The 121,896-nt window shown below is 48.7% G+C and overlaps 3 protein-coding genes across 3 annotated transcripts; 1 reads left to right on the top strand and 2 right to left on the bottom strand.

Moving 5' to 3' along the window:
- Positions 1-32,835: 32,835 nt before the first annotated feature.
- On the top strand, positions 32,836-81,183 carry ECEL1 (endothelin converting enzyme like 1). The gene is made up of 17 exons (XM_035133227.3): positions 32,836-34,015; positions 52,690-52,758; positions 53,443-53,553; positions 55,631-55,723; positions 56,979-57,103; positions 57,908-58,130; positions 60,492-60,590; positions 63,145-63,219; positions 66,995-67,098; positions 68,384-68,442; positions 69,274-69,325; positions 69,984-70,051; positions 72,492-72,616; positions 75,268-75,333; positions 76,412-76,507; positions 78,090-78,166; positions 79,847-81,183. Exons 1-17 carry the CDS (start codon positions 33,251-33,253, stop codon positions 79,944-79,946), a joined length of 2,307 nt encoding a protein of 768 aa, XP_034989118.3. The 5' UTR covers positions 32,836-33,250; the 3' UTR covers positions 79,947-81,183.
- A 498-nt stretch (positions 81,184-81,681) lies between these two features.
- On the bottom strand, positions 81,682-100,259 carry LOC118093568 (intestinal-type alkaline phosphatase-like). The gene is made up of 11 exons (XM_035132949.3): positions 100,122-100,259; positions 95,976-96,092; positions 93,140-93,255; positions 91,486-91,660; positions 90,529-90,701; positions 89,357-89,488; positions 87,998-88,070; positions 86,344-86,478; positions 85,963-86,154; positions 84,269-84,385; positions 81,682-83,755 (listed from the first exon to the last, which is right to left on the bottom strand). The coding sequence occupies exons 1-11, from the start codon at positions 100,180-100,182 to the stop codon at positions 83,493-83,495; spliced, it is 1,554 nt and encodes a 517-aa protein (XP_034988840.2). The 5' UTR covers positions 100,183-100,259; the 3' UTR covers positions 81,682-83,492.
- A 460-nt stretch (positions 100,260-100,719) lies between these two features.
- On the bottom strand, positions 100,720-121,445 carry LOC118093567 (alkaline phosphatase). The gene is made up of 11 exons (XM_035132948.3): positions 120,900-121,445; positions 116,555-116,671; positions 112,420-112,535; positions 110,666-110,840; positions 109,402-109,574; positions 109,079-109,204; positions 108,531-108,600; positions 105,870-106,004; positions 104,209-104,400; positions 102,918-103,034; positions 100,720-101,295 (listed from the first exon to the last, which is right to left on the bottom strand). Exons 1-11 carry the CDS (start codon positions 120,970-120,972, stop codon positions 100,994-100,996), a joined length of 1,596 nt encoding a protein of 531 aa, XP_034988839.2. The 5' UTR covers positions 120,973-121,445; the 3' UTR covers positions 100,720-100,993.
- Between the last annotated feature and the right edge of the window lie 451 nt (positions 121,446-121,896).

A 121,896-nucleotide genomic window follows, 5' to 3' on the forward strand; every position in this document is an offset into this window, starting at 1 on the left:
TCCATGGAGAGGCATCTCCTTCACAGGAGCTGGGGAATTGACCATCCTGCGAGAGCTAGGAAGATAACAATCTCTGGCCATTCTGCTTGTTCCGTCAATCCTCTACTGTCCAAACCTCAGGCTTGCAATCCAGAATCACATGGGGACAGCCAGACTACCCAACCAAAATGCACAGCATTGTTTAGATTTAATATGATTAACAGCTGGGATGGGGGGGGCAGGAATCAATGACTGGTGGTACCCAAAGTCACTGGTCTCTCAGCTGCATGGATGGAGAAGCCCTGCATCCCTCCTCTTCCCTCCTCTATTGCAACCTGGTGTTCTTACGTGCATAAACACACACACACACACACACACACACACTGCACGCAGGGAGCTAGTCGAACAGGGAGATTAGGCTAGAACTCTTCTCCTTGACATTTTGAATTTCTGTGTTAAGGGATTGGGGGATGGGGCAGAGCAGCACTGGATCATGTGAATCCTAGCCCTTTCCCTGACTTGCTAGATTTCTACATGAAGGGATTTGGGAAGTGAGGGTACAAAAGCAGCATACAGTCATGTGAGTTCCACCCTGCAATCTCAGGTGCTGCAGCAAGGACTACCTCAGTGAAAGGTTGGCTGTAATTTCTAGGGACTGTTCCTTCCATTTTTTTGTTTACCGGGAGGGACTGGGTTTGGATCTTGTAGTAAAACAAGCACTGGCTTCCGCAGCTATTGCTCAGTCTCTCTTGTTAGGGCTCCTCCCTCCCGATTTCTTTACCACAAAGCAGATATAGTGTACATATGGTGCTCAGCCTTTGTTGAGCATTTGTCCTGATATGTTTGCAGGGAGGTTATATGACAGCGAGCATTCACCCTGTGTTCGTCCTGATTACCTTGCATTACTTGTTTTTTAATTTTAATTATAAGCTTTTACAGTATACAAAATAAAAAATAAATTTAAATCACAACCATTCTCTTATTTCGAGGGTAGTGCATTCCTTGTTTTAGACAACTTCCTGTTCGTCATTTGGTCAGCCCACGCTTTTCACGATACATTTCCCCGTTGCTCCCTTAACTGCAAAAACTCTGCTGTTGTCATTTTTAGGTAGCCAAGTGTTTTAAGCCACTTTATTTGCTCAAACCTAAATCTTTGGTGTGTGGTTGCATCCCTCCTACAAAATACTGGTGGTCTGTGGGCAGCCTTAGCGTCGCCAAAAGGCCTACATTCTCATAGAATTTTAGAATCTTAGAATTGGAAGGGTATCCCAGGGGTCATCTAGCCCAACCCCCTGCAATGCAGGAATCTCTATTACTTCATCCGACCTCTGTTTAAAAACCTCCAATAAAGGAAAGTCCATCACCTCCCAAAGGAGTCTGTTCCACTACCAAACAGCTCTTACTGCCAGAAAGTTATTCCTGATATTTAGTTGGAATCTCCTTCCTTGTCACTTGAATCTATTGGTTTGGGTCTGGAGTAGACAGCAAGCTTGCTCCATCTTCCACACCCAAGCCCTTGAGATATTTGAAGATGGCTCTCATATCTCCTCTCAGTCTCCTCTTTCCCATGCTAAACATGCCCAACTCCTTCAACCGTTCCTCGTAAGGCTTGGTTTCCGGATCCTGGATCATCTTCGTCGCCCTCCTCTGCACATGATCCACTTTGTCAATCTCCTCCTTAAATGTTGGCACCCAGAATTGTGGACACAGTATTCCAGTTGTGGTCTGACCAAGGCAGAATAGGGCGATACTATGACCTGCTTCCCTTGATCTGGACACTAGACTTCTATTGAGGCAGCCTAGAATTGCATGAAATGTTGAAAAATATGGGCTGAGGTGGGGGGGGGGAGAGCCAGGAGCTGTGCCTTGCCTTTCTCTGGACACTTGCCCCACAGAGTTAACAGGGACATTTTTGGGATTAGCCCCCCCCCCCTGCGGTCCCTTCATCTCCCCATCTGTTCCCTTCTTCACTGCTGCCAACGACCTCCCTGGTGACAGCTGGGAGGCAGCCCTGTTTGGTGCCACCCTGCCTGACCTTGGTGCTCATAACAGGTGGGCTGCTAGCTCTCTCAGCAGCTGTCAGTGTGAGGTGGTCCTTCTGCTGTTATTTCTGGGCATCAGGACCCCCCACCCCTGGCACCGGCAACAATCTCTACAGGGAGCGAGGGGCGGAAACGTCAGCCGCTGAGCAGTCGGGCTACTATTTTGGGGGTCAAAAGCCAGGACAGGCTCGTAGGAACCACCTCTGGGCACATCCTGGAGCAGTGAGACCTTCTGTGCTACCCTAAATCCAGTATCATGCTTGCTACCTGACCTTCAGGGAGTCTGCCTCGCGAGGTGTTTCCTAGTGAGAAGCAGGTTTATCCATTTTACCTGTGTGTTTAAAATATTTCTGCACCGCCTCCTTTCAGGACAGAAGCTGCCCCAAGGAAACACAGGTCAAAATAAAACATAAAAAACCCTAAATTCAGATTCTGGGAGGGGGAGGTCCCCCGACTACAGTCATTCGGAAACAGGAGCTTAAAACATTTCACAACCTTGCCACACACTTGTACGAAACTTGTTTGCACTGTTTAAGAGAAGATCGTTTTAAAAACAGCAGCGAGACGAACTGTTCAACCCTCGGAAACATAGCTCAGTGGCAGTTTGAGATAAACAGCTTTTTTGAGGCCATTGAAATGATGGGACTGATGAAGCCCAACACGCCCCTTTAGAAGGGAATTCTACAGAGCTGGGGCCACCAACCAAAAGAAGGGGGGAGTGGAGATCTACATTGGGGTCTGCCCTCCCTGTGGTCCTTGCTGCCTGAGGCAGTTGCGTCTCTGCCTCGTGGGAGGGCCGGCACTGCCTGGATCCCCTTTTGGATGTGCCAGTATCCAGCATGCCTGCCTTCCTTTCCCCTCCCTCCCTCCCTCCCTTCTCCTCCTCTGCCCACCGCCTCCCTATCAACATCCGAATCCTCACTGATCCCATTAAAATAACTGTCCCCATCCAGCATCTGCGGCACTTAAGGACTTGGCTCGCAGAAGGCTCTGGCTTTTTCTTCGCTCATAATTCCCGGGGTCACCTTGCAGAATGGCGCAGCACATGCCTGCTCTCCCACCCGCCAGCCAAAGGACCCGAGCCGTAGCCACTGCCAAAGAGGGCTGGGATTATTCTTAGCTGGCTGCCAAGAACATCGGGACACGGCGATCTCGGGCCGTGTGTGCTGGTGGGAATGATCAGTTCCATACCTAGAACGCATGCAGCCGCTGCCTCCGTAGGGTCTGCAGACTTGGAAGAAGGCAGAGTTGCTCAGGAGCTGAGCTCCTGCACTTTTAAACAGCCTCGCACCAGGCAGAAACTCCTGATTTGCTAGACTCAGGCAAGGGGTCTAAGTACTTATCAGGTGCTGAAAGGATGTATGATACTTTTGGGGGAAATTCAACAGCTACAGCTAAAGGCTTCTTTCTGGCCTGGAGATGCAGCCACAGGGATAGATAGAGCTGCCCATTTCAGTTCTCCCAGTTGCTAATCTTTCCAGATTTTCAGTTTGTTTCTCGGTATTTCTGCATCAATTTGCATTGATAATAATATTTTTTAAAAAATCATGAAGATCCACCAGCATTTTAGTGCATAAAAAGGTAAAGGGACCCCTGACCGTTAAGTCCAGTCATGGATGACTCTGGGGTTGCAGCGCTCATCTCACTTTACTGGCCAATGGAGCCGACATTTGTCTGCAGACAGCTTCCGGGTCATGTGGCCAGCATGACTAAGCCACTTCTGGCGAACCAGAGCAGCGCACTGAAACGCCGTTTACCTTCCCGCCGGAGCGGTACCTATTTATCTACTTGCACTTTGATGTGCTTTCGAACTGCTAGGTTGGCAGGAGCCGGGACCGAGCAACGGGAGCTCATTCCCGTTAGGATTTGAACGCGAGGATTTGAACCGGCGACCTTCTGATCGGCAAGCCCTACGCCAGGCATCCCCAAACTGCGGCCCTCCAGATGTTTTGGCCTACAACTCCCATGATCCCTAGCTAACAGGACCAGTGGTTGGGGAAGATGGAAATTGTAGTAAAAAACATCTGGAGGGCTGAAGTTTGGGGATGCCTGCCCTACGCTCTGTGGTTTAGATCACAGCGCCCCCCCACGGCCCGTTATTTTAGTGCATAGTTTGCCTAATAAACACATGTTTGTGTGTAATTTTGGGGAAGCAGGATGCTAGACTAGATGGGCCTGATCCAGTCTTAAGAAGCATTGCCTATGCTAGGTTCTGCCTGTAAAAGTGACATAGAGAAGACATGAAGTCTGCAGAAGCACCAGGACTGGATGGCTAAACAGTTTCAAGGGCGTAGAGAAAGGTTTTTCTCCCTCATGCAACACTAGAACTCGTAGACATGCAGTGAAGCTGAACATGGGAAGGTTGAGCTAAGAAGCCTGCTCTATCTTCCTATATACATAGAAATGTAAGGCTGTCATCACGCAGGGTCCATTGGAAGATTTGTAGTGCCATGTTAGAATTCTGGAATTTGGGGTTGAGAAGGGGGAAAGCGAGCCTGGTAATTGCATGGGGTGGGGAGGGGATGTTTTAGGGGGTCAATGGCTGTGTGACTGGTAAGCAGATGGAGAAAGTGGAGAGGGAAATGTTTCTCCCCAGCTCTCATAACACCACAACTTATGGACATCGATGAAGCTGAATGCTGGAGGATTCAGGCAGATAAAAGAAAGTACATCTTCGTGCAGCACATAAACTATGGAACTCCCTCCCACTGGAGGCAGTGATGACCACCAGCTTGGGGAAAAGACAAATTCATGGGGGAGGTGAGGGCTTTCAATGGCTACTAGCCAGGATGGCTCGGCTCTGCCTCTACAGACAGAGGCAGTAATGCATCTCAAAACCAGCTGCTAGAAACCACAAGAGGTGAGAGGGCTCTTGTGCTCAGATCCTGCTTGCTGGTTTCCCGCAGGCATCTGGTCGGACACTGTGAGAACAGGATGCTGGACCAGAAGTTCCTGCACCTCTGCCTTCTTTCCAAAAGCCTGTGGAAAGGAAATCATGCAAGCAACATTGCAGGACTGTGGCGTTGCGAAAATGAACCGGGCATTGCATCATAGAACTGTAGAGTCTTCTAGCCCAACCCCCTGCAATGCAGGAATCTTTTGCCCAACGTGGAGCTTGAACCAACAACCCTGAGATAGAGAGTCTCATGCTCTACCAAATGAGCTAGGGACTCCAAAACATGGTGCACATCAGAATCGCTGCAGATATGATCAAATAATAATGGCAATTTGTGATGATGGGGAAGTGATGGGAACGAAATGGGAGGGCTGGCCAGCTGGCCGCCAGAGTGATGGCTCGGGGCATTTTCTTGTGGCGGCAAAGAAGACCCAACCCCCCTAGTTCCAGGGAGCCAGGAGACAATAGCCGGCGCTTGGCTATTTCTTGGAAATTTCACAGCATTCATTTTGGAGCAAATAAAAGCTGTCATTGCTGGAGAAATGATACCAATCGGGCCCTGAAAAGGCAGCAAATTACACAACCGAAAATGCACTGCTAGGGAGAGGGAGAGGGAGAAGGGAAAAATGCATATTAAAAATACAAAGAGGCACTTTGCCATCAGCCGTGCTTCCCCCGATGATCTGCAATAACCACACTTTACATAATGCTGCCTCTCCACCTCAGATTAATTTTGCAGAGAGAGAGGGAGAGAGTTTAGAATATGAGATGGCTCTCAGGAGAAAGGAGGGGCCAGGGAAAGACCCCTTCCTTGCACAACCCCCCCCCCAGCATTGTCCCCCGAGACCCTTCTGGAACAAGCGCTACCTCCCTCCTGAGAGACTTTGCATCTCATCAACCTGTAATGTTGATGGCTCAATTTGCAGCATCCTGTTGCTTAGCAAGGATAATGCCAAGGAGGGGCCTTTGTAGCCAGGCCTGCCTCTCAATGGGAGGGCAGGGTGGTCAGGAGCCAGCCAGCAGTAAATCACACTGTGCAAGTTGGAGTTAACCTTTTATTAGCAAGAACAGGATCTGCACGGGAGTGTCAGACCCAATGAGCACAGCAACTCTGGCAGGTTTTGAATTAGCTGGGCAGAGTGAAGTTCCTTGCCTAAGTCTCCTCACAAGGACTTTCCCCAAGCAACAGGAGACTGCACCTACCTGCAACCAATCTATCCTCTGCTCTTTTTATGCCTCTTCTAGTCCTGGCAGACAAGTGGGGAAGGGAGCTTGTCGCAGCAGGAGGGGGAGACACCTGTGCCTCTTCACAAGCCTGACCCATCTCTGCCTATTGGTCTTCCTCCTCTCCTGCTTCAGCTTCTGCCTGTGATTCTGAACTTCTCTCTGCCACAGCCTCTTCCTGCTCACTAAACCCTGTTACCTCTTCAGCTTCTGACACCTCCTCCCAAACTTCTCCCTCTGTCCACTCATCGTCATCCAGTCCCCAGGCTCTGAGCCTTCTTCCCTTCAGGGTTCCCCAACTGGATCCTCCCAACATTTGTCTAGTTTCAGATCAGCCGAACACAGGAAGTCATAGTACTGCTCTATTCTGCCTTGGTCAGGCCACACCTGGAATGTGTTCCTACCTGGAAATATTGAGGATTGAATCTGGGACCTTCTGCATGCCAAGCAAGATGAGCTTTGGTCCTTCCGAAGAGTCCTGGGCTCCTAAGCAGTGACACCTGAAAAGAGATGATACCTGTATGCCACTTTAGACATTCCCTTGCATCCCACCTGCTCTACTTTGTGGTTGCCGGGCCAAAGGATGCTCAGATATTGTTGAAGGATGGTTGCCGCCTTGCTCGCATCCCAGTTGCAGCTGCCATGGCAACCCACAGCGGCTTGGCATTTAGGCTGGCTGAAGTGTGAAGTCCTCTGGTTGGAAGGGAGGCCTGGAGCCTGCCAGAAACAGTTTGGCTCTTCTGAAACAGCTTCCGCGAGGAGGGCAAAGCCCCAGCCAGGTCGGCCCTAGAGCTGTTGGTGTCCTGCCCCCCCTCCAGTTCATGTGTGCTGTTCCTATCCACTAGGAGATGTGTATTTATGCCATGGACCCTCCAAACTGAGACACCTCTTGAACATCAGGTGCTTGACAAACGGGGTTGGACTAGATGATGCTCAGGGTCCCTTCCAACTCTGCAAAACTATGATTCTATTTCAGCAGGCATTTTAAGCATGTTGTTTTATGCCTGCCTGTGTATTGAACCCATGTTTTTTTTATGTGTAGCTGTTGCTGCTTGTCTGTTTTTGATTCCGTATTATTCTGACGGACAAGAGTCTTATTGATTGTTCTGTGATCTGCTCTGTGCCCATCTATGATGTAAAGCAGGGTGATGGATGTTGGAAATTAATAAACAAAGTGATGTCAGAGGCTTCAGGAACCTCACGCCTGCCAGTCCAAGCCCTTTGGAGTAAACTTTAGCTCATCTGGCTTACATGCCAAAAGCTCTGGGTTCAATCTCAATTTGCAAAGATTGAGCTAAGAGGTATTTCTGGGGAGAACTTTTGATGGGGCTGTGTGACTGACATTGGGTGAGTTGTGTTTCCCCCAGAAGGGATAAGACAGGCATCCCCAAACTTCGGCTCTCCAGATGTTTAGGACTACAATCCCCATCATCCCTGACCACTGGTCCTGTTAGCTAGGGATTGTGGGAGTTGTAGGCCAAAACATCTGGAGGGTCGCAGTTTGGGGGTGCCTGGGATAAGATCACAGCTTGGGGGTTCTCCTGGGGCAGGTGCCTCTGGGGTGGGGTGTTATTTACTTGCTGTGCCCCAACTCAGAGAAAACGTGCCTCTGAACAGTTATTCATAATCAATAATAACAATTGGGAGGTATTAGTTTTGTTTGTTATTATGGTATGTATTTTTGTGCTTTTCTGTTATGAACCTCCCTATGGACATCGGATGAAGGGCGGCATAGGAATTTAACAAATAATAAAGTAATAATAATAAAGTAATAATAAATAAAGTAATAATAAATACCCAGGTTGCACCTGGGCTGGACAAATGAAACATTCTCTTCGTGGGCCTGCCTTTGAAGACCGTTTGGATGCTTCAGAACACCAATTTTGTCCTATTTGTATATTAACTATATTATCTGTTTCATACAATTTAATACACTGCTTGATCATGCAAAAAGCCTTAAAGTGGATAACACAAAAACGTAAAGAAATAACGTGATCAATGAGAAAAATCAACAATAATAATTTAAGACGGTCAAGAAGTAATAATAATAGTAGATTAAAAACAGATTGAAACTTGCACCAGCTTTCGAACCATTTGGGTAAGCTTGGCTAAACCAAAGACTGCTTTTAGCAGGCACTGAAAAGAGTACTGTGAAGACCACAATTCAAGAAGGATACTGACAAGCTGGAACGTGTCCAGAAGAGGGCAACCAAAATGGTCAAGGCCTGGAAACGATGCCTTATGAGGAACGGCTTAGGGAGCTGGATATGTTTAGCCTGGAGAAGAGAAGGTTAAGGGGTGATATGATAGCCATGTTCAAATATATAAAAGGATGTCATATAGAAGAGGGAGAAAGGTTGTTTTCTGCTGCTCCAGAGAAGCGGACACGGAGCAATGGATTCAAGCTAGAAGAAAGAAGATTCCACCTAAACATTAGGAAGAACTTCCTGACAGTAAGAGCTGTTCGGCCGTGGAATTTGCTGCCAAGGAGTGTGGTGGAGTCTCCTTCTTTGGAGGTCTTTAAGCGGAGGCTTGACAGCCATATGTCAAGAATGCTTTGATGGTGTTTCCTGCTTGGAAGGCGGTTGGACTGGATGGCCCTTGTGCTCTCTTCCAACTCTATGATTCTAAGACCCCTGTCTGATGTCAATAGGCGGGGAGTTCCAAGGTGTAGGTGCTGCTACACTAAAATATCAAGTTCTTACAAACATGGAGCAGGTATTACGTGGCAGCTGTAATGGCCTCAGTTCCCACAATCAAAGTGGTCAAGTGTGTGTACCTGGGTTAAGGTGATCACATAGGTCCTGCCTCCACCAATTGCCAATGTGCTTCTGGGTCCAGTTTGAAGTGCTGGTGATTATCTTTATTTTCTATACATGTAATTTTAATTACATTTTCTAATTTACATATCAAAATATTCGTTTAAACAACCTTAAATCAATGGCTTCCCTTCTTCTCGTTCCGTGATTCGTTTTGCTTTCCAAGCATCCCTGCATATTTTACATGAACTACTAAACCATTCAGTAAACCCTTGTTACATACATCAAAACTTATTTACACTGTTGAAGTTATCTTAATGCTACCACCGTTTTTAAATAAACACAAATTTCACCCATATATTCAGTAAACATTTTCCAGTCTTCTTTAAACGTACATTCTTCTTGTTCTCTTATTCTATATGTTAAATCTGCAAGCTGCGCCTATTCCATCAGTTTAAGTTGCCATTCTTCTTTGGTTGGGACCTTGCTCATTTTCCATTTTGGGGCTTACGAAACACGGGCTGCAGTAGTAGCATATATAAATAGTCTTCTTCTTCTTCTTCTTCTTCTTCTTCTTCTTCTTCTTCTTCTTCTTCTTCTTCTTCTTCTTCTTCTGATACCTGGGAAATTCCCTCTGAATTATCCCCAACAAAAAGGACTCCCCAACAAAAAGTACTTTTAAACATTTTCCCAATTCATTATATATCGTTTCCCAATATTCTTTTACCCGTTTACAAGTCCACCACATAGGATAAAATGTACCCTCAACCTCGTTACATCTCCAGCACTTTTATGATTCAGACTTACACGTTTTAGCAAGTCTACTCAGAGTTAAATACCACCTATAAATCATTTTCAGGCAATTCTCCTTCAAAGAATAACATGCAGTGAATTTCAATGAAGTGCTGGCAATTATCTTTAAAGCCCTAAACAGTTTGGGGGCAGGTTACGTGCAGGAGGACCACTTGCCCCATATGAACCTCGTCTGGGTCCTAAGATTACCTGCCTCACCTGGTTCCCTGCCTGGCTCCTTTTAAATGGGTCTTCCAAACATGGATATTTCAGCCCTGCAATAATTGATGTTGGCCTACATACTGTAGTTTTGTTGCTGCTGATATTTTTATCTCGATTTGTATTGAAAAGTGATTTTAGTTTGCGGCAAATGCGTGCGTACCGGAGAGAGATGCTTTTAAGAGCATCAAACAGAGATTCAGACAAGTTTGCTCCGGATCCTGGAAGGATGCATTTGAACACGGAAACCGTATGTTTATTTTAGTGACTAACAAAACAAGAACTTTTCTCAGGGCAGCGCTGTCATACCTGGGCATCTTTTAAGGTGCTGTACTAAAAGAAAATACAACCCCTCCTGCATGTTTTCTGTACCGTTCTCAATTAATGAGAAAAGAAGATGAATGTTGGGAGGTCTGGGATGCATTAAAGGAAGTACTTCTTTACACAGTGCATAGTTAATCTTTGGAACTCCATCCCACAGGAGGAGGCAATGACGACCAACAACTTGGATGGCTTTGAATTCATGGAGGAGAGGGCTCATGGGCATTCCCAGCATGGGGCAGGGGGGGCAGCTGCCCCCCCTAGAAGTAGGGCAGCTGGAGAGGACAGGCAGGGGTGCTGCCTGCTGTGCTCCGCCTCAGCCTGCTTGGCTGAAGAGAAACAGCAGCAGTGGCAGCGAAGCTGCCTCCGTTGAAAAAAACCTGGACCTGGACCTGGGCTAACTTCAGCCCACACTCCTTCAAGTCACAGCGAGCACAGCACAGAAAGTGCTGCCCCACAATGCTCCACGGCACCTCATTGCAAATGAAGTGTCGTGGAGCATTGTGGGGCAGCACTTTCTGTGCTGTGCTCGCTGTGACTTGAAGGAGTGTGGCCTGAAGTTAGCCCAGGTCCAGGTCCAGGTCTCCTTCAACGGACGCAGCTTCGCTGTTGCTGCCTCATTTTAGTCACCACTGCCATTCAAGGAGCGGGCAAGGCGGGAGTGCAAGCGTGGGTGGCTCCGTGTGCTGCCTTGCAAACGGTCCCCTTTCTTCTGGGGGGCGTGGACGTTGACCATGCCTCCTGGGGGGATCTTGGTCACATCATTGCCAGCTAACCAATTGGGTGGCTGGGGGCATGGCTGGGGGCGTGGCTGGGGGCCTGGGTACGCCCATGAGAGGGCTATTGATGGCTCTGCTCTGCTTCCACAGCTGGAAGTAGCCATGCTTCTGAATGCCAGTGGCTGAAAGCCACAGAAGCGGAGAGTTGCTCTTGTGCTCAGATCCTGCTTGCGGGTTGTCTGCTGTCAAAACTGGATAGTGACCTAGGTGGACCATTGGCCTGATCCAGCAGGCTCTTCTTAGGTACTTAAGAGGAGGGAGAACTTTTTCCGAAATTGTTGCAGGTGGGTCGCAGGGCTCTCAAAGTGGCCAAGGGCTGCTTGAGGCTAAGTGTCCTTTCTTTCATTCCACCAGTAGCCTGACATCTTCTGCCTCCCCAGGTGCCCCTGCTTCAGCTGAAGCCTGTGGCCCCCAGAAGGTTATTTGGAAAATAATGTGGCCCTCCACCCAGCACTCATGGGAAAATGTGGTGTGATCTCTTAGAGCAGGCATGGCCAAACGTGGCCCTCCAGCTGTTTTGGGACTACAACTCCCATCATCCCTAGCTAACAGGACCAAGTTTGGCCATGCCTGTCTTGTCGTAATCAAACAAAAATTTAACACATGGCCTGATAAACCTCTGTAATTGAATCAGAACAAGTTATTTGTTGTTTACTGTTGTAAGAATTGTTTTCTCAAAATTTATATTCTGTACCATGAAAATAAAGAAAAACAGTATTTACTTACTTACTTACTTATTTCTAGAAAAGATTCCCTATCCCTAGTTTAATGGAAACCAAAAAAACACACACCTTGCAAGGATAAGGTGATCTCAGAAACCCACTGAAATTTTAAAGGAATTCCAAAGTGCCAGAAAGTGACACAGAAAAATGAAAGTCTCTTCTGTTAGGGCAGCGGATAGATTTCAGCACAGTACTGATCTTCTATGATAAAATATCTAACCTCTCGGTCACACAGAGTAGTGAGTTCAACATCACGCCAAGTCATGGTTTAGGAAGCTTAACAATGGTTTGGGGCAATAAGCGAATTGACAAAGCATGGTGGCGGCGGCTGTTCCACACTGAATACAGATGGAGAAATAAAACAGGCAAGCGTCTCTAAACCGTGGCTTGCTTGTCTGCCTACACATCTGGAAACATGTGGTTTGGGCTGGGTAATCTATGGCTAAGTCAGACGATGATTTGATTGCATGGTGTCCGAATTCAGCATGTAGTTTGCCGTTTGCAGGCTTTCTGCAGAGACTGGCACGAGTGGAGAGAGGAAGAACAGCAACTGCTGGGTGTTCCACTCACAGTCTAAGTGGTTATTGCAATAATAATAATAATAATAATGCCAAATGATCTCACCACGGCATACAAAAATTAGGAAAGCAAATCAAATCTGCAAAGGTCTGCTTGGCAGAAATGAGCGTGTTTGTCTAAGAGAGCCATCTTTCCATGTGCAAGGCAGGGGTGCATAAATTGTTCCATGTGCACAAGCTGTGTGACTGTTACATGCATACATTGGGACTGGTAGGGAAGAAGCCAGAGGCAAGGGCAGGTCAGGCTGAGCCACCCCATTGCAAGTAAGAAGACAGAGGTGGGGCTGAGGGAAAACCAAGATTGGTGGCATGGGCGTAGGCAGGGGGGCAGGGGGGCCCTCTCCTGCCCGGTGCCGTCTCCCTTCTCCCTGGCTGGCTGTGGGGCGGGTGGAGGGAAAGCCCCAGAGCCGCGCAAAGCGTTTGGCTGGCTTTCCCTCCGCCTGCCCCACAGCCAGCCGGCTAGAAGGGACGTCTCCCTTCTCCCTTGCTGGCTGTGGAGCGGGTGGAGGGAAAGCCAGCTTTCCCTCCACCCGCCCCTGCGATCGCGGAGGGGGAGGAGGGGATCGGAACAGCCCGATTTCGGGCTGATCCTGGCGCCCCCTCGCCCCTGGACGACCATGGCTTTCCTTGCCCCACTGTGGCCCCTCCCCCGTGCCTTGGCCCTGCCCCTTGCCCCCCCCCCTAATTTTGATCCTGGCTATGTCCCTGATTGGTGGGGCAGCAGCCTTCTTGCACACTCCCCAATCTCTGAGCAGCGAGTGACTCCAGGGGGTTCCTGCATTCACCCAGGGTTCAATTTCCTTGGAATGGAAGTCAGTGGAGATGCTGGTGTCTTTGGGAATTGCGGTTTGATTTATGGATATGCGCAACCTGAACTTAGGATGGGGGGGGGGCTCACAGCACTGACACACCAACAGATCTTGCCTGCCCGGGAGGTTCCCAGAGAGATCCCCAAGACGCAGTTTGGGGTTGTCGTGGACTGGTTGGGCGCAGAAGAATGGTGGGAGGAACCAGCTGAGGAACCCCTGAAGGAAGAAGGCTCAGAAGCCAGGGAATGGTGGTGGGACAATGAAGAGGGACTGGGAAGAGCTGAAGAGGTAACAGGGCTCAGTGAGTTGGAAGGGTCAGTGGCAGAGAGAAGTCCAGAATTAGAGGCAGAAGCTGAAGCAGGAGAGGCCAAGAGGCAGAGATGAGTCAGGCTGCTGAAGAATCACTGTTGTCTCCTTTTCCTCCTGTGATAAGCTCCCCCTCCCCCCCTGGTCTCCCAGAACCAGAAGAGGCATGAAGAGGGCGGAGGAGAGGTTGGCTTCACACAGGTTCAGTCTTCGATTGCTTGGGGAAAGCCCTGGGGAGGAGGGGACTTTCAGTCTCAGTAACTGCATCACGGGGGCAAGACCAACCAGAACTAAGTTGCTGTGCTGATTGGGTCTAACACTCTGCCAGGTCCTTAGAGATTGTGTGTGTTAATTCCAACTTGCACAGTGTGATTCACTGGACTCCCTTCTGACAGGGGTCCAACACAGAGCAAGGCAAGCTTCTGCGTCTCCAGCTCCCAGCACCAGCCCAAACTCACTCACCTGCCCCCCCCCCCAGCCTAATGATGATATAGCATTCAGCCAGATGAGATGGGGAAAGGCCCATCCATTTGTCTCTGGCAACAGGGAAAGGTCTTTAGACATATAAATGGCAGTACTTAGCTGGCCAGCTAAGGCCGTCATCCTACAGCGGCCTCTTATACAGTGGTGCCTCGCTTAACGAATGCCCTGCTTAACGAAATTTCCGCTTAACGAAAGGATTTTTCGAGTGGAGCTTGCCTCGCTAGACGAATGCGTTTTATGAAAAATTCCTCTAGCAGATCGCGGTTTCCCATAGGAATACATTGAAATTCAATTAATGCGTTCCTATGGGCAAAAAAAAGTCGAAAAAAATTCAGTGCATTCCTATGGGATTCGCTAGACAAATTTTTCACTATAAGAAAAGACCCGTGGAACGAATTAATTTCGTCTAGTGAGGCACCACTGTATTCTAAACCTCACTGGATACAGAATCGTGGGACTGGAAGGGACCCACTGATGTCATCCAGACTGACCCTCTGAAGCCCTAGTGAATTAGTGGGGGGACTAAAGCTCTACATCAGGATCTGCTGCTCCTGTGGGTCCTGCCACCTGAGGCAGTTGCCTTACCTTGCCTCATGGGTGTGCTGGCCCTGCTGGTGCTGCTCAGCACATTGGTCTGTGGGGGACGGGGAATTAAAGGGAGCCCCAGGTAGGCATCCGCGGTGGGCATCCCAAGACGCCACGGCCCTCGGCACTGCCCAGATATGCCAGCTGCTAATGCCAACTCTCCAGTTATCACAGGGATGCCTTTGCTCCTCCCTGCTCCTAGTGTGGGCAGGGTTGCTTCGTTTGCCCTAAGTGATGATAATAATAGGTAAAGGTAGAGGTAAAGGGACCCCTGACCATTAGGTCCAGTCGTGACCGACTCTGGGGTTGCGCGCTCATCTCGCATTATTGGCCAAGGGAGCCGGCATATAGCTTCCAGGTCATGTGGCCAGCATGACAAAGCCGCTTCTGGCAAACCAGAGCAGCACATGGAAACGCCGTTTACCGTCCCGCTGTAGCAGTTCCTATTTATCTACTTTCACTATGACATGCTTTCGAACTGCTAGGTTGGAAGGAGCTGGGACTGAGCAACAGGAGCTCATTCCGTCACAGGGATTCGAACCGCCGACCTTCTGATCAGCAAGCCCTAGGCTCAGTGGTTTAACCACAGCGCCACCTGGTAATAATAATAATAATAATAATAATAATAATAATAATAATAATAATTTATACCCCGCCCAACTGGCTGGGCTTTCCCTGCCACTCTGGGCGGCTTCCAACAAACATTAAAATACATCAAATATCACAGATTAAAAACTTCCCTAAACAAGGCTGCCTTTAGGTATTTTCTAAATGTCAGGTAGTTGTTTATCTCTCTGATCTCCGATGGGAGGGTGTTCCACAGGGCGGGTGCCACTACCGAGAAGGCCCTCTGCCTGGTTCCCTGTAGCTTTGCTTCTCGCAGTGAGGGAACCACCAGAAGTGATGGCGCTATATAGCTGAATCTAATTGGCCATGTAGTGACATGAGATCATTCCACTCATAGAATTATCTGTGGTTGTCTTAGGGCAGATCCCTGCAAGATGATGATGATGATGCAGCATTATTTATATGCCACTCGTCTGACTGTGTTGCTCCAGCCACTCTGGGCAGCTTCCAACAAATTATAAAACTACAGTAAAACATCAAACATGTAATACTCCCCTTCCAATGTTCAGGATTACAACTCCCTGGCAGGGGCTGATGGGAATTGTAGTCCCAAACTTCTGGAGGTTTCAGGATGGGCAAAGGCTGGACTAGGATTGCAGAGACAGCGAAGAAAAGGTGGTCTGGTGGTTCTGAAATGATCCACAGGAAAAAACAAGTGCTTAAGGGGGTGGTTGTTGCCCCCATCATGTTTTCTGAGCTTCCCCCTCCCCCCAAAAAGCAAACATTTCCCCACCAGTGATAGTTTAACTGAGACTAACGGCTGAGGAAGATTCACTCTTCCAGCGGCCCAGAATAATTACCAGCGGTGGAAAACAGTGTTTGGTTTGATTTGATGTTGTTAATTTGCTTAGCTTGCGCAACATTTGACTTCAATTAGTCCACTTTTGAACAAACTAATCAGCCTACTTAAGCTAATTGAAGTCGAAGATAAATGAAGCAGAAGCGGGTGGAGAACAAGGTGAATCTCTGACTGAGGGCTTGAAAAAACCAAGTAAAACAAAAATAAAGGGCTAGACTCCAAATGCAGGCTGTAGCAGACGGAAGACATCATTTGAAGCGGCCGGAAATCCGATCCATTAAGGTTGCAGTGCTCTACCTGGGAGTAGGACCATTCAGCTGGGCTGGACTTGAGGGGAGGGGACCATTATGGGATGCGGAGGCCGATAAACTCTCATGCTCAGCACCGCATCCAAGTTTGCGCGTGGTGTGCATAATACACACCCTCCAACTTTCCTCAGATGAAATTAGGAACACTTCTCCCCACCCAACTGAATGGCAGCCCAATTTGGCGGTTTTCATAAGAAAGAGCTTAAAAGCTCTCCTTTTTTTTGGAGTTGAGATTTTGCAGAAAAAGCTTCGGACAAAACTACTTTTTGAAATACGGCAACCCTAATCAAATCAGAAGCTGGAATGGCTTTTGTAATTCCAGAACTGTCCCTGGGGAATCAGGACTTTTTTTTTGGTGGGGGTGGGTATGCTGTCCGAGAGACCTGGAGAGGCAATGGGCCCAGGGGGAGGTCATGCTTATTCATTTACCTGCCGGTTCATTTTGCCGACCTGCTGAGAAGATAAACACTTGGGATGTGATGCTTTTTGTTCCCAAGAACCTCCCAGGGGACCGAAGCCTTTAAACACAGTTTAATTGCAGGTCAGGTCTTTACAGGAAAATCTCTATTAGATCTCAGATTATTAATAGCCTATAAAACGTGTTTATGGAACAGCTGCTGTATGGGAAATATATCAAATACGAGGGGTGTGTGTGTGTTTCAGTTCCCCCTGACGTGGCCTGGCATTTCGGAGGATGTGTCTGAGTTAATTGGGTGAAAAACAAACAGACACAACTTTATGGTTATGATCCGCCAGCCTTATTTCTGGGCTCTGGGGACAGCTGAATGAAGTAGGGCTCTCTCTTTTCTGGGTGGGTGGAAATCAGTTGTGATCTGTGTAACAGGCTTTGCCAAGCTGGTGCCCTCCAGAAGGCTGGGGCGCGTGGGAGTTTTAGTCCAAAACATCTGAAGGTTGGCAAAGGTGGGCTTTGAGGCTGGTTTGCCTGTGGATCCCCAGAGACAGTCAGTGCTGGGTTCATGGACTGGTAGCTGGCAGGGACCACGAGGGTCATCTAGCTCAACCCTCTTGCAATGTAGGAATCTTTTGACCAATCTGCGGCTCAAACCCACGACTCTGAAACTGAGTCTCATGCTCTACTGACTGAGCCAACTCCCCAAGTGGCAGACTCAATACTTCTTCTTTTTTTCCTTTTTCCTTTTATTAGTATTTATTCCAGATTCATACACATTTCAATAAAAAGAGAAAAACAAAATCTCTCTATCAAATCTAAATCGAAATTTCTAATGCATTTTCCAACCTTAATTTCTCTCTCTTTAATCTGATATCAGCACAATTGAAAATTAATATCAGTAAGTTTATACATTCCCACTTTATACATTCCCCCTTTCCCACCCACCCCAACTCCCCCTCACCCATGTGTGATCTCAGTCTTTTAATTTCTCTCCTTTAGTTGTGTTGATTTAGACTCGGCTACTTCTTAGAGCACCAGCAGAGCAGGGGCACACACACAAAAAATGATTTTTTAAAAAAGAATCTGACATTTGATATTTCCAGAAGAAGAGGAGGAGAAGGAACATTGATGTAGCTGTCAGAGGGGAAATCAGCACTTACGGTAGTTAAACTTCTTTACACTCTGTACTCGCCCCCCATTTTCCTGCTCACATTTTATTACTTATCCCTGTTATAAGAATTTTAAGTATATATATATATATATATATATATATATATATATATATATATATATGATGGTCATAAATGTACCAAACAAACACATACAAATATGTAAACCACATGTCTGAAACCCACAGAAAAGTCCTGAAACCATTTTCTCTCTTCCAAATTAACCTCAAATATTTCTCTGCAAGGTCTAAGGAAACGGGGAGCCTCCCCCTTGTCTCTTTGCTCACAAATCCTGTCTCAAGGGCACATTTAAGATATGAATAGGGTGTGAGCCTGTGACCTGTGACCTGGATTCAGGAATTGAGTAACAAGAGTAGCCAGGTTGCCCAGGTAATCCAATCAAGTCACTTAGCAGACAGGAGAAAAAAACAAAGCACTCAGATTTCTGTTGTAGTCCGCCCCTTCTCTGATGTATCTGGGGGGGGGGGTCTTGGGCTACACCCCTTTTGTGATGTATGTATGATGTATCGGGGGGGGGGGTAGTCTTGAGCTAGTAAGGTAAAGGGACCCCTGACCATTAGGTCCAGTCGTGACCGACTCTGGGGTTGCGCGCTCATCTCGCATTATTGGCCGAGAGAGCCGGCGTATAGCTTCCAGGTCATGTGGCCAGCATGACAAAGCCGCTTCTGGCAAACCAGAGCAGCACATGGAAACGCCGTTTACCTTCCCGCTGTAGCGGTTCCTATTTATCTACTTGCATTTTGACGTGCTTTCGAACTGCTAGGTTGGCAGGAGCTGGGACCAAGCAACGGGAGCTCACCCCATCACAGGGATTCGAACCGCCGACCTTCTGATCAGCAAGCTCTAGGCTCTGTGGTTTAACCACAGCGTCTTGAGCTACAGGGTGCGCAATTTCAAAGTCTATATAAGGGCTTGCACACCTTTGTTCGGGGTCCTACTCTTCTCTCCTGCGTGTCGCAACAGCTTTAATAAAGATCAGGCTTATAGCCGCTTTGCTTTCGTATATCCTGGTCTGGTCTCTGTTCATTTCCCGACCGGTTTGAGCCTTAAAAGGTACACTCTCTCCGAAGGTCCAGTCTTCCTTAAGAAGCTGAACCCCTTGAAGGGACCCCTCAATATTCTTATTTCATCCCCACCTAAAGCAGGGTAGATAAAAAAATAATAATGCAAGGAAGTCAGATGTTGCCTTGTGTTGCACATAGTTACAGGTGGGTAGCCGTGTTGGTCTGATGTAGTCGGAACAAAACAAAACAAAACCCTTCCCGTAGCACCTTAGAGACCAACTAAGTTTGTCATTGGTATGAGCTTTCGTGTGCATGCACACTTCTTCAGATAAACTGAAACAGAAGTCTGGGTCTGGTGACTTCTGTTTCAGTGTATCTGAAGAAGTTTGCATGCACACGAAAGCTCATACCAATGACAAACTTAGTTGGTCTCTAAGGTGCTACGGGAAGGATTTTTTAAAATGTGTTGCACATTACATACACGCGTATGCATTTAGTTTAGGAAAACTAAAATTATATTTTACGGTCCAGTATTGTTTCTTATTTCAAGTTACATAGGGTGGGTGGGGGGCGCAAGAGTCTTTGCAGAGCTTTGGGTCTTGATCTGGCCTCGGCTGCAGTGCAAAGACCCTCCCCAGCCTCTCCCCTCCATCCCAAGGCAAGATCTGGGTTTGTGCCATTACAGAAACCGCTGGGGCAGTCAAGAGGGCTCCTCCAGCTGCAAATTGAGAAAGCGCAGTGGGGAGGGGAGAGACTTTTGTTGCCGGACAATTAATTCGCCCATTGCTTGGATAAATAGCTGGCGAGCGGCGTCGCCGGCAGCCCCGGTGCGCGAGGATGAGCTGCGATGGCTTTGCATTTTCAATTGCAAAATCACGCCGTGTTGATCATACAAGTGGAAAAATCCTATTTGTCACCTGCTGTTGAGGCATGAATACATCGGCAGGTTGGAGAAATAAAAAAGAGCAGCTATGCTCAGGGGTGGGGGTGGGGGTGGGGGGGTGGGCCACAAAGGTAAATCTGGGATCAGAAAGTCTGATGGAGGATTTGTTCCAGGCCAAGGAAGCCTGGTTAAATTTGAGCTATGATAGAGATGGCTCAGGAAAAAGAGAGGAGTCTGGGTTTTGTAGCTGGCTAAGAGGAGCAGTCCAATGGGGCTTGGTTTGGTGGAGGCAGAAGCCATAGGACGAAGCAGGCATTGCTTATCATGGAAGATTGAGAAGAGGAGGTGTCAGAAGCTGAAGAGGCAACAGGGTTTAGTGAGCAGAAGAGGCTGTGGCAGAGAGAAGCTCAGAAGCAGAGACAGAAGCAGAAGCAAGAGAGGAAGAAGACCAAAAGGCAGAGATGGGTCAGGCTTGTGAAGAGGCACAGGTGTCTCCCCCTCCTGCTGCGACAAGCTCCCCTCCCCACTTGTCTCCCAGAACCAGAAGAGGCATGAAGAGGGAGGAGCAAAGACACAAATTGCTTGGAAAACCTTGGAGAGGAGGAGACATAGTTGACCGTGGGGAAGCGAGGACCTTTAGTCTCGGCAATTGCTTCATGGAAGCAACACCTAGAGTTGGAAGGGACCCCCAAGTGCAATCTAGTCCAACCCCCCTGCAATGTAGGAATCTCAGGTAGAGCATCCATGAGAGTAGGCCATCCGACCTCTGCTTAAAAACCTCCAAGGAAGGAAAGGACCTGAGTTGCTGTGCTCATTGGGCCTGGTGTTCCTGCACAGATCCTGTTTGGCTAATAAAGAGTTAACTGCAGCTTGCTCGGTGTGATTTACTGCTGGCTCGCTCCAGTCATGCCTCACCTACTTTCTTTCACAGAGGATAAAGCTATGGATGGCTACTAGGCATTTTGGCTATGCTCTTGCCTCCATCAAAGCTTCTGAATACCAGTTCTGGAAACCACAGGAGCATATCCTCCAACATTTCTCCAATGAAAATAGGGACCTCTCATTTCATAATGGTAATTTTACTATTTATACCCCACACATCTGACTGGGTTGTGGGACATTCAGAAACAGGGACGGCTTCTTTAAGTCAAGGACGTCCCTGGAAAACAGGGGCATTTAGAGGGTCTGCAGGATGGAAGAGTGTTGCTTGGATCCTGCTCCCATAGACATCTGGTTGACCTCTGTGAGAACAGGGTGTCTGACTAGGGAGGCCAGTGTCATCCATTGCAACTGAAGCTGGGAAGCCGACTTCACTTAGTCAAGGACACAGGCAGGTTGTATGGCACAGAGAGGTCTCTTCTCCAACACCTCTCTGCCACCCGCCTCCTAGTATCTGCCACCTGAGGCAGCCTCTCCACTTTACCAAATAGTAGAGCCGTTCCTAATGATGACAGCTGAAAGTAGCCGGTCCCAACACTGAATGAGCTCAATACTTTTGTTGCAGTGCCCGAAATGCTAGCATGAAGAAGGAACAGAGACGAGCAGGAGATCCAGTGATCTAATTCGGAATTTGTGTATTTGTTGTTCTCTTTGGTGGCGCGGCACCATTTGTTTCCTTGCCGACGCTTGCGGATCTTCCCTAACTTAATATGTAACGACAAACTGCCGAGCCACAAATGTGCACACTCCAAGTTCTCGCAATGAAGTCGGCTGCAAAATGCTTCCAGTCGGAGGCTGTCATTTTGCTGCACACAAAGTCTTGCTCTCCTTCTTCTCCTCTCAGGACCAGCTACCATTTGGGCCAGGAGCTTCCTGTCATAGAATCATAGAATGGGAAGGGACCCCACGGGTCATCTAGTCCAACCCCCTGCTGAGCAGGAAACACCATCAAAGCATTCTTGACATATGCCTGCCAAGCCTCTGCTTAAAGACCTCCAAAGAAGGAGACTCCACCACACTCCTTGGTAGCAAATCCCACTGCCGAACAGCTCTTACTGTCAGGAAGTTCTTCCTAATGTTTAGGTGGAATCTTCTTTCTTGTAGTTTGAATCCATTGCTCCGTGTCCGCTTCTCTGGAGCAGCAGAAAACAACCTTTCTCCCTCCTCTATATGACATCCATTTATATATTTGAACATGGCTACCATCATATCACCCCTTAACCTTCTCTTCTCCAGGCTAAACATACCCAGCTCCCTAAGGAAAGTCCATCACCTCCCAAGGGAGTCCTTTCCACTGTCGAACAACTTTCTTACTGTCAGAAAGCTCTGACAGTTGGAATCTCCTTTCCTGGAATTTGAATCCATTTCAGGGGTAGATTCAGGGCTGTGTGAGCGGTGGGTGCTGATCCGAGGGGGCGCTGGGCTGTCGGAAGGAGGCATGAGGCTCCAACAAGGTCCTAGAGTTTTCTCAACTCCCTCCCAAAGCTTTCCCAGCTCCGGGAAGGAGACAGAGAGCTCTTGGACCCTGCCAGAGCCTCACGCCTCTTTCTCAAAGTTGGGCACCTCCTTACCCACCTTTGGGAAGGCAGCACAAGGGCTGGGGGGGGCCTAGGGTTGCCAAATTTTGGCCTTGCACAACGCAGCATAGTACCCACATCTACCAATGTCCATTGGTTCGAGTCAGTGCTTTTTTCTGGGGGGGGGGGGCAGCAGGGGTACGCATACCCCTAAACATTTTGTGAATCTAAGTTTGGCCTCATTGAGGGGCAGTATTTGAATATGAGTAGAAAAATGAGGGGAACCCAGGTGGCGCTGTGGGTTAAACCACTGAGCCTAGGGCTTGCTGATCAGAAGGTCGGTGGTTCGAATCCCTGTGACGGGGTGAGCTCCCATTGCTTAGTCCCAGCTCCTGCCAACCTAGCAGTTCGAAAGCACGTCAAAGTGCAAGTAGATAAATAGGAACCGCTACAGCAGGAAGGTAAACGGTGTTTCCATGTGCTGCTCTGGTTTGCCAGAAGCGGCTTTGTCATGCTGGCCACATGACCTGGAAGCTCGGCCAATAATGCGAGATGAGCGCGCAACCCCAGAGTCGGTCACGACTAGACCTAATGGTCAGGGGTCCCCTTTACCTTTTAGAAAAATGAGAGTACCCCTAAACATTTCTTTAGGGAAAAATCACTGGTTCGAGTCCTAGCCTCCATAGCAGCATAAAACAAGCTTACTTCGTCTTCGATGTGACAGCCCTTCGCAGACGGCTGTCTTATTACCTCTCTCAATCTCCTCTTTGTTGCTCCTTTGCCCACAATGTGGCAGCTTTGGCCTCCTCCACCTTCCCCCATCTTTCAAAATGACTCTTTTTGTTAAGTTGGGCTTTCCAGATTCTCTCCTCGGCATCCTGATGCATCCCAGGCAGCGCCTGGCGAGGGGATTGCCAGGGTGAGGCCTGCAAGCGTGGCTCCGTCCCACTGCCGGAATTCAGAGCAGCTCAGAACAAGGCACGTCAAGAACCTGGGGACCCTTTCGAGGGCTGCTCCCTTCACTCCATCGCGGCGGCTGCCAGAGACAAATGTTCCGTTGTCTCGCTAGTGACAGATGACGTGTCCCACAGGAGAGGAGCGACGCTCTTTCGCAGTAGGCCCCCGTGGAAAGGAAAATGAGAAGACTTGCAGCCTAATCTGTGGGCCTACAGGCTGGTGGGCGGGGGGGGGGGGCGGGAGAAGTCCTGGGAAAAGCAGAAGATCCTTCTGATGAGGAGGGACTGGGTTAGATTGGCAGGTAGTGGGCAGCGTTGGGGGAGATTTTACAGACCAGGGGCCGCATTGCAACCTTTCGGGGGCCTGATCCAAAGAGGATTGCTGGTCTTCATCAAGGTCACCTCAGATCAGACCCCCGCAGAATAAAACAGCGAACACATTTGCAAAGCTAAGCAGGGTCTGGTATGGTTTCAGATTGTGTGAGGGACCTTGTGTTGAGATTCCTGCATTGCAGAGGGCTGGACTAGATGACCCTCGGGTCCCTTCCAGCTCTATAGTTCAATGACTCTAAGAGGATTCCGTTCCTTTGCATTGGAGCGGCCTGACTGGGGGCAGGCAGATACCCTGCAAGGAGGTGAGCAGGCACTTCCCCCAAGTCTTGTCCTCAAGACTGATTAGGAAAAATAACTTAAGAACTTCCAACCTTATGGAAAACATCTAGGGTAATATCCAGGTTTGTTTGATTCTCCCGTTTGAAGGGCCATCCCATTTCTTGTTTAAAGCAGTTCACATGCATTAACTCCTCCCAACACCACTGCAAGGTAGGTGAGTCTTACTATGCCCATTTTGCAGGTGGGAGACTGAGGCTGAGAGAAAGCGACAGAGGCTTTATTAAGGCTGCCTTCCATTCTGCTGGCAATTTTATTTTCCCTTGCCTCTCTTCCTCCAAAACCTTTCCTCAATCCCCCTCTCTTCTTTCTCTCCATCCTCGTCATGTGTCTGTTTCTTTAGATTCTTACCCTGCAGGTAAGTTTTCCATCATAGTTCATTCTGTGTTCATACTGTACTGGGTTGCAGGGTGCTTTTTTCTAAAGGTGTTTATAAATATTTATTGTTCTTTTATTATTATGCTAGAGGCAAGGGAGACTTGGTGGCTCGTAGACCTCAGTCTCCTAGCCAGGAGCCACGTGCTGGTCTCTCAGTAGCTCTCCGCAGCAGCCCTGTCGGAAACTGCGTCCTTATTTAAAATCCAACCCTCACATAGTCCTGCAGAAAAAATAATAATAAGACTGTGTAGTGCTTCGCAAAACATTGGGCTTTATTATTTCAGCCACTCTATGCAGCCTGTAATTTTTACAACCCTGTGTGAGCAAGCGGCTTTCACCATTAATAACATAGGGGGGATCTGTGTGTTCTGACTCAGGGGTAGATCATTCCTGACGTGGCACTATAAAAAGCCCGACCCACTGTTCTCCCCACCACCACAACATCAAGTTCCTAGAGGGCTTTTTGTTGAGCTCCAAACCCAGGGAGAAGGAGGAGGAGGGTTGCCTTAGCAGGGCTGGCCTGAGAAAGTTTACATTCAAGACAGAAAGCAACTGCTGGAATCTGTGGGATCAGACGGTTACTCTTTTCGGGTGGGATTCCGTCACATAGTGACAAATTCAGGTGGCACAATTAAATCTGATTAGGAGGCAGCACACCCCACACCCCGAAAAATAGGTGCCGGAAAAACTCACCATGAAGTTCTTACAGTAAGTCGATTAGTTCAGTAGTGCCTACACTGGCTGGCAGCCCATGCTCTGCCAATGAGCCCTGTCTCTTCCTGAGTGTGCCACCTTCCACCAACCCCGTTTTTTCACTCGCCCTTGGCCCTCTGTGACAGCTCTCTGGCTCTTCTCCCACACTTTCTCCTCTGTCTTCTGGCTAGCAGAAGCTCCCCTTTCGTCTAATTCAGGGGTTCCCAACAAATTTTTCTTAAGGACCCCTCATCGAGTCGCTATTGTGACAAGGACCCCCATTAATTCCTAATCCTAAAATTTAAAAGTGAGAGCCAAATTAAGAGTCTTTTTATATTTTATATTTATACGTTTTTTACAGTTACAACAGAGTACTCCATCAGTATACAGTTAGTTTTAATTTTCAGTTCTTAATGAGATGAGTTAAATCTGTCCTTTGAGTCCATTATTTCTGAAATATTAGGTTCCAAACTTGAAACTTTCACTCTGAAATCCGACCGCATGTCGAGCCGATTCCTATATTTGTTTTTCATGAAACACATGGAAGAAAATGCTTGCTTTGTTTACAAACACTACTGTTTTGCAAAGAGGCAGCGCGCGCCAGGGAGGAGGGAGGGGAATGGAGAAGACAGGGTATCTGCGCAGTAGCGCACAAATGAAGCTGACGCGCGCAAAGCATCTTGGGGAGGTGAGCGTTAGTAGAATGCGTGCGCTGCCTCTTTGCAAAACAGACTCTGCGCTAGACTCTGCTCATGCAGGAAGCGGCCAAAACAAAAAATCTGTTATCATACGAAATATATTTAATATATTTTTTATTCTAATAGCATCTTGCGGACCCCTCTGGCATAGCTCGCGGACCCCTGGGGGTCCGCGGACCACCTGTTGGGAACCACTGGTCTAATTAATCAGCCGGCTTCCCTCTCCCCCTTCACGTCTCTCTTCAAGGCCCACTTAAAGAGAGTGGCAGGGACAAACTCACTTGGGCAGCCAGTGGTGGTAATTTGAGGAGGAGGAGGAGGAGGAGGAGGAGGAGGAGAAGGAGAAGGAGAAGGAGAAGGAGGAGGAGGAGGAGAGGAAGAAGAAGAAGAAGAAGAAGAAGAAGAAGAAGAAGAAGAAGAAGAAGAAGAAGAAGAAGAAGAAGAAGAAGAAGAAGAAGAAGAAGAAGAAGAAGAAGAAAACTCTGCATGTGCTAAGAGGCACTCTTGATCGCCACTACACAAATTCCATGGATGAGCATTCACACAACAGGTTGAAATACATACTTGGTTGGTATCCGTCTGCCTCAAGAGACAATGGAGTGTGCCACCAGGGGTGACATCAAACTGCTGCATTAGTTTGTGCAGGGGCACAGCAAGCGGGGGCGGGGGGCGGTACGCCCCAGGCACCACCCTGGAGTGGGTGTCACTTGGGGCCATGCCTCTGCCCCGCGACCGGTGCCTCCAAAGCCGTGCGCCTCGCTCCAGCTACAAACTCCAGGTAAAAAGCCTGCTCAGCGCGGCACACCCTGGAGTTTTGTAACTGGAGGCGCACAGCTTTGGAGGCGCGGGGGTGTGTGTGGCAATACCCCGCCACGTAAAGAGGCATGCGTCGTTACGTAGCGACTCCGCACCCACCCGGGTGCATGGCAATTTGCCGCCCCGGGGGTCGCGGCGCCTCGCTATGCCCCTGAGTTTGTGCAAGCCTGAGCTGTATGCCTTGGAGGTCCTGGACTGACCAGACAACAAGACTCCCCTCCCAGTTTCATTGATGTGGTCCAAAGGAAAGCAACTAGCTTCAGGCAACTAGCTTGTCTGCAGGAGTTGCCTGAAGGAGGCGTACAAGGCGCCATCTCACTGTCTTAGGGACTCCACTCTGGATTTGTATAGGGTTTACTCCTTAGCCTTTTCTTCTCCCGAAGATATCCCTCAAGGCAGCTGGGATTTAGGACCAGAGTTCAGAGTCCGTCTCCTAGATGGGCTCCTTTCCCAGGCTGATGAGCCCCATCTGTCCCTCATTTCCCTCCGCAGCATGTGCAGGAACCGCCTTCTTGACCACTGGACCCACTCTTGGTCTCGTCTGCTCAATCCTGCAGAGCCTGTCTTTGCACGCAGGGAAACGTCCCTAACTCCCTGAGGATTTGAGACCCATCAGCTCCCCTCACCTGGCTTAGCCGACCAGTTGAAGCCATTCCCAGGGTGTAGCCACTGTTGCATGTTGACAGCTTCCAGGAGCCACAGGTGAGAGCTGAGTGCAGAGTGGGCACCCAAGGAGGACAAAGCACCCCAGAAGGATGACAACATGTCCCCCACCAGAGGCACCACCCCTCCCCTACTGCAGAGAATCCCATTTTGTCCTTGAAACATCCTTGCCCTGTGGCTTTGGGGAAGAGAAGGTGAGTGGTCCAAGGGACTCCATTTTTCATGGTCATAGGCCAACACTGAGCTAGCCCAGAGGCAGTTGGACCAATGGCCCAACTCTGTAGAAAGTTGTTTCCGATGCTCCTATGCAACAAGCTACCAAGGGACAGGGGACCCGTGGTCCTCTATTTATTGATGGACTACTGTGGGAATGTTCAGGGATGCAGAAGAGGATATATTATTTGATTATACCCTATTCCAACTTGTGTTAACAAGTTTCACAATTTAGCAGGGCAACATTCCCCTTTTAAACTCACGCAGCGGATGCGTTGCTCAGGTTCACTAGAACCTCTATAATAATATTGTCCTGGTATTTCTCCCTTTATTCCCTCCTAAAAGATAAGACACGACACAGTCTTCTATAAAAGTATAAAAATGTTTACTCACACATCATCCTGTTCACAGTAAGATCCCAGAAGGCAGCTTAGAAAAGTAATATACATGTGGAAACGATCCCATAAGGAGATAGCTCTTTTGTCCTCTCTTAAGTGGAAGCCAAGAGAGCATCTTTGGCTAAGCAGATGTTGCTTCTTTGGCAAACAAAGTCAAAGAGAGAGAGATGACGGCCAGTCTTTTGCTTTACCTGCACAGGTGAGGCCACACCCACCTCTAGTCACATGCAGAGGAAGTCTGTCCCAGCCCAGGAGAAACAGGTTCCTACTGGCTTCTCTAGAGCAGTGGTCCTCAACCTTGGGCCTCCAGATGTTTTGAGACTACAATTCCCATCATCCCTGACCACTGGTCCTACTAGCTAGGGATCATGGGAGTTGTAGGCCAAAAACATCTGGAGGCCCAAGGTTGAGGACCACTGCTCTAGACATCACCTTCTATGTCCACTCTATGGATGTTGTACTTGACTGCTCTTGTGTTTCACATCCCACAACTACAACTCCCATCATTGGCCATTGGCCATGCTGGCTGATGGGAGTAGGAGTTCATCAAGTTATGGAAGACCACCAGGTTCCCCATCCTAGATCTGCTCCCTGTTCTCTCTCCTCCCTGCACCTCAAAGGGGATATTGGAAAAGCTGGGGAGAGCTCAGAAATGGGCACCCAAAATGACCAAGGGGCTGGAGATAAGTCTGTATCGAAGAAAGCTTGCAAAACATTCCCAAGTGGGAGAATTAAAGGTTACCTTTGTACAGCTGGCTAGTTTCTACACTGGGATGCTGGTGGCGCTGTGGTCTTAACCATTGAGCCTCTTGGGTTTGTCGAGTGGAAAGTCGGCAGTTCGAATCCCAGTGACGGAGTGAGCTCCCGTTGCTCTGTCCCAGCTCCTGCCAACCTAGCAGTTTGAAATCACACCAGTACAAGTAGATAAATAGGTACTGCTGCGTCGGAAAGGTAAACAGCCTTTCTGTGCGCTCTGGCTTCCATCACGGTTTCCTGTTGCACCAGAAGTGGTTGTCATGCTGGCCACGTGGCCTTGAAAGCTGTCTGTGGACAAACGCTGGTTCCCTCATCCTGAAGCAAGAGGAGTGCTGCAACCCCATAGTCGCCTTTGACTGGACTTAACCGTCTAGGGGTCCTTTATGTTTACCCCCCCCTTTATTATTTTTAGTTTCTACACGCACAGAAACACACCAAGAGTAGAATTTGGTCTTTCAAATTTCAGCAGTGCCCTGTGCAAGGCCAAAATTTGGCACACACAGAGCCCCCCCTCTTGCCTCCCATTCTGCATGTGCACTACATCATAGCTCGGTACCCAGTGTGAGGGAACCATTTGCACTGCCCTAAATCCACCTCTGTCTTCCCTCCAGTCTCTGTCTTCCCTGCAGGCAAGGAGAAGGCACTATCTGAGTTTCAGAAGACATTTCAGATTGGCCAAAGCAGTAAAGGAGAATGCAGAGCAGGAGCATAGAATGGCACAGTTGGAAGGGACCCCGAGGGTCATCCAGTCCAACTGCTTGCGATGCAGGAATCTTTCACTCAACATGGGTCTCCAACCCACGGCCCTGAGATTAAGAGTCTCATGCTCTGCCAACTGAGCTATCCCATGTGATATGGCGAGAGCTCCAATGGCAGAGAGACTTGGAGGACCACATTTGGACCCCCGGCCTGAGATTCCCTATCTACCCCAACCCACGAGTGCAATGACTGGGCGATGAGCCAGGGATTTCCTCCTCCAAACAGTGCCTCCGTCCCAAACTTGCCAGGCCACTTCTCCCTGACTCTGCCCCCACAGCTGTAAAACGTGTGTATAATATCGGCCTACCCTATAAGGCTCTCGTGAGAATCTTTGGAACAATGCACCCTGGGAACAATGCCACACGAGTGCCTTGCAGGTATTTTTTTTTAGGCGGAGTGGCTTGGCCTGCAGGTGAGAGCACCCACAGGTGGTCAATTGTCCCAGCAAGATGCCTCCCAGGCCAAGCCAACAAGCCGCAGGGAGGGGGCTGCCCGCCGTGCCCTCTGCGACATGCCAGCAGGGCCAACGTAGCCGCAGGTGCATCGCGTCATGTGCCCCCTATAAATATTCAAACCCTTTTGATTTACCCAGATCAGAGTGACACCCGCTGTAATTGATGGGCTATAAATCTCCACCGGCGACACCCGCTGTGGAGGGCGGACTTATGGTGGGGATTCATCTGCAATGCAGCGTTATGTTCCCGATTGGATTCAATCTGGATATTGGAAGTGGGGGGGGGGGGGGAGAGGGAGGGAGGGACGATACAACCCCTCCTATCCACGCCCATCTCTACTTTTCCTGGCAGACACACACTCAGCAAAGGAACTAGCCTGCCACACACACACACACGCAGCTGTTCCCCCCAGCAAACACCCCCTGTGGAACCACAGGGAGACACAGAGAGAGAGAGAGCTCTGAAGAGTGCCATTCTGTAGAGGCAAGGGACCCAGAGGACATCGGGTCCACCCCGCAGCCAAGCCTGAGGGGGGGGGACCACCCCACCCACCCCTTGCAACCGGCCAGACACCCAAGCAGAGAGCCCCAGCTGCGGGCCAGGTTCTTCAGGTGCCTGGAGGAAGCCAACTGAACCGCGTGCCCCCGCCCAATCTGGGTCGAAATTGCCCCCGCCACAAAAAATGAACACCTGGCGCTTCCTCCAACCACATCTGTGAAGGGAAACTCTCCAGGCCCTCCAGAGGCAGGGAAGGGGCTTCGCTCCCCTCGCAGCGAGAGGAGTCTATATGTGAGATTGGGGGGGGTTTCCTTTTTTTACTCATTCCCTTGCCCAGATCCAGGGGCGATGACCCCCCCCCCACTCACCAGGGCTTGTCCTCAACCAGCTCTTCTAGAAGGGGTGGTCAAGAGAGAGCCTCCTGCAAGTAATGAGGGGGTTCCCCTCCCCACTCCCAGGGGTCTCTCCCACTGGAGGTAGGGACGAGGAGGTGGTCCCCTTCTCTCTCCCCCAGCTCCCCCTGCCTCCCTCTCCCTGCCCTGGCAGGGGATGAGGTAAGACTCTGGAGCTCAGGCACCGCCGGGCCATTTGCATAATAATAATCGAGCGGGTTTCTCTCTCTCTCTCTCTCTCTCTCTCTCTCTCTCTCTCTCTCTCTCTCTCTCTCTCTCTCTCTCTCTCTCTCTCTCTCTCTCTCTCTCTCTCTCTCTCTCTCTCTCTCTCTCTCTCTCTCTCTCTCTCTCTCTCTCTCTCTCTCTCTCTCTCTCTCTCTCTCTCTCTCTCTCGGGGGAGGGGATGGTCGGGCTGGAGGAACCCGCAAAGAGGGACTGAAGCGAAGACACACACACACACCCCACCGCCGGCTCCTCCGGCAAGCAGGCAGGCGGCAGCGCAGCTCTGAGCCAGGCAACCCGAGGCTCTGCCTACAGGTACTTGGGGAGGGGGGATCGGACCCGGGAGGGGGGAGTGGGGAGAGACGCTCCCCCCGCCCAGCTCTGCCTCCCAGCGTAGCCATTGCGCGATCGTCACTGGGCAGCGAGGTCCGGGGCGCACCGGTTCTGCTCCGCGCAACTTGGGTTTTGTTTTTTTTGAGGGGGTAAGCTTTCTTTTTGGGGGGTGTGGGTCTCAAGAAAGGAAGACGTGCCCCCCACCGACCCCCTGCTATCCCGATCCAGAGCCAGAGATCTGCTCCTGCAACTTTCCGGGCTTGCTTTCTTTGTGCCGTGGAGAGCGCAACAGATCCGACCGGAGAAGCGACCGGACGGGGAGGGGTGGGCAGCGGTGCTCGGGCATGTCCCAAAGTGGGGGGTCGGGGTCGGGTTCGGTTCGAGGGACGGGGAGCTGTTGAGCCCCCCCCCCAAAAAAAACTGTGCCAAGGAAAAGCCGCTGCGCTCTGGGGAAGGTGGCCAAGAACAATAGGACGGGGGGGGGCACACGCCACCTTCTTCCTCTGCCCCCTTCCCACCATTAGTGGGAGCACATGCTCATCCCCAAGAAGGGGGCATGTCGGAGGGGGCCCCGCGAATTAAACGCCCCCCAATCTATTCTGGAGGAAGAGGAGCTGGAAAGTTGGCGAGGCTTGGAGGATCGCTCCCTTCCCCGGGCGGACCCGGCATGCCTTCCACCGGCGTGCCCCCCACCCCACCCCCAATTCGCATGGCTGGCCGGGCGTCGTGGGATCCCGCTAGCTACCACCCCGCCCGGCTCCTCCTTTGGGGTCGGCTGCAAATCGCCACCTGCTCTGCCTAGGAGGAGGAGAAGGCGAGGGAAAGCCCTGGCAAGCTGGAGGTCCCAGACGCGCCCCCCCAAAAAACCCCATTGCTTCTGGCGCTGGTCCCGGGAGACTGGGACTCCCGCTCTTCCTCTCCAGATGAGCAGCCGCGCAAGAAAGACAAGCAGGGCGGGAAAGCGTTCATAGAAGAGGCGAAAAGAGACGACCGGCGGTGCCCAACCCCCAGAAGGGAGATCTATATATCGCCCCACCTTCAAGTTATCGGATGGGGGCGACCCGAGCTGCAGGGAAGTTAGAAGCAGCGGGGCTGGTCGGACCTCTCCGCCCGTTGCCTCCTTTCCCTTGTTCCGGCGAGGTCTTAGTGATGTGGGGAGGGGGCACGCATCGCCTCCTGATCATCCATAGCGAGACTCATTCATCGAAAGACAAAAAACCCCAACGGATCATCTCCTAGTTGGAAAGGAGAAATGATTCAAAGGCAAGGGTGGTCGCGATGGACTGGTCGCAATTTCAAGCGCCCACCCCCCCCCCCGTCTCCAAAGAGGCGCGCATCTCTTGCCGCGGGGAGCTGCGCGCGCGGGGGGGTGCTACTCTGCCCCTTATTGCAGCAGCACCAGGCAATGTCTCTCCTTGGAGTCTGTCCCGCTAAAAATGCTCTTTTTCTCCCGGGGGGGGGTGGGATGTGGAGGAATGGGGGGCAGTTTTGGCGGGCGCGTAATCTCATGGGCCTTAGCAAGGACGGGAGTTTGCAGTTTAGGAAGGGTGGGGAGAGTTTGGCGGGGCTGGATCGCGGAGGTGGGCGTGAGATCAGGCCCCGCTCCCCGCCCCACCAGTTCCCTGTGCGGACGGGGAACGATTCCCGACGAGCCTCTTATTGCGCTTTGCGCGCCCGAGGATATGGAGGCGCCTCTCTTCCCTCCCGCTAATTAAAACATCTCACTGTATGTGTGTTGTTGTTTCTTGATGTTGTTTTTGCAGAGCAGCCCCTGCTTCTCCCCGCGGAAAACAAGCGGCTCCACCTGTTCCCAGCCCCCGTGGATGCCCCCGTCCCGCGAGGGATTCCCTGGACTGAGGAGCTTCCAAATCAGGAACTTCTGTTGCTGCTGCTGCTGCTGCTGCTGTTGTCTGCCTGGCCGCTTGCCTTAAACGCCCCCTGCTGGAATCTGCTGCCGCAGCGCCATCATGGCCACCCCTTGACCTCTGTGCCCCTGTCGCCAGCCAGCCCGCCAAGCTCTCCTCTGGCCCGCTAGCGGAGGCGGTTTCAGGGTAGCGCAACTGTTTTGGCTGCAACGGGCACCGCGACCATGCCGTAGAACGAAGCACGAGAGGCTGGGTTTTACCATCGCACTGGGTGCCCCTTAACTTTGAGAGCCCAACATCCACTGCCGCAAAGATGGAGAAGACGTACTCTCTGACGGCGCACTATGATGAGTTCCAGGAGGTGAGGTACGTCAGCAAGTACAGCAGCAGCGGCACCCTGCCCAACGGGTTCAACCTTCAGCTGGGCGCACCGGTGCCCAAGAAGCCTCGCTGCGGACTTCCCCGCTGGAGCCGGCGCGAGATCTGCCTCCTCTCGGGCCTGGTCTTCGCAGCGGGGCTCTGCGTCATTCTTGGCTGCATCCTGGTTTTGAAATATGTGGCCCTCGAATATGACGCCTACTGCCTCAAGGGCTGCCAGGAGCGCAAGGCCCTGGTCAAGGTGTCCCGCTTCGTCGCCGGCAACATTGACCACACCATTGACCCCTGTAAAGACTTCTACTCCTTTGCCTGTGGCGGCTGGCTGAGGCGGCACGCCATCCCTGAGGACAAGCTCATCTATGGCATCATCGCCGCCATCGGCGAGCAGAACGAGGAGAAGCTGCGGCGTCTGCTGCTGAGGCCCATCCGAAGGCCCTACCAGGCCTCGGCCGAGCGGAAGGTCAAGGAATTCTTCCGCTCCTGCCTGGACATGGCTGAGATCGACCAGCAGGGCGCACGGCCCATGCTGGACGTCCTCGAGGACTGTGGCGGATGGGACATGGCCGCCACCACAGCCAGGCAGGCGCGATGGGACTTCAACGAGCTCCTCTACAAGACGCAGGGGGTCTACAGCACGGCTGTCTTCTTCTCCCTCACGGTCAACTTGGACGACAAGAACTCCTCGCGCTACGTTATCCGGGTAAGTCGGACCCCGCTGTTTGTGGGAAATGAGATTGGATGGGGCCAGACATGGGTCACCTTTGCTATCCTGGCCCCCTCAGCGAGGCCAACATTTGGTGCCCCCAAATGGATCTTCTCAATGATGGATCTTCTCAATGTGGCGCCCCCTTGGCTCAGCGGCCTGTGCAGGGGAATGGCGCTAAATTCAACACTGGGTTGAGCCTTTTGGTGTAAGCCGATCATAGAACTGCAGAGTTGGAAGGGGCCACGAGTGTCATCTAGTCCAACCCCCTGCAATGCTGGAATCTTTTGCCCAACGTGGGGCTCGAACCCATGACTCTGAGATCAAGAGTCTCATGTTCAACCAACTGAACTATCCTCACTGAGTGTCCTCACACAGGAGGGGCCACAGGGTGCCAGAACTGGACCGCTGGTCCTTCTGTCTCAGCATTGTTCTAGGGTGTGCCTGGAGCCATTTACATGTGCAGCTTTGTCGACCCCTAGTGGCTGACTCTTGTTCACTGCCTCTGATCGGATGCATGCGTGGTACATGTTTTCCTGTGGGCTTTTCCCTTTTGCAACCTCACATGTCCCCCCCCCTCCTGCCTTTGTGTGTGTATTACTGGACACTTTTGTTGTCTTTGCTGCGAGAGGTGCACTTTTGCTGTGCAAGTGTACTTTTGGCATTCATTGGTGTTCTTTTATCCGCTTCGTAGCTGCGCATTTTCAGTGGAAACATCAGATCACAGGGTGGAGGGTGGGGAGGGACTCAGGCGCATAATTCAACGATTATTATATGCACTTACAGCCATATTGCACCTCATCTTCCAAGAGTTAACAAAAGGAAGACGTCCCTTTCATAGTGTTCATTATCTGCTCCCTCTGTCATGCATATTCAGTGAGGCTGAAGTCAGACAATCGTTTCTGAGGCAGCCAAAAGTGGCTTGCGAGAGGATGCGCTTCCTTTGGCAAGGCACACCCACACACCAATTTCTTTTGCCCCGCTCTCAGCTCTAGACAAATAGGTTTTAGCAGCAATACAGACACCTGCTACCGTAAGCCTGTTGCCTGTTGAGCATAGGAGAGAGTGGGATAAGTTGCTACAGGAAGATTTCCGTGCTGCCTTTTGGAAGGAGGGATGGTAGGACACCTGCTCGGAGTGCAGAAGGCCCCAGGTTCAATCCCTGACAGCATCTCTAGGTAGGGTTGGGTTGAAAGTCTTCCTGCCCCAAACCCTGAAAACTTGGACAGCTGCTGCCAGTCATTGAAGATGAACGAGTGGACTGACTCAGTATAATAAGGCAGCTTCCGATGTCTGTGCGAAAAGGAACAACAGCAAAAGCCTGTCTTCAGCTTAAGGGTTGCAATATTTCTGCTTTGCAGGGGGTTGGAATAGATGACTCTTGGGGTCCCTTCCAATGCTACAATTCTATGGTTCTGTACCAGCAGTTCCCCAGATTTTGTAGTGTTCAGGTACAGGCAGTTTGTGCCATTTGGCAATTGATGGGTTTTCTAGCCGTTAAGAGATACTAAACTGTCCACACCTCCTCATGAAACCGAGTAAGAGATTAATAGAAGCACATGGATTTGATTTCAGGTGACACTCCCTCCCCCAGACCCTTTATCTTAGAGCACCTGATGTGTGCGGTTGTTATCATTCCAATTTATCTCTTGTCCTTCTTCCCAAAGCAGTTCAGGGTGGCAAATGAACAATGCATGCATTGCAATCATAATGCAAAACTCTTATCTCTCAGCCTTTGTTCCAAAAGCCAGTGGAAAGGGAATCATGCAAGCGACCTCACAGGGCTGTTGTGAAAATGAAGCAGGCATAGAATCATAGAACTGGAAGGGACCACGAGGGTCATCTAGTCCAACCCTCTGAAATGCAGGATTCTTTTGCCTAACATGGGGCTTGAACCCACAACCCCAAGATTAAGCGTCTCATGCTCTACCAACTGAGCAATGCATGCAATGTGTATGGACAAAAGGTCAGCCATAGAAGCATGTAGGACACTACACACACACACAGTGCTCACGCGGCCAAATGCTTGTGAATATAATATGTAATTTATATGCCACCTGCTGCTACACAAGCCACTGGGCAGTTTGCAGCAGACAAATGGGATTTCAAAAATCCATAAAATAATGCAGTCCTGAAAAACATTTAATAAATCAGGCCATCAGGTCTCTCCTCCTCCTCCTCCAAGCGCCTGCCAAAACAGATGCATCAGAACCAGTCGACTAAAACTATAAAGAGGTGGGGTCAGAGGCACCTCAGTTCCACTTATGAGGAGCCACCACTGAAAAGACCCTTTCCTAGGCTCACAGCCCCCGTGTTCTTCATCCAGGCTAGGCACCCCCAAGGCCTCATCTGCTGATCTTGGGGTGCAGGCAGGTCAATATGAGTCACAGGCCACCAGCACAGAGCTCCCCTGCTATTGGTTACCCATCTATCAACATGGTACTTTCATAGAAGAGAGAACATCAAGATGCATGTGCGGCAATCACGTAAAGCTCTTGGGATGCAGTTTGTGTGTTTGTGTGTGTTGTGTGATGCATGTCCTGTCCTTCAGACTCGACAGAATTACCTGCATGGGGGTTATAGGGACAGAGGTGAAATTCAGTTCCTATCCCCTTTTGAACCGAACCCACTTCATCCATGCACCATCGTGTTGTAGCACAGCCATCCTTCAAATTCCGCACTTCTCTCCAAATTTTGTCATTCAGTTCTCCAAGCAAATAATATGCACAAAGCTATACATATTATGGGGTTGTTGTTGTTGTTTTTTAAAAAATGCATTCGTTTGCAGAAGTAACATTCAAAAATGCTTTTATATTCAAGAAGATTGCTTGCAAAAAATTGCATATGTTGGACAAATTGCATATATAGAAAAAGGCAGTAGACTAAAATGCTGGCAGTTTTCTGCAAGGGCTTCAATAAAGTAAAATAACATGTAAAATCCAGAAATGTGGAGAAGTGGACTTTTAAGCTTGGAAAAATGAGAAATGGGTCGAAACCAAAAATGGACCGCCCTGCCCACCCCTTTTGGGTTAAGGGCATACCGTATTTGAACTGGAACCATATGCCTACTGTCTTAGCTCAAAACAGTTACCTCTGTCCATGTTTAAATTAACCTCACAACAATGAACTGTTCACATGAATTCAGGCAACCAGCTCTTTCTCTCCTAAATGTGCAATAACTTTGATGGAGGGAGCCTAGTGGAACGGAGAGGGGTGCATCAGAACAGGGGGGTGGGCACCTCCTGCTCCCAGTTCCATCTCCGAAAGACGAGGCAGATTCTGCATTGCCGCCATCTTGCAGTGGGATGAGGTGGGCAAGGTAGGCAAGGCTCTGGTCAAACGTAGTTTGTGGGGTTCACCCCAGGGGTGCTTGTGCAGGAGAAGCTCTGCGGAGGCGAGCCTTATCTTATTCCTTGACCAGGTGGCAAGAGAAACAAGGGTGAGGCGGATGTGGTCCTCTGCATTGCAACTTCCACCAGCCCTGAGCAATTATCCATGCTGACGGCTAGGAGTTCTCCCTCCACGGCCGGAGGCAGAATGTGCCCCTGAATACCAGCTGCTGGGAAACACAGGTGAGGAGAGGACTGCCGTGCTCAGGTCTTGCTTGCAGGCAACCTGGGACATCTGGTTGGCCACTGCAAGAAGCCTTCAACATTTTGGGTGTGTATCAGTTTAGAAAAGAGGCAAGGAAGCAGGGATGCGACAGAGCTGCGTAATATCGATGCCCGGCATGGAAAAAGTCGAGACGGGGAAGGTTTCTCTCTCATAATACTCTGGAACGTCCAGTGAACCTGAACAGTGGTAGATTCGGGACAGGCAAACGAAGAACTTCTTTACACAGCGCAAAGTTAAACAATGGAATGCACTTCTACAAGACACAGGGGTGGCAGCCACCAGCTTGGGTGGCTTTTAACGGGGATTGGACAAATTAATGGAAGGTTCTAAGGCCACCAGAGGCTATGAAGCATGATGACTATGTTCTCCCTCCACTCTCAGAGGTAGCACGCTGGGGACCGCAAGTGCGAAGAGTGGGCTGTTGCATTCTGGTCCTGCTTGTAGGCTTCCCATGGAGACCTCTGCTTGGCCACTGTGAGAACAGGATGCTGGACTAGATGGGATACTGGTCTGATCTAGCAGCCAATCTCTTTTTTTAGGTTCTTATGAGCTGGACTCCAACAGCAGCTGGAGGGTCCCATCCATGCCTTAAAGGCCGGCAAACTTATTAGAATCAAATCAAATGAAATCCTAGAAGAGTTGGCAGGGACCACGAGGATCATCTCATCCAACCTCCTACAATGCGGGAATCCTTTTGCCCAACGTGGGGCTTGAACCCACTGCCCTGAGAGGAAGAGTCTCATTCTCTACCGACTGGATTATAAAGGTCTGTGTTTTTCCTGGACTCGAGCAGGGGTGAGAAGCTCATGGCTGCCAGATGTTGCTGGATTGCAGCTCCCATACCTGAGCTAGGGGTAGCTAGGAAGCTGCCATATCTAGCCCAGTGTTGTCTGCTCTGACGGGCAGCAGCTCTCTAAGGTCTCAGGCAGAGAAACTCTTTCTTCTCCATCAGTACCCGATTTTTGGATAAGCCAGCAGCTGAAGTACATTCTCCCATCCCTAGACCCGTAGTGGACAGTCAATGACCTGGGGGCCAGTTAGGTCCACCAATATCCTCCCCATTTGGATCACAGGGCTGTTCTGGCTGAGCCACGCACACTTGCCCTACACCTGATGTCCCTTATGAGGTCAGGTATGGGACGGGTAAAGTTGTGGCTGGACCAAAAATGGGGTTTGCAGGCGTTGCAAATGCCAGAGAGTGAAAGGGCAGTCCTGAGGCTTTGAAGGCCTGGTGATCAGCTGATGGTTACAGTTCCAAAGCACCACCCACTGGATGGGGCAGAAACAGGTCACCTGACATCATCGTGATGTCAGGTGACGGGCAAGTGGGCGGCCTCAGCCAACCAGTCAAATGTGGCCAGCAGGAGGAAAGTGCCTGCTGTCCCCCCCCCCCCCACAGCTACTGCCCTGTACAAATGGATGTTGTTGTTGTTTAGTCGTGTCCAACTCTTCGTGACCCCGTGGACCAGAGCACGCCAGGCACTCCTGGCTTGCACTGCCTCTCACAGTTTGGTCAAACTCATGTCCGTAGCTTCGAGAACACTGTCCAACCATCTCATCCTCTGTCGTCCCCTTCTCCTTGTGCCCTCAATCTTTCCCAACATCAGGGTCTTTTCCAGGGAGTCTTCTCTTCTCATGAGGTGCCCAAAGTATTGGAGCCTCAGCTTCAGGATCTGTCCTTCCAGAGCACTCAGTGCTGATTTCCTTAAGAATAGATAGGTTTGATCTTCTAGCAGTCTGTAGGACTCTCAAGAGTCTCCTCCAGCACCATAATTTGAAAACATCCATTCTTCGGCAATCAGCCTTCTTTATGGTTCAGCTCTCACTTCCATACATACTGGGAATACATACACTTCCCATACTGGGAAAACCACAGCTTTAACTATACAGACCTTTGTCAGCAAGGTAATGTCTCTGCTTTTTAAGATGCTGTCTAGGTTTGTCATTGCTTTTCTCCCAAGAAGCAGGCATCTTTTAATTTCGTGACTGCTGTCACCATCTCCAGTGATCATGGAACCCAAGAAAGTAAAATCTCTCACTGCCTCCATTTCTTCCCCTTCTATTTGCCAGGAGGTGATGGGACCAGTGGCCATGATCTTGGTTTTTTTGATGTTGAGCTTCAGACCATATTTTGCGTTCTCCTCTTTCACCCTCATTAAAAGGTTCTTTAACTCCTCCTCACTTTCTGCCATCAAGGTTTTGTCATCTGCATATCTGAGGTTGTTGATATTTCTTCTGGCAATCTTAATTCCGGTTTGGGATTCATCCAGTCCAGCCTTTTGCATGACGAATTCTGCATATAAGTTAAATAAGCAAGGGGACAATATACAGCCATGTCGTACTCCTTTCCCAATTTTGAACCAATCAGTTGTTCCTTTGTAAGGTAAAGGGACCCCTGACCATTAGGTCCAGTCGTGACCGACTCTGGGGTTGCGCGCTCATCTCGCATTATTGGCCGAGGGAGCTGGCGTATAGCTTCCAGGTCATGTGGCCAGCATGACAAATCCACTTCTGGCGAACCAGAGCAATTGGTTTTGATTGCAGAGAAGACAAGCTAGTGGGTCAGTCAATATGGACGGAAAATCAGAGGGTGACATTTATTCCATAGTCTTTCACTCTGGTAAGAAAGAAGGTGCTTTGTGTACATGCCACTCTTTCCCTGGGAAGGAGATGGCCAAAGTTTTCCCACCAATTATCTGGAGGGAATTTGCCATCATGCTATTATGATTGTTCAATCAGTGCAAGTATTTCTGCTTGCTGGACAGAAACATTTCCCTTCTCCCCATTGCACTGTTCCTGGGGCCTAAGGGCCAAGGTCCCTCCCCCCCTAAAATATTTGGAGGGACCAGGGACCCCAAAGTTGATGGGCATTGCCATTTAAAAAGTGTGTGTACGCACCCTGTCTTGTGATCAATTTTGTGGGGCAGAGCTTACTTGCCTCTCCCCATATTTTATTCACATTGGCACCCCTCTTGGGGGGGGGGGTTCTTCCAGCCCTCCAGAGCGGAATGGAGGGAGGGTTCTGTTTTTTTAAAAAAGGGCTGTCAATCGTTTCAAATGATTATTACAGCATCTTGAGCTCCTGGTAATATTGTGAGGCTATATTGTCAGGAAGATGGGCTATGCCTCCCTATCCACCCCCAAAATTCACATTCGCAGCAGTAATCAAGAAATCACCTTACACAGGAGAACACTCCACTTTAAGAAAAGGAGGTTTCAGATTTGTAATTAATGCATCACAATCAGCGGCTGGGTCGATGCTTTCCTGCGGCAATTAGCGACATGTATTTGCAAATGAGGAACCTGACTTTGGGTTACTTTCCAGGCAGAACAGCAAATCTGAGCAAGCCATCAGTTAATTGGGGGGCGAGTTTGCAACACAGAAACTCCTCCTTGTCTTGCTTTGATTGCAGCCCAGACTGGTGTCTTTCTTTGCAGATGTCTTTTGCCATTTTCCATTGATGAAATAATAGTGAATTAGTGCCAGATTTGCTGTCCACAACACAACATTCTGCTTTAGTAGTTGTTCTGCAATACTTCCCCAGTGATGCCGTATTGTTGTGTCTTGGTTGGGGGCACTCTTGCGCTACAGAGCAATAAGAGTGGGCCAACGAAAGCACACTCTGCAATGTTTGCGCTGAGGGGGATCACAGGGTTTCAGCAGGAATTTGCAGGGCATGCAGTGGTTGGAAAGGAAGCAGAGTGAACATCTGCAGGTGTGAACAGTATTGAGAGTTCAAACCAATTGCATATAACGGGCTCTTTCCCATCCTGGGTGAAAATCATCATGGATGCACAATAAGGAGGCCATCTGAAGAGGCCCAACAGCCCCCTCAATGCAGAAAGCGTTTTTGCACATTTACTGCATTTTAACTGTAGGGCTTTAACCTGGGGGCTTTCTGCAGGTGGAGCGCTTTCTCTGCCACCAGCTCTTTGATCCCCTCTCACAGCTTTTGTAGATTTTTAAAAAGTTTTTGGAAGATGGGACGTGCTAGTAGAAGTCGATGGATGTTGGAAGATTCAGGACAGATAAAAGAAAGGAGCCTTTCACACAGTGCGGTGTTACACTGTGGAACTCACTCCCACAGGAAACAGGGTCAGGGCACTTTTGCAAGAGCAGGGCATCCCTTTTCACCACCTGAGCCAAAACAGGAAGGTGCTATCCTGGCCCTGCCAAAGCCTCTCTTAACCTGGGTGATTGGCAAACCAGCCCAGTACTATTTTGCCTATGTCCTCTTATTGCCTCCAATTTTCCCGATGGGGCATATGAGCTTTTAAAAGCTCTGCAATGGGTAAATTATAGGGAGGTGGGTAGGAAATGGGTTGCGGCTAGAAAGCTGCCGACCAGGGCCATGTCATGAGGATGTGGGAACCTGCTCCCCATCGTGCCTTTGAAGCTCCCCAAGGAAAAGGCCTCAGAGCCAGAACCAGGAGGAAAGGAGTGCAGGTTTAGAAAAGTGAAATAAATAAAATGAACAATTTCAAAGCCTGGCTAACGAAGGCTGTGCTAATCGATAGCTCGGAAAGGCCAAGAACGTAGGCATGACGGCCAGGGACCTCTTCTGCCAGCGCCTTTCCTCTACCACCCCCAAGAACTGAGCCGGTTCTGAAGCCCAAAGCTGGTGTGCAATGCAAAGAGCACACATTTAATGCACAGTTTGTTCCATTACCCTTGCAATTTGTTCCCCTGGTGAAGTGGCTTGCATATTCCTTTATTTCTTTATTTGTGTGTGTGTGTTGACATTTGCTACACAGACAAGGAGGCTGCCGTCTGGCCTTCCGGCCCATTGCCCAAGCACGGCTTAGCGAGGAAAATGAGGGAGCCACAGCCGGCTCTCTCACCAGCCGCCAGCACTAACAACTGCCTCCTCGGGCCCGCAAGGTGCTGCCGGGTGTGCGGCGCCAGGGCCTTCATTTGCATGGCGGAGGCGCTTCTTTTATGCCCAAATTAACGGGGCTTCGGCGGGAGGGGGAACTTCGCCAGGCAATTTCCCTCCCCGTAATTGCAGTGTTTAGCAAAAGCAGCACACCAGGCAATTTTCCAGACTAGCGGTGGATTCGCAAAGGCGGGAGGAGGAGGAGGAGGAGGAGGGTGCCTCCATGTATGTGTTCAGGAGGACAGCAACAGAAGGACTCTCCTGATGCAGAGGGTGTGTTGCTCAGTGGGTAGAGCACTTGCCTTGCACGTAGAAGGTCCTGGAGGTTCAATCCTCAGGGGCATCTCTGGGTAGTACATGCAAAAAGACTCCTTGGAGAGTTGCTGCCAGCCAGTGTAAACAGTACTGAGGTATAGAATCATAAAGGTAAAAGGTAAAGGGACCCCTGACCATTAGGTCCAGTCGTGACCGACTCTGGGGTTGTGCGCTCATCTCGCATTATTGGCCGAGGGAGCCGGCGTACAGCTTCCAGGTCATGTGGCCAGCATGACTAAGCCACTTCTGGCAAACCAGAGCAGCAAATGGAAACGCCGTTTACCTTCCCGCTGTATTCCTATTTATCTACTTGCATTTTGACGTGCTTTCGAACTGCTAGGTTGGCAGGAGCTGGGACCAAGCAACGGGAGCTCACCCCGTCACAGGGATTCGAACCACCGACCTTCTGATCAGCAAGCCCTAGGCTCAGTGGTTTAACCCACAGAGCCGCCTGGGTCCCTATAGAATAATTGAACTGTGGATTCTAAAATGTAATCTAACAGCCTGCCCCCCAATTCAGGAATCACAGCTAAAGCATCCCTGACAGATGGTCATCCAACCTCTGCTTAAAAATCTCCCAAGGAAGGAAAGTCCATCACCTCCCAAGGGAGTCCGTCCCACTGTTGAACGGCTCTTGCTGTCTGAAAGTTCTTCCTGATGTTTTCGTCTGAAGGCTGTGACCAGGAGACTTGGGTGTGCCTAATGGTTCTGCTTCCCAGGTGCTCACTGTGAATGGGCAGCTACTTCAAGCTCCACCCCTACCACCATGTCCTCCCTCCTTAGGGTGCTTCACCTGTACGCCAGGCTTGGGCTGGGCAGCAGCCTTCAAACAAAAATTTGTCCCCCGGTAACCTAGGGCCCATAGCTGCCAAGTTTTCCCTTTTCTCACGAGGAAGCCTATTCAGCATAAGGGAAAATCCCTTTAAAAAAGGGATAACTTGGCAGCTATGCTAGGGCCCCTTTGCCTGGGTGCACTTAGAAGTTCCCGGGAGGAAACATCGCGAGAGGGAGAATTATTCCGCACCCTCACCCCGCCTGCCAATCTTCTCATGGAAATGGCTCCCTGCCCAAGGCAGTTAACAACCGCTGCCACTCAATTAAGGAAATCTTAAGCCAATGAGTTTTAATTGATTAGACGGCGACATTTGCATGCGGCTGTAGCTGTAGTTTTGGAGGGGAATGCTTCCTTTGGTTCCAAATGGGGCAGGCGCAGGTCGGAATGGGTGCCGTTATTCTGGAAGAGGCTTCTCCCGCTGTGTGAGACTGGGCAAAGGCAGCTTTTCAGATGGAGCCCACGATGAGCACTCCTTGTAAGGACGTGCATCACCTGATCGATCAGGAGTCTTGCTGTTGGAGGCACTGTGCCTCTGAATATACCTGTTGCTGGGAATCGCCATCAACTTTTGCAGCCATAAAAGAGGATTAGATAAATTCATGATCCATGTTCTGTCTCCACTGTCAAAGGCATTGGGCCTCTTGAGTATCATTTGCTGGGAATCAAAGGTCGCTGTTGATCTCAGGTCCTGCTTTTGGGCTCCACACAGGGCATCTTGTTGGCCACTGAGAGATGCTGTGCTAGATGGGTCACTGGCCTAATCCTGCAGGCTCTTCTTACATTCTTATGAGTGCACATCTTCTCAGCTGGCTGAAGCTGCTGGCGGCTGTTGTCAGGTTGGTGAAGGCTGTCTTGAACTCAGGCAGTAGCTTGAACTGCTTGCTAAACCAAAGACAACAGAAAAGGTCTGTTCTACCTTCACACAAATCCCCTTTCTTGTCATTTCAACCTACTGTTGAGGTCCTTCCCTGATCCTAAACCAATATTTATACCCTACCCATCTGGCTGGGTTTCCCCAGCCACTCTAGGCGGCTTACAGCATATATAAAAATTGTAAAACATCAGACATTAAAAATTCCCCAATTCTGGGCTGCCTTCAGATGTCTTCTAAAACTAAGGTAGATGTTTATCTTCTTGACATCTGATGGGAGGGCATTCTACAGGGCGGGCGCCACCACCGAGAAGGCCCTCTGCCTGGTTCCCTGCAACCTTACTTCTCGCAGGGAGGGAACTGCCAAAAGGTACTCGGAGCTGGACCTCAGTGTCCGTTCTGGACAATGGGAGTGGAGAAACTCCTTCAGGTATACTGGGCCAAGGCCGGTTGGGGCTTTAAAGGTCAGCACCAACACTTTGAATTGTGCTAGGAAATGTACTGGGATCCAATGTCGGTTTTTCAGGACCGGTGTTATATGGCCTCTGCCTTGTGGGACATCTTAGGTAGAAGAAAAGTCTAAGGAGTAACCTTATGCAAATCCAGAGTGGTTGGGTGGCGCCTTCTACGCCTCCTTCCGGCAACTCCTGCTGCCAAGCTGGTGCCAAATGTCTTGCTCTGCCTTCCTTTGCATCACATCAGCAAGGTGTCGTCTAGGCAGCCCAGGACCAGTGGCGGAGCTTCATGCTCCGGCACCAGGGGGCAGAGAGCAGACGGGGCAGGGCTGTGGCGTGTCCCAGGGACGTGGTGCGCCACCCATAGGGGCATGACGTGCATCCTGGGGGCGTGGTGTGCCGCCCGTAGGGGCATGGCACCCAGCGCGGGCAGGGGTGGGCAGCCACGATGGCACCTCACTGGCGTTGTGCTGCCGGGGGCGGTGCACTCCCCCCGCACTCCTTTTCCTCCACCAGTGCCCAGGACCTCCAGACACACTGCCCAGACTTGCACCCCAGTGAAGTCATTCCTGCGCTGCTAATACAGCAAAAAACAACAACACGGGAGGCAGCAATTACGAGTTGCCGGCCTCTGCAGCCACAGCAGGCGTTGTGATTCTTCAGGGGTTTGGCTTCACCTCTGCAGGCACACTCCATTGTCTCTCGAAACAGACAGAGGCCCACAAACTCTCTGGAGGAGTAGCAGCCGGCCAGCCGCCAAGCTGATGTCCTCCGGATGTTGTTGGACTACAACTTCCATCATCCCGGACCGCTGGTCATGCAGGGCGACAGGTTCCCCAGTCACAGAATTGTCCGCAGGTGGGAGGAAGATGGACGTGTTTAAGGGATGCACAACATCCTGCCCAGTTGCTTCGGTGGGGCTGTGGCATGTCTGCCCATGGATGTGCAGACATGCCCCAAGTGATGGGAAATGTGTATGTGCAAATGGGGAGAGGCTGTGTCCTGGGACAGCTCTGCGTCTGCGGGGTTTTTTTGCCTGGACTGTTTGCATTAACGTGCGGGAGGAGAAGCAGAGGGCCTGCCCCAAATAGCCATAAATCCAAAGATTTACGGGGCCGGCAAGTGGGGTTGTTCTTTGCTTCCGCTCCTGTCCCTTGAGCACGTGTCAACATGTTATACTGCTCCGTGCCACCCAACCAAGGGGGACCGAAATTGGGTTTACAGGAGAGCTGGATTTCTCTTGGATTTATTGCCCATCTCAGGATTTTTAAAACGTTCCTTAAATCACGGCGCTTATGATAAAAGCCTCTGGAGTAGAGCGGCTCAGTGTGTGTGTGTGTGTGTGTGTGTGTGTGTGTGTGTGTGTGTGTGTGAATGCAGGCGTGCATTGGGGCATATGTTGGCCAGCCTACAATTTCACCCATTAAGGGATCTTAAGAGAGAGAACTACAGAGCTATCTACAGAGCTCGAGGGTCATCTAGTCCAACCCCTTGCAATGCAAGTGTTGCAGCTAAGGAATCCCTAACAGATATAGCCATCCATCCAACCTCTGCTTAACAACGTCCGATGAGGGAGAGTCACCACTACCTTCCATCCCACTGTCAAACAGCTCTGAATCTCCTTTCTTGGAGCTTGAATCTATTGGTTCGTGTTTTTACCTTCCAGAGCAGGAGAAAGCAAGCTTTTCCATCTTCCATGAGACAGCCCTTAAGAGGTTTGAAGATGGCTACCATATCACAGATTGAGTTGTTGGTCCTGTTCTGCAGGGTGACACTAAATGACCCCACTCTTTTGGCTGGCCCATTCAATCCAGAATCTTGTTCCCTGCAGAAGCCAACCAGATGTCTCTGGTTAGAGCAGCCCACATCAACCAGGTACCAAAGGCTTTGGTCAGAGTGTTAGATAAGGATGGGGATACCCAAGTTCAACTTCAGATCACTGGATGTAACTTTGGGTGCCTCCCTCTCTCCTTACCCTTGTTTTGACTTTTTGTGTTTGCTGACCTGCGCTCCTTGGGGAGGAAGAGTGAAATATAAATTTAGTAAATAAAAAAAATGAAATAATAAGCTTCTTTGCCTTTAACGGCAGCACAACCCACAGGCATTCAGCAAGGAAGCCGTTCCCTCGCCTGGACATGAGTGCTGGGGAATCTTCTGCACCCCAGGCTTCTGCTAAATGCACAGGAGCTGGAGCAGTTTTAAAAAGCTGGCAATCCAGGAAATAGGTCTGGGCTTTGCAAGAGGTTGGAGCAAATAACTCCAGCTTTAAACAGATTAGGCTTTGCTTGTGTCTCTGTTGCGTGGTCCCTGTGAGGTGTCACACGCTGACAGACTGACACAGGCAAACACTGCCTTTTTCCAAATCTCTCCTCCGAAGGCTTTTGAGTGAGCTTCCCGGATGTCTGGATCCGAGCGCCTCTGCAGTCACACAGCCAGCGAGATCCATCATCGTTGCTGTTAGATGATAGTTTCTCAGCTTTGCTTGAAACGGCATAATAGCCGTATGTCAAGATTAATTGACTCCAATTCACAGGACAGGAAAAAGGAGAGTCCTTTGTTAGAGACGATAATGGACAGACACACGGCTGCGCTGTGTTTCATGGGTTTCTTTTACTGGGCAGGGCATTGATTTGCTTAAGCTGGGAGATGTGACCAGCTATTACAGCCTGACTGCTGAGAGTTAAGAGACTGAGCTGTAAATTGGAAGGTGCCTGCTTTGAATTCTGCCTCTGGCATGGACTCCCAAGGCAGCCTTAGAGTAGACTTTCATTCTCCCCTCCCCTAATCTGCAATATGATGCTCACCTACCTTATAGGGGTGGTGTAAGGATTACAGCAAGATGATGTATGCAAAAAAACCCAACTGTTGATACATGCAACACTGTGCTGGTTAGGGCTGTTGGGAGCTCTAGTCCAAAACAGCTGGTGAGCTTCTCCAGGCTGGAGAACCACAGAATTCCCATGAGGATCATCGAGTCCAACCCCCTGCAATGCAGGAAGCTTTCAAACAAAGTGGGGCCCAAATCCCACAACCCTGAGATTAAGAGTCTCATGCTGTACTAATTGAGCTAAGAAGCCTGCTCTATCTTCCTATATACATAGAAATGTAAGGCTGTCATCACGCAGGGTCCATTGGAGGATTTGTAGCGCCATGTTATAATCCTGGAATTTGGGGCTGGCAAGGGGACAAGCGAGCCTGGTGGTTGTATGGGGTGGGGAGGGGACATTTTAGGGGGTCAGTGGTTGGATTATTGGTGAGCAGATGGAAATTCATGCCAGGGAGAAAGTCTATAGTGAAAAGTTCCCCCTCTAGCTCTCATAACACCAGAACCTGTGGACAACAGTGAAGCTGAATGCTGGAAGAGTCAGGACAGAGAAAAGAAAGTACATCTTCGTGAAGCGCATAAACTGTGGGATTCAATCTCACAGGAGACAGTGATGACCACCAATTTGGAGGATTGGGCAAATTCGTGGAGGAGGAAAGGACTATCAAGGGCTGCTAGCCAGGATGTCTATGCTCTGCTTCCACGGTCAGAGGCAGCCATGCTTCTGAATGCCACTTGCTGGAAACCACAGGAGGGGAGAGTTGCATTTTTGCTTGGATAGTGCTTGTGGGTTTCCCACAGGCATCTGGTTGGCCCCCGTGAGAACAGGATGCATTGGCCTGATCAAGCATTAGGAGAAATATTTTAAGTACAAAAAAGTGTTCACTCTTGCTGTGACTTTTCCCTTCCCCTCCTTGCAATTGAGATAGAATTTCTTCAGCACTGTGAACCCAGGTAATTTCAAACAGTGATAATTCAAAGAGCCCTGCATGGGGATCCCACTCTGATTTAATTTCTCATTTGAGATTAAACAATTGGGTGGGGGAGCTCCCCCGTCAGATACCTGTACCCTCTTTCGCTTTGCAGGGATCGTTCATCACTCTCTGCCTTTCTACCTCACCTGTGTCCCCTTTGTCCTCTCCAGGCTGGACGCCTCTTAGTCCTGATTGCTCCGTGTCTCTGTAGCATTTCCTGGCTTCATCACGGCCTCGTAGAATAATATTGGTTCTCTCCCCTCCATAGCTTTTTACATTTTGAGCGGGATCCAAGTCGGAGCTTGCAGGCTCATTTCCTACCCGGCGATGTCAGCCGCCCTCCTGCCTCTGACCTTGCGCGGAGAATTCAGCGTTTCTCAATGGGCCTGAGAATCAAACCATCCATTACATGCAGGCAGCTGTCAGGGTTATGACAGCCATATGCTGAAGCGGGGAGCACTTCCCTGAACCTTCCCACTGGGTAACGCTACCAGCCTGGCAAGAGAAAGGCTGCTGTAGCTGTGTGGGTCACACAGAAGAGGAAAAGGGGAGGTCCTACCAAGAAGCAGTAGAAGGCTGGCCGCCAAAAAATACAAAAACAAAACCCATGCAGGAGTTGTCAACGTGGTGCCCGCAGGGAATGGGCAGTATACCTGCCGGTACCTGCTAGGGTACCTGTGAAAGGTCTCCATATTCTTTCAGAAACCTGCAGGTTTGCTTTTCATGCTCAGTTCCTGCTTGCACAAAAGCCTTTCCTCCCTCCTCGGAAGTGATGGGAGCCTTGCACAGGTTGTTTGGCGGTCCTGTCCCTTGCTCTGTTATTTTAGACGTGGGCTCCGGGTTGCCACCTTTGCCACCTAGCAAAATACAGGACAGGACGGAGGGGGTGGGGTGGTGGCTATTTCCGCCCTACACCTGGTGCCGAAATGACTTCAAAGCATCCATTGCAATCTATTGCAGCCTAACCGGATGACCCCTCTGCAATTTGTCACACACACATATGCACACAAATTTCTAAATCTGTCTGTCCTTTGCTACCCAGAACTTAAGCACATGACCTTACACGCACATGCAGTACTGTGCGACAATACATGCAGGCCAAAAATAAGTAGGGGGGAGGATATTCTGATGAGGGGACAAGCTTTCTGAAAGAAAAAGAAAATATTAGGGAGCGGGAGGAGGGTAAGACTTGTGGAGAGCTATTGGGAATCAGAGAATCGTAGAGTTGGAAGGGACCCCGAGGGTCATCTAGTCCAACCCCCTCAATTTCAGGAATCTCAACGAAAGCATCCAGAACAGATGGTCACCTGACCTCTGCTTTAAAACCTCCAAGGAAGGAGAGTCCACCACCTCCTGTTCCTCTGTCAAACAGCTCTTACTGACAGAAAATTCTTCCTCTTGTTTAGTTGGAATCTCATTTGTTATAACTTGAAGCCATTGGTTCAAGTCCTACCCTCCAGAGCAGGAGACAACAAGTTAAACATACCCAGCTCCTTCAACCACTCCTCATAAGGCTTGGCTTCTCCTCCACCCTCCTCTCTCAAATATATAGATAACCATGTTCAGAATTGGGGCTTCTGAGCTACACTTGCACAAAAGTGCTTGTTTCTAGAGTCTCAGAACCTGTTGCTCTCTGAGGGATGGAGCCTGCAGCTCCCAGGCTGCAGCTCTGCGAACGGGCGCCTTAACCCAGCCGAAGATCTCAGAGAACTGGAAGCGACAACACCAAAGCCTTGCCCTTCCAGCTCTACAATTCTATGGTTCTGTGACGTGGCCCAAATTGCAGTCATGCAAACACAACCACCGCATACCCTACAACATTTCTCTGATGGAAATAGGGACATCCTGTTCTATAATAATAACTTTACTTGGTATCTGAAGAAGTGTGCATGCACACGAAAGCTCACACCTATGACAAACTTAGTTGGTCTCTAAGGTGCTACTGGAAGGATTTTTTTATTTTGTTTCGACTACGTCAGACCAACATGGCTACCTACCTGTAACTAATAACTTTACTAATTATACCGCACCCATTCAACAGGGCTGCGCCACCCTCTCTAAGCGGCTTCCAACACATATAGAAACACAATACACTCGTACCTTGGATCCCAAATGCCTTGGTACTCAGACATTTTGTCTCCTGAACGCTGCAAACCTGGAAGTGAGTGTTCCAGTTTGCGAATGTTCTTTGGAACCCGAACGTTCGACGGGTCTTCCGCGGCTTCCGATTGGCTGCAGGAGCTTCCTGCAACCAATCAGCTTTGGTTTCCGAATGTTTTGGAAGTCAGGCGGACCTCCGGAACGGATTTCGTTCGACTTCCAAGACACAACTGTAAAACAATAAACATTTTTTATAAAAACGTTCCCTAAGCAGGGCTGCCTTCAGAGGGCTCGGGGGTCAGATAACTGCATAGCCCCCAACATTTCTCCAGTGAAAACAGGGACACCCTAAGGAAAACCGGGATCAAATCAGAAACCGGGTCGGCTCCTGTAAATCCAGGTTTTCCCCTGGAAAACAGGGACATTTGGTGGGTCTCTCACCGCCAACCCTCCAGAGGCACCCAGACCCTTCTAAGTCCCCAGAACCTCGTTTCCTAGAGCTCAAAGCAAGTGAGGCCAACAAAGTGATCTGAATAAATCAATTATGTCAGGGCATCTGACTGGTCTTGTGATTGATTCTTCCCTGGCAACAGGCTGCCGCCACCATTAGCTGATTGTTTCTTGACAGGGGAGGCTTTTGTTTGAATAGGATCCCCGGGGTGGGGAAGGAGGAGGAGGGGAGGGAGGGAGGGAGGAGGCTCAGTGGGGTTTGTCAGCTAGCAAGGAATATTGGGCTTGAGATCCCCACCAGTTCCTTTGTTTGCAGGCAAACACATCCGCCTTTCGAGTTCCTTGCTAGAGGGAAAGACTTCCTGTTGCAGATGGTCTTCTGAACAGAATAAGTGTGTTTATTGTCCTGACGGGTGTTTACTGTGGAATTTGTGCAGCATGCAAGTTTTCCCACAGCATCCTCACAACATGATCCTCATCAAAAATGTCTTCCCATTTTAGTTTCCCATTTAAATCCAGATGTACCATTTCAACGGACAAATCTGACATTAAAAATACAAACAAGAATTTGGGGTGGCATTCTCATCAGGATGAAGTCCTGTGGCTACTGCAAAAAAAAAAAAGCAAAAAAGCATTGCATTCACGAGTAGCATCAACCCCACAATAAACTTAACATTTGGAACCATTCTAAATTGTGAAACAACAATATAATTTCAGCCATGAATATTTGAAAAAAAAGACAGAGTAAAAAAAAGATGTATCCTCTGAGCTTGAACAGAGTGTTTTCCCCTATGCATTAAGTAGACTGCTTAGATATAATTTCGCTTAAGTGGTATATGAATTTTTCTAAATATTTTTTTTTTAATAGTTGTAACTTCCTCGTGTGCAAAACTATTTGACCATATACAAGTGGTGGGCAAGTTGCATGACACACAACTCTCTTCTTCAACCAAAAGTTGTGGTCCAGGAACTCAGGATGAAGAGCTGAGAGGCACTGCTGCCTCCCAGTATATGCCGCCTAAGGCAGTTGTCTCACTCTGCCTAAGGGTAGGACCAGCCCTGGGCAGGATGAATTAGGGGCGAAAGAATAAATCCTCTTCTCTTCCTCGCCTGCAGCACCGTTTCCATATTGCTGCAGTTCCCTTTCTGCCAAGAGCAATGTTATTCATCTCGTGGCCATCCTCAGCAAGAACGCTCAATGGCAATGGAAGATGGGAACTGTAGTTCAGCAATATCTGGAGGGCCGAAGGTTCCCCACATGTGCGGCAAGTTTTGCATGGACATGGCCATAGGATGGGAAGAAAGAGGACCCTTCACTCCTCTGTGCCTGATATATTTTCTCTCTACCTTGGCAGATTGATCAAGATGGTCTGACGTTGTCCGAGAGGACCCTCTACTTGGGACAGGATGAGGAGAGTGAAAAGGTGAGTGAAAAGTGTGAACACACAGGTAAATATTATTTAAATATGCTCAGAGTCGAGAGTGAATTTCATGCTCTTTATTTGGCTTGTAGTAGCAACAGAAGAAGAAAAGAATGGCTCTTTCCCCAAAATGTCTGCTTATATACATTATTTACACAATGGGCCTTGCGTGATTGGCTACTTCAGGGCTGCACCTGCAGGCCAATCAGGTCCTGATTCACTTCCACCTGGAGCTGGATTGGGTGACTCCTGCGGACCAATCAGACTGCTGGATTCTGGATCCTTTTGTTCTAGGATTCATCTCAGTACATAACAATTATGCTGGGGGAATTTAAAACATATGAATCCCTGTGGACCCCCATGTGTGGGTAAAGAACAAAATAATCGGCTGGGTGCCTGAGTTCAAAACTGCAGATCTTGCACACTGTAGGATCATCTGCTCCAACCCCTTGTGGGGCAGGAATCTTTTGCCCAACATGAAACTCGAACCCACGACCTTGAGCCAGACATCACCATATACTGGTGGCATGGAATGACAGTGTTCCTCAATATTTGCATAAGAAATAAAATCATGCTGTATCTCAGGAAAATGGCCATTCGAGCTCTGCCCACTTAGTTTGTCAAATGCCTTTTCAAGAAGGACCGTTTGACCAAACCCAGCCTGCTAATTCCTTCATCCCTTCACAGATCTTGGCTGCCTATCGCATCTTCATGGAGAGGCTGTTGAGTCTGCTGGGCGCTGAGAACGTGGAGCAGAAAGCCAGCGAGATTCTGCAGCTGGAGCAAAGGCTGGCCAATGTGAGTCCGCCCCATTCCTCTTCTCATTTCTGAAGGTGGAGGCGGGGCTGGGGAGGAAAAATAAATGAGGGATGAAGTCCAGGGCTGGCCATTCCTGGAAGAGGCGGCCTGTGTCAGATCATACCCCAGCAGTGAACTTCTGGAGCAATTTGTAGTTCCAAGAGGGATTGGGAAGGAATTCATTTTGGTTTGCATTTCAGTGAGAGCTTAGCCGATCATTTGCACATTCTGAAACAATGTGCATACTGGAACATGGCGTTCCTTTGGCACATTTCTGAATTTTGTTGCACACTTCTCCAAACAAATAGTGTGCATACCTAAAATGTGCATTTATCCATTAAAATAGTGCACGGAGATATGCATTATTTCAGAGGGAATTGCTTGCAATGTCAGGCGACATGCTGACAAATCTTCATGAGAATTTTTTTAAAGTAAGGTCGCAAACCGATGCAGAAATGTGGCGAGCTTGAACTTATGATTGGAAAAGTTAGAAATGGGGGGAGTGTGAAGTTGACAGATTCATCCACCCTTAGTTCTGAGTCGCAGGAACAGAGCTTATCTGGGGCGATGCTGATTGCCCCAGGGGAGTTGCTACACCTGTCCACCTGTAGTTCCCACCTGCCAGCACTAAACAATCTCCTGTGAGCACATGCTGGAGGGAAATGAGATGAATGTGGGGGTCACAAGGGGCAAGATGCTGAGTCATTTGCATCTCACATGTTTTCAGATTTGCTGTGAAACTCTGAAGATCTCATTACCTGCATTTAAAATGTGAGATTATAGCTGACAATTCTGAGGGTGCTTTGGGGTGTGCGTTTTGCATTAAAACACAATCCAACCGGCACATGCACACTACCTAGCTGTCATCTCCTTTCCCTAGAGAATCCTGGGAAATGTAGTTCCCTAAAGAGAGGAGTGAGATCTCTAACATCACTCTCACCTAGCTGCCATTCCCAGGATTCTTGGGGGTGGGGCTTTTTCCTGTTTCTGTTTCTTTCCTTTCCTATTATATTTCTATCCCCCCTTCCCTCTAAGCAGCTCAAGACAGTGCATGTGTCTCTTCCTGCTCCTCCTTTTATCCTCATGACAACCCTGTGAGGTAGGTTAGGCGCAGGATCATCCAGTGAGTTTCATGGGTGGGTGGAAATTTGAACCCAAGCTGAGTGAGTGGCAGATTCACAATATGCTCAAAATTTAACACTTGTGGGTTTAAGCAAGCAAGCAAGCAAGCAAGCAAGCAAACAAACAAACACAAACAAACAACCCACCAAGGGGATTCTTTTGCTAAATTTAGCCCAGGGAAGGGCTCAGTGGTAAAGCAATTGCTTGGTATCTAGAAGGATCCGGGTTCAATTTCTGGACTCTTCAGGTAGGGCAAGGGAGTGGCTAACTGTGAAACCCTGGAGTGCTGCTGCCAGTCAGTGTGTTGCTGTTGCTGTTTTTCACATAAAAAGATCACAGTATATAAAATAAAAATAAAAGCAATAACCCAATAATTCCTCCCCCCCCCGAAGAGCCACATTTTAAAAGGGTATGGGATGTTGATCAGGTCAACCAAAGGCCTGGTTAAAAAGGAAGGTGTACAGTATAATGAAGACTCCAGGCGAACTTTCCTGGGGAGAGCATTCCACTGATCTAGCTAAACCAGTGGCCTGATTCTGCACAAGGCAGCCATCCCTATTCCCAATTCTGTTTTTAAAACAAAGACAAAAAACCTTGCATTTTAGCAGCATTATGTCGAAGAATTTTGAAAATAATATCCCCAAAAATCTCTACTCTGGAGCACAAACTATCCACTTTGAGCTCAAGAGGAAGGAGAGGTTCTCTAGTAATTTTCTGTGTGGCTCAAGTACATATTCATAGCAGCATTACAGACGCAAATTCTTACTCATAGGAACAAATTTCCAAAGCTAAATATGCAAAGCAGAAGCCTCTCCAAACCATCGCCTTCCCTCCCTGCCCTTGGGGTAGGGGCCCAGAACGATGGGGCTTCTTGAGCTCTCTGCCTTCATGCCAGCTGCAGCCTTTGCCACGTGGCCAGGATACAGAACCACCTGTTTCCTCTCCTCTTTCTCAGATTACGGTCTCCGAGTACGACGACCTGCGCAGGGACATCAACTCCATGTACAACAAGGTGACCCTGGGAGAACTACAGCGCATCACACCTCATGTAGGTTTGCAGTTGTATTGGGCTGCTTTCCCCCTTCGGGAGAGAGCAATTGGAAGAAATGAGAGGTGTTTTTTGACTCCACTGGTTCATTCCACCCATGGGTCCTGCATTCCACTCATGGGCCGTGCATTCCACTCATGGGCCATGCATTCCACACTCATGGGCCCTGCATTCCACTCATGGGTCCTGCATTCCACATTCATGGGCCCTGCATTCCACTCATGGGCCGTGCATTCCACACTCATGGGCCCTGCATTCCACACTCATGGGCCCTGCATTCCACTCATGGGTCCTGCATTCCACACACATGCGCCGTGCATTCCACTCATGGGCCGTGCATTCCACACTCATGGGCCGTGCATTCCACACTCATGGGCCCTGCATTCCACTCATGGGCCGTGCATTCCACACTCATGGGCCCTGCATTCCACACTCATGGGCCCTGCATTCCACTCATGGGTCCTGCATTCCACACACATGCGCCGTGCATTCCACTCATGGGCCGTGCATTCCACACTCATGGGCCGTGCATTCCACACTCATGGGCCCTGCATTCCACTCATGGGTCATGCATTCCACACTCATGGGCCCTGCATTCCACTCATGGGCCCTGCATTCCACACTCATGGGTCCTGCATTCCACTCATGGGCCGTGCATTCCGCACATGGGCCATGCGTTCCACACACGGGTCATGCATTCCACTCCATAGGCCATGGAGGTCTTGTCCATGGCTGATACAATCAAGCTGCCACTTCTTTAACTGGAGGCTTCAACCCACCTTGACACAGTCTTTATAGACCATGTCATAGCCCCGCCCCTCAGTCAATCAGGAGCCCAGGCTCCCCTGGGTCCTAGCTCTGCTCCTCTCTCTATCAAAATGGCTGGATTTGGTTAAAGCCACTTGTTGCCTGTTTCATATGACAGTGACGGGAAATCTGTGGCCCTCCAGGTGTTGCTGGACTCCAGCTCCCAGCAGGAATGATGGGAATTGTAGTCCATCAATATCTGGACTACATTCACCATCCCTGTCATGCACAGAATGAACAGTCCAAAAAAAAACCCAGTCATACCTGGAAAGAACTGTACACAATAATGGTCAAAAGGACAGAAATTACTTGTTGTTTACTGCTGCAACAATTGTTTTCTCAAAAATTATCTTCTGTACCATGAAAATAAATAAAAACAGAATATATATATATAAAAGGACAGAAACAGGATACATTCTGGGAAGCTCTTATTTTTAATCATCCCCAGTTCAAATGGAAGAGGCTCCTTGACAGAATATTCCATGACAATTTTTCCGAGGACGAGGAGGTGGTGCTGTTGGCCACAGACTACATGCAGAGGGTGTCCGAGCTTATCCACACCACACCTATCAGGTAAGGATGTGGCCGAGAGGAAGCCGGCTTGCTATCTCTCAGCCTGGCCTACCTCACAGGGCTGTTGGTCGCAAGGCCGACCTACAGAGCTGAACCTAATTGGTTGAATGGGAAGCCTTCTTGTTGCAATTTGATGCCCGCAGAAAACTGCATGGATCCAGTTCTCCCTCCAGCCTGGATTTCTGGAGTCCCAGAAAGACAATAGCTGCCTCAGGCTATGCGCAGAAGATCTCGTGCATACGGGGTGCCATGTGCCACAGTGCACCAGTTTGCAAAAGGTGTTTGGTGGTGGTTCTTGCTGGCTACTCCTTTTGCTGGTTTTAATTGGACATTTAGCCTCATTACGATGGCTTTTACTGTGCTGTCCTGATCCCTTTAGCATCAACCTTTCTTCCACAATTTGGTGTGCTTTCCTAAGCCCATATTATACGTTTAGCAAAACAAAACAATAAGTCCTTCCCCCCCCCCCCCACACACACTGCCACTTCAGACTGCCATGGTGTGGCTTTCCATGTCTGAATGCTTCCCACCGTTCTCCAAATGATGTGAACTCATTTCCCTGATATGCTAGCTTTCTACATGCAAGGTGGTCCTGCTGGTGGACAAGTAAGGTGTTGCAGCCGGGGGAACTGGCGCACATGATTTTGCCACATCTGATTTTGCCGCATCTGAAAACGTGGGCCTCTGAGGAAAAGAGAGAGAAATGAGGCATATATGGGTTCTTTATTTCTCCTCACCCAACCGGACCAGGATATGCAACGTCCGAGCCCCCTCCTAAACCGGTTTGCGCTTCTTCTGCTGCAGGATCCTCCACAACTACATGCTGTGGCGCATTGCAGTGGTGCTGAGCGAGCATCTCTCGACGCCCTTCCGAGACGCCATCCACGAGCTCGCCAAGGAGATGGAGGGGGCCGAGAAGCAGATGGAGCTGGGGAAAGTGTGCTTAAGCCAGGCCAACAAGCACTTCGGGATGGCTTTGGGCGCTCTCTTTGTGGAAGAACACTTCTCTTCTGCCAGCAAGGCCAAGGTAGGAGCCAGCGCAAGATGGCAGAGGGTGGGCAGGCAAGGTTCTGATTGGGTGGGGGAAAATGCATTCTGGGAGTTTCCAGAGGTGGGAACCTTTTCCAGCCTGAGGGCCATATTCAGCCTTCTGAGGGCCACTTTCCAGTGGTGGGTGGGGCTGGGGCCCAAAGCGGGTGTAGTAGCAATGACCTGCCCACAGACTGTCTCACCAGAGTGCGGCATGCCCTGGTTATCTCCCACAAGTTGGACTACTACAGTGCACTCTACGTGGGACTACCTACTTTGAAGGTGACTCGGAAACTGCAATTAATCCAGAATGTGGCAGCTAGACTGGTGACAGGGGAGGAGCCACCAGGACAATTTAACAGCAGTCCTAAAGGAACTTCATTGGATCCCAGTACATTTCCGAACCAATTCAAAGTGTTGCTGCTGACCTGTAAAGCCCTCAATGGCCTCGAGCCAGTATACCTGAAGGAGCGTCTCCACCCCCGTTGTTCAGCCCAGACACTGAGGTCCAGCTCCGAGGGCCTTCTGGTGGTTCCCTCCCTGCAAGAAGTGAGGTTACACGGAGCCAGGCAGAGGGCCTTCTCGGTAGTGGCGCCCGCCCTGTGGAACACTCTCCCATCAGATGTCAAGGAGAAGTTTTTAAATGGTTAATGTTTTATTAAGTTTTTTAATGTGTTGGAAGCTGCCTCAATTGGCTGGAACAACCCAATCAAATGGGCAGGGTATAAGTACAATTAGTTGTTGCCGCTATTGTTGTTGTTTAGTCGTGTCCGACTCTTCGTGACTCCATGGACCATAGCACGCCGGGCACTCCTGTCTTGCACTGCCTCCCGCAGTTTGGTCAAACTCATGTTCGTAGCTTCGAGAACACTGTCCAACCATCTCGTCCTCTGTCGTCCCCTTCTCCTAGTGCCCTCAATCTTTCCCAACATCAGGGTCTTTTCCAAGGATTCTTCTCTTCTCATGAGGTGGCCAAAGTATTGGAGCCTCAGCTTCACGATCTGTCCTTCCAGTGAGCACTCAGGGCTGATTTCCTTCAGAATGGAGAGGTTTGATCTTCTTGCAGTCCATGGGACTCTCAAGAGTCTCCTCCAGCACCATAATTCAAAAGCATCAATTCTTCGGCGATCAACCTTCTTTATGGTCCAGCTCTCACTTCCATACATCACTACTGGGAAAACCATAGCTTTAACTATACGGACCTTTGTCGGCAAGGTGATGTCTCTGCTTTTTAAGATGCTGTCTAGGTTTGTCATTGCCTTTCTCCCAAGAAGCAGGCGTCTTTTAATTTTGTGACTGCTGTCACCATCTGCAGTGATCAAGGAGCCCAAGAAAGTAAAATCTCTCACTGCCTCCATTTCTTCCCCTTCTATTTGCCAGGAGGTGATGGGACCAGTGGCCATGATCTTGGTTTTTTTGATGTTGAGCTTCAAAAAATTATTATTATCATTATTATTATTATTATTATTATTATTATTATAGAATGTTGTTGTTGTTTAGTCATTTAGTCGTGTCCAACTCTTTGTGACCCCATGGACCATAGCACACCAGGCACTCCTGTCTTCCACTGCCTCCCGCAGTTTGGTCAAACTCATGTTGGTAGCTTCGAGAACACTGTCCAACCATCTCGTCCTCTCTCGTCCCCTTCTCCTAGTGCCCTCCATCTTTCAAGATGTTTTTCTGGAACTGTCTAGCTTTCTCCATAAACCAGCGCATTTCCCCTTCGAAATCCAGCTTGCACATTATAGAATAGGATATCTCTATTTTCATTGGAGAAATGTTGGAGGGCATGCTGTGCTAACTTTGACATCAGTAATAGTATAAAGAGCTCTGACGAGATGTAAGCATTCAAGATCTAAATTGGAACTTGACAACATGACCTACCATCCATCTTTGCCGGCAGAATCAAAGGCAGCTTTCAAGTCAATAAAGGCCATGATCAAAGCCCTGCTTGTTCTTCTGGGGAAAAAAAACATTGTTTGCCTTGGCCTAAGCCTCTGATCAATAAAGAAGGAACTTAGCATACACTTCAGACACAATGCTATCTATTAAACTGATTGGTCTGTAGTTACTGATCTGTTGTTGTTTTTTATTGCCTTTCTCGTAAATGTGCATTGGCAAAAGGAAAGCAGATTTTGTTGGCCTTTATTGCCCAGCAGTGGGGAGTAATACAGAAGTCTCAGGGGTTTTGAATCACTGTGTGGGGCTCATTGCAACCCCTATGGAGTGCTTCGACGTCCCAGCAAAATATATTGGGCTAGCCTTGGGTTGTTGGGTCTTCTTTGCCCTGAATTGCTTGGATAATGGCATGTGTCTTCCGTGTTCACTCATGCCACCTTGGGCAACTTCCTTCGAGCAGGTGCAGCAGTTAGTGGAAGACATCAAACACATCCTGGACCGTCGACTGGAAGAATTGGACTGGATGGATGAGGAGACACGGCGGGCGGCTAGAGCCAAGGTAGGCAGCCGGCGATGGGCAGGGTTGTGTGGGGAGGAACCAAAGAAGAATCTACCCAGACCCAGAAGCCACACACTGAGCATTGTGCCCTAGAGGTCAAGAAAGGGCTAGGCATATCAGCTCCTTTGTGAGATGATAAAGGGCCCAGAAACTAAGCCTGATGAGGAACGGTTGAAGGAGCTGGGTATGTTTAGCCTGGAAAAGAGGAGACTGGGAGGAGATAGGATAGCCACCTTCAAATGTCTCAAGGACTGTCTCATGGAAGAGGGAGCAAGCTTGTTTTCCTCTACCCTCTAGAGTAGAGGGTAGGACTTGAAATAATGGATTTGTGAAAATACAGGAGATTCTGACTAAACACCAGGAATTACTTTCCGTTGTTTGACAGTGGAACGGTCTCCCTCAGAAGGCAGTGGACTCTCCTTCCCTGGAGTTTTTTAAGCAGAGGTTGGATTTCTTAGAATTTTGAAGTGTCAGGCACAAATTCTGTCTGTGGCTGTAGCCCAAACGTAGCAGAGTTTTCCTGCACAGCACAGAAGCTAGTTGAGGTGGAAATGACTAGTCGGCTAGACGCAGAATAACTATTTACAGGATTTATTAAAAGAAAATAAAAGCAGCAGAGTTTCTGCATACAAAGCAAAGCAAAATAAATCCATTCTCTCTCTCTCTCTCTCTCTCTCTCTCTCTCTCTCTCTCTCTCTCTCCAACCACACGCAGCACTCCTACTCCTAACACCCAACAAGAAACTACTGTGCTAGCATTCCTAGATAACAGAGTTCAGTGCTGGTCATTAACCAATCAGAGAGTAGTTTCCAGGCCAGGCAGGCCTTGGCTTTCTGCCAAGAGTAAATTGACACTGCCTTGAGTTAATTATGTGAAGCAAGAATCTGTAAGTTTCCCATGAGAACCAATTAACAGAAACTGAACAGGATTGCCATCTGTCATGGGTGCTTTATCTGAGATTCCTGCATTGCAGAGGGGTTGGGCTAGATGGGCCTTTGGATTCTAGGATTTGATGGGCTAGATGGGCCTTTGATTCTAGGATTCTATGACTTTGAGAAATCTTTTGTACTCACAACCCAGGAGGCACAAAAGGAAGGCACTATTTATCCATCCATCCATCCATCCATCTATGATTCTAAGAATATTTATGAACTTCCAGTTCCAGCTCATTAAAAAAAATATCATGGCAGTGTACTATAGAATAATCAGAAGGGCATACAAGTATAAAATCACCAAAGGAGAACAAATAACTGACGCTGATTCAAATTAATTCCCTAAAAATGCTTGGTGGAACGGAAACATTTTCATGGCTGTTGACGGAATATCAACATGGGAGGTGCCTGTTTGATTCCATTGGGAATGTGCTCCAAATTACTGGTGCCGCTGCGCACCACGAGGCCTTGGTGTGCCTAGGAATGAAATGAAGGTGATGTGACGTTGGGACAGACAGGAAGGCTTCTCCAGGCGATCACAGTGATCTGGCCGGTGTGTAAGAGACAAGGTGGTCCTTCGAGCAACCTGGCTATGGCCGTGGGGATGTGTTTGGCACTCTGGGAACCCTGGGAGCTGCCTTCTACTGAGTCACACCCATGGGTCTGTCTATCTAGCTTAATGCTGTCTACACTGACTGGCAGTGGCTCTCCAGGTCTTCATGCAGGGTTCCTCTCCCACCCATATCTGGAGATGGTGAAGGTTGAACCTTCTACATGCAAAGTAGATGCTCTTCCACTCAGCTACAGACCTCCTATGGACACTCTTATTTTTATTCATTGCATTTATATCCCACCATTTTCTCCAAGGATCATACATGGTCTTCCTACACATTGATCCCCACAACAGTCCTGTGAGGTAGGTCGGGTTAGAATCATAGAATTGTAGAGTTGGAAGGGAAGAACCAGATGCACAAATATAAGATGGGGGACACCTGGCTCGCTAGCAGTACATATGAAAAGGATCCAGGGGCCTTGGTGGACCACAGGCTTAACAGGAGTCCACAGGGCGGTGCAGCAGTGAAAAAAACGAACACTGTTCTAGGCTGCATCAGGTCTAGTGTCCAGGTCAAGGAAAGTCATAGTACTGCTCTATTCTGCCTTGGTCAGACCACAGCTGGAATATTGTGTCCAGTTCTGGGCACCACAGTTTAAGAAGGATGTTGACAAGCTGGAAGGTGTGCAGAGGAGGGTGAGCAAGATTATAAAGGGTCTGGAAACCAAGCCTTATGAAGAATGGTTCAGAGGCTGGAGGTCATCCAGCGAGCTTCATGGCTGAGTGGAGATTTGAACTCTGGTCTCCCAGGTCCTAGTCCACCACTCTTAACCACTAAACCCATAGTAGGTGTGGGTTATTGTCCTCCACCGCCAGGGTCAAAGAGAGGTGGAATCGCTAGGGACCTCCCTTTAAGCTCTGGTCTGCCTTTTGAAGGTGCAAATGGCTTTTAGGTAACAGTGGGTTCCCCAGCATTGCTGATGTGGCTCACGGGTTCTTGAGGATTGTCTTGTGCAGGTCACTCCAGCTGTCTTGCCTCTCAGGTATCTGAGTCCTGCTTCTCTTGCAGCTGCAACACATGATGGTGATGATCGGCTACCCAGACTTCCTGCTCAACCCAGAAGCGATTGACAAGGAATACGAGGCAAGCATGCCAGGAGCCCACTGCCCACGCTTCCTGGGGTGGGGTGGGGTGGGATCCTCCCTGGGCAGAGAGTGGCAGCCCAACCAATTAATCAACTAAAGGGTTTTCCGTTGATTAATCACCTGTGTTTAAATAATGCCCGGTGGTAAGGTGAGGAAAGAGCCTTCCTGTTTATGGAATTCTTTCCCCAAGGGAGATCACCTAACACTTACATTGATGTGTTTTCAGCACTAGGCAAAGACCTTTTTGATTTTCCTAGGCTTTTAACATCAGAGGAGTTTTAAGTAGCTGCTTCTATTTTATCCTGCTGTTTTGTTGATTACTGGGGTTTCCCCCCCCCCCCCAATTGCATTTTTCTAATGGTTTTTTTATTGTGTTTTGCAATGGATTTGTTGTTCTCATCATATGAAGCCACCTTTGTAATTATAAACTGAAGGGCAGCACGCAAGAAATAAAAACAGAAATACAGAGAGCTGCCCCCCTCTGTGCTACAATAGTAGCTCACCTGGCCTAGGTAATGTGGTCGTGTTATGGTCCATGGGGTCACGAAGAGTCGGACACGACTAAACGACTAAACAGCAACATCCTATTTTACAGGAAACAGCCCTTAGAGGGGGTCCTCTATCTCAGTGACCCACAAGTGGGTCACAAAGCCTGTGCCAATGGGTTGCAAGTTTATAAGTAAACCCAAAGTAAATGTTGTTTTTACTCCTTAACTCGGTGGTTTCCAACCAATGTGCCAATGGCCTCTGTCCCTCTTTCCTTCCTTCCCTCCTCTGATGCCCTCTTGCATCTTTGCCTCCCAAAGGCTTGCACAGCTGTTCATTGCAGCAGCCCTGGCTACAAGCTCCCCAGACGAATGGTGCCTCTGGCACTGGCCAGGGGGTGCTTCCCAGGCCCCTGTGGGGCAGTATGAGGAGGCACTTCTCTTTGGGGCAGGGGGGGGCAGCTCAGAGATCAGGGGCGGCAGCTGCGGCTACCCCAAGGACTTCCAAGGAGAAGGGAGAAGAGAGGAGGCTGAGGGCACACCCCACAAGGGAGGGTGTTCGAAAAAGGGTGAGGGGCTGCCAGCTCTGCAGGCAAGGGGTGAGCTAACTGGGCTCCTGAGCCCCACAGGGGTGCCACAGAAAGAAGGTAGTTGGTCAAGGGAGCCATGGACCCAAAAAGGTTGAAAACCCCTCCCTTAACTGGTATGATGAATGCCTCTTACAGTTTTTTGTTTTGCTGGCATATTATAATGCTGCTGCATTGACAGACACAAAAAGGCTTCAGTCTTGCATTTTAACCCTTGGGAACCTCTCTCTAGTAGCTCATGAAAGATCTCGTAACAGTTCCACAAGTTGTTTTCAGTGACTGTTACAGGTCATTTCTGGTGTGAGGTACAATAGTCACTAAAAACAGCTCCCTGTACGAGCAGCTTGTGGCCAACTGTCAGTGGATCAGTGCCAAGATTAGTGAACAGTTGAGCCAAGGGTAATATGAAGTTTGCTTCAACAAAATAATAATATCTTTATTGTATGTCGGACAACCATCTAAACCTCACTGGCAAAATGCAGGCTCAACCATCCCTCTGATACTTGCCTAATTTTTTCGTGAAACATTCATTGTTCAGTGAAACAATTCATTAGTGATTTTCAAACATTACAAATTACAAACATTCACAAAAACAAAAAACAAAAAAACAAGAATAAAAACATAAAAAAGCAAAACATATAAATTCTAACATTTTAATTAACATTGTAGACTTCCTTGATTCCCCTCACACTGGGTCCATTTTTAACTATAAAATTAAGCTATTTTAAGTTATTATCTTAAATCATTATAACACATTTTTTCATTATCTCACAACTATTTCTATTCTTAAAAGCATCGACTATCTTCCACCCATAATTCATCTTAGTCCAAATCTAAATTTATTTTCCCATCCATCTATCCTCTATTTCTCCCCTTAGCCTCAAATTTATACCCAAAATTTTTCCATACATTCAAATATTATTTCTTTTATCATAATAACATTTAAACACTTAAATCTAATTCAGCCCCCCCCCCTCCCCTGGACTCAGGGTCTCCCAGATGAATCAGCCAGTTCCATAGGTCATTCCAGTTTCGGGTCATCTTGATCAGTAGAAAAAAATAACATCCATTATTACTCCTCGCCCCACTCCCGCTCTTTCACCCCCTATCCACCACTCTCCCTTCTTTGTCCCCTGCTGCCTTCCCAATTTCCTAGCTGTTGCACAATACCATCCAACTACATTTCCACTTTTCAGCCCTGTCTCCATTTTGGTTCCCCTTAAGTTCTGGCCCCAGCATGGATCCTGTCCTCCCTTCAACCTTTATGCTTTTAGTCTTCTTCTTCTTTGGCGATCACTCGTAGCTGAGTAAGATTATCTTCCATAAACACGGTTTTAATAATGAGTCTGCAAGTGACTATGGAGGCCAATTCTGGATCCACACGTCCTTCCACAGTGGGGACATAGGTTTCCGGGTGGGAGTTGATCACGGTGAGGGTTTGCCAAGTGTGCCTGCCTCTTAGCACGTTTCTCCCTTGCCTCCTGAGTTCGAGTGTCTTCAAAGCCCACAACACCTTTGGTAAAGGCTGTTCTCCAACTGGAGCACTTGCAGGCAAGTGTTTCCCAGTTGTTGGTCTTTATACTCAATTTTTTAGATTTGCCTTGAGACAGTCTTTAAACCTCTTTTGTTGACCACCAGCATTATGCTTTCCATTTTAAAGTTTGGAATAGAGTAGTTGCTTTGGAAGACTATAATCAGGCATCCGCACAACATGACCAGTCCAACGAAGTTGATGTTGAAGAATCATTGCTTTTAGTATAACTGTTATAGCTTATGAAGCCATATCCTACAATCAGATTGTTGCTGCTTTTATGTTCCCAAAAGCAAAGCTGTGGCGCTGTGGGTTAAACCACAGAGCCTAGGGCTTGTCGATCAGAAGGTCGGAGGTTCAAATCCCTGCAACGGGGTGAGCTCCCGTTGTTCAGTCCCAGCTCCTGCCAACCTAGCAGTTCGAAAGCACGGCAAAGTGCAAGTAGATAAATAGGTACCTCTACAGCAGGAAGGTAAACGGTGTTTCCGTGCACTGCTCTGGTTCGCCAGAAGCGGCTTTGTCATGCTGGCCACATGACCTGGAAGCTGTACGCCGGCTCCCTCGGCCAATAATGTGAGATGACTGCCGCAACCCCAGAGTCGGTCACAACTGGACCTAATAGTCAGGGGTCCCTTTACCTTTACCACATTAATGCAAGCTGAATTGGAACAAACGGCAGTCTTTTCCTTTTTCTTTTGAGGATTGCCGTTTGTTGTGATTTAGCACTAAAGAGCAGGCTTTCCAGGGGGAAGTGGCAAAACCTCTCGGACCCATGCCTAGTAAACATGAGACAAATGGAAAACCTTTTGGAATCATACTTTCTAGGCATGGATCAAGTGTGGATGAGCCCTTTGCAGGTGAATACAGCTCACCTGGTTACAACCTTTCCTGCTATGGCGAGGTGTACTTCTATTTAAATTATAATAATTAGTCCTAAACTCACATGTGTGCATGGAGGTTAGCATATGCACATTTTATGCACATGAGTGCCCTTTTTTTGGTGGTGGCGCATAAATGCCCCACCATGCTCAGTCCTGCCTGCATGAGCCACTTAGCTTCTCTCCGGGGTTTGCAACAGGGGTCTTGGACCTGGGACCTTTTGGCATGTATCACTGAGCTACAGCCCTTCCCCAAATCCTTCAGCCTAATTTCACTTGTCTCCTTCCACAGTTTGAGGTCCATGAGAAAACCTACTTCAAGAACATCCTCAACAGCATCAAATTCAGCATTAAGCTGTCAGTGAAGAAGATCCGGCAGGAAGTGGACAAGTCGGCGTAGGTATCCCTCCTTTTGACAGGAAGTGTGCAGCTCAGGCCAGCTTGTGGAGAGCCTGAACCCTGAGATATCCCAAGCAGGGAGAGCCTATAAATATTGCACCTAAATTCTCAAGAAAGCTACTGTGGACTGGAGGTCTGAATTTGGTGGTACTTCCAGCATTGGTCCCGATTTGTTTGCAGGGAGGTTAGACATTTGCTACTGATTGAGCTACTGATTGCTTGTGGGGAGGTCAGACACTGTTGCATCAAGCATCATCCCACACTTTCTGTGCATTTTCCTATCTCTGTCTTTCCGGCTTTTCTTTCTTTTTTGAAGTGTGTTTGCTGCACAGGAGTGTCAGATCCATCTTAATTGTGCAATCAGAGTTTCCTGGTATGTGACGGAATCCCTCTTGGAAACAGGGACAGCCTGGGAGTCACACACACCCCAGTCTCCCCCCCCCACCTACTTCCTCAGTCTTTCCTTTCTTTGTCTGTTCATTTCCCCAGGCTTGAGCAGCCTCTAGTGGCTGGCGGCAACAGCGCAGGGACGTTGCCTCCTTTGAACCAAACCCGCTATCGAAAAGTACAGTATGTTTGAACCAGCCAGTGTTTTTCACGCAACACACAAGCAGGTGTTGAGTTCATCCAAGATTGATGGCTCGGACCTGGTTGCTCTGAGAACAGGGTTTCCCAAACTTGGGTCTCCAGCTGTTTTTGAACTACAACTCCCATCATCCCTTGCAAGCAGGACCGGTGGTCAGGGATGATGGGAGTTGTAGTCCAAAAACAGCTGGAGACCCATGTTTGGGAAACACTGCTCTGAGAATGAAGGAAGTGATTTTGTGAGGACTGGTTCATGAATTTCCATGCGGGCAGAAGCCTCCGAATTCCTGTAGCTGTTTCCGACAGCTGCTACAGGAACCCTTGGAGCACCTGCTTCCTGCTCCCTTAGCACAGGGTTGGGGAACCTGTTGTTGGACTACAACCTCCGTCATTCCCAAGCACTGGTCATGCTAGCGGGGACTGATGAGAATCGAAGTCCAACAATATCTGGAAGCTGGCAAGTCTCCCATCCCTTAGCAGCACCAGCACTGATACTTCCTGCCGCTTTCTTGACTTGCCTCTAGTAATAGAAAAGAAATTCAGTGTGTTCTCTGCCTTCTGGAGGACATAAGAGACCCCATCTCATTCCTGTGCGGACAGATGTTGTCTTCTGCATCTAACAGTTATTGGATCAAGCAGGCCTCACTTTGTGCTGCAAGCAGACCTCTCTTGATCAAGGTGTGTTTTCTCGTTGCAGGTGGCTGTTGCCTCCCCAGGCGCTGAACGCTTACTACCTTCCCAACAAGAACCAAATGGGTATGGACCCATTTGCATTTCTGGATATCTCGTGGGACTGGGTAGCTCATGGGAAAGGGAAGTCGCATAGTGGAATTCATTCCCCCTCCTTCCTTCAAAAGCCAAGACTTCCCTTGGGTGAGAGTCAGGAATTGGCATTGCCACGGCCCAGCTATGCACTCCAGAACACCATTTCCTTGAAATGCCACCCAAGCGGGCTCCATATTTAGACTGCTAGAGACTGAATCTCAAAATCTCAGTATAGCAGCCAACAAATCTTGCTCTCCACTGGGGTTAGGAATCCTACCTTTATTTGGAAAGGCCGCTCCATACCTACATGACCTATGCAATCCCCACCAACGCAGAGCTTTTTCCCTCGCAAGATTTAACATTATGCCATGTTACGCATGTTACACATTACACAGGTGGCGCTGTGGGTTAAACCACAGAGCCTAGAGCTTGCCGATCAGAAGGTCGGCGGTTTGAATCCCTGCGGCGGGGTGAACTCCCTTTGCTCTGTCCCAGCTCCTGCCAACCTAGCAGTTCGAAAGCACGTCAAAGTGCAAGTAGATAAATAGGTACCGTTCCAGCGGAGAGGTAAACGGCGTTTCCGTGTGCTGCTCTGGTTCACCAGAAGCGGTTTTGTCATGCTGGCCACATGACCTCAAAGCTGTATGCTGGCTCCCTTGGCCAATAACACGAGATGAGCACCGCAACCCCAGAGTCGGTCACGACTGGTCCGAATGGTCAGGGGTCCCTTTACATGTTCCATTCTGCAGGGAAGGTTCTCGAAGGCTCCACATTTGCTGAGAATTTCTGTTCCCTTACCATCTTTGTCTCATTTCTCCTCAGTGTTCCCAGCTGGAATTCTTCAACCCACGCTGTATGACCCAGAGTTTCCACAGTAAGTGCTTTCCCTGCACACCGGGAGTGCATCATGGGCTTCTGGAAGGGAAATGGGTGCTTTGTGTGTGGTTCTGATGGTGGCGATTCAGGCTGGAGCAGCTCTCTTCAACCTTGTGTCTCTAGATTCCGTTGGACTGCAACTCCCATCATCCCCTGCCAGCTTCGTCAGTGGTCAGGGGTGATGGGACTTGTAGTCCAACGACATCTGGGCAGCCCATGGCTGAAGAATTGTGGGCTGGTGGGTTTCAGTCCAGCCCTTCTGTTCTCTAGGCCAAGTTTTGTGGTGGTGTTGAGCCGTCCCTTGAAAGGAATTCCTTCCTCCATAGGAGCATCCAGGCTCTGCTTTTTTCATCAGACATCTCGTGTGTGTGTGTGTGTGTGTGTGTGTGTGTGTGTGTGTGTGTGAACTGTGAAAATGTGCTTTTCGAAAAGTGTGCTGAAAAGTGGCAATGTTTGTTCTGAAGAGAAAGTATCAGCCTGGGGCAGATTCAGAAGACAGTCCTGACCTGGATCATGCCCCTCTAGCCCCTTGCGGATTTCAAGCCTAAAATTCTCCATCCGTTGGCAGTATCTGGGCTCTCACCTGTTCCCCACCACCCTCTATGCCACTGCCACCCCACAGCTTTATCCCCATATGCTTCATCTCCCACCTACAGGTCCCTGAATTACGGCGGGATCGGAACAATTATTGGACATGAGCTGACACATGGTTACGATGACTGGGGTGAGCTCTCTCTTCCCCCTCCCTTCCCCAAACCTATTTCGGGGCCTGTCAATAATCTTCCCGAACCTTCCCAAAACCTAATAACCAGGCCAGCCTGATTCCTTTTCGCTGCTTGAGGCAGAAACATTCAGCTTCCAATTCAATTCAGTTTATGGAAGCCAACCAGACGGGTGGCTGAATATTACTTCAGTATTGCTGATGGGCCTCTAAGAGATTTTTTAAAGCATTAAATGGTTTCATAAATGCTTTTTAATAAATGGTGGTTCGGCATCAACCTCTCACACCTGAGGGAACCAGGTTAGCTTAGAACAGGGTTTCCCAAACTTGGGTCTACGGCTGTTTTTGGACTACAACTCCCATCATCCCTGACCACTGGTCCTGCTAGCTAGGGGTGATGAGAGTTGTAGTCCAAAAACAGCTGGAGACCTAAGTTTGGGAAACCCTGGCTTAGAAGGATCATGATGGAAAACCCACAGGTTTGTCCTGAAACACCTCGCCCATGCTGCCTGCCCCCAAGAATCCGCCACCTGAAGCGGTTGCTTCACTCTGCCTCATAGTAGAACCGGTCCTGGCCTGGATTGAAGGGAGGCCTTGCAGCTGCTCCCACCGAAACTGCAAATGTCTACCAGAGGCCATCCATTCTCATTCTTTCATCTGCATATTGAGGCACGGAACAGGCATGCTTTCCCAAAACACGAAACCCTTCCCTCACTCATAAATATGGGCTTTTCAACTTAAGTTTGAATATATCCATCATGGACCTCTGGACTCAACAATGTCCTATATTCTTAATATTTAAAAATATGTTTCTGTCCTGTGGCTACTTCTGTTCTAAGCCTTATCTTAGCTTCCCCCTCCCTTGGCAAACATCTGGCCAATCAATGAATTATTTCTGTAAAAACTTGAGCGTTCTTGATGCTTGTTCTCACATTACACTGAACCCAGGTACAGGGGCGTAGGAAGGGAGGGGTGATGGGGCGCTCCGCCCCGGGCAGCACAATCCCGAGGGCACCATGGCGGCTGCCCCACCCACCCGCACTGGGTGCCCCACCCCCAGAACTTGCGCCACGCCCCTACGGGCGGCACACTACGCCCCCAGAACGCGCACCAGCCCCCGCCCCCGGTGCCGGAGAATGAAGCTCCGCCAGTGCCCAGGTACAAGCTCTCTCTACACATGTGCAAGGGGTTTCTTTGAAAGTGTGAACACTTTGCAGATGCACGCAGCTCGGCTCTCGTGTACACAGGTACGCAAAGCGTACACTCATTGAACATTACGTGTGAATAACCTGCAGGAGTGTTTATAACATGTGAACACTCCTTTATTATTCATCTAAATTAGAACAAATATTATTGGTAAACAAAGATAAATTCATAACAAATTTATATCAAATTATATTAAAATGGAACACAGAAAAAGAAATGACCAAAGAGTATATGATCAAATGGAGCCAGGATATAGGACAGCCAATAACAATGAAAGATTGGGAAAATCTTTGGAAAAGAGATCTAAACTTCACACCAAATTACGATTTGAGAGAAAACATATTAAAAATGCAAAGCAGATGGTACATAACACCAATCAAAATGGCTAGATTCTATCCAGGAACAAGTAACATCTGTTGGAAATGCAACCAAGAAGTGGGAACTAATATACACATGTGGTGGAATTGCAATAAAATCAGGGTGTATTGGGAATCGATTTATAGAGAATTAAAGAAAATTTTGAAATATTCATTTAAGAAATGTCCGAAATTATTCCTTTTGGGGATGATACCAAATGACATCAAGCCTAGAGATGTATTAGCTATGTGACATCCGCTGCAAGAATCCTGATCGCAAAAAGTTGGAAAACTACAAGTGCCCCCAGTAAAGAAGAATGGCAAGAAAAATTATTTAACTATTACAATTTGGCGAAAAAATATGATGAAATCAATAGCATAAAGAATAAAGATTCACAAAATAATTGGAAACCATTTTTAAATTATTTACAAAAGAAGCTAGAAAACCCAAATTATATTTCGGACATTTAAAGGGCTCTATAATAAAATATTAACAATAACTGAAGTAATGTAATGGAATTAGTAAAGCAAAGAGGATGAGGAGGATTAAATGCTGTAAGAAATATTAGGGAATAGAAGAACAAGGTATGCAAAATGTATAAAGGAGAAGGGGGACAAGTTTAGATACGGTTGTGAAGTCAATGGGACGGGGAGGGTGGGGAGGGAATTAGGGGGGAAACTACCGGGAGAGAACGGAATAAGAACAATGTACAAATTATAGTTGTAATACTCATTTTATTGTACTGACTGTGAAACATAATAAAGTTTATTTTTTTAAAAAAAAACACATGTGAACACTCCTGCAGTCAAACCACAATAGAATAGCAGCAAAATCTCTGAGGTCACCCTTGTGACTGACCCTTATCTGTCCCGCTTTGCAGGAGGCCAGTACGATCGCCACGGCAACCTGATGCACTGGTGGACCGACTCCTCCTACAGCAAGTTCCTCAAGAAGGCAGAGTGCATCGTCAACCTGTACGACAACTTCACCGTCTACAACCAGAGGGTGAGCCGGGGTGTGCAATGGCACCTTTAGCTGAAAGGGGGAGAGCTCCTTTGCAAAGGGTCCGCCGTAGAACCCGAAGCCAGTGTTAGCAAATATGTGGGAAATGCCCAAATTTCCAGCTCCACTGTCCATGTTTTTAAAAGATGAAATTTTGGGACCTCGCATCTGCATTTGCCCTTTGACTGTGACATTTCCCCACAATATCCAGATATCGGCTTGTTATTTAAGGCAGGCATCAAATCCGAAAACACCCCCCCCCCTTCAGAAGCTGTCAAAATTCTGAATGGCGTTGTGCATCATCACTCAAATCTAGTTCGATATTAAATACTATCACAGCATGGCTATCAAATAATGTTATCAATAGGTAGATATCAAATATTCCGAAAATGAACAACAAATATTCACATAACTGGAGAATATTTAATGAGACCCACTTAATTTTTTTGTCATTGTATTTTTAACAGGGCGTTCTTGATTTGTTCTTAATAGCTGTGTTTTAAATTGTTGTAACCCACCCTGGGAACTTAGGGCCAAGGGCAGGCGATAAATTAAAATAATGAAAACGAAAATTTGCAGAGGAGAATTTGAGGAACAAATTTATTATAGCTCTGATCGCTGTAACCGAGCACGTCCTCTGGGGAGAGTCAAAAGTCTGGAGTCCACTGGAGAGCCAGGTAATGATTACCATACCAGACTAGAACCTGGGAGACCTGAGTTCAAATCCCCACTCAGCCATGGGGCTAAACTGGGTGACCTTGGGCCCGTCACAACCTCTCAGTCTGGCCTACCTCACAGGGTCGCTGTGAGGATAAAATGGAGAGCGGGGAGAGAGGTGTGTATGCCAGCCACCTTGAGCACCTTGGAGAAAAAGCAGGGTGCAAATGTCATAATAAATAAATAGAATAGATGAATAGGGTTTGTGCCCTTAGTACTGTCTATTTGCCAAGCTATAGGAAGCAGCTGTGGCAAATTATAACTCAATGGCCAAGAGGAAGAGTTACGCCACCCCTCGAAGGAGGCGGACCTGTATTTTGGCCCACTGTCATATAGACAGGTAAGAAACAAATGCCCAGCAAATGCATGGTAGGGGAGACTTTGCTCCCTTCAGTGGCAGAACATAGTTCTACAGTTACCATGGCATTCGGAGGCTGGCATCTTGGTGCCAGCTGGCAACTTCCAAAGAGGCTGCATTTGCTGAACTAGACGTCACATCCGGGTCACCTGGCAGTCAGTGCTGGATGCCAGCCCTGGAAAGGGGCAATTGAATGTTTGCCCGATGCCCATCCGTTAAAGGCAGTGGAGCCCCGGCACTAAAAAAGGTGGCAATCCAACTTTTGGGATGTGTGGGAACACACTCAAGCCTTTATATGAACATATAGTGCTGGGTGAAGTGTAAGGAGGGAGGAACAGGGGTTGAGCGAGGCGTTTTCAAAGGGTGAGGCAGGAGTGGTAAAGAGATTCAAGGGCAAAGAAACAGGGATTTTCAACTCTGACAAATAAGAAAGACTAGGAAAGAGAAAGGTTTCTTTGTGTTGATGAGAGTTTGTTTGTCTCAAATTAGACCGGAAATAAACGAGATTACCCGGCAAAAACAAGCTCACGTCTCTCATTGAGTTCATATACATACTTCAGGTGCATATGTAAGATTTGTAATTATATTTTGGGAATAGTTTGTGTTCTTATGTTGCTGCATTGTTTTATACTTTCTTGATGTCTCATGATCCTATTACAAAGCAGTTGCGTTCTGCGCTATAAATTAAGCACTGCTAGGCTTTGTTTCTTTTTGTTTCCGAGTGTTTTCCATATCTTTTTTTTTAAAATTATTTTTTATTAGTTTTATAACAGACTTAAAAAGAAAAATACAAAGCAAAAATACAGATTGACAAAAAAAAGAAAGAAATACACAAAAAATAAAAATATGTAAAAAAAGAAGAAAATAAAAAATATTGTGTTTAACATTTACTAGTATAATTCTTAAACCTGTGACTTCCTCCCTCCTCCCTTCCACGTTTCTATTAATACCTATTGCAGCGCTCTCGCCTTCATCATTCTTAACATTTTCTAAAATCTAAACATTGTAACTGTTTACAACTAATTTCTTTCTATACATTTGTACTTATAAACTTTACTTCTTATAATTTTTTAACTATAAGACTAGCTCCTTTCTTCTTTAAACTCTTGCATCTATAGCCTCATTATACTTCCACTTCCCTTATTGTCCATCTTTAATCTTATAATTCTTTTCCAGATATAACTTAAACTTCCCCCATTCTTCTTCTGCCGACTTCATTCCCTTGTCGCAGATTCTCCCAGTCAGTTCAGACAGTTCCATGTATTCCATCAACTTCAGTTGCCATTCATCAATCGTTGGTAGATTTTCTGATTTCCAAGTCCTTGCTAATACAAGTCTAGCTGCTGTTGTGGCATACAAAAAAAAAGTAATATCTTTCTTTGGCAATTCCTTCCCTATAATTCCAAGTAGAAAAGCCTCTGGTTTTTTAACAAATGTGGCCCAGAGAAAAAATTGGTGTGGCCCAGAGAAAAAAGTTTGAGAACCTCTGTTCTCAATACTGGGCTTTTGTGGGATGGTGGAAAAGGAGCATCTCCAATCCTAACTCTACTCTGTCTGTCTGTCTCTGTCTTTCTTACAGGTGAACGGGAAGCATACCCTTGGGGAGAACATTGCCGATATGGGGGGACTTAAGCTCGCCTACTATGTAAGTCCCCCCCCCCGTCCCCCGAGGGAAGAGGAGTTCCCAGACCCGTGCAAGAGTGCTTTTCACACTGTGCCTAGTTAACTGTGGAACTCCCTCCCACAAGAGGCAGTGATGGCCACCAGCTTGGAGGCCTTTAAAAGAGGATTAGATGATTTCATGGGAGAGCAGTCTAATGGCGGTTCCCTCATTGCGAGAAGTGAGGTTACAGGGAACCAGGCAGAGGGCCTTCTCGGTAGTGGCACCCGTCCTGTGGAACGCCCTCCCAGCAGATGTCAAGGCAATAAGTAACTATTTTACTTTTAGAAGACAACTGAAGGCGGCCCTGCTTAGGGAAGTTTTTAATGTTTAATGCTGTACTGTTTTAATATTCGGTTGGAAGCCGCCCAGAGTGGCTGGGGAAACCCAGCCAGATGGGCGGGGTATAAATAATAAATTATTATTATTATTATTATTATTATTATTATTATTATTATTATTATCCACAGCATTCCACCCCACTGTGGTTTCAGCTCACTTTTGATTTGTATCCCGCCTTTCTGCATTGCTGATGAAACTGCAAAATGCACACAGAGGTAGCATATCTTCTAGCAATCCTAAACCCATAGTAAAAAAAAAAGACTATAAAACAAAACAACTTATACCTAATGAAGGAATGCTCAATTGTCCATTAGAATGTAAACGTATGCAATAAAATTAACTCTCAAAACTTTGGCAGATTATTATTAAACAGAATTTCACTCTCAACCATCATGACAAATCGTTACTGAATTATAATGGATAAGAAATAACAGCAAAGAGTCTTAAACGAGCCAGACATTTCCGGATACCGATGGCACCGAGGGACCATGTTCCTCAGTATTTGTATAAGAAACACAATTTGTTAAGTTTTTCCCCCTGTCAGGGACTCAAGACATCTTACAGACAACAAATAAGAATGCCTAAAAACACAGAGGAAAAACCAGGATTCAAAAGCTCTGCCCTTTGGATACTTTTAGCAATTTCACTTTTACGGAGGGTCCCTGCAGGGAGGGTTGGGGAACAGCCACCTCATTTCACTGAGTGAGACATTCTCTTGCAGGCCTATCAGAAGTGGGTGCGGGAAAACGGTCCCGAGAACCCTCTCCACCCGCTCAAATACACCCACGAACAACTTTTCTTCATCGCTTTTGCCCAGGTAAGGTCTGTGTGCCTGGGGAACAATTCCTTGGGGTTCCTGGATCAGACCCCAAAGGCTTGAGCAAACATTGCTGCCCTGTCTCATCAGACTGAGGCATCTCCAAAGCATTCTCAACTCACTAATGCGCCCTTCAGCATCCTGGCTCCCAAGCAGATGTTCTGGACTACAACTCCCATCAGCCCCTGCCAGGAGTCCAAGCCATCTGCAGAGATCCAGGCTGGTGAAGGAAAGGCTGCACTCAGGAGCTTACAGGAGGGGTGGGCCCAGATCCTTATCAGGATCAACATTGTGAGCCAAATTTGACAGGTGTGGTGTTTAAAGGAGAGAAGGCTGCATCAAAGAGCACTTTTGCAAAGAGCTTAAAGGCAGTTTTACTGTTCTTGTTTTCAGCCTCTGGAGACTGAAATGGGTGTGTGTGTGGGTGTGTGTGTAAGTTTTAATGACCTTTAGCTTGAGGGCACTCTGCTATTGCCACAGACAGCAGCAAGAAGCTAAGAAGAAAGAGAGGAAGGGAAGAGGAATCAAAAGCGGATGCAATTTTTAACAAATGAAGAACAACAAAAATCATTTTGAAAGCAAAACAGGGGAGGGATTCATGCACACTTGTTTCTGCCTTTCCTAACATTTGCCAGAGACCCCTGTTGCGTGTTTAGACCTTTAAACCTCCCCGTATAAATGAATTCAGACAAGACTCAAATTTTGGTTTTTGGCAGAATTTAGGGGCCACAACTTTATTGATTACATCAGGTGAATGGTTCGACTAGCTCCCTGCAGGTAGCACTGACCCAGGGCGCCAGCATAGGTGAACACCCGGAATGGCGGAAAGCCGGGGGCATGCTATGTCCACCACCCAGACGTCCCCCTGGACTCAGGCACGGGCACAACCCCTTGCAGGGTTGACCAAACCATTGAGTCCCTGGATTCCTTTAACGGAATACCCTTCACACAGGGATGGCGAGAGGGTTCCCCCATCCCTAGCACCTGAACCAGAGCCTATCCGCAACCTTACAAGTTGTGGCGATTTGCTACGCGGCAGGCGAAAGCCAAGTGGCACCAGCCAATCAGCCCAGTGGGGAAAATTCCCGTCGTGCCCATGTCCCAAGGACAGATGACGGCATAGCAAGGTCAAGCGCGCAAGCCCTAAAAGTAGGGAGAGGAGGTGGGCGGGGGTTCCGATGCACTGACCCAAAGAGGAAGCTCTGAGTCACGTGCATGGGCATATATAGGTCCCTTGATCGGTTTGGCTAGCATCCCATTGGCCTGATGAACCCAGCATCAAGGGACCTACCAATAGGGTGTTGTGGCTATCCAAACGTACCCACCCACAACACAGGGATCGGTTGCCAGGTCGCACCGCAACACGTGCCCTCTTTGAGGGAGGATACCAGCTGCTACCACCATTGTGCCGCACAGACAAAGGCGTTTCCGGTGGAGGGCTAGAGCGGGCTGCCTGGTCTCTAAGACAAAGATGCTTAAGACACTGGCTAAGGACCTTGGAGCCACAGGCCCGACCTTCCCTCCCTCCCTCCCCACTCTCTGACAGATCCAGCCTCCCACTTCTTGCTTCTTCTCCCTGCAGAATTGGTGCATCAAACGGCGCTCGCAATCCATCTACCTGCAGGTCCTGACCGACAAACACGCCCCTGAACACTACAGGTACCTGGCTTTGTGTGCGTCTGCGTGTTTGTGTGCAAGAGTAGCAGGCAGGAAGGAGAAGGGCTGGCCAAGGGATGCCATTTGGGTTTGGCTTGCACTGGCTGCCCATAAGATATGGGACCAGGTTCAAGGTGCTTGCATTAATTTACAAGGCCCTTGACGACTTGGGTCCAGAATACCCCTGGAGCCATCCCATCCCTTATATTCCTGCTCGACCTCTGAGGTTTTTGCAGGAATCCCTGCTTGGGTGAATGGCTCATATCTAACAGGAGTTCTGTGTTTTGTATTGTGGGCCCAATTTTGTGAAATTCCCTTCTTGTTGAGATCAGGTAGATCCCCTCCCTATTGAACGTCCGGGACATCCTAAAGACTTTTATTTCATTTCACTTCATCCCAGCAGGCTTTTTTTTTTATCAAAATAAATTTATTTATTTGGGTTTTTCAAATGAAAATTTTACAAGAACATAACTTGCAATATAGATACAAGATTCCACAGAATCTCCTGGGCTTCCCTCCTCCCCTTTGTGGGTCCTATTGTTAGTCCTTTCCTCCTGCATCTCTTATAATAATCCAAATCTTTTGCATCTCCGTTATGTCCAAAATTCACTGTTAAACTACAGGTGTTATTCCAATCCCACTAACGATTTTAGCTGCTTACAATGTTCTTTTAAGATAGATTATAAATTTTCCCCATTCCGTATTAAAATTCTGGTCTTCCTGATTTCTGAGTCTTCTGGTCATTTTTTGCTATTTCGACATAGTCCATCAACTTGATCTGCCATTCTTATCGGGTTGGGCCTTTTTCTTCTTTCCATCTCCAGCAGGCTTTTTAAAATTGACTTCTGAATTTATAGTTTTGACTCATTTTTATTCCTACTGTATTATGGCTCTTGTACATTGCTGAGATTAAGCAGAGCATAGATTGTTGAAATAAAACAAATAAAACGTGAGCGCTCTCGTGTTCCGAGAGCCTTGCTTGCCAACCCACAGCTGACGGTCGCCCTACGTGGTCTCCTTGCTTGACTGCTCAGCAAATTTCCCCTGCCAGGCTGGGGGCATCCCTGGTAGACCAGCCTTCCCAGGCCTTTCCTCTAAAAGCAGGCAGGCTGATATCTCAGTTTGGGACATAGTGTGTTTGCATGTTGAGTGAGGCAGGAGAAACCTTCAGGCGAGCAACTGCAGCCAGGGAAATCGTGTGTTTTGGATTCTGATTTGAGAGATGCACTGGTTTGGGGAATGGGGCTATGAGAGATTTCATACCTGAGTCAGATGAAAACTGGGGAATAAATGGAATTAAATTAACAATAAATTTAGATTAGATAGGATAGATTAGATGGCCTTTTGGGTCCCTTCCAAATCTTCTATGATTCTATTATTCTAATTCTTTGGAGCTGCCAGGGGCTTAAATCGGAAGCAGTTCCCTCCCAGCGGTCAGGGTGCAGCTGCCAGATCTTGAGAAGGAGGAGCAAAGAGTGAATCTGAGCATGTGAAAAGTGCTTTCCTCTTTCTACCAAGCCCCTGCGGCCAGCCTCCACATGAGGACTCAAGGGTTGCAAAACAGGAGAGGCATCTTAGGTGCAGTCCCAGGAGGCAATGCTTCTCGTTTTATACAACAATCCTTCTCAGGCTTTTCGTGGCTGCTGTTGTGTTATTCCTCCCTTCTTTCCCTCTCCCCTGTAGGGTCCTGGGCAGCGTCTCGCAGTTCGAGGAGTTCGGCCGGGTCTTCCACTGCCCCAAGAACTCGCCCATGAACCCAGCTCACAAATGCTCCGTCTGGTGAAAGAGCCGCCCGCTCCATCCTGAAACACTCGCCGAGCTCACTTGCCACCACTCTAAACCTCGTTGCCCACCGCCTGGACATAGAAAAATGAGGGAAACACACACACACACACACACACACACACACACACACACACACACACACCTGAGCTGGCCCCGTTCTCAGGGACCAACATGCACACTGACTGACAAGGTCCATTATTTTGGGAGGTGGGGATGGACTGACTCCTGCAGAAATTGGACACTCTTCTCCCCAAGACCTCACACAGACCTCTGGGCACACCTGTGTCACAGAGGAACAGTCAAACTCAGGCAAGGCCACCCAAGAGAGGACACTACAGCTGGGCCAGGCTGAGCCAGATGGAGGTGGCAAACATGAGGCCTGTTTTCTCCAACCAGATCTGGAAAAACAAAACAAAAAAAGATGGCGGACGAGGCCAAATCAAGGTGCCTCCTAATTTCCCCTCAAAGCTCAGCATCTCCAGATCTCCTCTCAAGGCCAGCACATTCCCAAACTCACCTTGGGTGCTGGAAATATTGATCAGGGCTTTCTCTAAAATGGGCAGTCAGTAGGCCTGGCAAGGGGCAGCTGTGGCTCAGGGACACCCTCCTGCCCCAGGCTGCCCTCCCTGGCATGCCAGGCACCACCTGCCCCCTTCTCTCCTGAGCAAAAGCACACCAGGGAATGCAGGGCATGTAGATATTTGGGGGGGGGAGGACCAGGGTGATTTCTAGGCAAGCACTCGTCCTGATCTGCCTACACAAAAATCGCAGGGAGGTTATACGGCATCCCCGTTTTGTCGAGCCTTTATTTTGATCTGTTTGTGGGGAGGTTATACAGGATCGCATCAAGCGATCGCTATCCCATACTTTCCAGCACATTTCCCCTTGCTGCAAAAAGGGTTGATTTTTTGGGTGTGTGTGGAGGTGGAACAGATTCATTGTGGAAGGAGGCCAGCCCAAATGCAACCTGAGTTTGCTGATACGTGATCGACTCCTGTCTTCAAAATAGTGAGAGTCTGGAGGCAGGCTGGCATGGTCAGCTGTGTGGCCAACTGCACCTCTGACCCCCCACCCCACCCCACCCTCCCAAACCCTCCACACACACTCGTAGCCAGCAGGTGGCGCTGTCTGGGCTGTAGGGCTAAATGGCTCTTTGTACAGAAAATGTTGCGCTGTATTTTTCTGCTGCTGATCATGTCGAATTAAAAGGCCAGAGCTGTTTTGTCTGCATGGGCAAAGGGGTGTCATTTATTCATTGGGCTTCTTGCAACCCTCCCTTTCCCAAGGGCTTGGAGGAGACACCAAATTGACACCAACCTGCTATCTATGCTACCTCAGCCTTGTAATTCAATGAATTAACTGAGTTGAATTAAAATGTCTTGCTTAAGAAGAGCACGCAGGACCAGGTGTCTCTAGGCCAGGATTGGAACCGAGCCCAATAGCACCCTCCCCTCTTGTGGTTCCCAGCGACTGGTATTCAAAAAATTGCTCCCTCCAACAGTGGAGACAGGACACAGCCACTGAGGTTAGTGGCCACAGATTTATCACTTATGTCACTTCCAGAAGATGCTTGGGCTCAGAATTTGTTGATTCTCTGGGAGAAAGAATTCCAAGGTGGAGGCTCAGCCAATCGGAAACCAAATCAGCCGATCTCTGTGCTCCTGTCGGGCTCCGGGGAATCAGCTTCTTCCCTCGTGGCCATAAATGAGCAGACCAAACGAAAGAGAATTCTTACCAGTTAGTTTCTTTAATAAACACAGCAAAGGGAAAAAGAAAGCATCTAACCAGAATGGCTGCGCTCCCAATTATGTCCACCCTCCCCTCCGTCCCTATTAATCTACATCACTCCTACAATTTGTAATCTGAGTTTGGAGCCTCTGTGTTTGCTGTTCTGACACTTTATGAGCTCTCTGGGACTTTGGGGGAGGGGGTGGATACTATCCAGGGACTCTGAATCTGTTAACCCTCTCTCTCCCAGTGTTTCTTCTTCTTCTAGCTAAAGGGTTGGCAAACTAAGGCCCATGGGCTGGATCAGGCCCAGTTGCCTTCAGGATCCGGCCCGCAGACTGTCCGTGGATTGGCATGGGGATTCTGTTCATTCGGGCTGCGCCATTTTTTCCCTGTTCCATTCCTCCCCCCCCCCTTCTCCCTCACACACACCATGGTGGCGCCTCCTCCCTCCCTCCTCCTGGCTTCTCCCCACCCTGCCTAGAGGAGGAAGGGGGCTGGGCTGAGCTGGCTGAGCGCCATTTGAAGCAGCCCCTCTCTGGAACCAGCCCTTTCACACCGCTTATCTCCCCTCCACCCTGGTGCTCCTGCGGGCCAGAGAGTGGAGCGGACAAGCTCGCTCTGCCTACCCACAAGAAGAAGCAGTGGCGGCAGCGGCAGTGGAAGTGGCAGCCCCTGGGAAGGTAAGTGCAGCGGCTGGGGGTGAGGAGGAGGACTACTTGCCCCCCCCTGCCTCTTCTTCCAGCTCTGCCGCCCCCATTGCAGCTTCAAGGTCTGCGGTACAGCCCGCACTTTAAATTTTTTGCCAACCCTTGTTCTAGCAGTTCCCCATCCAGTATTTCCCAGCTTCTGCCTTCTGAACTATGCCCCTCTGCAAACCACTGTTCCAAATCTATACTGTCCTCCTGCTCCTGGGAAGATTCAGGATCAGGAGGAGGGGGTGACTCCCACCATTCTTCCTCAGTGCAGCCCTCCTCAGCACAGCCCCTGGCAGCTCCCTTGCGGTCTTGATCTGGAACACAGGTGGTTATTTAAGAGACCATTCCCAGTAAGACATGGCAAATCCAGGTGGAAGTGTGATGGTTGGGTTAGGAAGCATCAGGTCACATGTCAATGATAACTGGCATGGAGCGAAGAATCAGTTGATGGGAAGGAGCCTGTCAGCTGCCCAAGGAACCCACTGCCTCTCACAACACCACACACACACACACACACTGCTCCAGCCTCTTCCTATCAATGTTAGTAACAATAATTATGAGAAGGGGGGAGTTGATTTCTGCTTTTGGCACTGCAGGGTTTGAGCATAGCTTGGCATTCTAGAAGCTGGGCATGGTCTCCCTGTGGCATTCATGGCAGCATGCCTTTGGTGCACTACCACCCACTGTTCAGGTCCAGGTAGGAGAGCAGCTCTCAGGTCTGAAGTTGACCATGTCACCCTCTTTTAAGGCACCACAGTCTCCAGTTCCTCATTCCGAATCCAAAGCACCTGGAATCCTTGGAATCTCACACTGCTCAGAGATTGGGGGATAGTGTGCAACACTGGTGTCAGAAGTGGAATTCATGTTTCCTTGAAATGAGGGATACCCCTGCATGTGCTCCTGCATATTAACACTGACTGGAACTGCCAACCCCACTTTTGGTGGAACAAGATGGAAGACATTCATTGGTTCAGCCTTCAATAGGATGGAGGACACTTGTTTGGCTTAAGAAGCAAAGCTCTTGAGGGTGTATTCTATGTGGCATCAGAGTTGGAAGCACTGTCCAGAGGAGAGGAGGAGGAGAGAGATGTATCCCTGAGTTGTCGTCCAGGGGAGGATTAACAGGCCCAAAGGAGCAAGGAGGCCAAGAGAAGAGCCACCAAAGTGGGCTTTGTCAACCTGGCAGAGTTATTGCCCAGGCCATTCTCCTGGTATGGGTCTATGCTAGCAGCGTATGCCATGACATGGGCAACAAACGTCTGCTCCTGCACCCCATGGAATAGGTGAGCCATGGGGCCCTTCGCCAAGATGGCCACGTCCTCGCCCCCATGGGTTTCCGAGTCAAGGGGCACGGCAGCTTGCTGGTGGTAGTCGTCACGCTCTAGGGAGAGGAACGTAAGAATGGAAGAACATAAGAGGCTGCTGGATCAGGCCAATGGCCCTCACAGAGGCCAAGCAGATGCCTGCTGGAAACCTGTAGTTTCTAGCAAATGGTTTTCAGAAGCATTACTGCCTCCAACTGTGAAGGACACTGGACAAGGTTAGGGTCTAGGTCACGCATAATGTGGAAGATCAGGAATAGGATCCCTCTTAGTTCCGGGGCATGGGTGGGTGTTACTTTAAAGCAAGTATGGAGTGGTGGGTTAGGCATTTAATGCGGATTGGTGCAACAATAAGTGGGTGGAGGCGTTTGAACCTCAGATCTGGAAAATGGCATAGGGGAGGGTTAAACACCACAACCACCACCGTCTCAATTAACACCCTTGGATGACGTGTGCTATGGCCTTGGAATCCCTGGCATAGAGTCAAACTACGGTAGCCTTGAATATTGATCACACGCCCTGTCCAGCCACCTCCTCAGGCCTCCCCAATTCAGCAGCGCCATCCCTCTTACCGCTCTCTTCTTCGGTCAAATTGGGGCGGCCCTGGCTGGTGATCTGGTAGCCCGGCCCATTTCCATACACGATGGATGTGTACGCCTTCATGTCTGCTGCTAATGCAGGGGCCAAGCCTGTGGAAGGAGCGCAGGGGACAGTGAGGAATCTTCTTTCCAGGCCAAGGCCAATTTCCTTTCTGGGCAAGCTTCCAAGGGCCGAATTCCAGTGGGGGAGGGATGAAGGGCAAAAGTGGGGGAACAGGACATGACGGTTCTGCCTTTGTACGGGAGGCTGTTTTCTACACACACTCACACGCACCCCTCCTAACCCCCATTCAGACAAGCAGGAGGCATGGTCTGAGTTTAAGGGCACATTCCAGCCAGGCAAAAACACCCATGGCTTGAAGCACAGCCACTGAAAGGAGAGGGTGGTGGCAAGGGTTAGACGGAACTTGTGGACTCTCCTTCCTTGGAAGTTTTAAAGCAGAGGTTGGGTGGCCGCCTGTCATGGATGCTTTAGCTGCGTTTCCTGCATTGCAGGGGGTGGGACTAGATGACCCTCGGGGGTCCCTTCCAACTCTACGATTCTATGATTTTATCCCTGGAGGACTACTCAGCCTGTTAGTTCATCTAGTTCAATACTTTGAGCAGCAGAGGCTCTCCAAGATCTACAGCAGAAGTATTTCTCAGCTCTACTAGAAAACATCTTTTTTTTTTCCTATCTGGGGATGGCAGGTATTGAACCTGGGACCTTTAGCAGGCAAAACACAGGCTTTGCTCTCTAAGCCAGCGTTTCTCAACCGCTGTTCCGCGGCACACTAGTGTGCCGCGACGTGCGGCGCCGAGAAGGGCGATTTGCATTGTCACGTGCCTGGCGGCCGCCAATAAACAACACTGACCCGCCGGAAAGCAATATTTCTCCTCCTCTTTCCCAAAGCTCAGTGCAAACGAGCCTGGCGGCCGCCAATACAAAACACAGATCCGCCGGAAAGCAATATTTGGCAAGTGTTTCTTACAGTCATAATTATAATATAGGGCGGCACAGAGTTAATTTTTTAAACTTTTTTAATGGTGGTGGACCACAGTTCTGAAGACCTGCATGGAAGGCCTTTTGAAAATAGATAGCTGCCTTATGTTTAGCCTGGAAAAGAGGAGACTGAGAGGAGATCTGAGAGCCATCTTCAAATATCTCAAGGGCTGTGACGTAGGAGAGGGAGCAAGCTTGTTTTCTGCTGCTCCGGAGGGGAGGACCTGTACCAATGTCTTAAAGATGCAAGGAGATTCCGACTAAACATCAGGAAGAACTTCCTGACAGGAGGAGCTGTCCAACAGTGGAACGGTCTCCCTTGGGAGGTTGTGGGCTCTCTTTCCTTGGAGGGTTTAAAGCAGAGATTGGATAATCATCTGCCATGGATGCTTTAGCTGAGATATCCCCACTGCAGGGGGCTGGACTAGATGACTCTAAGGGTCCCTTCCAACTCTACAAGCCTAAGTCAGGTCAATGGTCCATGTAGCTCTGCATTGTCTGCACTGACAGGCAGTAGCTCTCCAGGGCTTCAGAATGGGCTTCCTCAGTCCTATGTGAAGATCCTAACAGAACCTTCTACATTCAAGGCAGGTGCTCTAACCCTGATCTACAGCCCCCCCCCACACACACACATCCAGCTGAGCCCACCAGAACCAGAATCGACGGTTCATCGCCAGCCCCATACCGAAGATGGAGGAGCCTCGCAGTGTGTAGCCGCCAAAGCCAAAGACGTGGGAATGGTCAGCGGTCACCACAGTCAAGGTGTCATTTTCTTGCGTCAGCTCCCCTGCTCGCTGGATAGCTTTGTCGAACTCCACTGCCTCGGTGAGAGCCTGCTTGGCAATGCCGTTGTGGTGTCCAAGGTCAATCTTGCCTCGTGCGGAGAAAAGGGCAACTTAGACGTCGTGCTTGGCAAGCATCGGAAGGAGGGAGATTGGGGGGAGGGGGACACCTACAACCACCCAATGAAAGGATCCCCCTTTCATTGGGCTATTTAACTGTAAGATCCCAGTCTGCCTTCCACCCAAACCCTGGTCAACGCAGGACAGGAGATACCCCAACTTATCTTCAACAAAGAGGTAGAATCCCTTGGGGTTGCGGCTGAGGATCTTCAAGGCGACCTCAGTCATCTCTGCCAGAGATGGGTCGGTCTGATTGTTGCGGACCAGCTCATATTTCATGTCGACAGGTTCAAAGAGGCCTGGGGATAGCAGAGAGAACAACAGCCTGTCCTAAGTGCATCATGGGAGAAAGGCCTGTTTTGAGGCATGTTGGGTGAGAGGATGTCCAAGAGTCAGCTGGCAGTAAATCACACCATTCAAAGTTGGAGTGAAGTCTTTATTAACAATAGCATGATCTCTGCAGACTTGGCTGAGGGTCAGGCCTAATGAGCACAGCAGCTCACCCCCGTAGGTCTGGTCCCCAGGAAGCAGTTGCCGAGACTGAAGGCTCCTGCCTTCCTACGGTTGTCTAAGTCCTCTCCAGGGTTTCCCCCCAAGCAATCTGAGACTTCACCTGTGTGACGCTATTTTCTCCTCTGCCCATTTCATGCCTCTCCTAGTTCTGGGAGACCAGGCAAGAGGGAGCTTGTCACAGGAGTAGGAGATACCTGGGACTCGTCACCAGTCTGACTCATCTCTGCCTCTTGGTCTTCTTCCTCTGGTTCTGGACTTCTCTGTTATCTCTTCAGCTTTTGACACCTCCTCTTCCCAGTCCTCTCCCTCTTCTCTCTCTGTCCACTCATTGTCATCCCACCAACACTCCCCGGGTTCTGAGTCTTCTTCCCCTGGGGATTCCCTAGCTGGTTCCTCCCACCATTCCTCTGCATCCAACCAGCCCAAGACAGAGGATTTGTCAGAAGAAGGAATGAGTTCCTAGCCCTCTCCAAGCCACAGTTCACACAAACTGGCAGAACGAAGTGCCACAGCAGAGGTGGGCAACCTCCGGCCTCTTGGCATAAATCAGAACCATCCAGGGTCCTGTTTTGGCATGTGAGGCTGTTTTCTCCAAGGCACATCCACCTGGGCATCATATGTGAAGCCAGGTGTGGGGCAGGTAAAGAGATGGCTGCAAAGGAGCCCTCGGGAGCTCTGAATTTGTCGTGCTGTCAGGTGATTGACAGGCCCCAGCAACTTGTCTCTTGGGCTGAAAATGGCACCCCACCCCAGGGTTACAGCTTTTCCCAGAAGGCACCATTTTGGGTGCAGGTGGGACTGGTGAGAGGAGAGAGGTGCTGGTCCGAAGGCTCTGCCACAAAACCCTGACTCCTGGAATTTTACACATGTTGTGGGGCTTCCCTCGCTCCCCACATGAGGAAACATTCACACGTGAAAAGAGACGCGGGGAAATCTGCAGCCCGAAGCGGTTCGGTCCAGGATTTCTGCTTGATTCTCCTGTGCGTATAAACCGGTCTTAAATGCATTCTGAGAAAAACGCTTCTAATTGCTGCAACAGGGAAGAGTGGTGAGTGATATGCATTTCAAGACAGGGCTGAATAAGGCTGTGTGTGCCTTTGAAGCACATTCAAAACATATTCTTTTTTTCTCAAAGAATTCTGGGCACTGTGGTTTGTTAAGCGTTGCTGGGAATTGTCACTCTGCAAGGGGTGAACTACAGTGCCCATAATCCTTTGAGGGAAATAATGTGCTTTAAAGCTGCAAGCTGCCTAAGACACCATGGATGAAGAAACTGGGAGGCAAATAGGGATCTGAACCCGTTACCCATGAGGCGGCTCACAGCTGGGTCGTCTGCGGCGCTCAGCAGCTGTGCTCGGTTCCAGACGTACTTGGTGCCCTAGGAAGAAACACAAAGAATTGAGGGGGTATTTTCTACGTCTCTCAGGCCCAACATAGCTTGCCATATCCACCACAGATTAAAATGTCAAAACAAAATAAAAAATTCCTTCCAGTAGCACCTTAGAGACCAACTAAGTTTTTCATAGGTATGAGCTTTCGTGTGCATGCACATCTGAAGAAGTGTGCATGCACACAAAAGCTCATACCTATGACAAACTTTGTTTTGACTGCGTCAGACCAACACGGCTACCTACCTGTAACTAGATTAAAATGTGTTTCCTTTTGGAGAATATTTGCCTGACTACTCCAATATTGTCTCCTCTGTGAGGTGGAATTTTTGTTAAACCAATTATCAGTGAGGCCAACATCACGTACGCAGGAACATGACCTGAGCAGAAGACTGGTAAGAGCCACTTTTGGAGTTCCCTAATGGCTGACTGTTGAAGTGAAAAACCGCTCCAGATAAGGAGGGATCTGCGCATACAGTAAAAAAGACTGAGTTGAGTAAGTGTTTCCAAGGATTGTGGTTGGATGAGAGATCATGGGGTGACGGGGTAGCAGAAGGTGGATGGGGAGAGAATGAAGTAGCAAAGATTACATATTTTTCCTACACAGAGAGCAACCCAAGCTCTCGCAGACTGTTAGAACGTCCAGAAATGCATTGCTGAATAAAGTCTGACTAACTGGGAATTGGGTGTGAGCTTCCAGGGAAATTCTCCCCACATGACTGGTAGACACTCTCCAAAAGTTGAAGCAGAAAGAGCTCTCTGTCATGTGCTCCTTTTAACTGGATATGCCAAGAATTGAGCCTGGCATCTTTTGAATTTAAGCATGAGCACAAATCTTCTCCTCAGCTACAATCCCTCCCCTGATGGCTGGCTGTGTGGCCCAATGCGACCCACAGACTAAATAACAAGACCCCCTTTGGACACACCCAGCATTGACCTCTTATCTCATAGAATCATAGTTGGAAGGGACCCCGAGGGTCATCTAGTCCCACCCCCTGCAATTCAGGAATCTCAGCTAAAACATCAGCCACATCTCAAAAAACATTTTACCCTTCAAAGAATTGCATGCACTGCAGTTGCATAAGGGTTGCAGAGAATTGTAACCCTATGGTGCCCGAAAATCTTTGTGAGGGGAAACGTGCTTCAGAGGTGTACAATGTGTGCACAGCCAAAGTACATTGCAAATGATGTTGCACAACACGTACACACCCGCTTCCCAGCCTCGTGTCAAGCCCACAATTCTGAAAGCAAAAGCATTTGGGTGCAATAAACTTGCCGGCGAGGAATTAAGCCACTCTGTGATGAGGTTCTTGCCATCCTTGCGAATGCCCTGGCTGGAGCTGGTGTTGTATTCGGGGTCCCGAGTGCCCACTGGAGTCATGTACTTCCGGCCGCCGCCCAGGACCACCTGTCGAGAAAGTCACACGTCTAGGAAGGGTTGTGTGAATGTGCACACAAGCAAAAGCAAGCACTCAGGGGAGCCATCTTGGCAGGAGATTTTCCAGGTTTGAAAGGACCCAGGGCAAGGACACTTCGAGAGGTGCACTGTAGGAATGGACTTAGGCACTTGGAGAGGATATATAATATAGTTATTATCCTTCCTTGGTCAAGTGGGTGAGATCAACAGAATACCATGCTTTGCAGCTTAAACTTGGAAGCTAAAACAAAGTTGAAAGCAATAATCCAGGATGCTTTTTTAAGACAGGGTGGTCTTCCCTGGTATATCTCCCCTTTTCTCCCCCTTAATCTAGGTCTTGAAGCAGCAGCTATGGCAGAAAAATGGAGGGGCAGGTTTATAACTACTATCTAAGTTAAAAAGGTAAAGGGGCCCCTGACCATCAGGTCCAGTCGTGTCCGACTCTGGGGTTGCGGCGCTCATCTCGCTCTATAGGCCGAGGGAGCCGGCGTTTGTCCGCGGACAGCTTCCGGGTCATGTGGCCAGCATGACAAAGCTGCTTCTGGCGAACCGGAGCAGCACACGGAAACGCCGTTTACCTTCCTGCCGGAGTAGTCCCTATTTATCTACTTGCACTTTTTTGATGTGCTTTCGAACTGCTAGGTGGGCAGGAGCTGGGACCGAGCAACGGGAGCTCACCCCGTTGCAGGGATTCGAACCACTGACCTTCTGATCAGCAAGCCCTAGACTCTGTTGTTTAACCCACAGCGCCACCTGGGTCCCTACTATCTAAGTAGCTGACCACACATTCTGAACTTACATTTTGTACTCTTGTAACTATCTAAGTTGGAAGCATGATGAGGAAGAGGGAGAAGCCCAGACAGGAAGGAAGAATTAATGTTACAGCTGCAGGGAGTCGCAAGTGGGGAGAGGGCACTGGGTTGGCGAAAGCTGCCCCACAGCCTACCCTAAGCAGGATAACAGAGCAGAGAGGGCAGGAGGGGATTGCAAGCCCAGAAAGGAGGGGTTTGCTGTGCCTCCCCACAACCCACCGTCAGGTTGACGTTTTCAACAAGTTGCTGAGCGATGTCCTTGCAGCCTTCTGAAATTGCTGAGATGGGCATGTCGGCGTCCGAGTACCAGTTCCGGTTCACCACATGGGCATAGTTCCCGGAGGGTGATGCATGCTGGACTCGCGTGGTGGTCACAATCCCCACAGACTTTCCTGAAATTGGGTGGAGAGAGAGAGAGATTGTCTGCAAGAGGGACTTTCTGAGCCAGGCAAGAGATCCTCATTCAACTGGGGTTTTGTCTTTGATCTGAAACTTGGAGGAAGGAGAAGACAATGCTTCTGGGCATGTACAGAGTGCCTCTCCTCTAAGTATGAAAGGACCATGCTTACCACCTACATCTCTGGGATTAAGGGTTTGCAAGTGTGAGGGCAAACTCTGAGCCCAATTAAGACTTAACTAAGTATGGGGGGGGCACACACAAAAAAACCATTTTTGTAGCCAAGTGTTGGGGTGCTGCCCCCTGGTGGCCTGGAGGTGTTGCGACTCCTTACAAGCACTGGAAAGCTTTAGTTGGATAAACCATTCTAGACGTCTACAAAAATGGTTGCCAACCACCATGGGGTGGCAAATTGATTCCATCAACCCCTGAACCCCACTTCCTCTGATGTTCTTTTTAGCTGTACCTCTTGGGCAAATGGATCTGCCACAAACTGCTGTGTTCCACCTCCAGACCCAAGAAGGCTCTGACCCAGGGGCCCTATCCTGACTCAAAACATTTCTCTTAAAGTATCAAGAAGACCTAGCAGGCCAGGTGTTGGACACAACATACATTGGAGGCACACGGCTTCCCCCAAGGAATCCTGGGAACTGTAGTTTACTCCCAGCGCCCGCCAGTAACTACAGTTCCCAGGGTTCTTTGTGAGGAAATAAAAGTGCTTTAATCCCACCCCTCATGTGAATGAGACTCTGTTTCTCCAACTGTGCCCTCCATCTTACCAGCTGCACGGGCTCTCTGCATCACAGACACGACTTCGTTGCCAACTGTTGTGTTACACTGGCTAACCCGGGCAGCTGCGTTCAGCCCAATAGTTTTGTAGTTCCCCTTCACCCCACAGAGGTAAGCGGTGGCGGTGCCAGCGCTGTCGGGCACTTGCCGGTCCACGTTGTATGTCTGCCAAAACCAAAGGAGACATGGCTGGGAAGAGGCTTAAAGGCTGCCCTCTCACACCCTCCAGTGAGCTGTTGGGAGGCTGGTCCTACTATCGGGGTAAGGGAATGGTGGGCAGCCGTTTCCCGCAGCCCATGAACAGGACATGAGAAAAAATTGCTTGTGATGTGGCATTGTGACAGTGTCACGTACGCAAGAACATGGCAAAAACACATGGTTGGAAGCTAACAGCTGACCATCAGTGAAAAACAACTGAGATAAGGTGCATGGAGGGATTTGCACGAACAGTTTTAAAAAGTGGGTTGAGTAAGCTTTTCCAAGCACTGTGGCTGGATGAGGAAGTGTGGGGTGATGGGGGTGGCCGTAAGGTGGTTGGAGGAGGATGACACAGCCAAGGTGACATGTTTTCCCACTATAGTGTGTGTGCCCCTGGTAAGCTCTGGCAGACTCTTAGGACTCCGTCCGGTAATAATAATAATAACAATAACAACAACAACAACAACAATAACAATAACAATAACAATAACAATATATTATTTATACCCCGCCCATCTGGCTGGGTTTCCCCAGCCACTCTGAGTGGCTTCCAACAGAAATATTAAAATACACTAATTTCTTAAAGATTACAGGTAGGTAGCAGTGTTGGTCTGAGTCGAAGCAAAATAAAAAAATTCCTTCAGTAGCACCTTAAAGACCAACTAAGTTTTTATTTTGGTATGAGCTTTCGTGTATCTGTGTATCTGAAGAAGTGTGCATGCACACGAAAGCTCATACCAAAATAAAAACTTAGTTGGTTTTTAAGGTGCTACTGAAGGAATTTTTTTATTTTCTTAAAGATTAAAAGCTTCCCTAAACAGGGCTGCCTTCAGATGTCCTCTAAAAGTCTGGTAGTTGTTTTTCTTACATTACTGAATACAGTCTAATTAGGAATGGGGTGTGAGTCTCCATACTTGAAAACCCAAGGGAAATGTCCCCCCCACTTGCCCCCCCACTTGCATTGATGGTGGGTTCTCTGTGGTTCCTCAACCCCACCTTGACTAAGGCTGTAGCTCAGTAGCAGAGCTTTGCATGAGGAAGGTCCCAGCTTCAATAAAAGAAACCCTCTCTGAACCCCTGGAGGGAGGCTGCCAGTCATTGCAGACAATACTTGACAGCAGGTGAAAATTCAATCATGCGGGAATGGGAAAATGTGATATAGCTGCCACAGGCCCTTTACTGGCTCTCCGCTGCCTTTTCCAGCAATGTTCCCCAAACCAACTTGCTTAAGACTGGCAGTTGCATGCATACAAGGTGTGAGCTTGAGCTACGAGCCTCGCCCAAAGAAGGTGCAGTCAGTACAGGCTTCACCTGTTGAATTACTACTGCCTGATCAGCCTTAAGTAGAGAAAAAGAACCTTCTCAGCAGAAAGGAAGGCGCGATTCCCAGAAAGCCATTTGTCCCCCCCCCCCCGAACTGCAGGGTCAAGCACAGATGGAAGGCACCTTGGAAAGAGCCACGTAAGGGAAGGCGTCCATCGCCAGAGGCAACTGGGGGCTCAGCTGGTTCTTCATCTCTCCCTTCAGGATGCGGGTGGCGGTGATGGTGGGGAGGCCCATGCCTGACAGGGAGACAGAGTGAGAAGGTTTGCAGCCCACAGGATCCTGACACAAACACCTCTTATGCTCCTCGGCACACGGTGTAACCAGAGCAGTTTCCTCCCAGAGAAACGACATCTATTCCCCACTCCCTGACTTCACCGAAACAAAAACCCAGCTTAAGGCAGCAGAAGGAAAGATGGTTTGAAAGAGGGATTGGGCTTTGGGATCAACTATGAAACTAATGAAGCTTATACTCCAGGGGCCGCCCCAGAAACAGCTTTAGTCTACATTGCTTAAAAAAGTGGGGTCTGGTAGACCCAGGGTCTACCAGGAATAAAATTCTATAAATAAGTCGGAAATTGAACCATAATAACAAAAGGGAAAAAAATCACTATGGAAAATCACAAATATTTTTTTTTTGCTCTCCATTGCCACCTGGTGTTGTATGTTTATAACACATACAAAATGCTGGGTTTTTTGTTTTGTTTTGTTTTGTTTTACTAATGTAGCTGAGTCCCCAATTTGAGTTGCATGACTCAAACTGATTAATTTTGGGGGGCTATATATTTCAACAACCTCAAAGCTTGAGAGTCAGAATCACAGCTGTTGTAAAGGTGGAGAGTTGTGTTTAAGTTGGCTGTTCTGCTGTGGCTGATGTATCCTTCTCCTTTTAAACAGAGGTCACAACAAAGAGGAATAATGATGAGTTCACGCAAATCCTTTGGCGGATCCCAAAAAAGCAAACTCGTGGAAAATTTATGGAGATCAGCCATGGAACAACCCAATTGAAGAAGATGACAGAGGTTACCCAGAGCTCATTGCTGGCTGTGAAGGGAACCCTGTGATGGTTCAGGGGGGCCCAAATGTAGGTCCACCACTGCTTGCACCCCAGTTTTTGACCAGAGACAAAGAGGTTGCACTCAGGTTCTGATTGCGGTCTTCCTTTTGGAGTATGTGGCTGACCATAGTGAGAACAAGATGGGACTTTGGCATGACCCTGCAGGCCGTCCTTCGCAAATTCACGGGAAACAAAGCTGGGCAACATGAGTGACAAGCTATTTGTTGGGACAGAGTAATTTTTGCAGCTGTTTTTAAAGTTGCAAAACGAAGCACAGGGCAGAGCAACGGAGAAATGTCTGAAACAATAATGGGATATCAGCTCTGCCCAAGGCATGACGGATAACAGCAACAACCGGGAAAAGATAGACATAACATTTTACGAGGACAGAAAGAAACACCACAAGCAGAATAATTGCCACACACAGGAAGAGCAAGGATATAGTTTGAGTGCCTCACTTGCACTTCTATAAATTATTTAACGAGTCAACACGAATAAAAGTTATTAATATTGCAGTTGTTGTATAAGGGATTGTTATTTTGACAGATATGTAATTGAAATTAATAAGGTTTTGGAACGCAGAAATAAAGAAATCCATCATTTAGGGATGGGACCTAAATTATATAATTCGGTATTTGAACGATTGGTATTAGTAACTGCATTATAATTTGGTATTTTTACAATGAGGCTATTATTGGATTGTAATTGAAAATTAATAGAAATTATATTTAAAAAAGAGTGACGCATTAACATTGCACTCATGTCCCGCTTGCGACCTTCCCACAGGCGTCTGGTTGGCCAGTGTGAGAAATGATTGCTGAAGTAGGTGGGACTTTGGCCCGATCTTCTTATGATCTTAATTTATCTCACTTAATTTGCCTAGCCATCCGTTCCCATAATATTTGCAGCCTCCGGAATTGTTTCCTTCCTGACTTTGGAACCAGAGTTTCCCTGAGTTGTGCACGTCAAGAGTCCAAAGACGACTAATGACAACATGACCAGGAAATCATTACGGGACACACCTTCTGAACAATCACATTTAATGCAAGTTAATGAGAGCCATTAAGGCACAGATAGTGCTTCCCTTGATATAGGACTCCTGTCCAAATCGGTTTATCAGCATCTAACGCAACCTGGAAACGATGCACGGACAGGAGGAAAGCAAGCTTCTGCATCCTTGGGGTTGGCTCTTGGAAATGCAAGGCTCAGGGAAAGGAGCTTGTTTGACTCTGCAGCCTTCCCAACCAGTGGCGTAGCATGGGGGGCAATTGGGCAGTTGCCCTGGGCACAAAATTGTTAGGGGTGCAAAATCCCAACACCTGGTGCTGCCTCAATACAGCTGTGTGCTTCCGTCACTGGGCTTCTCCTAGAACCAGGAAGTGACCTCTCCAGACAACAGAATGGTTTTTTTCTTTTCTTATCTCTGTGGCTACGATCTCCAAGGTGACGCGGAAGCCATTAGGCCAGTGATGGCCAAACTTGGCCCTCCAGCTGTTTTGGGACTACAACTCCCAACATCCCTAGCTAACAGGACCAGTGGTCAGGGGTGATGGGAATTGTAGTCCCAAAACAGCTGGAAGGCCAAGTTTGGCAATCACTGCATTAGGCAGTTGAATGCGCAAGCGTACTCTGTCTGTTTCCCTCCTTCCGTGCTGCCTCGGGATCTGGCAACCCATGCTACGCCACTCTTCCCAACCTGGTGCCCTCCAGGCGTTTTGGAGCCCAACAACGCCAGCAAACCATCAGGTTGGGGAAGCCTCGGCTTGGTAGTGCTGACTTGGTTCTACACTGGGACTGACATTGTTCTGTGTGCGCTTAGTTCTGCATGCAGAGAGAGAAGAGTTTATTCTTGCTCATGTTACACAGACAGGGGAGCGCAACCCAAGTGTTTTGCCCACTTACCATCTCCCAGGAAGAGGATGAGGTTCTTAGCTTTGTAGTGCCGGGGACGGAGGCTCAGGGCTTCCTGGATGGCCTTCAATGCCTGCTGGTTCCAGAAGGAGGGCTTCTCTTCTTCAACTTGAGGAACAGAAAACAACAACCAGGAATTAGGGTTGGCAAACAGGCAGTGCAAATTTTTCTTATGGCTCCTCCAGATGACCGGTTTATTGAACTTCATCCTGATCTGCTTCCACATAGCCTACATGGAGGATAGATTATATCTGGTCAGTATTGAGTTGTCTGCAGGGAGGATATACGCCTTCCCATTCATAGAATCATAGGATTGTAGAATTGGAGGGGATCTCTGAGGGTCATCTAGTCCAACCCCCTGCAATGCAGTAATCTCAGCTAGATCATCCACAAGAGATGGTCATCCAACCTCTGCTTAAAATCTCCAAAGAAGGTGAGTTCATCACCTTCTTACTGTCAGAAAGTTCTTCCTGATGTTTAGTCGGAATCTCCTCTTTGCAATTTAAATCCATTGGTTGGGGTCCTACCCTCTGGAGCCGCAGAAACAAGCTTGCTCCATCTTCCATGTGACAGCCCTTTAGATATTTGAAGGTGGCTATCATATCTCCTCTCAGACTCCTCATATCCAGACAGAACATACCCATTTCCCTCAACTGCTCCTCATATGGCTTGATTTCCAGATCCTTGATCATCTTGGTTGCTCTCCTCCGCACACGTTCTGGATTGTCAATATCAGGCATCCCCAAACTTCGGCCCTCCAGATGTTTTGGACTACAATTCCCATCATGCCTGACCACTGGTCCTGTCAGCTAGGGATCATGGGAGTTGTAGGCCAAAACATCTGGTGGGCTGCAGTTTGGGGATGCCTGGTCAATATCATTCTTAAACTGGGGTGCCCAGAACTGGATCAATGTTTGTTGACCACATACTTTTCAGCACGCCTTTCTTGTCAGTTTCCAAACTGCACAAAGTTTGTTGTTGTTTAAAAAGTGGATTAGTTGCCCTAGGAAAGCAGAGCCACTTTAACTGCACAGACCTTAATGTCTACTATGTGCTCGTATTCCTCCTGCAAAATTCTGGCAGCCTGGAAGCAACCTCAGTAAGCACATGCAATCTGCAATTAACTGGTGAGGGATAGATTGCATATCAAATCCCCAGAAAAAGAGGAGTGTCAGGGACTACTGGTTTTCCCAGTAGTGATGTATGGAAGTGAGAGCTGGACCATAAAGAAGGCTGATCGCCGAAGAATTGATGCTTTTGAATTATGGTGCTGGAGGAGACTCTTGAGAGTCCCATGGACTGCAAGAAGATCAAACCTATCCATTCTTAAGGAAATCAGCCCTGAGTGCTCACTGGAAGGACAGATCGTGAAGCTGAGGCTCCAATACTTTGGCCACCTCATGAGAAGAGAAGAATCCTTGGAAAAGACCTTGATGTTGGGAAAGATGGAGGGCACTAGGAGAAGGGGACGACAGAGGACGAGATGGTTGGACAGTGTTCTCGAAGCTACGAACATGAGTTTGACCAAACTGCGGGAGGCAGTGCAAGACAGGAGTGCCTGGTGTGCTGTGGTCCATGGGGGCACGAAGAGTCGGACATGACTAAACGACTAAACAACAACAACAGGGACTGGAGAACAAGGAAGGAACAGTGTGAGGGATAAATCAGCCTCAAAAAACCAACATGCTCAAGTCTAATTACTGCATGAAGGGGTTGAGACCATAAAGTAAGCTGCCAGCCAGGCTTAGCTTGTTCGCTTCCCCTCACCTTGGTTAACCAAACTCTCTTCTCCCACTTTCTACTCTTCCACCACGCAAACCCTACCAGTGAAGAGGTCTAAGTTGGATGCTCCAAGCTTCGACTGTGTGGCTTCAGCAAGCCATCTTTGTGTTTCTGTACAAATAATTGAGAAACATTTACCATTTTGGAACCGAAGTTATACTGCCTGTCTTTTCTTGCTGCCGTATGGAAAAGCACATGAACCTGACCTTTGAAGAGTTTGCAAGTAAACCATTTTTAACTTACCAAATGTGTGGTCTCTTGCTGTGCTAAGGGAAGAGGAATTTTGGAAGCAACTTAGAAGGGGATATTTTAAAGGTCTAGCAGCCTACATTTCCACGCTTTCCTTTGCTGCCTGTTTTGTGATTTTAAATCTCTGCTGGGGCTCTCTCACCAAAGGGTACTTGCCCCGAGCCTTGATCTAGGCAACCAGATAATTCTCCTTTTTATTTACCATACCCACATTTTTCTTTCAACCAAATACTAAAAACAAACACAGTGAATGGAGAACTTGCTCCAGGTATAGAACTTGCTTATTTCAACTTCAAACACCTGCTCCATATGGAGCCGTAGACTTTGGACCGATTCATCCAGGCAATCACTATTGAACCTTGATAAATTTTATTACACTCAATATGTTTTTCCTGGCAGCCAAAACAAGTGTCCATTTTAGGATTATTATAGAGAGTGAAAATTAATTGGCTTTCTTTATCACTTACCCAGTGAAATCAGTGCACATGACACAAGGTGCAGAGTACAAGAGGCCCCCGCCCCAAGGAGCTTACAATTCAAAATCCAAAACACCTGAGGGGATGGGAGGCAGGAGAAACCAAGGAAGGAATGTGCATTTGTCTCAGTTATTTCTGTGGCTGGGAGCATAATTCCAAAGTAAGAACTCTTAAACAGAAAGGTAGACACATAAGCTGATTTAGCTATGCGTAGTAATTAGAGAGACATATTTTTAAACTTAGGAAGCTGCTGTGTACTGAGTAAGAACCATTGGTGCAAGAGTGTCCCCTTCCCCCAATTTTAATCGGCACTTCTGCAGTTTTATTTTGAAGTGTTAATATCTCCACTATTTGTTTTTTCGGCACACTGCCCTGAGACTTCTCTGGAGGGCAGTATGGAAATGTTTGAAATAAAATAAGTTTTTTCCCATGTTCCCATAGATATGCTCAGTAACACAGACATATTGGTTTGAAGTTGAAAATGCAAATTACAATAGATGAACACCTTGTTGCTTCAATTTTAGAGCCCATCCTCTTTTTCAACAGACATTCAGCAGAATGTCCCAGTATCTGATAAACAAATTATTTATCTGTAAACCCTTGACTAGTGGAACTTGATATGCAACATATTGGAGAGAAGCCAAGTGTATCACAACTATTAATGAATGACCAGATAAACGACATGAAAGACAGTTCCACATTGCACATACTGACTGGAGAAGGGAAGCGATGGAATAATACTTTAATAAGAAAACGGAGAACCCTTTGTGTTCTATGGGAAGGGGTGAAATATGCTGATCTGTATACAGTGATCACAGAAGTTCATTGAATCATAGGATTGTAGACTTGGAACCCAGAGGGTCATCTGATAATCATAATCATAATTGTTATTGCTATTGTTTATACCCTGCCCATCTGGCTGGGTTTCCCCAGCTACTCTAGGTGGCTCCCAACAGAATTTTAAAAACACAAGAAAACATCAAACATTAAAAACTTCCCTAAACAGGACTGCCTTCAGATGTCTTCTAAAATGCAGGTAGTTGTCTTATTTCCTTGACATCTGATGGGAGGGCATTCCACAGGGCAGGCGCCACCACCGAGAAGGCCCTCTGCCGGGCTCCCTGTAACCTCACTTCTCTCAGGGAGGGAACCGCCAGAAGACCCTTGGAGATGGATCTCAGTGTCCAACCCCCTGCAATGCAGGAATCACAGCTAAAGCATCTGTGACAGATGGCCACCCAACCTCTGTTTAAAAACCTACAAGGAAGGTGTATTTCAATGACTTTGGGCCATGTTCCAGGGGTTTCCACTGCAGGTGGGAACTGCAACTAAAGACCCACTCCAAAATCGCTCAGAGCCCCTGAACTTCACAGTAACACACCAGGCAATAATTCAAGTGGGGCAACTTTCTTCACAAATCTCAGGCATGAGAGTAGCAAGCAGGCAGGTGGAGAGATCTCTCTTGATACATCCAACTTGCCCATTCTGAGGACACCCCCAGGAGAATGTGGGCATGACCTGAACACCCTCAATTTCTCCACCCTGGTCATGTCCATCTCCCTAAGCTCTGGTACCAACCCAACAGAGTGGATGATGGGCAGGCACAAGCCTCACCACCCTGCCACATTACCTGGGATGATGGCACCGGCGAATGCCAGCCCCAGGCAGAAAGCCCATCCGGAGAGCCACATTGCTGCAAATGGAGTGGAGCTGTTTCAGGGCGAGCGGGAGAGATTTCAGGAAGCTCTGTGACTTATAAGACTAAACCCAGGGAGACCTTTGGACACCCAGACAGCTGCAAACCATCATTAGTGGCACCCAGATTCCTCCCCACCCTGGGGAGTTTCACAACTGCTGCTGGGAACAGGAAGTGCGCAATGCTGCCTTCATCGAGCCAGTGCCAAGGAACCATGGGTTATGGCAGAGCATCAACCTCCGCACCGGTTTCAAGTCTCCAGTCCTCACTTTTTAAGCCTGCTTTCTCTCTGCCCCCAACTGTTTCTCCTCTTCCATTACTTCTTTTCATTGTCTTGTTCTCACTCTGCGTTCCACCTAACGTATTCTTCAGAAAGTGCAAATTTGGTGAGTTCTCCTTGAAATGCAAACAGAATCCACCATTCATACTGATAAGTAAACTCTGACCTCTGGCTCTCCCCACCCCTAATGTCTCAGGCTCCATCTGCTCCATCACCTTAGCTCTGAACTGCAGAAAGGGAAAGCTTGCAACCTTATACAGGTACAAAGGAAACAACATCACGGTTTATTCTTTGAAAGCTGAGGCTAAGGAGAGCATCACCATCCTTTAATATACAGTTGTATGCAAGGAAGACAAACAAATGAACAAACAAGACTGGTGTCCCTTTGGGAACGTCCAAGGAAGCCAAGGATATTCTAGCAACCTCCCAGGTGATGCCCAGAGAGGTCTTTTGAAGACGAGCTTTCCAGTAGTGTGTGTGTGTGTGTGTGTGTGTGTGTGCGCGTGTGCGTGTGTGTCTTTCAGTGTCACATCATCAGAAAGAACAGGCACACCCAGAGTGCAAAGACGGGGAGCGAGGAGGGGTGACACGAGACACCCAGGCCACGTGATCCAAAGCCTTCAGTCCGAATCTGCTCAGGGCACTCGGGGTGCCTGTCATATGGCTTGATGCAGCCTGCGTAGGCCAGGACATGGGCAATGTAGTTCTGCTCCTGGATGCCGTGGAAGAGATGGGCCATGGGTCCCTGCGCCATGATGGCAACGTCCTCTCCGCCGTGGGTCTCGACGTCCAGGGGCACAGCTGCCTGCTGCCGGTAGTCCTTGTCCTCTGGATGGGAGAGAGGCGGGAGGTCAGTCTAGACTTTTGGACAGTGGCTCGGCGGCATTGCGTGAGCCCATAGCACCCGGGGGGCAGTAAGATGGGGCTTGTCAGGAGTGGGGCATGGAGGGTGAAGGAGCCCACCGCAGTACCCCTGTGCACCAAAGGAGAAACAAGCTCCCTTGGCCGCAGCACCACGCAGGATCAGGGCTGATGGAGTTCGTTCATCTGAGCACCTGGCGTGCCCATGCCCAACCCCGAAGGCCAGCCCAGCTGCGGCTTCCCTTGATGAGGGAGCTATAATGGGGGCGCCTGGTTGCACCCCCTTGGAAAATGCACCTGGGGCAACACCCCCCCCCAGCACCCCTACGCCATGCCACTGTAGTGGCTCCCAAATTTCTGCGGGCCACCAGCCCCTGGGTTGCATAAGCTCATCCCCAGTGCCCCCTACCCCCATCAAAAGCATTCTTTGCATAACCCGCTAAGGAAAATAACACAAATGGAATTCAAAGCATTAATAGCCATTTCTCTAGGAGAAAGGAACTAGGAGAACAATCTGCAACTGGGCAAAGCACCGCGGGGCAGGGATGGTTGCATGCAGAAACTCAGGCTGGGGTCAGTCCTCAGAGGGAAGGGCTGCTAGGCCCAGGATGTGAGGGAAGGTGCGACAGAATGATCCATGTTTGAACCCACACTCAGCCAATGCAAGAAATGGTGTTGGCAAATGCTGATATAACACTGGTCCTGCTAACTAGGGATGGTGGGAGTTGTAGTCCAAAAACAGCTGGAAACCCTGGACTGGCTTATGCAAACCAGCCTGACCGGGCTATCTAAGTGCAGAGCCATTAAGGAACAACGGCTCGCCAGGTACTGAGGCATAACGGGCCAAAGAACTGTCCTTCCCCCCGGTCCTGTCACAGGAAAATGTGTCCTTTTTAAAATCTAAAGGCGTTTCTGGGAACAAAAAAAGGAGAACTTCATGGCTGGAAGAGGCTGCACTGAGAGACTGGGAGCCATAACTGACTGCTGCTTTGGACCCAAGCCTGCTGAAGCTATGAGAGGGGCAATGAGAGACACTCTTGTGGTATAATGTTCCACACCCCCTCCAGGTGTATATAGGTGTAAAATAAACCATATATCTTAAAACACTACAGTCTCTGACGTGTCTGAATTCCCAATGGAAACACGACCATGGGTAGGCACCTGAAATCCCCTGGCATCTTGTCACTGCTCAACAGAGATTGGGGGTGGCATGCAACTGCTGTAACACTGGTGTCAGAAGTTGAATCAGTGTTTTCTCTGTATATACTGGCGGGCGGAATCTGCTCTCACCTGCATTTTCAGCTTGCCACCAAACCCTTTTCTTGTCTGCCCAATCAAGAAAGAGTCCCAGCTTCTCCTATTCTGCACCCGTTTTCACTTCTCCCCCCTCCTTTGTTGCACCCCCCCTCACACACAGACCACCCCAATGCTAACCAGTTGCATCTTCCCCATCCCACACGGGGAACCTTTTTCAGCCCTTCCTATCCTGCAGCCACCTTGCACACCCCTGCTTTTTGAAACACCCCCCCCCCCCCAGTCCATAAGCGGAGTTACTTCTGCTGAGCTCCGCATCCAAAAGCTCTGCATACCGATAGCCTCGGAGCTGACATCTGGGCGGCTGCCATTCCTGAGCTTGTACCCAGGTCCATTCCCATAGAGGATACTGGTGAATGCCAGCTTGTCTTTCGCTTGCTTGGGTGCCAGGCCTGTGGAGAAACACAGACGAAAGAAAGACACACTTACAGCAGAGAGGAATCAGTGGGAGGAGGGTCTCAGGCTGGCCGGATGAATAAATGCGCATTTACTTCAGCCCCAAACCAGGTCCCCTCCAGATATTTTGAACTACAATTACCAACATCTGTATGATGCTGATGTTAATGGGAGTTGTAATCCAAAAGACCTGGAGAGCACCTGATTTATCTGTTTGTCTCTCACCATTTTTTTTATAAAAAAAAGAGAATGCAAATGTCCTGGTTTGGCTAATCTTAGTCAATTCTCCTTCCTCAGAGGGAGAGGCTTCCAGATCTGAGGACAGGAGAGGCCAAATTTACATCATATATAAATAATGAAGTGAAACCATATTAAACAGCCATGGTGGCTTCCCCCATGGAATTCTGGGACTTGTAGTTCTTTAAGAGTGCTGAGAGTTGTTAGGATACCCCTACTCCCCATCATAGAGCTACAATTTCCAAAGTTCTCTGAGAAGAGGGGTTTATTGTTTTCTTCTGCTCTAGAGAAGGGATATTCTGATTAAACACCAGGAAGAATTTTTTTAAACTCTAAAAGCCATTTAACCATGGAACAGACTGCCATGGGAGGTGGCGGACTCTCCTTCCTTGGAGGTTGGATGGCCATCTGTCATGGAAACTTTAGTTGATATTCCTGCATTGCAGGGGGTTGGACTAGATGTCCATTGGGGACCCCTACACTTCTATGATTCTCAGACTACCCTGGGAATTGTGCTGGAGGGGCCTTTTGCCTCCTTCCTTATGTTCTTATCTGTGCGCTAAAATCCAATTCGTTACAAAAGTCATTAGTTGAAAAGGTTTAACAGAAACTGGGTCCTTCTGGGAAATCATATGGGCTAGAAATTTGCTTTCAAGTTTTAAAAAGGGCAGTTCTGTTTCTCAGAAGCGATGTGATTCCTAGCGCAGTTCACACCCACGAGAATTCCTGCATTGCAGGGGTTGGACTAGATGACCCTCGGGGTCCCTTCCAACTCTACAGTTCTAGGATTCTATGAATTCTCGTCCTGGTAGCTCAGAGTATTTTGAGACTAAGACTTCCAGAAGAGGTGGGAAAGCTTCTCTGCATTGCCCATTGCCTCTGAGATAGGGAGAAAAGTCTCCCTCTTCAAAGAACCTAGAAACTTATTCTCACCAAAGATGTTGTTGCCCCGGGGTGTGTTGCCCCCTAAGGTGAAGACATGCGAGTGGTCAGCTGTGACCACCATGAGAGTTTCTGAGGCGTCAGTCAGCTCCACGGCTCTCTCCACGGCCCGGTCCATCATCACAGTCTCGCTCAGGGCTAGCTTGGCTCTGCCTTTGTGATGCCCGTGGTCAATCCTGCCTCGTAAAGGAGAAAAAGCACAACATATCAATAACTTTTTCTCCCCGCAAAAGACACCAACCACACTGTTTCAAGCTCATGACCGAACATTCCCCCAAACATGAAAAGTAGGGTGTCAGGGAGAAAGGTTCTAGCGCAGGTGTCGCCAAGCCAGCGCTCATGGGCACCCTGGCACCCTTCAAGGCTTCCAGTGCTGCCCCACACAGAGCAGGTGACCCAGTCTCTGAGCGTTCATTTTTAAAAATTGAGCCTCTAGCCCTCCCAAAATGAAAGCTAGGAGGTAAAATGTGCAGGTAACCTACAAAGTGGAATGAGAGCGGTGTGGTATATTTTTCCTGGTACCAAACAATGTTCCCTGTTGCTATTAGGCAGCAGGAGCAGCAGGGTGTGAACTCCATACGTCAGGACCAGAAAGAAATATCTGACTTCCCATAGTAAGCATGGTCAGAGGTGATCAGAGTGGTTGTCTCTCTAGTTTCGTGTTCTGCCAAATGTTCTGTATGGCGGCCATCTTGTGTCCTGACACACGTTCTGTATGGCGGCCATCTTGTGTTCTGCCCAGCCTCACAGCTGCCACTTTATACTACAGTGGAACCTCGGTTTATGAACACCTCGGTTTACGAATTTTCAGTTTACGAACGCAGTGGACCCATCTGGAACGGATTAATTCACTTTCCATTACTTTCAATGGGAAAGTTCGCTTCAGTTTCTGAACGCTTCAGTTTATGAACAGATTTCCGGAACCAATTACACCCATGCTTCGGGTTAAGTACGCTTCAGGTTGAGTACTCCACGGACCCGTCTGGAACGGATTAATCCACTTTCCATTACTTTCAATGGGAAAGTTTGCTTCAGTTTATGAACGCTTCAATTTAAGTACTCCGCGGACCGTCTGGAACAGATTAATCCACTTTCCATTACTTTCAATGGGAAAGTTTGCTTCAGTTTATGAACGTTTCAGTTTATGAACAGACTTCCGGAACCAACTGTGTTCATAAACCGAGGTACCACTGTATGCCACAGGCCCTCCATGGCAGCCATTTTGTGACTGCCTGCCCTAGCACTCTCTCAAAATTCGAAAAAAAAATGCCCAGATTGGCAGCTCCTGTCTATAGCATAACCTGCTACAGAAAAGTGCTCGTTTCCTAGGCGGAGGGAACCATTTTGTTTGTTCGGAGGACCACCCAGTCACGTCAGCCTCGAGCATAGCTGCCAAGTTCTCCCTTTTTTTAAGGGAAATTCCCTTATGCTGAATAGGCTTCCTTGCGAGAAAAGGGGAAACTTGGCAGCTATGGCCTCAAGCTGCAACCCAGAGTTACGCAGGTTCGCTGCCCTAGCCAACACGAGGCCTGCCAGTCCCTCCTCAGTTTCAACAGGAGCCGGTGCCGGTTCCCTCCCAGAGCATAGTGGTCGCCATTTCATCCCCAGGGTTGTCTGCTGCCCCTTTCAAGACGGAGAACGAGGATACTCATCTTCCACAAAGAGGAAGAAGCCGTTGGGGTTCCTGCGCAGGATCCGTATGGCCTTCTCCGTCATCTCCACAATGGAGGGGTCCGTGTTGTTGTCGCGATCCAGCTCGTACGCCATGTCGTGCGGCTCAAAGAGGCCTAGCGGATTGGATCAGAGAAAGTGAGCGTCACTATGGCAGGAGCCTGACAGAGACGAGGGAACGTTACGTTTTCATTATCATTGGCTATTCAGATTGGTGCGTGGGCCCAGTTGGCATTTGCTCCCGACGGGGCCTTTTCAGTGGTGGCTCCCTGTTTGTGCAATTCCTTCCCTGGGTGAAGAGCACCTGTCTCTCTCACGCAGGCATTTTGATGGGTGAAAGACAATGTTCCTGGAAACCCTCAAATCATTGGGCTGGGAGAAGGCGATTGTTGCTCACCGTTTAAAGTATATATATATCACCCTGGGCCATAGGTGCCAACTCCCTGGGGCCCTGGTTGCCTGAGCACCCACAAAATTCCCCACAAAAGGGCCAAGCACCCACAAATTTCGGGGCCACAGCCCTGGGCACCCACAGTCATGGGACTAAGCTGGCACTCCTTTCCTGGGCTCCTGGGATTTTCTGATGGAGGGCAGTATGCAAATTTAATAAAATTAAAATAAATGCATAATAATAATAATAATAATAATAATAATAATAATAATAATAGGGACAGGGCAGCCCCTTTGATATGGTCCATGGCTTCTCCTCACCCCTGGCTACGACTGCCCATGAATTAGGTTGGAAAAATTGCTTTGTGGTTTTTTTTGTTCTTTTTTGAGAGTGGGCGTTAATGGGGATGGCGGCTGCAGAGAGAAATTTATTAGGCAGAGTAACAAGTGCAGAGAGAGAAAGAGATGATTCCCTGCCTCAAGGAAATTTCAGTTTAATGTTGATTGAGTGGGAAATTAATGAAAGGACACCTTTGGGAAGCCTGCAGGCAGGACCAGAGCACAAACAGAAGTTCTCTCCACCCTTGCGATTCCCAGCTCCTGACATTCAGGCAGATTCTGCCTCCAACAGTGGGCTTGGACATTTCCCTTGTGGCTAGGAGCCTTACCCTGCATGAATCTGTCTAATCCGCTTTTGAAACCATCTGAGTTGGTTGCCACCACCGCATCTTGTGGCAGGGAGTTCCATAGTTCAACTTTGGGCTCAATCAAGATTCGACTTGTCCCACCACTTCCCCCCCGGGGAAATCTGCTGTTTACCGCTGAATCGTAGCAAATGCCAATTGGGTTTTCTCCAGATTGGTGTTTATTTTGATTTAGCGCTAAAGAGCGGGATTTCCAAAGGAAAACGGCCGGGGGAAACACTGTATTGATTGGACCGTTGCTTTCATGGCACAGGACAAGTGGGAGTGTGGACAAGCCCCATGGGCTGTGGACTGAGGTCCAGCTCTGAGGGCCTTCTGGCAGTTCACTCGCTGCGAGAGATGAGGTTACAGGAAACCAGGCAGAGGGCCTTCTCGGTGGTGGTGCCCACCCTCCCATTAAATGTTAAGGAGATAAAGAACTATACAGAAGGCAGCCCTGTATAGGGAAGTTTTTAATGTTTAATGTTTTATTATGTTTTATATGTGCTGGAAGCTGCTCAGAGTGGCTGGGGCAACACAGTCAGATGGGTGGGATACAAGTAAATAATAATAATAATAATAATAATAATAATAATAATAATAATAATAATTCCAACATTCAGTTTCATTGTCCAAGAGTCCCCATATTATGGGAAAGGGAGAAAAGCTCTCCCCCCCCTCACATTCTCCATACCATGCAAAGTTTAATCTATCATTTCTCCTATGACTCCCCTTTTCTTTCTTACAAATAACTTTGGGGGTGTGAAACCCTAAAGTAATAATAATGATAATAATAATAATGATAATAATAATAATGATAATAATAATAATATGATCATTTACAGTAATACCTCCGCGAACGTCTGCCTTGTCTAGCATCCATTCTGGCGAACGTTCGCAGCAAACCTGGAAGTACCAGAACGGGTTACTTCCAGGTTTGCCGCTTGCGTATGCGTAGAAGCACTACTAAATCACGCTTTGCGTATGCGCAGAAGTGCAAACCACTCCGTGTGCAGACGCAGCGCTTTGCCCTGCATTCATTTCAGCTAGCGACCAGGGCTCTGGAATGGATCCCGGTCGCAAAACAAGGTACAACTGTATACCCCGCCCATCTGGCTCGGACTCCCCAGCCACTCTGGGCGGCTTCCAGCACATATAAAAACATAATAAAACATCAAATATTTAAAAAGAAACATTTGAAAAGTAATGTTCCTAAGGGGCAAAGGGGCATAAAATGCTGAATAAAGGCAGTGTACACTTAATTACCGTAGGACCCTGCGTGTGTTTCATGTGCATTATACAAATGTGACACTAGGTGACAATAGTGAGCTAATGGCAAATTCAATATATTTTTCGAAACTTTTTTTTACAAAGCATTTTTGCAGCGTTTTTTTATATGTGTCTAGATTCCACCTTAGTGGCTCATCTTGTCTGCTGTTTATCTGTGTCCAAACACAATCTCTCCCTGCACTGTTCACATTCCCTTGCAGGGTGTCAGGAATCAGGAAAAGTTTGTCCCCTTCCTCTGACCAGTAGGAGAGAAACAGGAAACCCCCATAGTACTCTTACCCATAAGATGGTTGGTAGAGTTTTCATTGACGGAGGCCAGGCCTGTTTTATTCCAGACATACTGAGCTCCCTAGAAACAAATACGGGGTCCATAAACACCAGGAATCAACAGCATATTCATTAACCAGGTGCCCTCTTGATGTCTTGAACTACAATATGAGCTCCAGTCCAGAACATCTAGAGGGCGGAAGAGGCTGCATTAAACAGGTACAATAAGTGGATATATTTCCATTTTTGTTATGATTACCATTTAAAGCATGTTTGCCCTATTCTTCAGCCCAACAAAGGCTCCCAGAGTGGCTTACAAAGATCACCAACAAGACAGATTCTGCCTTCAGGCTTAAAATCTAAAAGGAACAGCACAAAAGGAAAGCAAGATTGGGAGGGAGGAAGAAGAAAGCAGGCAGTCGTTCTTGGTTACAGGCTGGAAATGAAGAGAGTTCAAGGAGAGGAGGAGTGAATGTTTTCTCTAAGCCACAACCAGGGGTCCCCCCTGCCCCCTGCCCCCCATCCCGCTGGTCTCCTAGCCCTTCCCCAATTCCCATTACCATCCTGTTGCTCAACCACATTTCAATGAGGTTCAGGCCATCCTTCCTGGTCCCGTTCTGTTTCGGATGCTCTGGGTCACTCATGTTCCGGGGCATCATGAATTTCCGCCCTCCTCCGAGAATCACCTGCCAATGTGAATAAGGCACCATCACTGTTCAGAGAGCATGGCCAGAGTTATTTGTCCTTGGAATTTTTATCCCGCATTGCAGGGGGTTGGACTACATGAACCCTTAGGGTCCCTTCCAGCTCTATCATTCCTCCGGCCAGGGCCCTGAATGGGACTCCCTGCCTCGAGCAGCTCTACACCTGTGCAGCCACTCACATTGATGTCTGTGTTGTGCACCAGCTGATAGGCAATGTCCTTGCAGCCTTGGCTGGCGGCCTCCTTCGACATGTTGACGTCGCCGTACCACTCGCGGCTGGCCGAATGGGCATAGGCGGCAGCTGGAGAGGCATGCTGCACACGGGTGGTGGTCACAATCCCCACAGACTTCCCTGTGAGGAGGAGAGGGCATGTGGGAAGCAGGCTTGGAAAGAGGGGGATAGGAATGGGGCTCCCCCCGCCCCCTCCACCCTCCCCACCATCCCCACTGCTGCCGGTTGGGGCGCCGTCTCTTGTGCTTCGGCTACCTGAGGCAGTTGCTTCACCCCACCTCAACAGCAGAGCCGTCTCCCTCAGGAGGTGGTCGACTCTCCTTCCTTGGAGGCTGTTCAGCAGAGGTCGGATGGCCATCTGTCATGGATGCTGTAGCTGAGATTCCTGCATTGCAGGGGGTTGGACTAGATCAGGCATCCCCAAATTGCGGCCCTCCAGATGTTTTGGCCTACAACTCCCATGATTCCTAGCTAACAGGACCAGTGGTCAGGGAAGATGGGAATTGTAGTCCAAAACATCTGGAGGGCCGAAGTTTGGGGATGCCTGGACTAGATGACTCTTGGGACCCCTTCCGACTCTACAATTTTAAACTTCCAAACTGTCATTTTGGAAAGAACGATGCATCCATTGGCATGCCAGCATGCATTGGGTCAGACACTGAGGAGAGATAACCTTTGAAGGGTTTAAAGTGGCAGGGAGTAGTCCTGCCGTGGGACCCAACATGACTTTAAGACAGACCCTTGTTATCTGTCTCCTTCATAGGAGGGTCATTGGGAAAGGCGTGGAAATGGGAACGCTAAATAAGCAGCGGGTTGGACCAACACTCCTTCGGGGAGGAGTTTTTGCCTGCCTTCCAATAATATACATGCTTTTTTTGCATGAAGAGCTACATTGCAAAATTCAGAGAAATGCAGATTTTAGGAGGCAGTTGCTTTTCTGTTCCTGTATTTGGGAAATCAAATCAAATTTCTCTCCCACATTTTTTAGGGTGTTTTGAATATTCTGCTGGGAGCCACCCAGGGTGGCTTTTATTTTGCCCTAGATGGGCAGGGAATAATAATAATAATAACAACAACAACAACAACAACAACAACAACAACAACAACAACAACTACATGGAGAAGGAGCTTCCAGCCCTGGAGAAAGGAGGATCTTTGTCAATGCCCTCCCATCCGACCCACAATCTCTCCCTCTTTCTCTCAGCTCCTACCTGACAATGTTGCCCGATGCAGCACAGAGTGGACTTCGTTGCCAAAGGTGGTGTTGCATTGGCCCAAGGTGGCACGAGCACTCAGGCCCAGGGTCTTAGCATTGGCCTTCACCCCGCACAGGTAGGCAGTGGCGGTTCCGGCACTGTCAGGCACCTGCCGGTCCACATTGTACGTCTGCCGATAGAAAGGGAGAGATGCCGCGATTCAGGGAGGCCTGGCACAAGATTGGCAGGCGGCTGTGTAGCAAGGGGCCAGGAGCACATCCTGAGAAATGTTACAGGAAAGGGATGTTTAGCCGCTGTCCAGGAGGATATTTCTTTGTTAAGGATTCTGGGAATTGCAGCTCAATTAGGCCAGCACCCTTAAACTACAATTCCCAGGATAATAATAATAATAATAATAATAATAATAATAATAATAATAATAATAATTTTTATTTATACCCTGCCCTCCCCAGTCAAAAACCGGGCTCAGGGCGGCTCACACCAACAGAATTACAATAAAACTTAAAAACAATTAATTAAAATACAGATTAAAATACAGTATTAAAATTTAAAGTGCAGCCTCATTTCAAGTAGTCCATAAATCCAAGCCATGAGGGAGGAAAACACAGGGGTCAGGCTGAGTCTAACCCAAAGGCCAGGCGGAACAGCTCTGTCTTGCAGGCCCTGCGGAAAGATGACGAATCCCGCAGGGTCCTGGTCTCCTGGGAAAGAGCGTTCCACCAAGTTGGGGCCAGTACTGAAAAGGCCCTGGCTCTAGTAGAGGCCAATCTAACCATCTTATGGCTCGGGATCTCCAGAATATTGTTGTTTGTGGACCTTAAGGTCCTCCGCGGGGCATACCAGGAGAGGTGGTCTTGTAGGTACCATAGGTAGGATACTCCATGACTGTTCATTGGATCATAGAATCATAGAGTTGGAAGGGACCACGAGGGTCATCTAGTCCAACCCCCTGCAATGCAGGAATCTCAACTAGATTGGACATGACAGATGGCCATCCAGCCTCTGCTTTAAAAATGCCAAGGAAGGAAAACCCACCAGCTCTTGTGGGAGTCTCTTCAAATGTCAAACACATATTACTGTCAGAAGGTTCTTCCTGATGTTTAGGGGGAATCTCCTCTCTTATAACTTGAAGCCATGGATTCGAGTCCTACCCTTTGGAGCAGGCGAAAACAAGCTTGTTCCCTCTTTCATATGACAGCTCCTTAAATATTTGAAGATGACTATCATATCTCCTCCCAGTCTCCGCTTCTCCAGGCTCAACATGCCCAGCTCCTTCAACCATTCCTCATAAGGCCTGATTTCCAGACCCTTGATCATCTTGGTCGCCCTCCTCTGCTTGTCAACATCCTCTTTAAATTGAGGAGCCCAGAACTGGACACAGGACTCCAGGTGTGGTCAGGGTATGGTCTCACTCCAGGTGTGACCTTGGAAGGGGCTGGACTCTCCTTCCTTGGAGGCTTTTAAGCAGAGGTTAGATGGCCACCTGTCAGGGATGCTTTAGCTGTCATTCCTGCATTGCAGAGGGCTGGACTAGATGACCCATGGGGTTCCTTCCAACTCGGCAGCCCTATGATTCTGTGAGCTAAGGCTGCAATTCCTAGGCACACTTACCTGGGAGAAAATCCCAGGTAAAGGCTTGATGGGAGAGAGGGCTTGAAAAATAGGCAAACTGGGCCCTATCCCTGAACTGGCTGAGGGCGAACACAGCAGCGTGCAGAGGCACTCTCTTCCTTGGCACAGGCTCCCACCTTGGACAAGGCGACGTAGGGGAATCTCTCCATCGCCAGCACACTCTCTTCCCCGGAGCCTCCTGCCAGCTGGCCCTTGTAGATTCGGGCGGCTGTGATGGTGGGCACCCCCATGCCTGAAAGGGCAGAAGGAGGGTCATTAGAAGAATTGTCAAGGGGCTAAACAAATGGGTGGAGCAGGTTCGTTGCCTGCTCGTGGCTTCTCCCAAAGGATCCTGGGAGCTATAGTTTGCTAAGGGTGCAAAAATGGTACAACAGTGCTTTAAATGTATGGAGCGAATGTGGCCTTTGTCCTTGCTGGAAAGAAAGGGACATATTTCATATTTTCCCCCTGTTACAGAAGCACATCATTAACTTTCACCCTCATTAATGACACTAGCCTCCGCCAGTTAATCAACTGCAACTTAAGTTGATTAATCTACTAATTAAAGCTTACAGCCCTGGTGGTATAAATAGACACTATTGCATTAAGCAAGACCATGGTCTTGCTTAGCTGGTCCATTATTTACTATCTCCTTCAGGTGGTGGTGAACTCTCCTTCCTTGGAGGTTGGATGGTCACCTGTCATGTCCAATCTAAGTTGAGGCATTGCAGGGGGTTGGACTGGATGACCCTTGGGGTACCTTCCAACTCTAAAGTTCTATGATTTTTTGTGAATTTGATGTGGTTTGTAGCAGTGAGTGCCAAGCATTAAAATGAATCGGTTTTAGCAGAACCAAGCACTGTGCTACGGTAAAGTCAAGGGTAAATGGATTAAGAGCCACACTCAGTTTCTTATTTATTTCTAAATAAAAGCATCGCCACTAACAGGCTGAGCTAAGGATCAGCAATTTCCTTTTCCAGATCCTGTGCTATGAACCCGCTAGGTGACTTTAGGCAAGACACCCTCAATCGCAGAAATGTGGGGGTCAATGGGATAATCCTGGCCCACATTACAGGGTTGGTGTTAAGGGTTACAAGAATAGATGTGAAATCCTTGAAGCACTTTGTGAAATACTAAGGGTCACCATCGGCAGCTGTGACATATCAACTTATACATGTGTATACATTGAAAGGTAACTCACAGAGCAGTAAACGTAAGTGTGAAGAGAATCCTGGCGGCAAGGATGTCGTAAGAGTCAAGATGTCTGGCAAGACTTGTGAAGGAATTTGCTGACACTGACAGATGACTCTAGGGCCTCGCTCCTCCTCAAAGCCCGTGTCTGTGATATTACTTTTGCTCTTCTGATAACACTGCTGCTTAGCTACCTTTTCCTTACTGCGGGGATTAATTTCTACTTGACGTGCAGAGCTAAGGCAAGGAAACACCTCTATAATAAGCCTGTGTAACTTATAGGGCCGTGGATTCCAATTTTGTGGTTTCCCAGCAAGTAAAAACTGTCTTAAAACATCGCGGCTGGTGCAGTTAATTGAAGAAAATCCACTAAGTGTCTTTTTGTTGCTGAGAGTTTTGTCAAACCGCTGGACATTGAAATCTGTATTTTATTTTATTTATTTTTTAATCAGCTCAATTAATGTCTCCACCCACCAACCCCCACGTGGGTAGAGGGGAATACCCTTCAACATCTCTCTAATGAAAATAGGGATGTCCTGTATAATAATAATAATAATAATAATAATAATAATAATAATAATAATAATAATATTTATGCCCCCCCCAACTGACTGTTGCCCCAGCCACTCTGGGCGACTTCTAACATATATAAAAACCTTATAAAATATCACACATTAAAAAGCTTCCCTAAACAGGTCTGCCTTCATATGTCTTCTAAAGGTTGCATAGTTACTTATCTCCTTGGCTCAGGAGTTGCATAACTCCAACATTACTCCCATGAGAAAAGGGACATCCTAAGGGAAAGCGGGACATTCCGGAATCAAAACAGAAACCAGGATGGCTTCTGTAAAACCAGGGCTGTACCAGGAAAAGAGGTTCTGGAGGGGCCAGCCTCTTGGGATGCTCCTGTGATGGCCTCAGATAACCTGGAGGCATGCAGAAAAAGTTGGAGGTTATATGCTTCCCTACAAGAAATGTGCAGAAAACTCTGCACAGCCTTTCGCTTCTGCACGGAAGCGCATGGGCCACTGGGAGCTTTGGGTCTCCGTAGCACTTGGCTCTCCTCGCCTCCCTTCTCGGATCCAGGAGTCTCCCCCATCCCGCCACCAGTCCCTAAGATAAGCTGCCAGAGGGCGGAACGACCTGGCAGTCAATGGCCTGCAGTGACCCAGAGAGCCTCCCACCTGCGAGGGATGATGATGAGTGGGTCTTGGCGAGGTTTGCGGCTGCTCCTCCGCCTGCCAAAATCCACTTTGCGCAAACTCTGGGTTGAGTTATGCGGCGACGGCTCTCTGACGGCGCCAGAGGCAACGGCCAAAGGGTGTAAATCAGCTTGGTGAAGGGGAGCTGGAGAGTGGCAGGAGGGAGTCTGGGCCTCACCTTAGAGAGGAGGAGGAAGAGAGGGCTGGACCCCTGCCTGGTGGACCTTCGCTGGCGGTGCTGAGCCAGAGGGAGCAGAGAGAGGGGAAATGCTCCCTTTGGAACTCAAGCACTGGGCCAGGGTTTTGAATCACAGGGACACAAGAGGCTGCCTTATACAAAGTCAGACCCTTGCTCCATCTAGCTCAGTATTGTCTACACTGGCTGGCAGCAGCTCTCCAAGGTTTTGGGCCGAACTCCACCTGGAGATGGCACCCAGGGATCTTCTGCCTGCAAAGGCAAATGCTCTATTGTTGAGCAAAAGGTTTGGTGCTGCTTCTTGACTCAAACTGGGGTCCAATTGTGTCCAAACAGAGATGGAAACTTGCTCCTTGAACTCGGGGAGCATTGCACAAAGTTTGGCTACAATAGCTAAAGAAGTGTCCAGGTGCACAGCAAATGGACAAACAACTTTGAAGAATATATAGTAGAATTGTGTGTGTGTGTGTGTGTGTGTGTGTGTGTGTGTGAGAGAGAGAGAGAGAGAGAGAGAGAGAGAGAGAGAGAGAGAGAGAGAGAGAGAGAGAGAGAGAGAGAGAGAAACTGGGGTGGCAGCAGACCATCCAAGTGTCCCTATTTTCCAGGGACAGTCCCAGATTTACAGAAGCTGTCCTGGTTTCTGATTTGATCCTAGAGTGTCCCGCTTTTCCTAGGGCAGCCCTATTGTCATCGGAGAAATGTTGAAGAATATCTGACCCCCAAACCATCTGTTTAGGGAAGTTTTTTTTTAAAAAAAAAAGTTTAATGTTCCATTATGTTTTTATATATGTTGGAAGCTGCCCAGAGTGGCTGGAGCAACGCAGTCAGATGGGCAGGGTACAAATAGTAAAATTATTATTAATGGAATAAAAGGTAAAGGGACCCCTGACCGTTAGGTCCAGTCACAGATAACTCTGGGGTTGTGGAGCTCATCTCGCGTTATTGGCCGAGGGAGCCGGCATACAGCTTCCGGGTCATGTGGCCAGCATGACAAAGCCGCTTCTGGCGAACCAGAGCAGTGCACGGAAACACCATTTATTTTCCCGTCGGAGCGGTACCTATTTATCTACTTGCACTTTGACATGCTTTCGAACTGCTAGGTTGGCAGGAGCTGGGACTTTCTATTGCTTTCTATTCAAAAGGAAGTCCCAGAGATGGCAATGGGACTGGCCTAGGATGGCAGCCTGGTACCCTCCACCAGCCTCAATGGACAAAAAAGTATGTGCACGTTTCCTATTTAGGTCTGCTTTAATTGGGTCAGGATGGTTAGAGTGGTCCTCTGCTACCCAAATTAGCATGGCTGGTTCTGGTGGCAATGTGTAGATATGGACTGGGAAAAGATCCAAAATTCAAATGTTTGCATTTGGCCTTATTATTACATTTCTCTCCCACCTTTCCTCTGAGGAGCTCAATGTGGCATTCACACTTCTCCCTCTTTTATCCTCACAGCAACCTTGTGAGGTAGGCTCAGGTGAGAGGCAGTGACTCAGGAAAGGTCACTCAGGGAACTCCATGGCCGAGTGGGGATTGGAACTCTGCTCTTCTGGGTCTTAGTCCAAAACTCTAAGCTTTTGCTTCACAGATTTGGAGACCCACCCACGCCCCATAGTTGTGTGCACCTATAAATCTGCCCCCAGACCCACTCTGGGGTGCGCAAGCTTGTACACCCATGTGCAAACTCACCGTCTCCTAGGAAGAGAATGACGTTCTTTGCTCGGTGGTTCATGGGTGTCAACTTGAGTGCTGATTCCAGGGTCTGCTTGGCTTTTATGTTCCAATATTCTGGGTCCTTTTCCTCTTCTAGAAGAACCAGGGGAGGAGAAAGTTACTGCTCTCTATGCCTTTGTGTTTTGGATTGGCTCCCTCCGTATGTGGTAGCCGGTCTGAGTGAAAACTCAGCTTCTGCCTAACACAGGGATGAAGCACATTGTGGGTCTCCAGATATTCTTGGACTCTAGCAGCCACCCCACCATTGGCCATTCTGGCTGAGTTAGATCCCCTCACATCTGGGTACAGGTTCCTCAGGACTGGCCTAAGGCATTCAACTGTGGAATCTGATTTCTTAAATTTTGAAGCTGAAAGTGGGGCAGGGCACCAATCAAGTGGACTTGAAGTAGCACAAGGGGTCTCTTAGGGAAGTCTCTTTCAGAAATGTCTCTATTCCTCTCCAGCTCCTGCCCACATGTTTTTGCTTCCCAAATCCCACACTTCAACTCAACCATCCTTGAATCTTATCTCCTTGGCACCGGGACGCCAAGGATATGCCTCTCCCCCAGCACCAGATTTAGGGGGGTGGGGGCAGTTCCACCACCAGGGTGCGAAGCCCAGGAGGCACAAAACTGAGAAGATCCATAATTGAGAAGATTCCTTTGAGGGCACCAAATTTCGGCGTCCCATTACAAAAGATTGCAAATGTCTGCTGCTGCTCTCCCCCTTTGAAGCTCGGAGCTGTGTATACATTTGGGAAGGAGCAGCTCATTTGCCAAGGACATGATAAGCCCTTGGAGGCAATTTCCCCAAAGGAAATAGCCCCTTCAAAGACCAGAGCACCCCAATTGACATTCCTCACTCAGTCTTGGCAGCCACTAACTGGGACAGCAGTGAGCTAGCGGTGGCTAGAGTATGATGGCGACCTTCCACAGATGATGGCAGTCTACCAGATGCCAGGAACTCAGACGGACAGAAGGCTACCATCACCTTTGTGGCCTGCTTGCCAGGCTCCTAGGGGAATCTGGATGGAAGCTGACTGTCACAAAGAAAACACAGTTGGAAAGTTCTTATGTCCTTAGGTAAAAGGGGCCAGAGGCAGTTAGGTTGCTTTAGTCTCCAAACTTAATGAACATGCAATGATTGTGAATGGGCAGAGCTCTTCTGATGTTCTTGTGAACCCTTAGGAAATGAGATTCTAAAATTGCCCCATTAGCCTTTGCTTCCTGTGTTTGGAGGGAGGGGGCTTGTGAATTGCCCATCCCAGGGAATTCTTATCAGCAAGGCTGCATGGGATCAAGAGATCCAGTTGGGACCTGACCTCACAAAGAGCAAAGGTCACAGGCATCAGTCGCCTGGTTCCTAGCAAAACAGACCCTGCCCATTCACAACCCTTGGGTGCTCATTAATCACCCATTGATCAGGGGTTCGCCTTTTAACTGACTGAGCCTCTTCGCTTAGGTAGAGCTGTGCGATAGGCAAAGGAATCAAATAGGCAGAGCATCCTCATTTGTTGCTTATAAAAAGTGCCTGATATGCACAGACTCATTCATCCAGGGGAGAGGAGTGTGGGCAGAACTTATTTATTTTTAATGACAATTTATGTCCCATTCTCCCTCACCGAAGGACAGATAACAGCCTAAAATGCAATAAAACCATGTTGAATACCCAATAATTAAAACGACAATTATTAAAACTTCATCATCCATAAAGAAAGTTCGGGGGAGGGGAGAGAGAATCATATTCCTTCCCTTTCTCCCCCCCCCCCCACACCAGATTTCAGATCCCACACTATGATCCCTCAGAAGTCCTGCTTCTCTGCCCACCTTCCTGGTGCAGCTGGCATGGAACACTCAGCCAAACCATGAATGATCAAGGGAAGCTCTGCATGCCCGCAATCCCTTTTCTATGCAGCCAGGTGCCCCCCAAACTCCCGTCCTTTGCCTCTGACCTCCCACCTCCCAACTTTGGGCAGGCCTTGTTTGTGCCAACGTCCCCAGAACCTGAAGCAGATCAGTGTGCATAAGGACATAAGGAAAGTCTGGTTGCTGGACCAAGTCGATGGCCCACCTAGTCCGGCATCCTCTTCTCACGGTGGCCAACCAGATGCCTGAGAGAAACCAGGAAGCAGGGACTGGGCGCAGCAGCCACTCTGCCCACCTGTCGTTCCCAGCAAGTGGCATGCTGATGCTGGAGAGAGTGCTGCACGGCAACCATATAACCCAGGGGCAGGCAACCTAAGGCCCGTGGGCCGGATGCGGCCCAATCGCCTTCTCAATCCGGCCCACGGACGGTCCAGGAATCAGCGTGTTTTTACATGGGTAGAATGTGTGCTTTTATTTAAAATGCATCTCTGGGTTATTTGTGGGGCATACGAATTCGTTCATTCCCCCCCCCCAAAAAAAAGTCCGGCCCACCACACGGTCTGAGGGACGGTGGCCCGGCCCATGGCTGAAAAAGGTTGCAGACCCCTGATATAACCATTGAGCATCTCCTCCTCCTCCTCCTCCTCCTCCATCATGGATTTTTCTAGTCCTCTTTTAAAGCCACCCAAGTTGGGGAGGATCACCGTATCTCGCAGTAGCGAATTCCATACTGGGTGTTGTATGGGTCTTCTCTCTGCCCACTTTCTCCACTCATCACACATCCGCGACATTTTGCTTCCCCCAAACTGAGCCTCGGTCAAAGTGCAGGAGGCTCGACCAAGGTTGTCCTCTCAGACTGCTGGTTCCCTGCCCACACACTTCCTTTCTTGAGGGTCAACTGTACCGCCATTCTTTGCAACTTTGCATTGTGATGGAAGCCACTGACTGATTTCCTGCACAGTCTTGTTTGGCCCAGTTTGTTCCACAACCCTCTTGTGGATATTTGCAGAGGATAACACAGGAACCATCCCAGCAGAGTGACTGAAGCAGCAATGCCTTGCAAATCTTGCCCAACATCCTCTTTAAACAAGACCAGACCGGACCATAAGATACCAACTGGAAGGAAGTGGACAATTTGTTTCCAGGATACGCTCTGTGCATTGATGCAACTTCTCTGAGAAAGAAAAAGCACAATTTCTGCAAAAGTAAAACCTGGAGTGGGGAGAACCTTGTGAGTTCGCCTACTGATCTCAGCCTATTTTTTGATGATTATTATACTGTATGGGCTGGGTTTTACATTCTTGCTTTATGATTTGGGCTAACACAACTTTCCTCCGTTTTGAAGAATGCTCAAAATACCTGCCCTCACCCTCCCTGCTTAGCAAAGGTTGGCAACAGAGCAAAGCGGGACACAGACTTTCTGCAAACTAAGAAACTGTGTAGATGAAGTCGTGCCTCTGATTTTGGACCTGTGCTCCTGTTCTTCTCGTAAGCAGCATCACTACCTTTCCTTAAGAATGCTAGATGAGCCTTGCAGCTGGATCAGGCCAAAGGCCCATCCCATAGGGTATCCTGCTCTTGCAGTGGCTGACCTGCCCTAACAGCTACATGGGGAGCAGGGACTCAAATCCTTCCAAGCGTACAAACAGCAAATCAACAAGAAGCACTATTAAAAACAACATCAAGTTCTCAGACATTCAAATGCAACAGGACAAAATGTATAAAACCAGCAGAAGCTAGGCCCCCCTTAAGCTTGCTTTATTTTTTAAGAGAAGTCAGCAGCCCAAAGCCCAGAGGCGTAATTTCCTTGGGCTGTGATTGAAAGCAGAAGCTGGTTCCTTTGCTCGGGGAGTCAGAAGTCAGGATCCCTAAAAGCAGGCAGGCAGATCCCCAGAACATGGCACACTCGCCTCTGCCCTAGCCAGATCATCACAGCTGTGCAGAAAACAAAGCCAGCTTGAATGCTTATATTACAGAACAGCCCTTTCCATGGTTGGGCTTTGAATGTCCACAGAAGACTCTCTGCTCTCATCAGATCAAGCACCCACTGATTTAGATGAAGTTTATTTCCAAGTGAAGCAGAGGAAGGCCATAGCTCAGTGGCAGAGTGTCTGCCTTGCATGTAGAAGGTCACAGGTTCAATCCCTGGCGTCTCCAGGTAGGGTCGGGAAAGACTCCCTGGCTGAAATCCTGGCAAGCTGCTGCCAGTCAGTGCAGACAACATTGATCTAGAGGGGCCCACAGGTCTGAAATTGTATAAGGCAGCTTCCTATACTCTCTCTCTCTCTCTCTCTCTCTCTCTCTCTCTCTCTCTCTCTCTCTCTCACACACACACACACACACACAACAACAACAACAACAACACTCTTTTCCAGAAACTTGGGCTGGTGGCCAATTTGGGTCCAGAAGACCTTCTCCCAAGCTGTGAAACAACAACAGATAACTTTGCTTCTCACCTAAGGATGCGGCGGAGAGGCAGACACAGAAGCAAAAGAGAGACTGGATCCTCAGGGCAGCCAGGGGCTTCATCCTGCAGCCAAGCAAAGGATGGAAAGAGTCCCTGATGAAAGCTGGAGCTTCTGAGGCTCTGGGGTTTTTATGCTCCTCCTCTCACCTTTGGACCCAGGGGGGCGCGGGGCCAAAAGGCTGGGAGGGGTGGGAAAGGAAATGAAGATGACGTCCCATCCTCTGTCCTGAGAGAAGAACCGGTAACTGCCCACAACACAGTTTCATCACAGTCTACAGTGGGGAGAGCTTTTTTTCTGCTGAATTGGCCAGCCTATCTGTAGGCTTCAAGGCTCCTCCCAGACACCTCTTCTGAAAACCAGCTCCGGAAGGAAATCAAAGGCTACAGCCCTGTTGAGGGTCCCACGCAGTCACTTGAAGGTTTCTACGAAGAGAGAGAGGGAGTCTTCCTTCTGTGGGCCCAGCCAGTGGAGAGACAGGCGGTTTGGGTCCTCTAAGACACAAAGGGTGCCCCAGAGGTCACTGCAAAGCTCATGCCTGCCTCCTTAGCTGCTTCCGCTGAACCGAGTGGCAAGGACACTTTGGGAAGTCAACATGCATGGAAAAACCGAGTCCTGCTTCCTTCCATAGAACTGGGCAGATCTGGTTCTGGGCTGCTGACGGCTGAAAATTGCCCAGGATGCACCTTCCCTTCCTGCCCAATGTTGCATTCGCTTAAAACCAGAAGGGCAATGCGAAACGGTGTGCGGGCATGTCAAACAACGGAATTTGAAAAATACATACAAATACATTGGAGTTTACAAGTCAAGGTGAATCCTGTGGGATGTGTCAGTCAACTCCAACATTCCAAGAAGGACCAGCTGTCATCTCTGTGTCAGTTTGTTTGGACCGTTGAACAGTTAAGCTGCTGCTGCTGATAGATGCTATGAAGGAGTTGTTAAGACTCACTAATATGTGAGTCCAGTATACCTAAAGGAGCGTCTCCAC

This window comes from Zootoca vivipara, chromosome 5 (genome assembly GCF_965207765.1).
Source record: "Zootoca vivipara chromosome 5, rZooViv2.hap1.1, whole genome shotgun sequence".
NCBI classification, from domain to species: domain Eukaryota; kingdom Metazoa; phylum Chordata; class Lepidosauria; order Squamata; family Lacertidae; genus Zootoca; species Zootoca vivipara.

Coding starts and splice junctions, on each gene's coding strand:
- LOC118093567 (XM_035132948.3), bottom strand. CDS start 120,972: ATGAAGCCCCTGGCTGCCCTGAGGATCCAGTCTCTCTTTTGCTTCTGT. Junction 109,575..110,665: donor GCATCGGGCAACATTGTCAG/GTAGGAGCTGAG, acceptor TCCTCCTCACAG/GGAAGTCTGTGGGGATTGTG. Junction 108,601..109,078: donor TGTGGTTGAGCAACAGGATG/GTAATGGGAATT, acceptor ATTTGTTTCTAG/GGAGCTCAGTATGTCTGGAA.
- LOC118093568 (XM_035132949.3), bottom strand. CDS start 100,182: ATGTGGCTCTCCGGATGGGCTTTCTGCCTGGGGCTGGCATTCGCCGGT. Junction 90,702..91,485: donor GCAGAGAGCCCGTGCAGCTG/GTAAGATGGAGG, acceptor ACCCAATTTCAG/GAAAGTCTGTGGGGATTGTG. Junction 88,071..89,356: donor AGTGGCTTAATTCCTCGCCG/GCAAGTTTATTG, acceptor GTTTCTTCCTAG/GGCACCAAGTACGTCTGGAA.
- ECEL1 (XM_035133227.3), top strand. CDS start 33,251: ATGGAGAAGACGTACTCTCTGACGGCGCACTATGATGAGTTCCAGGAG. Junction 55,724..56,978: donor TACAGCGCATCACACCTCAT/GTAGGTTTGCAG, acceptor AATCATCCCCAG/TTCAAATGGAAGAGGCTCCT. Junction 75,334..76,411: donor GACTTAAGCTCGCCTACTAT/GTAAGTCCCCCC, acceptor ATTCTCTTGCAG/GCCTATCAGAAGTGGGTGCG.